At 42.2% G+C, this 115,077-nt stretch overlaps 5 protein-coding genes across 11 annotated transcripts; 4 read left to right on the forward strand and 1 right to left on the reverse strand.

Moving 5' to 3' along the window:
* Positions 1-4,774: 4,774 nt before the first annotated feature.
* On the reverse strand, positions 4,775-13,524 carry LOC117662546 (uncharacterized). 3 transcript variants are annotated; one of them, XM_060687503.2, is made up of 6 exons: positions 13,324-13,524; positions 11,922-12,527; positions 11,383-11,497; positions 11,185-11,258; positions 10,490-10,619; positions 4,775-7,943 (listed from the first exon to the last, which is right to left on the reverse strand). In XM_060687503.2, the coding sequence occupies exons 2-6, from the start codon at positions 12,456-12,458 to the stop codon at positions 5,878-5,880; spliced, it is 2,922 nt and encodes a 973-aa protein (XP_060543486.2). In that variant the 5' UTR covers positions 12,459-12,527; positions 13,324-13,524; the 3' UTR covers positions 4,775-5,877. The 3 variants fall into 3 exon arrangements, with proteins under 3 accessions (XP_060543486.2, XP_060543490.2, XP_060543495.2); XM_060687507.2 differs by having other exon boundaries at positions 12,751-13,372; XM_060687512.2 differs by lacking the exon at positions 13,324-13,524 and adding an exon at positions 12,802-12,861.
* Positions 13,525-15,237: 1,713 nt separating this feature from the next.
* On the forward strand, positions 15,238-43,337 carry LOC117662534 (uncharacterized). Its single transcript, XM_087885385.1, has 15 exons — positions 15,238-15,362; positions 16,199-16,806; positions 17,816-17,930; positions 18,054-18,121; positions 20,274-20,403; positions 22,232-23,953; positions 25,177-25,325; positions 26,555-26,608; positions 30,567-30,840; positions 31,185-31,367; positions 34,608-35,143; positions 35,940-36,054; positions 36,164-36,231; positions 39,870-39,999; positions 40,769-43,337. The coding sequence occupies exons 2-15, from the start codon at positions 16,312-16,314 to the stop codon at positions 43,009-43,011; spliced, it is 6,282 nt and encodes a 2,093-aa protein (XP_087741511.1). The 5' UTR covers positions 15,238-15,362; positions 16,199-16,311; the 3' UTR covers positions 43,012-43,337.
* A 4,975-nt stretch (positions 43,338-48,312) lies between these two features.
* Positions 48,313-57,544, forward strand: LOC132710697 (uncharacterized). Of its 2 annotated transcripts, none has more exons than XM_060687462.2 (6): positions 48,313-48,437; positions 48,909-49,495; positions 49,756-49,870; positions 49,990-50,057; positions 50,749-50,878; positions 54,168-57,544. In XM_060687462.2, exons 2-6 carry the CDS (start codon positions 49,082-49,084, stop codon positions 57,026-57,028), a joined length of 3,588 nt encoding a protein of 1,195 aa, XP_060543445.2. In that variant the 5' UTR covers positions 48,313-48,437; positions 48,909-49,081; the 3' UTR covers positions 57,029-57,544. The 2 variants fall into 2 exon arrangements, with proteins under 2 accessions (XP_060543445.2, XP_060543449.2); XM_060687466.2 differs by having other exon boundaries at positions 48,392-48,583.
* Positions 57,545-62,369: 4,825 nt separating this feature from the next.
* LOC117659282 (uncharacterized) lies at positions 62,370-93,752 on the forward strand. The gene is made up of 17 exons (XM_087885386.1): positions 62,370-62,503; positions 62,872-63,458; positions 63,788-63,902; positions 64,022-64,089; positions 64,781-64,910; positions 68,446-70,386; positions 75,356-75,906; positions 76,073-76,150; positions 80,123-80,252; positions 81,674-82,815; positions 83,734-83,746; positions 84,562-84,746; positions 85,124-85,699; positions 85,855-85,969; positions 86,089-86,156; positions 89,709-89,838; positions 91,138-93,752. Exons 2-17 carry the CDS (start codon positions 63,045-63,047, stop codon positions 92,406-92,408), a joined length of 6,927 nt encoding a protein of 2,308 aa, XP_087741512.1. The 5' UTR covers positions 62,370-62,503; positions 62,872-63,044; the 3' UTR covers positions 92,409-93,752.
* A 473-nt stretch (positions 93,753-94,225) lies between these two features.
* LOC148116084 (uncharacterized) lies at positions 94,226-104,290 on the forward strand. Of its 4 annotated transcripts, none has more exons than XM_087884795.1 (6): positions 94,226-94,407; positions 95,195-95,796; positions 95,963-96,077; positions 96,195-96,262; positions 100,677-100,806; positions 102,166-104,290. In XM_087884795.1, exons 2-6 carry the CDS (start codon positions 95,383-95,385, stop codon positions 104,220-104,222), a joined length of 2,784 nt encoding a protein of 927 aa, XP_087740921.1. In that variant the 5' UTR covers positions 94,226-94,407; positions 95,195-95,382; the 3' UTR covers positions 104,223-104,290. The 4 variants fall into 4 exon arrangements, with proteins under 4 accessions (XP_087740921.1, XP_087740919.1, XP_087740920.1 ...); XM_087884793.1 differs by lacking the exon at positions 94,226-94,407 and adding an exon at positions 94,595-94,732; XM_087884794.1 differs by lacking the exon at positions 94,226-94,407 and adding an exon at positions 94,677-94,737.
* Positions 104,291-115,077: the final 10,787 nt, after the last annotated feature.

Raw genomic sequence — 115,077 nt, forward strand, 5'->3', positions numbered from 1 at the left:
TATGCTAGAAAGCAGGATTTCCTGCTTTCTAGTGATTTTAAATCGCGCAGCACAGCTCATTGTCGGGAATACCGGTTCGGAGGAACCAGTATTTTTATCACTACTAATTCTCCCGAACCGGTGCGAACTGGTAGGATTTTACCGCTGTCCTTATCCTCTCTGAACAAAACATTTCTTCTTGCATAACCCTACACATCCACGCCACACCATGTAGTGCCTCACACACCCTTGCATATCCTCACTAAACCAGCAATCTTGTTTACCCTGACTCACATGGTGTCTCTCACATTCACCCACACATCTTCCCAATCCCACATATTTCCTATGCACCCCACCCTGACTTTTCCCTACATCCCCCAGCTCCTTGCTCCTTTCCCCACTTATTTTGCCCATAACATGCGGGACAGTTAACTGGAGAAAGCAGTTATATTTGGAAGAGTTAGTAGTAAAAGAAAGCCAGGCCACCAAAGAACACAGTGGCTGATCACCATCAATACCAGCCAGAGCATAGATCAACTCAAAAAAAGTGCATGATTGGAAGATGTGAAGAGACCTGGCCTCACCAAGAATCAGACACAACTGAATGGATGACATCATCAGTATCAACCACAAATCAGGATGGAAAAAACAAATTGTAACAAGATTAAGCAAAGGAAGAAAAGATTTATCTACAGAGGGGATACATAGAGGATCGAATGAATCTCTGCCTGCAAATTCCTGCTCTAGTGGAAGAAATGTTGATCAAGTTTTGTTTTATTGAGACATACCAGGTATACAGTATATTAATCAGATAGTTTCTTCAATTGATTTGGAAATCTGCGGTTGTTAGTTATTGGCCTGATTACTTTACTGTGAAGGCAATTTATGCCTTTATCTCCTCATTTTTGCTCTGGAATATTTTTCTTAGCAAAATCTCATTTTTTCCAAGGGAAGAAAGGACATTCAAAGCGCAAATCCTGTTGTCTGTCACTTTTAATTCAGTATCACAATTATTCAATGGGCAGTTCAATGCCGGTAATCCTAGATTTAGGACTGGTTGTTAGTGAATGTTTGAAATTACATTGTACCTTTCCCCTCAAAGCTACTCACAACCAAGTTACAATGGCTGCCCCTCCTCCCCCCAGTCATGCTATCACATTCTGAGCACTTGGCAATCAGCTCACCTTTACGGCCCTTTGCAGCTTCCTATGGTCACATAATTGTGACTTTTGATTTTTTTCTCCTGGTTTCTACATGCTTAGTGGGTAAAATGGATTCACATAATGATCATTGTTTGCTTAATGACAACCAGAAAAAGTGCCAAAAAAGTTTGTTCATGTGATGATATGACTAAAATGCAATGATGTACAACCATAATTCCAGGCTCAATTACAGTCATAAATCAAGGACTACCTTATCACATTCCATTTATCTGTATATTTTGATGGAACTTGAGTTCCCTTTGGATTATAATATCCCTTCAGACCCCACTATCCTTCTCTTGCACCATGTCCAACTTGTGAGAACAGAGAAGTCTATGGTCATCTGATAAACTGAATATATTAAGGAAGGTGGAAACAATTGTAAGTAGACTGGGCAAAAGAAGGAAAGTTTAAATTGTGGGAAGTGTCTGTTGAATTTCTGTCTGCCTGTCTGCTATAGTGAAATAAAGCTTTGTCTTGAACAGCTGCATCAGGGAGATGTAGCTCCTTAAGCAGGGGGTTGGACTAGAAGACCTCCAAGATCCCTTCCAACTCTTATGCTATTCTATTCTATTGCCTGGGAAGGCAGCACCTGTTAAATGACTGCCTGTTTGCATTCCTCTTAGAACCAGGATCAAGTGGGAAGAACAAACAATAATAAACACTGCAGTGAGCCTTGGAAAGGAACAAGGACATTCACTTATAAAAACACAATAAAGGCAACGTCTTTATAAAATTGCATGGCTCTCAATCTGAGATACATAAAGTGGCCATTTTCTTGGAAGTGACCTCCAACAAGAACCTGCAATAAATAAATTTAAGAAAAAAAATCAGTTATTGATGTCATGGAATTGATACACGGGACCCAATGCACGAAGGAGAAATTTCTTTCGGAAAATAGTGGCACTCCTTAAAGGCAAAAGGATGCACTCATATTTATAAATTTCAGAAGAGATGATAAAATGATACAGACATACATATGAATAAGTAATAGATGTAAGCATATTCATAATTAACAAACCAAGTTAATTCTTCATTCTGTTTCATTTTGCTAACAAGACCAACTCTCATAAGAATTTGTTTTCCTCACAATGTGCAATAGCACTGACAACCTTCAGATGACAATGCCTTATGACTATTTTGCTGCAGCATCCCCATGGTTATATGATCAAAATTCAGATGCTTAGCAACCACCTCATATTTATGACAGTTGGAGTATTCTGGGGTCATATGCAACCTTCTGACAAGCAAAGTCAACGGGAAGCCAGATTCACTTAACAACGATGTTCCGTTGGTGGGGTAAAAATCACTTTAACAAATGTCTCAATCAGCAACTTCCGGTTGCTTCTGGTCTTCTGGTCTTCCGGGTGCGCTTCAAGGTGCTGGTTATCACCTTTAAAGCGCTCCATGGCATCGGGCCTAGCTATCTTCGAGACCGCCTGCTGCTACCAACGACCTCCCATCGTCCTGTGCGCTCCCACAGAGAGGGCCTCCTCAGGGTGCCATCAGCCAATCAATGCAGGCTGGTGACCCCCAGGGGGAGGGCCTTCTCTGTGGGGGCACCTACCCTGTGGAATCAGTTGCCCCCAGAGATAAGGAGAATCCAAGACCTTAGCGCCTTCCGCCGTGCCCTTAAAACCCACTTTTTCCAGCAAGCCGGGCTGGTTTAAGAAGAAATTTTAAATGTTTTAATTGGTTTGTATTTTTAATTTTGGGCCAAATTTATATATATTTTAATTGTTTTTAATATTTGTATTTCATGTTTTTTAATTCTGGCTGTACACCGCCCTGAGTCCTCAGGGAGAAGGGCGGTATATAAATTTAAAATAAAATAAAAAAAATAAAATAAACTAAGATCCCGGGTTCAATTGAGGTCATAAATTGAAGATTACCTGTATTCATAAGTAAAACAGCATATGCCCGTTATTTTTATTTTCACTGGTAAATTCATCTTTCTGGAGCTGCCATTTGTGAGGATCAGACTCAAAAATACCTTCCTTTCCTAGTTTAGGATATGTCAATAGAAAATGCATAGATATTCCTCTATTTATGAACAGGTTATGTTCCAAGCTGTTCTTAAGTCTGCTTTGTTTATAAATCCAAACAAACATTAAAAACATGTACAGTCCAGTTCTTACCTTACATAAGCAGTAGGTAAAACATTGTTGTGGTAAAACATTACAACAATATAAGCTCATCCTTCAGAGTTGAAATGGCACATTTCTCCGCCTTCTTGAAGAAATGGTCCAGTGAATTTTTGGCGATAGCCTTCATCTTTTCTATTTTCCTCATAGACCCTATAGCACTATATCACACCGCTGGAGAGCTACAGACACCTTGGTGAAATGCTCAAAACAGTCCTGCATTTCAAACAGTGACAGTGTTTTCTTGATCAAGCTGAATTCCTCTGCCATCAGCTTGATGTGGAATCTCCAGAGGTTTAATCATTTTCTCTTGCTTTCACTGATTTTACAACTCCATGTTGCTGTTGAAGAGTTATTCCACATGTGTGGCTAACAATTCATTAAAGACCTTCTCCAGGTCAAGATAAAGCTCCTTGGTGAAAGCAATTAAGTTGCTAACAATGCCGTGTGACTTTCTGTCCACCACTTCAAATCTTTGAAAATCATGAACAAACTGAAGGTACAGACGTTTTCCATATTCCATTCATATTAATAGAAGTTGCCAGGCTGCATCAACATTCTTGATAACCTTGTAGATGTCATAGGACATCCAAAACTGACACGCGGTCATCTGAACTGCTTGCTGAACATGCAGAAAAGATAATTTTGGAAAGTTATTATAACCCATAATCCATAGTGGTAGGAGGAAATTGGTGTTTGGAGGCAGAGACCCAATCTTCATGTTCAGATGGAAATTGTCCAAGTGAGATGGATGAGCCAAGACATTATCCAAAATGAGAATCTTGAAGGCAATGTTTTTCTCATAGCAATTATCTCTATATTTCTAGGATGAAATGATGAAAAAACATCAAGGTGAGGATGACCGAAGGTTTCTTTTTAGCTTCCCACAGAACAAAGTGAGATTTTCTTGAGACTTCACAGGTTCTCAGAATGATAGACTAGCAACAATTTTAGATCACTGGAAGTGTTACTCACTTGGCAACATTGTCTTTTGCAGCTTTCCATTATTATCTCTTCTTTGTTGATATAAGTTTTGCTGGCACTTTTTTTTCTAAAAGCCCCATTTCATCTACATTGAATATTTGCTGAGGCAAATAACAATTTTCCTCAATTTCATTGAGGGCTTTTGGGAACTCCTTGGCTGCATTCTCATCCGCACTTGCCACCTCACCACATGCTTTCACATTATGCACAAGCCTTAAAATGTGTGTGTTTCAGCAGAACTTTTACCAACCTCCTGTTGCAAGTCATGAAATAAGCTCTAAATAAGCTCTAATAAGCCACGGGTTCCTGGCCCCTGGCTCTGGAGCCACATGTGGCTCTTTCATCCCTCTGCTGCGGCTCCCTCAAAATATGTGTTACAACTGCCAATGTGCAATATCTGCCGGCATGTGATTTATTGAGCTTTTCGACCCCCGGTAGGCCAATCATGAATAAATCCAAGAAAAGTTTTAGAAGAAAAACAAAGCATTTAATTCAACTACATATGCTAATTCTGCGGCCTCTCAGGAAATAGTCAGGTACGGGAAAGGTTTTGTGGCACCCGGTGTTTTCTTTTCTGTGGGAAACAGGTCCAAATGGCTTTGAGCGTTTAAGGTTGCAGACCCCTGCTCTAAGCCTTCTCCTGGATCAGCATTAAGCTCAGAAGCACACATCACTGATGCTATCGTCACTCCATATGCTGAGTAGCTTCTTTATCTCTTCCGTCACTTTTCCACTCCTTTTGGTTACTGTGGATTGCATAGGCACATGAACCTTTTACATGTTCTACAATCTTCCCTGTGTTCTTAATGATCATTACGGTAATCCATACAATAAGAACATGCCACATTCCTTATCTTCCCCCACTCTATTTTCTTCAGCATCTCCATCTTAATTGGATCATCATGGATTGGAGCTGTTTGCATTACTCCCTTCCCCATTATCACTCGAGTTTAATTCCACACATTTAGAACCTACAGGTCACACCAGACAGTCACCAAACTACTAAACAATGAACAGTAAGCAATCAAAGAGGCAGGAAAGGATTAAAGCACATCACATACATATGCAATGCACCTGTCAGCACTTCAAGCTGCATTTACTCTAGTGCTGATATAAGAAGGAGAAGCGGAGGCGTCTGGAAAGGGACGTTTGACTTTTCACCTACTTATTTTCCCTGGAGATAATATCCCCTAGGAGATGGGATGGGAGGGGGGAAATTCCTTTGAGCTGGAGCGGTAGATTAGGGGTAGAATGATTTGGTAGATAGCCAATGAGTGCAGGGGAGTGGGGAACAGAAAGGGAGGGTTTGGGGTCTGGAAGTCAGTGTTGGCTTCAATGGAGTCGGGTCTAGAATGTTGTGCTTAATAGTTTTCCTTCAAAGACTTTGTTTGAAATGCAATTTATTTGAGACGACCTCAAAACTTGACAGCACCCTAAACTAACCCTTTCCCACCTTCTCTAGCCTTCTGGGACCTTTTATGTTGGAGTTGCAGGTTTATTTGTATAATTAAAAGTTTGTAACTCAAAAGTTTATAACTAGAAGAATGTCCGTAGCTATAACACTAAATCTAAAATTTACATATATTCTCTTTCAAATGGATCTGGGTATGGCAAATTAGGTCATTGCTCCGCCTGAAGCTCTTTCCACATTCAAAACATTTATATGGTTTCTCCCCCGTGTGGATCCTTTTATGGAAAGTAAGGGAACCACTATGACGGAAGCTCTTTCCACACTCTCTGCATTTATATGGTTTCTCACCTGTGTGGATCCTTTTATGTCTCAGCAGGGACCCATTTTCACAGAAGCCCTTTCCACACTCCATACATTTAAATGGCTTCTCCCCTGTGTGGATTCTTTTATGTTTCATAAGGGATGCATTTTCACAGAAACCTTTTCCACACTCCCCACATTTATATGGCTTCTCCCCCAAATGGATCCTTTTATGGAATGTAAGAGAACCACTATGAATAAAGCTCTTTCCACACTCTCTGCATTTATATGGTTTCTCCCCTGTGTGGATCCTTTTATGGGAAGCAAGGTGACTGCTCTGAATAAAAATCTTGCCACACTCCAGACATTTATATGGCTTCTCCCCTGTGTGAATCCTTTTGTGGGAAATAAGTTTACTCTGTTGGCTGAAGCCCTTTTCACATTCCACACATTTATATGGTTTTTCCCCTGTGTGGATCCTTTTATGTCTCATAAGGGACCCGTTTTCACAAAAACCCTTTCCACACTCTATGCATTTATACGGCTTCTCTCCTGTGTGTATCCGTTTATGTCTCATAAGGGACCCATTTTCACAGAAACCCTTTCCACACACTATGCATTTATACGGCTTTTCCCCTGTATGGATCCTTTTATGTCTCATAAGGGACCCATTTTCACAGAAGCTCTTTCCACACTCCATGCATTTATACGGCTTCTCCCCTGTATGGATCCTTTTATGGGAAGTAAGATGACTGCTGTTAGTAAAGCCCTTTCCACACTCTCTGCACATATATGGCTTCTCCCCTGTGTGGATCCTTTTATGAGAAGTAAAGGAACTCCTTCGACAGAAGCCTTTTCCACATTCAAGACATTTATATGGCTTCTCCCCTGTGTGGATCCAGTTATGGGAAGTTAGTTGACTGCTATTAGTAAAAGATTTTCCACACTTCACACATTTATATGGCTTCTCTCCTGTGTGGATCTTTTTATGAGAAGTATGTTGACTTCTATTAGTAAAGCTCTTTCCACACTCCAAACATTTATATGGCTTCTCCCCTGTGTGGATCCAGTTGTGGGAAATAAGTTGGCTGCTGTTTGTAAAGTTCTTTCCGCACTCTGTGCATTCGTATGGCTTCTCTCCTGTGTGGATCCTTTTATGAGAAGTAAGATGACTGCTATTGGAAAAGCCCTTTCCGCACTCTCTACATTTATATGGCTTCTCCCCTGTGTGGATCCTTTTATGGGAAGAAAGATGACTGCTCTGAATAAAACTCTTTCCACACTCCGCACATTTATATGGCTTCTCCCCTGTGTGGATCCTTTTATGTTTCACGAGGGATGCATTCTCACCAAACCCCTTTCCACACTGTCTGCATTTATATGGCTTCTCCCCTGTATGGATCCATTTATGAGATGTAAGGGAACGGCTCTCACTGAAACTTTTTCCACATTCCATGCACTTATATGGCTTTTCCCCAGTGTGGATCCAGTTATGGGAAGTAACTTGACTGCTTCTTCTGAAGCTCTTTCCACATTCCAAGCATTTATATCGCTTCTCTTCTGTATGGGTCTTTTTACAAGATATAAGGGACCCATTTTCATGAGGAAGGGTGAAAGTCCAATTGTAATTGTTTCCATTGTCTCTGGATATATAATCTTCTCTTTTGATTTCTGTTGGATCGTGTTCATTTACATCTAATTTGTCTTTCAATAGGTTTACATTTTTCTTTATTTTTCCTTGTTGGACAAGAAAATCTTGCATCTGAGCATCAATGGAAGATGAGCTTTCCAGATTCCAATTATTTGTCTGGTTTCTTTCATGATTTTCTATTTCCATTTGAATTTCAGATTTCTGTGTTTCATCTCCAGCATTGAATACTTGAAATGGTTCCTCAGTATCTTTATTCTCTTGCCCATTATTACCTTCAAAGGAAAAGAGAAATGAAAATGCTAACTAATTTAGGGGAAAAGATCACAGTGTATAAGTCCTATGATATTTTGGCAGATTCCAATATATTATAGTATGTTTGTTTATAATTATCCATACATATTTCACCCAGAGTCAGCTTTGAGTTAAGGAAGAATCATGTAAACATCTGAGGAACTATTAGGCAAAATCTAATAATTATTGGAGAGGCCAATTCCAGCAGAGACTTGCAGGAACTAAATCAATTTCGAAACAAGACTTTTTCTTCCCACCCAAACTATCTTTCTTTTACTCTTTGTTGCTGTACTATTTGTTCAAATTAAAAAAACTTGGTATTTTAGTGAGTTTTGCCTTTAAAATGAAAAGAAAATGTTAACCAAAAATATGAAACAGAAAATCAAATAGAATTGATGTTAAGGGTTAGGGTATATTAAGACAGGAGTAATTAAAGTTGTCCTTGTTGGAGAATATTTCTGTGACAAAAATGAATGTGTGGCCTAGAATGATGCTTTTGTTTCAAGCAATACATATTTGGACAAGTGATGTAGCATTTAAGCAATGGTAGAACGATAAGTCTAGATTTGTATGGCAAGGGAAAAGCTACAGATTGAATATCAAATACTCCAAGATGCAGAGGAAACAGGAGGATTTTGGTCTGCCCGATTTGAAACTACTTTGCGGCCTGTTGTGTGGTTTGAATGAAAGATTGGGAATTGCTGAGAAATAATTTTAGAAGTAGAAGTGCATGACCTAAGATTTGGATGGCATGGATATCTATGTTACAATAAAGTCAGGATTAATCTAGATTTTAAAGACCATGATGTTAGAAAATTTGAGACTATGGGACAGATGTAAACCCAGACTCTGTCCGAAAACACCTTGATGGCTCTTGGCACAAGAGACATTTTACAGAAAAAAAGCAATAGGCAGAGACAAATAGATAATATGGCGAGAGCTGTTAGAACTTGAACAAGGAAAATACCAAATAAAGCAAGAGAGCAACTGACAGCAGAAGGATATAGTTGTCAGTTGTTTTCATATTATCATCAGAAAAATTCAAGGTAGATAAAAGTACCTATGGTATTCAACAACATAAGAATTTTTTTTAAAAAAAATTTGATTTACATGCCGCCCTTCTCCGGAGACTCAGGGCGGCTTACAATGCGTTAAGCAATAGCCTTCATACTTTGAATCATAATTGTGAAGAAAGGATGAACATGTAATCCTAAAATCTATAAACAGGTTAAAATGTATGATAAAATGGGCAAAGAGGTTTTGTCATAACATATAAGTGTAACACTGGGAAAACATGTGGTTGAAAGGAGTGAAATTTACATTATGTAATAATCTGGAAAGCTAGAAAATTTCGGATTGATGTAAACAATTTTAAAGATCAATACAGAACTGAAATTAGAACACTTTGTTGGTACTAATAAACCAACAGCTAGAAAACAGAAGAGTGTTAACTATGGTAACTGCAGCAATGCTAGTATATTCATAAAGATGGAAGGACTCTGAAAAAACTACAATGGAGGAATGGTTGAAGATGACAGAATTAACAGAGATGGCTAGATTGAGTTCTTTGATCTGAGAAAGAATAATATCTACATTTATAAGTGACTAAAAAGCCCGATGGGCTTTTTGCTGAAAAAAAAAACACCTCAGTTTGTGATTTATGGGTTTGAAGAGTACAAAGGATACATTTTGGAAAAGAAATGATGATGTAACCTTAAGCGATAAAGGCTATAATATAATTGCACTTATAACTGCTATGAAGAAGATTGGAAGCCACTTTTTTATTACTTTTTCATATTTTTTCTTTTTTTTCCTTTTCCCTTCTTTCTTTATTTTTTTTTCTTATTCGCTTTACTTTATCTTCTTTATTTCTGCTTCAGTATTTGCACTGTTCTTATTCGGATATTTTTAATAAAATCAGTAAAATAAAGAAGTAGCTGATGGCATCTAACTACAGAATGTCTTCCAAAACACTATATTGGGGAGAAGCAAACCCCTTACCCATAGGCGCCATTCCTATGATTTTTTAATTTTATCATACTTTTTTCTTATTCATTACCAGGGTGGATTTGATTTAAATTGAGTCGATTTAAATCATGATTTAAATCACTAGTAAAAAGACTTGATTTAAATCGACTCAATTTAAATCATAATTTTTAAAGAGCAACTGTCATCTCTGCTACTCCTTTGACCCGCTGTTGACTCACTGATAGTCCCAGTGTTGCAGAATATACAGCCTTGTGCTATATAACTAAGCTCCATTTCATGCTGAATAAACTAAATTATTTATGTATCTTAAATAGAAAACTATCTTATGATAGATTTTTACCCCAAAAGTTTTTTATTAAAATAAATTCAATAAAAATTAAAAAAAAATCTGATTTAAATAAAAAAAAAATCCGATTTTTTTTATTTTTTAAAAAAAATCATTGATTTTTATCCACCCTGTTCATTACTCTATCTTCTTTATTTCCTCTTCAAAATTTGTCTTGTTTTTATTCCTATAAAATTTCTGGCATATTCTTACCCAAAGAGGCTACATTCCTATGATTTTCCAGCATGACTTCTAAATGGAGCATTTTTTGGTCAGGATCCAACTGAGACCACTCCTCCTTGGAGAAATACACAGCCACCTCCTCAAAGGACACAAGACCCTCCTTGAACAGGGGAAAAAAACAGAATAGGTCCAGGAGAATATGCAGCATCTGCACCGTTGTTCACAAGTTCCCAAAGCAAAGATATGCACTACGTGCTTGGTAGGATTCTAAAGTAGTGTTGGGAAAGAGGACAGAGCCAAAAGGCAGTGACTGAAGAAATATTTTGGGCAGGTGTTATCAATTTAATTGATTCTGGTACACATTCAGGCCATTCAGTGAATAACACCACTTTCCTTCTGGAGCTATCTATTATCTATATCATCTAATATCTTGTCAAAGATTTTGATGGTCCAGAGGCACTTGAAGATGGGCCTTGGAAACCCTATCTACCACTGACTCCAATCCTTCCTGTGTTTCCAGAAGGAAACTGGGGGGGTGGGGGACTGAATTCTTTCTAGCATTTCAGCAAAAGGCTTATGGTATCAATTTGAATCTTTTATGCTCAAGAACAAGAAAATATCCAAGCCAAAACAAGAAGGAATAATGGAAGGAGACAGTGCTGTATACACTAGTATGATTTTCTAAAGGAAAGGGAGAATACAAATTTAATAAATTGTTTTCTTACTCTTATTTCAGTTGGCGGTTCAACCACTGTTTCAGCTCCACCGTAAAGATCAGAAAATTTCATTCTATGTTTCTCTGTGAGGAAGACAGATATTAAAATACACAATTAACAAAATAGGAGTCGGTATTCTACAGAAGAGAAGACAAAAAGAAGATAAGATAGCAGGGATCTCTCTGGGGAATGGGAGACCGTCATTACCTTTTGAGGTAACCTGGCTTGGGTCTTCCTGAGGGTTCCTCCTGAAAAGCAGCTTCTGATGGGGATTTGATGGATTACTTCTTCCCTCAGGATCTCTGATCTCCACAGAGAAGGACTTGAAATAGGAGGAAGAAGAAAAGAAGAATTAACTGACATCAAACAACATGGATTCTTGTTCTATGAACACAATATCAAAGTTCCCAATATCCATCAGTGAGGCTGAGGGAGAAGTGATTGGAACAATGTCCTACAAAAATTAGTAAAATCTCAATATTAATATTGTTATAATAGATCAATCAGCATTCAACTAGGGAGGACAATATGTGTATATATGTGTTAGTCTTTTTTAATGTACTTCTTTCTTTTTAATGCTTGTTCTTTTTTTCTTTTCGTATTTTAACTTTTTTTTAATAAAAGTAGATTAAAAAAATAATTAGTAAAATGTCTCCAACTGAATGCCAGAGATGTCTGGAAGGAAGGGTGAAGAATTCAAACCCATTCTTTATTCCCTTCTGGAGTCCGAGACAAAGTTCGCTCACCTGCAACTCGACCTGCTCCTTCTCCTCCTCTGCCTGGCTCAGGAGGAGGCCTTCTGCGAGGGCCACCGCCTGGGAGCTGGTCTCTGCTCCGCATTCCCGCAGCCAGCTCTCCATCTCTGGGGGCAGAAGAGCCAGGAGTTGCTCTAGAACAACCAGGTCCAGCATCTGGGCTTTGGTGAGCTTTTCTGGTCTCAGCCATTGCCTACAAAAATTGTAGAGTCGGCTGCAAAGTCCTCGGGGACCCTCAGCCTCCTGGTATTGGAGGCTTCTGAAGTTCCAGGGCTGAATTTTTGAAGAGATTATGGTTTCCTCCTCCAGGATGATCTGCCCAGTTCTTGCCCACATCTCCCCACAGGTCCCAAACTGAACAGCAGAAGAGCCTTTTCCAGTTCTCTCACTTGCTAAAAGTTGTGTCTCCATTCTGTCTCTGTCTTCTAATGTAACTCCAATTGGGTCCAAAGGATGTTGTGGAGCTCCAAATGCCTTTTCGATTATAGGACCGATCCTACAGTCACTGCAATGATCACAGGTGGCCATTCAGGTCTTTTCCCCCCCAAGAGATCATTTTACTCGTGATGAAGTCCAAACGGTTTCCAGTTTCTGTACCTGAGATGCAAAGGAAAAATCCCAAGAATTAGAAAGTGGAGAATTTAACGATGGAGCAACAGTCGTCCCTGTGGAAGAAAGTATTTTTGTAAACTGGAATAGGATTGCAGCGGCATTCAGCAGGTCCTATTTCATGCACACATGTGTGTAATTGTGCGAGGGTGGTGCAATATTTTTCCTTACAAGAAATGGCTTCCTTTTTAAAACCTAGATCTATATTTACCTCCAAGGCAGGGTTCACACAACCTGCCAAACCCCAAAAAGGTGAACAAACCATGAAAGTTCAATTCACATCCAATAAAACGGCAGGAAATGACCCTAGCTGAGGATGTCCTTTGGAGAAGAGCCGAGGTTCCCACCGACACGCAGGCAGGTTCACACAATCCGGAGCCCCAAGCGGGCCATCCAAGCGCAGGGCCGGGAAGGAGGCAGCTGGAGAGGCCGCCCCGCTTCTTTCCCACTCCGAAGACAGGATCGGACCCTCGGGGAGCCTAGTGCGAATCCTGCCTCCTCTTGGCCCGGCTTCTCTCCTCTCCTGCGGGGCCTCCGCAAGGCCGACTCGCCTCTCCCACCACTCGGGCTCTTTCCCGGACATGGGGCGACTGGGGAGCCCCGGATCCCCGCCGCCTTCCTGGGATCCCCGGTTCTTCTCCTGGTGCTGCTTTGGAGCTCCGCTTCCCCCTGCATGGAGAGGGCGGCTGGGGAGCATGGGACCCGGGATTGAAGCCAAAGGAGGGCCGGGCGAGGGTCTCTCCCTCCTCCGCCTCCCTTTGCCTGGGAAGAGCCCCCAACTCACCCGGGTCACGTCTGGATCTCCCCCCGCCAGACTCTCCCGCAGCCTCTCCGCCTCCTGCGGAGCCCCAGGGGTTAAGGAGAGCGAGTGCACCGTCCTAGAGCGGCAAGGGTTTGTGACGTCACTCCCATCGCAGCCTCCTCTGGAAAGCCAACCGTGAGGTTCGCCCTCCAGTGACCCATCGGGGAAGCCTTTGGTGTTCCCTTCTTTTGGCAGAGGGTGCCCCCTGGTGGATTTTCCTTGCAATGCTAGGAGACCCTGCAAGGGCTGGAAAGAGGACTGAATGGAGGTTTGGGGGAGGGAAGCGCATCTTGGCTGAAGGGAGGGCAGGGATCATGGGTATGGGAGTAGAAGAAAGCCCACTCACAATGATTCCCTGTCTGAGAAAGGCGGCAGCATCTCCAGTGGTGGCAGCTTCCCCGTCTTTGAATTGAATTGAATTCTTTATTAGCCAAGTGTGATTGGACATACAAGGAATTTGTCTTGGTGCATATGCTCTCGGTGTGCATGATGGTCAGCATCTCACCGCTGACATAGAAAGGAAGATAAGCCCTGGACTTTTGCCTGCTAAATCCCTTTGAAGCTCGGTCTCCGTGGAAATGAAGGGGGGGAGGGGGACATTCCTGTGAAATGACAAGACAAGAAGTCAGGAGAATGACTTGGAAGATAGCCAATGAGAAGCAGATAATTGGGGATCGGAAAGGGAGGGATTGGGGGGCAAAAGGTCAGTCTTGTCCGCATCGAATCATGATCTGGTTGCTGTGCTCGAATAAAGAGAAGATTTCCTTAAAGATTGGCAGTTTGGAAATTCATTTATTTTGAGATAGCATCGAAGTCTGACACATAAAAGAAAAGATACATTCGTCAAGAATCATAAAGTACAACACTTAATGATAGTCATAGGGTACAAATAAGCAATCAAATCATTTTAGGAAACAGTCAATATAAATCTTCCTCTCCTTCGTATTCAGAAACATGTGTGAAGATGGAGTAAAATCTTTCTGGAGGATCCAGAAATGAGATCCAGGAACTCATTTCCCTCAAGAACAGCCGCCCTGAAGTCTGAGCAGAGATTGGAGGATGCCTCAAAAGGGGCCAAATCCTGTCAGAAATGGCAGAAAAAGAGGACCTGAAGCCTCTCTTGGAAACATAGCTTGTGTCTTGTGGTTGTTGCAAACTCTGGCCTGAAATGGAGGAAGATGGGGCTGGCGGGACACAGGCAGGGAAGCCCAAATCAGAAAAATGGAAATTTCTTGGAAACACAGCATGCAACCCTTCCCATCCTTTCCACTTGCTTTACAGCACTCAAGACTGATGCCGGCCGGAGGAGCCAAAACAGTAGATCTGGGTCAAGGCCTGCTGCACAGGCTGCACAGCTCAGGCAGGAGAGAAGATGGGGCTGCTAAGGAAGGAGATGTTGGTGACAGCAAGGAGTCAAAGTCTCAGTTTTGTTCTTCATTTTGGAATTGATTTTCTTTTGATATTTCTTCCCCCTTCCCCCCCAGCATTATTTTCCTTGCTTCAGGCAGCCATTTGGTTTTGCCAATTATTCTTAGGCACCCAGAGCCGAGAAGGACAACTGCATATATCGAACTAAAGGAATAAAAACCGATGGAAATCTCTTATTTTCCTAATCCGAAAATCTTTCCTCCCTCGGGAGGCGTTGCCACCTTTCTCAGACAGGCTAAAAATGAGAAACCCCTTTCTTCCTACTCCCATGCCCATCATCCCTGCCCTTTCCCTCCCCTAATGGTGCAGCGCCTCTTTCCCGCCCTTTGGGGGGAAATCCTGGCACTTCGCCCAGCATCCTCCAGGGGGCGCCTTCTGCCAAGAGAAGGTAACACCAGGAGCTTCCCCATTGGCCCTCTGGAGGGCGAACGTCACAGCTGCCATTCCAGAGGAGGCTGGGAAGGAAGTGACGTCACAAACGATTGCCGCTCTAGGACTCCGCACTCACTCCCCTTAACCCCTGGGGCTCCGCAGGAGGCGGAGAGGTTGCGGGAGAGTCTGGCGGGGGGAGATCCAGACGTGCCCCGGATGAGGTGGGGGCTCTTCCCGTGTAAAGGGAGGCGGAGGAGGGAGAGACCCTCGTCCGGCCCTCCTCCGGCTGCAACCCCGGGTCCCATGCTCCCCAGCTGCCCTCTCCCTGCAGGGCGGGAAAGGGAGCTCCGGAGCAGCAGCAGAAGAAGAACCGGGGCTCCCCAGCCGCCCCGTGTCCGGGGAAGAGTCCGAGTTGGGGGAGAGGAGGGTCCCAGCAGGAGGGGAGAGAAGCCGGGTGAGGAGGAGGCAGGATTCGCACCAGGCTCCCTGTCTCCGGAGGGAGAGAGAAGCGGGGCGGCCCCTCCAGCTGCCTCCTTCCCGGCCCTACTCGGGGGGACCTCGGCCCTGCGCTGGGATGAGCTCCTTGGGGCTCCTGGAAGGTTGTGTGAATCCGCCTGGGTGTCAGAGGGAGACTCCAAAGAGGCTCTTCTCCAAAGGACACCCTGAAGAAGGGAAACGGGGCATCCTCAGCCAGGTTCCATCTCCTGACACTTCGTTGGCTGTGAACTGATTTTCATGGTTTGTTCACCTTTTTGGGGTTTGGCAGGTTGTGTGAACCTGCCTTGAAGTTAAATATAGATCTAGGTTTTAAAAAAGGAGCTAGAAGAAGTAAGAAAATTGATTTATTGGGCAATCCAAGTGCTTGATGGAAATTAATACCATATTTTTGCTACACAGAGAGACATGCACACACAGCGAAAGAAATTCACACACACAAAACCTCACTCCAAGCCTACAACAGATCAGAAATAATATTTCACTCCATGCGGATGAGTGTTGTTCAATAGTTAAATCTACACCTTCTAATTCTTGGAATTAATTTTGTTTTCCATCTCAGATACACAAATTGGACTCATTTGAACTTCTTGGCATACAAAATTATTATCTCTTGGGGAAAATGAGCTGAAAAGCTCTTTCTGCTGTCATTCCTGTGGATACAGGATCAGTCCTATGAATGAAAAAGCATTTGGAGATCCGCAAGATTCTTTGGAGTCGGACCCATTTGGAGTTGCCTTTCAGGAAAGAGAAAAAATGCAGACACAACTTTTAGCAAGTCGGGGAACTGGAAAAGGCCTTTTTGCTGTTCAGCCTGGGAGCTGTGGGGAGATCTGGACAAGAACTGGGCAGAAGATCATGGAGGAGGAAACCACCCTCCCTTCAGAAGTTCAGCCCTGGAATTTCATCCAATACCTGGAGGCTGAGGGTCCCCGAGGTCTTTGCAGCCGACTCCACGGCTTTTGTAGGCAATGGTTGAAACCAGAAAAGCACACCAAAGCCCAGATACTGGACCTGGTTGTTCTGGAGCAGCTCCTGGTCCTTTTGCCCCTGCAGATGGAGAGCTGGGTGAGGGAGTGTGGAGCAGAGACCAGCTCCCAGGCGGTGGCCCTGGCGGAAGGCTTTCTCCTGAGTCAGGAAGGAGACCAGAAGGAGCAGGCAGAGTTGCAGGTGAGAGACCTTCATCTAGACAGGCCAGAAAGGGTTTGAAGAGACTAAAGCAGTGATGGTGAACCTTTTTTGTGCCGAGTGCCCAAAGCGCACGTGCTCACCCACAAAATGCAATGCGAGTGTCGTCCTGCGCATGCACCCCGCTCCCCCTTCACCCATTTTTTTTTTATTTGATTTATATGCCGCCCTTCTCCGAAGACTCAGGGCGGCTTACAATGCGTTAAGCAATAGCCTTCATACTTTTGTATATTTATACAAAGTCAGCTTATTGCCCCCACAAACTGGGTCCTCAATTTACCTACCTTAGAAAGGATGGAAGGCTGAGTCAACCTTGAGCCTGGTGGGATTCGATCTTACTTTAATTGCAGACAGCTGGTCTTAAATTACAGAGCTCTGTCTGTTGAGCTATCCAGGCTCCTGGATATTTTTTGGCTTCCAGGTTAGTGCAGGAGAACTTCCAGGCCCAAAACGGGGCGTGTGGGGGGGCTTGCGCATGCGCACAAACCCTCAAAATGCAATGCGAGTGTCCCCCGCGCATGTGCCCCATGCATGCATGGCAGAGAACTGAAGATCAGCTGGCCGGCAGGAGGCACATGCGCATTCACGGTGGAGCTGGGCTGGGGCAACGGCTGGCGTGCCGGCAGAGAAGGCTCTACATGCCACCTGTGGCACGCATGCCATAGGTTCCCCATCACGGGACTAAAGTATGTGATTGAATTTTTCAATCTTCCATACCACACTTTTCTTGGCTTTCATAATACATGGATTTGTTTCATTAATTTTTGTAGTTATTGTTCCATTATAGCAATAGCACTTAAACTTATATACTGCTTTACAGTGCTTTACAGCCCTTATCCATTTTGGAAGTTATATTTGGCATAACTATTACTTTCTTTCCAGCATCATTGATGTCATTGAGGGCTTTGAAGTTATGTTTGGAGAAAAAGAATCTATTTCATGTTGTTTGATTAATTCCATTAATTCTTTTTTTTCTCTCCTGCCTCCTAAGTCCTTCAATATGGAGATCAGAGATCCTGAGGGAAGGAGGAATCCATCAAATCCCTTTCAGGAGCTGTTTTCCAGGAGGATCCTTCAGGAAGATCCAAGTCAGAACACCTCAGAAGGTAAACTAAGGTTCTCCCATTCCCCAGAGAAATTCTCTTTCTCTTCTTCTTTATGTTTTGTCCTATAGAATATTCCTACCTATTCCTTCAAGTATGCATTTTAAAATTCTGTCTTCCTCACAGTGAAACATAGAATGATGTGTGGTCTTTATGGTAATGCTGAAACAGTGGATGAAACAGCTGAAACTCAAGTAAGAGCGGGAAATTTATTTTATTTGATTGATTGATTGATTGATTGATTGATTGATTGATTCGATTTATATGCTGCCCTTCTCCGGAGACTCAGGGCAGCTTACAGTGGGTTAAGCAAGAGCCTTCATACTTTTGTATATACCTGCTTGGTAGGGCTTTCGGGCCCCCCTAAGCGGTGTTCTTTTTTTTTTATACAAAGTCAGCTTATTGCCCCCACAATCCGGGTCCTCATTTTACCTACCTCGAAAGGATGGAAGGCTAAGTCAACCTTGAGCCTGGTGAGATTTGAACTTGCAGTAATTGCAGGCAGCTGGTGCTAGTTAACAGTACTTTAACAGTACTCTAGTCTGCTGTGCCACCAAGGCTCTTATTTTATTAGATTTGTATTCTCCCTTTCCTTTGGGAAGTCAGATAGTACATAACAATTTCTCCTATTTTTTTCCATATCTTTTGACTTGGATATTTTCTTTTTTTTCCTGAGCAAAACAGATAGGGGAATAGAAGATTCAAATATTGAATCTTCAAGATTCAGCCAGGTTAGCTTCTTCTAAAGTCTGTGTTTGAGATGCATTGTTTTGTTATTTCAACTTTTGAGATTCTTATTAGGAATCTCTCTGCACTAGCTACCCTCCCTACTTTATAACATTTAATTTTTTTAAAAAATGCCTCAATGGATCAGAGCAGCATTATCATACATAAAAATTGCTAAACTTTTCAGTGATGGAATTTAATTTTTTTTACTACTGGTTCTGTGAGCATGGCTTGGTGGGCATGGTGTGGCTTGGTGGGCGTGGCAGGGGAAGGATATTGCAAAATTCCCACCCCATTCTGGGGCCAGCCAGAGGTAGTATTTGCCGGTTCTCCGAACTACTCAAAATTTCCGCTACTGGTTCTCCAGAACCTGTCAGAATCTGCTGAATTTCACCCCGATTCTTTTGCTTATTCTTTAACTTGAAATTGAACGATGTTCAAAAGTAACTAAATACTCACATTTTTAAAATGCCCTGTTCACAATGAGTGATAAGAAATATAAGCCCATCTGATTAAATGATTATGCAGACTGTTAAAATCCAATGAAAGTGGGCCAGATAAGACTTGCAAAGTAAAGGCCAGATCTTCCAGCATTTTCATGAAGATGATGAATATGGATAGAACTGATCCTTTTGGGGATACCCTAAGCCAGCAGTTTCCTGGAATTCTGGAAAGAATTCCCCCAATTTCCCCAATAGATAATTAGGCAAGCAGATAGACAGATCACTCAATCAATCCAGAAGGAAACCTTTCACTGAATGGCCCTGAAAGCAAGGTGGATAAAAATCAATGATTTTTTTAAAAAAATCAAAAAAATTGGATTTTTTTTATTTAAATCGGATTTTTTTTATTTAAATCGGATTTTTTTGATTTTTATCGAATTTATTTTAATAAAAAACTTTTGGGATAAAAATCTATCGTAAGATAGTTTTCTATTTAAGATACATAAATAATTTAGTTTATTCAGCATGAAATGGAGCTTAGTTATGTAGCATGAGGCTGTATATTCTGCAACACTGGGACTATCGGTGAGTCAACAGTGGGTCAAAGGAGTAGCGGACATGACAATTGCTCTTTAAAAATTATGATTTAAATCGAGTTGATTTAAATCAAGCCTTTTTACTAGTGATTTAAATCATGATTTAAATTGTGATTTAAATCAACTCGATTTAAATCAAATCCGCCCTGCCTGAAAGTGCTGCAGAATCAATCAGCGAGGGGTCCTTGGTGGCCCCTGAGCTTGGTTGTTTTCTTGCAGATGTTTAATTATCAAACTAGGTAACATCTTCACCAGCACTGATGATGTTATTTACAGTAGTTTGGGTAATGAAATGTCTACAAGAAAACAACCAAGCTCAGAGAGCCCTAAGAACCCCTCATTTCAACCTTGAGCTACAAATATTCTCCTTTATTAGAATCAATCAAGTTGATAAAACCTGCCTGAAATATTTCTTTAGTCAAAGACTTTAGGCTCTGTCCATTTTCTCACCTAAAGCTTGGAATTCGACCAAGCACAGACATTTAACTTGGCCCATAGCTTTCCTTCGGGCATTTCTAGACCATGGGACAGATCTTACAAATCCTCCTCAGATTGTTTTGTTCTTCTTTTTCTTTGTTCAGAAAGGTCCTCTGTCCTTCGAGGAGGTGGCTGTGCATTTCTCCGAGGAGGAGTGGTCTCAGCTGGATGCTCACCAAAAAACATTGCATTGGGAAGTCATGCTGGAAAATTATAGGAACATGGCCTCTCTGGGTAAGGGTTTGGTACTCCATAATCAGAGAATTTGGGAAACATTCTGTAATTAGATGGCATCAACTATTTCTCATCATATATGTCCTCTGGGAGGAAAGAGGTCATGGCTCCCTGCTTTGATGTTTCCTGTACCATTTCTCATCTGCTGAATTTTAAATTCATCATACGTTTTAGCCTCCAACCCCCTAATAATCTTTGTTGCGTTTATCATGGGGACCACAATTGGATGCATATTCAAAGTGTGGTCTTTCTAAAGCAATATATAGCAGTATTATTACTTCATATGATCTTGATACTATTCCTCTGTTGATGCAGCCCAGGATTGTGTTGGCTTTTTTGGTAGCTTAACACACTGTTGCTCATACACTGTTGGTTCATATTTAAGTGGTGCCCCCTAGGAATCCTAAATCCTTCTCACAGTTACTGTTGTCCATTCATGTGCCACTTATTCTATACTTGTGCATTTGTTTTTTCTTGCCTAAGTGTAGAACTTTACTTTTCTCCGCACTTAATTGCATTTTATTGAAGAGGGACAAGTGTTCAAGTTTGTCTAGATCAGTAGTTCTCAACCTGTGGGTCGGGATCCCTTTGGGGGTCAAACGACCCTTTCACAGGGGTCGCCTAAGACCATCCGAAAACACATATTTTCAATGGTCAATGGAATAATTTTATGGTTGGGGGTCACCACAACATGAGGAACTGTATTAAAGGGTCGCGGCATTAGGAAGGTTGAGACCCACTGATCTAGATCCTTTTGACTTTTGAGCCTGTTGACTATCCTCCTAGTTTGGTGTTGTCTGCAAATTTGATAAGTTTACCTTCTATGCCCTCATCTAAATCTTTTATGGTGTAATCATAATCATTAATTACTAGATAATTTCAATTAATAATTTAATATTTAATCCAGTATTTTTGTTTTTATATACATATTTTATATTTTTAGCATTTTAAAGAAATTACTAATTGGTGTATCTCACCCTTATCCTGGTCAGTGATTGTAATAAAAGTTTGATTTGATTTCCTGGATGTTTCTCATGATTCTTCCTCTTTTTTTTTTTTAAATTAGATTTATATGCCGCCCTTCTCCGGAGACTCAGGGCGGCTTACAATGCATTAAGCAATAGCCTTCATACTTTTGTATATTCAAAGTATACAAGATGACTGTGGATTAGATTTGAATATGTATTAATAATTATCAAGAAAAAGGATGCTATAGATCAGTGATGGTGAACATTTTCAGCACCGAGTGCTAAAAAGGGAACACATACTCGTCTGGGCCGCAACCCAGAAAAGGAGCTGCCCAGGGCACATGCGCATGCCTGAAAATGAACTTCTGGTTTCCATCGTGTGCATGTGCACCGGCCAGCTAATCTTCCAGGTTTCTGGCGTGCATGCGTGCGCGACGATTAGCTGGTCGGCGCACATGGTCATGCAGGAGAACAGAAGTTCTTCCAGTTTCCAACACTGCCGCATGCACGAAGGCCAGCTGATCATCGGGCACGCATGCATGCCAGAAACCCAGAAGAGGAACGGGTGATGCCACGCGTGCCAGGTGACATGGCTTCCACATGTCACTTCGGGCAGATGTGCCATAGGTTCGCCATCACAGCTATAGATCTTTTCAGGGTGCTTTAGGTTTTTTCAGAATGTTTTAGATCTTTTCAATTGTTTTCTGAGTCGTAAATATAGAAATTATTATCTATCCCATGTCTGTGCAAGCATGAAGAAGTTCAAGATATTGGAATAGTGGAATTTGGCAGAGTCCCCTAAGAAAATTCATAGCACTTCCCTAACTTTTCTCTAACTTTGCTATCATTTTCATTTGAAGGTAATAATGGAAAGGAAAATGAGGATTGTGGGGAACCATTCCTAATGAACACCTCTGGAGACAGAACAGAGAAGTCTGCAATACAGATGGAACTAGAAACCCAGGAGAGAAGCCAGTCAAATAATTGGAACGAGGAAAGTTCATCTTCCATTGATGCTCCAATGCAAGACTTTCTTGCTGAATGTGGAAAAATAATGAACAAAGATTTTGGGGAAAGTACAAGACTTTTCAGTGGTAAATTAGATGTAAATGAACATTATCCAACCAAAACAAAAGGAGATGATTATATATGTAGAGACAATGGAACAAATTACAATTGGACTTTCACTTCTTCTCATGGAACTGGATCTCTTACCTCTCCTAAAACGATCCACACAACAAAGAAGCCATATAAATGCATGGAGTGTGGAAACAGCTTCAGTCGAAGGAGTTACTTTACTTCCCATAAAAGAATCCACACAGGGGAGAAGCCGTATAAATGTGTGGAGTGTGGAAAGACTTTTATTCAGAGCAGTCATCTTACTTCCCATAAAAGGATCCACACAGGGGAGAAGCCATATAAATGCATGGAGTGTGGAAAGTGCTTTACAAATAGCAGCCACCTTACTTCCCATAAAAAGATCCACATGGGAGAGAAGCCATACAAATGTTCAGAGTGTGGAAAGGCGTTCTGTGAAAATTCATCCCTTCTGAGACATAAAAGGATCCACACAGGGGAAAAGCCATATAAATGTGTGGAGTGTGGAAAAGTCTTCAGTCAAAATAGTTCTTTTACTTTCCATAAAATGATCCATGCAGGGAAAAGACCATATAAATGCATGGAATGTGGAAAGACCTTTATTCAGAGCAGTAATCTTACTTGTCATAAAAGGATTCACACGGGGGAGAAGCCATATAAATGCAGAGTGTGTGGAAGGGCATTTACTAACAGCAGTGACCTTATTTCCCATAATTGGATCCATTCAGAGGAGAAGCCATATAAATGCTTGGAATGTGGAAAGACCTTTATTCAAAGCAGTCATTTTAATTCCCACAAAAGGATCCACGCAGGAGAGAAGCCATATAAATGCACGGAGTGTGGAAAGGGCTTCAGCTACCACAGTACTCTTACTTCCCATAAAAGGACCCACACAGGAGAGAAACCTTATAAATGTCTGGAATGTGGAAAGAGCTTCTGTGAAAGCGGATCTCTTACCGTTCATAAAAGGATCCACACAGGAGAGAAGCCGTATAAATGTGTGGAATGTGGAAAGAGTTTCTGTGAAAGTGGATCTCTTACTGTTCATAAAAGAATCCACACAGGGGAGAAGCCATATGAATGTGTAGATTGTGGAAAGGGGTTCTGTCAAAAAGCTTCGCTTATGAGACATTCAAGGATTCACACAGGAGAGAGGCCGTATATATGCATGGAGTGTGGAAAGGGCTTTACTAATAGCAGTCATCTTAATTCCCATAAAAGAACTCATACAGGGGAGAAGCCATATAAATGCCCGGAGTGTGGAAAGGGCTTTACTAATAGCAGTCATCTTAATTCCCATAAAAGAACTCACACAGGGGAGAAGCCATATAAATGCCTGGAGTGTGGAAAAGGCTTTACTCAGAGGGGTAATCTTAATTCCCATAAAAGGATTCACACAGGAGAGAAGCCATACAAGTATACGGAGCTTGGAAAGAGCTTCAGGATCAGCAATGACCTAATTTCTCATACACAGATCCATTTGGGTGAGAATCAATGTAAATTCCAGAATTAATTGGTAAATTCTATGTATTTCCTTCTTTGTATACTGAAGCTACAGAGCTGTGATGGTGAACCTATGGCACGCGTGCCCAAAGTTTTTTTGAGCCCAAATTATTTAATCTATTTTTAATAGCTTTTAACTTTTGTATGTTATTTGTATTTTTATCTTGGCTGTTCACCGTCCTGAGTCCTCCGGGAGTAGGGCGGTATACAAATTTGATAAAATAAAATAAAATAATAAATAAAGTGGCATGTGGAGCCATGTCGCCTGGCATGTGCGGGGTTGCCCATTCCTCTTCTGAATTTCTGACACGCATATGCACGTGATGATCAGCTGGCCTCTTTGCATGTGGTAGTGCTGGAAACTAGAGGAGCTGGTCTTCCATTTTCCTACATGAGCACATATGCTGGCCAGCTGATCGTCGCATGCACATGTGTGCCAGAAACCCGGAAGAGTAGCTGGCTGAAAGCGGAAGTTCAGTAGTTGAAACTGGAAGTGCAGTATTTTGGGCGTGCATGCGCGCTGGGCAGCTTCGGCATAGACGTGTGCACACATGCGCACTGCTATAGAAGTTTTGGAGTCTGACCATCACAACCCATAGCTCCAGGGAGATAAATTTACAAATAAAACAAAAGCAATGAGAATGTGCTGTTTTAAGGTAGCTAGTCTTGCCTATCCATACATTTTTTTCCTTAAGTTTGTACATTCTGGTTTCCAATTGGAAATAAAAATACAAGAAAATTGGCATTTTAATCTTTTCAGATCTACTCTATGCAATTTTATGAAGATGTTTTTCTTGTGGTTTTTTTACAAATGAATTTCCTGCTCCCCAGTTTGTTCTTCCCATCTAATCATGGCTTTGGGTGGGATCCACTATCATTTCTCATAGTTTAAACTTTGCTTCTTTTCCTTAGTCATTTGTTTTTCCCTCTTTTTCTCATTCCTTAATATGTTTACAGTTTATCAGAGGAACCTACACTTCTCTGTCCTCAGAAAATATTAGAAATGTTGCAGCAGAGATTCTGGGAACTGAAGCAATACTATAATTCAAGGGGAATTCAAATGTTATTGGTATACAGGGTGGGATGGGATGTGATATTGCATTTTCCCACTGAATAACTCTGATATTTAAATTAAAAGTGACAACTAAGGATTTGTTTTTTAATTTTTGCATAATTTTCTCTCTGTTTTCTGTCTCATCCCAAGTTAGGGATACTCAGTGGAATGAGAATGAAAGCGACCCCAGTGTGCTGACATTGCAAATGATCAAGCAAGAAGGGGCACCTTTGGAAATCAGTGAGGACCAAAACAACATGAAATCAAGAAACATTACAGAAAACTGTTTCAGTTCCTCCTGACCAAACAGACAGAAATAAGGATGGGAACTTCCTCTGGGATGCCTAAAAAATAATCCAATCCACGGTGTAGAATATTGAAACCTGAAACAACAATATGAATGCAGAAGCATGAAACCTTTTTCAGTCAAAAGTCTCACATGATATGGGAATATTGTCACATATGTATAAATAGAGTGTGAAGGGCTTCAGGATGAAGAATTCTTTTCACAAAGGTGTCAGAATTGTTGAGTGACCACACACACAAAGGTTGAGAATATATGTGGTAACTTTATTGTCTTACATAGTGACATTATATAGTTTGTTACTTTCAAGTTACAGCATACTTGGCAGAATATCATTGGCTCACAGAATCTTCCAGGTAACTTAAATCATAGGTTAATCATTACTGCTGGCTTAAGCACTTCTAATATTTGGCTATAATTAAAATCTAACACACATCCCACTTCCTCTCCTCCTGTTCCTCTTGTTTACAGAATTAGGGTCTTATCTTCTAATGTAATTTCCTGGCGCTTACGTGCAAGTAACCTTCCTTATCTGAGGTTTGCCATCCAAGATAGGAAAATCCCTGCACATGTGCAGATTGCGGATTCCTACATGTCCCCTTTTTTAATTTAATTTTGAGGGAACAAAGATTTTTGAATATAACGCATTTGAGGAGGAGACAGAGAAAGAGGAGCAGGACGAAACAGCAATTAATGAGGGAATACACTGAATGAAACAACAGCAAGCAACTAATATGACAATAATAATCACAGCATAAAAAAACAACTGCTTAAGCCAGGACCAATCAGGAAGCCAATTGGTCAACCAGTCAAAAGGAGATGAAATAGCATGAACATTATTCTGAAAATATGATTGGAGTTTAGCAAGTTCATCTTCAATGGTTTTGTTCAAAGAGTGAAAATGAACAGCACATCCACGACGGCCAACAAGTTTACAAAAACCTCCTTGTCGTGCTAACAAATAGTCAATAGCAAAACGTTGGAGCACATCCTGATTCAGGTCCTCAATTTCATGTTGGAGATCATGAACAATAGCAGCAGTGGCATTAATTGATTTCTCCAGGCGACATGTTAAGCCCAGGATAGAATGTCTATTTTCTTGAGCTATTATTCCAGGTTAAGCCCCTAAGGTGATCACCCCAGTAATAGCTCCAGCCACAGCATGACCAAAAGTATTTAGAGAGGACGGTTGTGTATCAATGATAACTTCATCATTACATGTAGGACCTAATGGAGAACGTTGTCGTGAAGAAGATGAAGAAACGCCAATTTGTACAGGTAGGGAAAAGTAGCCAATAGCAGCACATTGATAGTTCTGAGGGTGTATGTTGGTTGCATATTTGTCAAAAAAGAACCATATATTAGGGTCCTTTAGTTGCCAGCCGGCACAAATGTTTCCAGTATTAGTCATATCAGAAGCGTTAAAAATAGGAAAATTATCAGGACACATTTCAGGCACAATATTTGGCCCATATAAAGAAGAATTAATAGTATATAGTACAATAACTATAATTCCCTACTTTCGATAAAATGTGTTGAGCCTTGGCATAATCATTCCAATTGTTAAGCCAAGTATGGCGAACATAACAGCAAAAACATAAGCTTCTGGTATATTGATTAGTATGAAGATAACGTCAACGAACAGAATTAAGTTGCGTTGGTGCCTTAGAAAACAACCAAGAATAATGAATGGTTTCAATTGGGAAACAATAAAGGAAGATGAAGATATTAAATCAGGTATGAAAGCAACTTGACCAAAAGCCATAGGAGGCTCATAGTACAGGACGACATTAGTACCATGAACCAAAAACATATATTAGCATGACAAACCCAGAGATTAGGATTAAATTGTATAGGCTGAGTGTCATTCAAAGCAGTAACAGAACCAAAAGAAGACAAGAGAATACAAAAAAGAATTGTGACAGAATTAGCTATAATAGCAAAAACAGAAGCAACTAGACTTTCAGGAGCTTGAGGTAGATCAGCTTGAGCCAATTGCTGTTGAGCTTGGTATGTTGTGGCCTTCACTTGCCCCCACGTGATTGGAGGGCAGGTCCTTGCCACTGAGGGTCAGGAGCAAGACAATACTTCACTAGTGGTCTTGTCAGTGGTTCTATTGCAAGAAAAATGAACATTAACAGGAACATCTGAAAAAGAATCTACAAGAGTTAAATAATTCCAGGTAAACGAAGCAACAGATAGTAAATGTTGAATCTTTCACAAATGGTATGGACCAGACTCATGCTGCAGCTGTCTCTGCAAAAAGGACTTAAAGGTTAATAATAGCAAAAACAGGAGTATTCCAGGGACTAGTAGGGGGTTCAATATGACCAGCAGCTAATTGTTCCTGAACAAGTTGCTGTAAAGCAGATAAGGGGCCATTGCTCCACCCACATGGGAGCAGTAGAGAGCCACTTAAGGGGAAGAGCCATCATCCAAAATCAATTGAGTATTTAAACAAAAAAGGAGGTCCCTACCCCAAATATTAGTATGAATATCCAAAATATAAGGTTGCAGGGCAAAGGACTTACCAGATGCTGTGGAGAATTGAATATTGCACACACTCTGCCAGGCTGCTGTGGGCCCACCTACACCCCATAAAGAAGAAACTGACTTCTTAGGCCATTGTACAGGCCATTGTAAAGATGAAATAACAGTAACATCGGCTCCTGTATCAAGTAACCGTTGAAAAGGTTGTTTATTCAAATAGAGAGTTAACACAGGACAAAAGGAAGTAACAGACTGAAGTAAAGCCACAGAAGGAGAGGTAGAACCAAAACCAGCATCCCCACGTGCCCCTGTGCCAGGACATGGGACTTGATAGGGGAGCAAAAATAATTGAGCAATAGAACGTGTCCGTGCTCCACCCCCCAGTGCAGCAGCCTGAGCATGTCTCATAAATTCACTTTCCCAAAAAACATATTGCATTGAAGTCAAAATCATTCGGAAAACTTGCTTCCAATCCTCAGGAATCATATTATATCCATTTTTTATTCCTTCTACCAAGCCTCTAGTAAAATTACCACTGATGCCATACTCTAACAGCCTTTTTTAGTTCTCTTAAAATTTGATAAGGTAACCCTTCCCATCCTGCTATCTGCTGTCCTGCCAATTGGCCCTGGCCCTGATGATATTATACAGGACATACAGACAATAATTCAGCAAGTTCTGCCCCAGGCATGGAGGAATCCTGTTTACAGGATTCTACCATTTTTTGAAAAGAGGATAGAACAGCAGAGTCAGAAAGTTTAGTAATCTGACCTGTGTCAGTAGGAGCTGAAGTAGGCAGAGTCAAATAGTCCGGGGAGGAAGGAGGACAGACAACAGCATTGGAGTAACATGGAGGTGGAGAAGTTAAAAGAGACTTAAGTATTTCCAAATTTTTCCACTGCATATCTACATAAATGCCATACATGCAAAATCTCTACCTTAGCTCTTGGTTCAGTATGTAAAACTTTCCCAATTTTTTCCCAATCAGAATCTTCCAGGTAACTTAAATCATAGGTTAATCATTACTGCTGGCTTAAGCACTTCTAATATTTGGCTATAATTAAAATCTAACACACATCCCACTTCCTCTCCTCCTGTTCCTCTTGTTTATAGAATTAGGGTCTTATCTTCTAATGTAATTTCCTGGCGCTTATGTGCAAGTAACCTTCCTTATCTGAGGTTTGCCATCCAAGATAGGAAAATCCCTACACATATGCAGATTGCGGATTCCTACAAAACATTAGGGCCTTATTTCCTTTGTATGTGGACAAGGATGTCTACATTTGATTTCAAAAAAGTTAATTAAACATCAATGACATGGTTACTTTTCAGGCATGTATTAAATTCTTTTTGGCTGTATTACTCAGCATCCAGTAAGAAGTAGAATTTTAACTTTGTACACTAAAATAGTTTAAATTTGTACAATACAGCAGTTTTTGTGGGAAAAATAAATGCTGTCTTTGTGCCATATGTTTGGATTTTGTATAAGAAAAACCCTAACAATTACACATGAAATTTTTTGGAAGGATTTGAGTGGGAGACAAATTTCAGGGTTTCAGAGATGGTTTGAAGCTCTTTATTCAAATGTTGCTTTTGGATGGTTCGGGGTCAAACTAACGAAAAAGTCACTAATTCCATTTTGGTGTCCTTTTTTTAATTAGAGAAGTGGAAATCAGATTGTCATTCAAAATTACACAGCAATTAGAACCTGGATAGCTAAAAATGGATGGAAAAGTTAAATCCATTCTTTTTAACCATTTTTATCTTTCATTTTAAATTTTTTGTTTTACTAAATGTAGCTAAAGCTCTTTTCTGCTTGCCTTGTCGCTTCCAGATGCAGAGGAATCTCTTCATATCACTGGAGTTTTTGGTTCTTTAAACCTAACACAAAATTGGTACTTTTTCGGTTTATTCATAATGTAAACATTCTAGTGGCCTTAATTTCTTCAAATGGTCTTTTCAGTCACATTTCCTGAGATGGATTTCCTATTAATCCCTATGTAAAAAAATATGTTTTTTTCCTCATTATATCTGAGATTTATATTCCTTTTCCGCCATTTTCCTTCATTTTACAATTCCAAATTTTCTCCTGTCACAGATGAGAAGCCATTTTCCCATCATTTCTCCACCAAGGTGTCTTGGAGGTAAAATTCTGGAAGATCCACCAGTTTGACCTTATTCTCCATTTGGGGAATGGTTTTCTTTTTATATATTTTTTTTCAGCATTATTTCTGATGTCACAAGCTACCACTTCGTCTTTCCAATTTTTCTTTGGCACCCAGAGCCATGAATGTGAGAAGGGCAGTGGTATATATTGAATTAAAGAAATAAAAACTCATAGAAATCTCTGTTTTCCTGACAGGAAATATTTTCTTCTCTCAGAAGATGCTGCCATCTTTCTCTGAGAGGCTACCATTCAGAGGGTCCTTTCCACCTACTTTCATGCCCATCATCCCTTTCCTCCCCATCCACAAAGAAGCAGGCTTCTTTCCTGCCCTTTTGGGGAATCCTGATGTTGCGTGCAGATTCCTCCAGGGGGCACCATTTGCAACATTTTCTTGCCCGACAAAAAGAAATAGAGAAAAAATGTACTGTAAAACGGTTGAAAGACAAATTAGATATAAATGAACGCTGTTGCATCCAAAGCAAAAGAGATTATATATGCACAATCAATGGAAAACATTACAATTCAATTTTCACTGTTTCTTGTGAAAACACATCCCTTACATCTAATAAAATAATCCAGAAAAAAGAGAAACCTTATAAATGTTTTGAATGTGGAAAATGTTTCAGAAGAAGCACTCAACTTACTCGCCATAAAAGGATCCACACTGGGGAAAAGCCATGTATGTGCACTGAGTGTGGAAAGACCTTTACTCAGAAGGGTAGTCTAAATTCACATACATGGATCCATGCAGTGGAGAAGCCACATAAATGCAAAGACTATGGAAAGACCTTTATTCACAGCAGTGACCTTACTTGCCATAAAAGATTCCACACAGGAGAGAGATCAAATAAATGTGAGGAATGTGGACAGAGCTTTACTTGTAGAAGTCAATTTACTTACCACAACAGGACCCCCCCACACAGGGGAGAAGCCATATAAATGCATGGAATGTGGAAGGTCCTTTTCTCAGAGCAGGTCCCTTACTTCCCATAAAAGGATGCACACAGGGGAGAAACCATGTAAATGCATGGATTGTGGAAAGAGCTTCATTGACAATTCAGCCCTTAGAAAACATAGGTGGATCCACACAGGGATGAAGCCATATGCATACATGGAGTCTGGAAAGAGCTTTTGTGAAAACTGATCCCTTACAAAACATAAAAGGATCCATACAGGGATAAAGCCATATAAATGCAGTGTGTGGAAAAGCCTTTACTCATAGCAGTCAAGTTAGTTCTCATAACTGGATCCATAGAGGAGGGAAACCATATAAATGTGTGGAATGTGGAAAGGACTTGACTAATCCCGGTCTTCTTAATTCGCATAAAGGAGTCCACGCAAGGGAAAAGCCATATAAATGCATGGTGTGTGGGAAGAACAGTAATTATTGTTGCTTTACATTTCATAAAAGGATCCATCCATACCAATAAAGGAGAATATTTGTAACTCTGGGTTGAAATGAGGGGGTCCTTTATGCTCTCTGTTTGGTTATTTTCTTACAGTTGTTTCATTACTCCAAACTAGCTAATATCATTAGTACAAGTGTCACTGATGACTAGCACTGATGATATTAGCTAGGTTGGGTAATGAAAAATCTGTAAATCTACATAGTGATTTACATAATAAATCTACATAGTGGATACAAGTAATTATACAGAACTGCTTGAGTTGTGAAGACACCAAAATATTCTAACTTGTATTCACTATGTAGAATGAGACTTAAATCAACCAGTATGAATGCAGGAGCATGGAAACTTTCTGTCAAAGTATTCTGATTATGTGAGAATCATCACATAAGCTATCAATACAGAGAGGGTAAAAAATGCTTCAGGATGAAAATTTCATCTAGTAAAAAAAGCCAAAATGACAAGAAGCCCCCAAATTGCATGTACAAAAGAATTCCTTTAAGCATTGGGGACATATTTTGACTTTCTATGGTGTGACAAGGGCTAGGAAAACATTTAGTCTTAAATGAGTTAGATGACAGAATAGAAGGGGACCTCAACAAATTTGAGGATGACACTAAACTGGGAAGAATAGCCAACACCCCAGAAGATAGGCTCAAGATTCAAATGGATCTCGACAGAGCTGAATACTAGGCCCTATCTAACAAAATGAAATTCAGTGGAGAGAAAAATAAGTGCTCAAGAAAAAACAAATGTGTATGTACAGATTAGGTGAAACCTTGCTCAATAGCAGTAACTGTGAGAGGGATTTTGAAGTCCCAGTAAACAATCACTTATATTTTTTGGCCAGCAGCCAAAAAAGCCATGCAATCCTAGGTTGCATTAACAGGGATAGAATCAATATTGGGTGAACTATTAGTACCATTTTATAAAGCCTTAGTAAAACCACAGTTAGAATATTGCATCCAGTTTTGGTCACTATATTATAAAAAAGATGTTGAGACTCTGGAAAGAGCACTGAAAAGAGCATCGGGATGATTAAGGGATTGGAGGCTAAAACATGAAGAACAGTTGGAGGAATTGAGTATATCTAATGTAGTGAAAAGAAGGACTGGGGCGACATGATAGAAGTATTCCAATATTTGATGGGCTGCCACAAAAAAGAGTGGGCCAACCTATTTCTCAAAGCATCAGAAGATAACACAAGAAACAATGGATGGAATCTTATCAAGAAGAGAGCCATCCTAGAACTAAACAATTTCCTGAAAGTGAGAACAATTAACCAGTAGAACAGCTTGCCTTCAGAAATTGTGGGTGCTTCATCACTGCATAAGTCATAAGTCACTTGCTATTGTAACTTCAAACCATCACTAAATAAATTGTTGTAAGTCAAGGACTACTGTAGAGGGAACCTGGACAAGGAAAGAAATGGGCTGAAGAGAAAATTCCTTTGAAATAGCTTTTTAACCACATTTCCCCCACTTTTTCAATTCTTTGATTTCCTAATTGTAGCCATATTTCTTTTCTTGCAAGGAATCTCTTCAGGGTGATAGAATTTTTAGCTCTTTTGACTAAACATTTTCTCTTTTTTTTATTCATCATCTAAAGGTATTCCAATTGCCTTAAAATCTCCAAAGATCTTGAGCTTTCTAGTTTCCTGAGGTGAATTCCCTATTCAACCCCCATGTAAAACAGATTTTATTTTGTTTCGTCCCTCATAGTGTTTGAGCTCTACATTCCTTTTTCAGTATTTGCTTTCCTTCATTTTTAAAATTCTATCTTTTGTCCTGGCGAGACGCCATTTTCCCTTCTTCATTTCTCCATCAAGGAGCCTTGTTGTGAGGTAAAATTTCTAGAACATCCGCCAGTTTCAGCTTTTTCTTCAATTTGGAGCTGGTTTTCTTTTTCTTCAGGATTAATTTCTTTGTCACAAGCTGTGACTCGGTGTTTCCAATGATTCTTAGGCGCTCAAAGCTAACAATTTGAGCGGGGCATCTGTATATATTGAATTAAAGAAGTAAAAATCTCCATTTTCTTGACTGCAGCTTCCCTGCCTGTGTCTCCTCCAGCCCCATCTTCCTCCTCTTTCAGGCTAGAGTTTGAAAGACCGCTAAGACACAAGTTGTGTTTTCAACAGAGGCTCCTGGTCCTCGTCTTCTGACCGCCCGGCCGTTTCTGACAGGATTTGGACTTTTTTGAGACCGCCTCCAATCTCTGCGGAGCCTTCAGAGCGGCTGTTCTTGAAGGAAGCGAGGTCGGATCCTCCAGAGTGGGTTTTTTTCTCCATCTCCACAGACCGTTCCCGGACAGGAAGGAGAGGAAGATGGAGAAAGTGGCATCTCTGGAGACGTCGAAGCTTTTCTCGGGCAGAGAACCATTGAGAGGGGCCTTTCTCCTACTCCCAGGCCCATCACCCACGCCCTCGCCATCCCCTCAGACGCTCTCCTCCTTCTCGCCCTTTCTGGGAATCTTTGCGCATGTTCCTCCAGGGGGCTCCCTCCCTCTGCCAAGAGAATGGAACACTGGGCGATTACATCACCTGCCGCTCTAGGACGCCGCACTCGCTGCCCTTAACCCTCTGAGCTCCGCAGGAGGCGGAGAGTCTGGCGGGGGGGGGGGGATACAGACATGCCCCGGGTGAGGTGGGGGCTTTTCCCGTGCAAAGGCAGCTGGAGGAGGGAGAGACCCACGCCCGGCCCTCCTTCAACCCTGGATCCCATGCTTCCCAGGCGGAGGGAGAGAGTAGCGGGGAAGCCTCTCTAACTGCCTTCTTCCTGCCCCTGCTCAGGGGGACCTCGGCCCTGAGCTGGATGACCCGCTTGGGGTTCCGAGCAGGTTGTGTGAATTTGCCTGCGTGTCAGAGGGAGACTCGGCTCTCTAAAGGCCACCCTGAAGAAGGGAAATGGGGCATCCTCAACCAGGATCGTTTCCTGGCATTTGAGAATAGAAAGGGAAAATATACTCATTGGGTCTTGAGAGTCCTTGATGGACAGTCCCATGTTTTGCACCAGAAACACACAGACAGACAGAAAATTCATTTGCTGGAAGCCACTTCAATCCTACATCAGAAAAATATTTCTTTCCATGGGGATGAGTGTTGTTCAATGGTTAACTTCTCCGTTTTCTAATTCTTGGAATTTATTTTCTTTCTCATCTCAGATGCACAAAGTGAAAGTGGAAGTCATCCAACATTATCTCTTGGGCAAAGAGGGCTGAATAACCTTCTTCGGTCAGACCTGCAGCTGCAGGAAGGGTCCTATGAATGAAAAGGCATTTGGAGATCCACAAGATTCTTTGGACCTATTTGGAGTTGCGTTACAAAATAGAGATAGAATGGAGACGCAACCCTTAGCAAATCAAGGGACTAGAAAAGGCCTTTCTTCTGCTGTTCAGCCTGGGAGTTGTTGGGAAATGTGGGCAGGAGCTGGGCAGAAGATCCTAGAGGAGGAAACCATCCTCCGTTCAGAAGTTCAGTCCTGGAACTTCATCCAATACCAGGAGACTGAGGGTCCTCGGGGACTTTGCAGTCGTCTCCATGATTTTTGTAGGCGATGGCTGAGACCGGAAAAGCACACCAAAGACCAGATGCTGGACCTAGTGGTTCTGGAGCAGTTCCTGACCCTTCTGCCCTTGCAGATGGAGAGCTGGATGCGGGAGTGTGGAGTAGAGACCAGCTCCCAGGCAGTGGCCCTGGCAGAAGGCTTCCTCCTGAGCCAGGCAGAGGAGCAGAAGGAGCAGGTCGAGTTGCAGGTGAGAGACCTTTGACTTTGGAGCCCAGAAGGGGTTTGAAGCAGGGATGAAATGTAAACTTTGTTACTACCTGTTCTGTGGGCATGGCTTGGTGGGGGGGTAATGTGACTGGGTGGGTGTGGCCAACTTTTTTTTAAAAAAACTTTTCAAAGCATTTTTTTCTAATGCTTTGAAAAGCCTCTGCCGATCAGGCAACTCAGCTGGGATCATCAGAGAGGCTTTTCAAAGCATTTTTTTAAACCACCTCTTCGGCCAAGAGGTTGCAGAAAAAAAATGCTTTGAAAAGCCTCTGATGATCCCAGCTGAGCCGCACGATCATCAGAGGCTTTTTTTTTTTTTTACTTTTAAAAGCATTTTTTCATATGACGAGGTTGTAGAGAAAAATGCTTTTAAAAGTAAAAAAAAAGCCTCTGATGATCATGCGGCTCAGCTGGGCATGGTGGGGGGGCAGGGATTTTTGCTACCGGTTCTCTGAACTACTCACCACCATCGCTACTGGATCAGGCGATCTGGTCCGAACCGGGAGCATTTCACCCCTGGTTTGAAGGGAATAAAGAATGTGCTGGATTTCTTCACCCTTCTCTACCAGGGTCCTCTACCTTTCATAATATGTGAAGATGTCTTACTAATTCATGTAGGATGGTCTTCCATTATTCCTTCTATAAGATAGATTTGAGACAACTGTGGTTTTCTTACCCACTTTAAGTGACAGACACTGGGAAGGCTTCAGAAAACAAGAATCCACTTCATGTTGTATGTTCATTAATTCTTCTTTTCTTATTCCTCCTCTTTCAAGTCCTTCATTATGGGGATCAGAGATCCTGAAGAAAGAAGGACTCTATCAAATCATCCTCAGGAGCTTTTTTTCAGGAGGATCCCTCAGGAAGATCCAAGTCAGGACACCTCAGGAGGTAATTGAAGGTCCTCCGATTCCCCAGAGAGATCCCAGCTGTCTCATCTTCTCTGTGTATTCTTCCTTTTCTCTTAATTATGTATTTTAAAATTCTGTATCCCTTACAGGAAAACAAAGGATGGCGTTTTCTGGCCTTTATGGTGGAGCTGAAACAGAGGTTGAATCTCCAAATCAAGTAAGAAAGAGAAAAATATGTATATATATCTTATTTTCTTACTTTTCATAGGTTTTATGTGTGTTTTTCTTTTAGCCAGATTTTTCCTATGTAACCAAGATTTTTCTGCAGCCCTAGCTCAGTGGAGTCACATCCACTCGATTCTGGGCTTTTTTTTTTTCTTTTGGCAGCCAGCAGGCCCTATGCTGCCTAGTGAGAGACTTATATAGATCTATTTCTGGCTCATTAGCCATCATCAGTAAGCCACACCCACATCTCATGTATCCTCCCTGTAAAGGTACAATATCTATTTTCTTACTTTTCGTAGGTTTATGTGTGTTTCTTTTAGCCAGGTTTTTCCTACGTAACTAAGGTTTTTCTGCAGCCCTAGCTCAGTGGAATCACTATATATATATACACATACATACATACATACATATTAGATTTATATTCTCCCTTTCCTTCAGCAAGTAAAGCTAATGTACAGAGCAGTCTTTTATTCCATTTCTTCCCCTTGGTTGAGCTGTGTTATTTTCATGTTCCTGAGCAACATAGAAAAAATCAGGGGTTTCTTGTTAGGAAATTTTTTTTTTAAGACCAATACTTAACTCCTAGTTACCCTCTCACTTTTTCAGTAACTGTTTTCTTACAGAATCGTTCAAAGAAAACCACACTCTTTGTAATTTTTTTTATTTGTAATTGTGAAAGGCTTGTGAAATATAAATATTCACTTTTTTTTTTTTAATTTGATTTATATGCCGCCCTTCTCCGGAGACTCAGGGCGGCTTACAATGCGTTAAGCAATAGCCTTCATACTTTTGTATATTTATACAAAGTCAGCTTATTGCTCCCACAATCTGGGTCCTCATTTCACCTACCTTAGAAAGGATGGAAGGCTGAGTCAACCTTGAGCCTTGGAGAGATTCGAACCAGCAGTAAATTGCAGGCAGTTGTGTTAATAACAGGGTGCGTAGACCACTGTACTATCAAGGCTTTTGCATGTTTCCAACTTTTTTTAAAAAAAAACGTATTTATAACCAGTGATTAAAAAATAAGGGCATCGAATTAAAAGATAAGGCACAGTATTAAAACACAATGAAGTTGGCCAGATGGAGAAGTCTCTAAGTAAAAAAATAACAGAATAACAGAGCTGGAAGAAATTCTTCTAGTTGAACCTTCCCCCCCCACCCCCACCCCAAGGAGGAGATCCTATACCATTTCAAACAAATGGCTGTCCAATCCTTTCTTAAAAGCCTCCAATGATGGAGCATTTACAACTTATGGAGGCAAGTTGTTCCACTGATTAATTGTTCTAACTGTCAGGAAATTTCTCCTTAGTTCTAGGTTGCTTCTTTCCTTGAATAGTTTCCATCCATTGCTTCTTGTCCTGCCCTCAGGTGCTTTGGAGAATAGCTTGACTCCCTCTTCTTTGTGACAGCCCCTGAGACATTGAAACACTGCTATCATGTCACTCCTAGTCCTTCTTTTCATTAAACTAGACACACCCAATTCCAGAAATCATTCTTTATATGTTTTAGCCTCCAGTCCCCTAATCATCTTTGTTGCTCTTCTCTGCACTCTTTTTAGAGTCTCAACATTTTGTTTACACCATGGCGATCAAAACTGGATGCAGCATTCCAAGTGTGGCCTTATCAAGGCATGATAAAGTGGTATTAACATTTCACGTGATCTCGATTCTATCCCTCTGCTAATGCAGCCTAGAACTGTTTGCTTTTTTGGCAACTCTGTTGGCTTTTTTGGCACCTAGTCAAGATACTTTTGGCTTGCAAAGTAATTTCTAATCCTCTGATTTGTGCCTGGATATTATAACCAAAGAAAGCAGCTTTGCAAAGCCTAAGAAATGTCATTCCCAGGAGATTTCTCTCCCCCCCCCACACCCCGAGTTCAGCCAATGGCTTGTACTACTTGCAATTGGTTTCTTATATTCTGGGTAGAAGCAGAAACAGTATTTCTCTAGATATTGATGGCATCCACCCAAATCCCTAGCTGTCTCTCCCAGCACTTTTGAGAATGGACAGGATTATTCCTTTTGGGTCACCATAAGCTTTTTGCTGGAATGCTAGAAAGAATCTCCTCCCCCAATTTTCTTCTGCATAGACAGGAAGTATTGGAGTCAGTTGCTGAGAGTCTTTTGATGATGGATGGAAGGAGGAAGGAAGGGAGGGAGGGAGGGAAAGAGATCGGGAGGGAGGTGGGCAGACAGACATACCGTATTTTTCGGAGTATAAGACACACTTTTCCCCCCCTAAAAGAGGGTGAAAATGTGGGTGCGTCTTATACACCAAATGTAGCCCCACCCACCCCTACCCTTTGGCCTCTACCTCCCAGCAATTTGCCGCCTTGCAGCAAACAGCAAACAGCCTGTTTCAGTTTCATTTTCAGCACAGCCTGATTAGCACAAGCAGCTGATTGTCGGTGGGATTGGCCTCCCGACCATCAGCTATTGCCTATAGCCTATTGCCGCCTCTGTGCACCCCATTTTCTGCCCTGCCACCCAAAACGGGTGGAAAATGGGGCGCACGGAGGTGGCAATAGGCTATGACAATCCCTGCAGCCCAAACAACTGATGGTCGGGAGGCCAATCCAACCGACAATCAGCTGCTTGTGCTAATCAGGCTGTGCTGAAGCTGAAACGGGCTGTTTGCTGCTTGTTGCAAGGAGGCAAATTGCTGGGAGGCAGAGGCAGATTTTTTTTTCTTGTTCTAATCAGGATGTGCTGAAAATGAAACTGAAATAGGCTGTTTGCTGCAAGGAGGCAAATTGCTGAGAGGCAGAAGAAGAGGCAGATTTTTTTTCTTCTTGTTTTCCTCCCCCAAAAAGGTAGCTGCTTCTTATAGTCCAGAGTGTCTTATACTCCAAAAAATATGGTAGATCAAGCAATCAAAAAGAAAACTGAGATTCCTTTCACTGAATGGCATTGAAGTCCTTCTTACCCTCTGAAGTGAGATTCTCTCCCACCTTCCTGACTTTCATAAGAGGCTTAAGATCTGTCTCTGCCAGCAGTTTGGAGTCCCAGTGGGGGAGTTTCATACTGGAGATGGTTGACTAATTAAAAGTTAAACCCTATTCCCCGCCCTTCATGTATTGGCTCCCTCCTTCTCCTCTTGTGTTAGATATAAAATGACAAAGGAGATAAGATAAAATCATTAACATTTTTAAATGTTTTTGAATCTTTTTATAGCAATAGCAGTAATAGCACTTAGACCTATATATTGCTTCACAGCCCTCTCTAAGGAGTTTACAGAGTCAGCATATTGCCCCCAACAATCTGAGGTCCTCATTTTACTGACCTCAGACGGATGGAAGGCTGAGTCAATCTTGAGCCAGTGAATCGAACTGCTCGCAGTCGGCAGCATTATCCTTGCAATACTGCATTTATTTATGTAATAAATTTTTCCTGTAAGCTGCCCTGAGTTGTTTGACACAAGATGGGCGGCAAATAAATTCCATAATAAGTAAATAAAGCCCTGCAGAATCAATATTTGTTTAATTAAAGGTTTTGGTTCTGTCCATTTTCTCACCTGAAGTTTGGAATACACCCAAACAAACATTTAACTTAATTCATATCTTTGCTTGGGATTATTTAGGAAATATTGTGCGAATTCGGCTGGACCTGTTTTCTTCTTTTCATTGTTCAGGAACACCTTGTATCCTTTGAGGAGGTGGCTGTGTATTTCTCCGAAGAGGAGTGGTCTCAGCTGGATGCTGCCCAAAAAGCACTGCATTGGGAAGTCATGCTGGAAAATCATAGGAATGTGGCCTCTTTGGGTAAGAGTTTGCTACTCTCCAATCAGAGAATTTGGGAAGACATTCTATAGGTAAACACCATCAGAATTCTTCATTAAAAATCTCCATGCAGATGTTATCTCCTGGCCTGGGAGGGAAAAGATTTGGCCTTCTCCTGCTCTGAAGAAGAAAAGTGGCCAATGGATCTCTGCTTTGATGCATCTGCTGATTTCCCCCCCCCCCCCCCAATTTCTATTTCAATATACCAGTGAGAAATAAACTGCTTGCTATGATGAGATGCTGAACTCCATCACATTTCAGCTTTTTTGGCTTAGATGCTTCTGTATCTGTGCTATGAAAGACTGTCATTTCTTCATCTGACATTTGTTCTGTTTCATTTCTATTCTGAGCCTTGGGCTTAAAGGTGAAATGGTTCCATTTTCCCATTACAGACATGTTATTTGGGTGCTAATACAAGAGCTCTACATGTTTTTCTCTGCAACTATGTGATTTTTGGCAAGAGAAAAATAGAATAACACAGGGAACATGTTTTGGGTAGGAAGAAAAGGACCTTCGACAGATTTATTACTCAGTCTGTGCTGGAATTAACCCCCTCCAGTAAATGTTAGGTTTTCTCCTGATACCTCCATGGATGATTCCCCTGATTTTTCCTTAACTAAGAGTAGATGACATTTGAACTTTTAAAATATTGACACAGAGCAAAATTTCAGAAGGAATTTTTTATGAGTTCCTACAGATCGATCTCTTTCCCTAACCTTGCTATCATTTTCATTTCTCTTTTCTTCTGAAGGTAATAACGGGCAGGAGAATAAAGATTCCTGTGAACTTTTTCAAGTGATCAGTGCTGGAGACAGAACGTTTCCAATTCAAATGAAAAAAGAAAGACATGAGAGAAACCAGTCAAATGATTGGAATCAAGAAAGCACATCTTCCATTGATGTCCCCATACAAGCCTTTGTTGCCCAACAAGGAAAAATAAAGAAAAGCTACATTGGGAAAAGTGTGAAGCTAATTCAAGATAAATTTGATGTAAATCAACATTATCCAACCCAAACCAAAGGAGATCATGTATCCAGAGACCTTGGAAAAAACGACAATTGGACTTTCACTTTTTCTTATTTAAATGGGTCCCTTACATCTCATAAAAACACCCACAAAGAAGAGAAACCATACAAATGCATGGAGTGTGGAAAGGCATTCGGTCAACACAGAAATCTTACTATCCATAAAAGGATCCACACAGGGAAGAAGCCATATAAATGCATGGAGTGTGGAAAGAGCTTCTGTGAAAACACATCCTTTATGAGACATAAAAGAATTCATACAGGGGAAAAGCCATACAAATGTCTGGAATGTGGAAAGGACTTTACCAATAACAGTCAACTTACTTCCCATAAAAGGATTCACACAGGAGAGAAACCACATACATGCAAGGAGTGTGGAAAGAGCTTCAGACATATCGTTTCCCTTACTTACCATAATAGGATCCATACAGGAGAGAAACCATATAAATGCGTGGAATGTGGAAAGAGTTTTGCTAATAGCAGTCATCTTAGTTCTCATAAAAGGGTTCACACAGGGAAGAAACAATGTAAATGTACGGAGTGTGGAAATAGTTTCAGTGACAGCTGTTCCCTTACATCTCATAAAAGGATCCATACAGGAGAGAAGCCATATAAATGCCTGGAGTGTGGGAAGACCTTTCCTCATAGCAGTCAACTTATTCCTCATAAAAGGACCCACACAGGAGTGAAGCCATATAAATGCAAGGAGTGTGATAAGACCTTTACTCATAGCAGTCAACTTATTTCGCATAAAAGGACCCACACGGGAGAGAGGCCGTATAAGTGCAAAGAATGTGGGAAGAGCTTCTGTGAAAATGCATCCCTTATGAAACATGAAAGGATCCATGCAGGAGAGAAGCCATATAAATGCATGGAGTGTGGAAAATCTTTTACTCAAAGCAGTCATCTTACTTCCCATAAAAGGATTCATACAGGGGAGAAGCCATACAAATGCAGAGAGTGTGGAAAGAGCTACAGCCACAGTGTTTCCCTTACTTACCACAACAGGATCCACGCAGGGGAGAAACCTTATAAATGTTTGGACTGTGGAAAGACTTTTACTCAGAGTAGTCAACTTACTTCCCATAAACGAATCCACACGGGGGAAAAGCCATATCAATGCATGGAATGTGGAAAGGGCTTGTATGACAATGTATCCCTTATGAGACATAAAAGGATCCACACAGGGGAGAAGCCATACAAATGTGGAAAATGTGGGAAGAGCTTCACCCAACAGGGTAACCTTAGTTCCCATGAAAGGATGCACAGAGGGGAGAAGCCGTATAAATGCAGAGAGTGTGGAAAAAGCTTCAGTCATAGTGGTTCCCTTACTTATCATAACAGGATCCATACAGGAGAGAAACCATATAAGTGCTTGGTGTGTGGAATGGGTTTTACTGTTAGCAGCCACCTTACTTCCCATAAAAGGATCCACACAGGGGAGAAACCATATAATTGCAGACAATGTGGAAAGAGCTTCAGTGAAAACGCATCCCTTATGAGACATAAAAGGATCCATACAGGGGAGAAGCCGTACAAATGTGTGGAGTGTGGAAAGAGCTTCAGTCATAGTGGTTCCCTTACTTCCCATAAAAGGATCCACACAGGGGAGAAGCCTTATAAATGTACGGAATGTGGAAAAAGTTTTACCACTAGTAGTGATCTTACTTCCCACAAAAGGATCCACACTGGAGAGAAGCCATATAAATGTGTAGAATGTGGAAAGAGTTTTACTAATAGTAGTCATCTTACTTCCCATAAAAGGATCCACACAGGGGAGAAGCCATATAAGTGCATGGAGTGTGGAAAGACCTTTACTACTAGCAGTGATCTTACTTCCCATAAAAGGATCCACACAGAAGAGAAACTATATAAAAGTGTGGCACATAGAAGGAGCTTCAGGAGGAATGCTCTAATTTGTAAAAGACAGATCCATTTGGGTGAGAACTCATGTAAATTCTACATTTAATTGTCTAAATGTATGCATTTCCTATTTACATATAGAGGTAGTCCTCATCTTATGACCATTCACTTAAAGACTGTTCAAAATTATTGTGCAGTCCCCAAAAGCTATTTATAACCCAGCCCATGTATTCCAGTGGTGGTACATACCCCTACAATCACATGATGTGATTTATGTTATATTTTGCATCACGATAAGCCAACTGCAACATTCATGGTAACATGGGGGAGATTACATATCCTGTGGTCACATGAGGTAATGAAAAACTATGATAGGAATCCATTGATTTGCTTAACAATTGTAATGTATGGGTCTTTGGTGCTCTCTGAACTTGGTTCAGTTGGTTATATGTCCCCGCCAGCTTGAAGCTGGAAGTAGTACTGCGCAGCTATGACTCCAAGCTGGCTGGCCATTTCGGATTCTTAAAAACCCTGCATTTGGCCAGGAGACAGTTTTGGTGGCCCAAAATGAAGGCTGATATAGAGGACTATGTGAAAAGCTGTGCCACCTGTGCAGCCATGAAAATGAGACCAAGGAAGCCTGGATTCCTCCAACAAGTGGCAATCCCCAGCAGACCTTGGGAAGAAATCGCAATGGATTTTATAGTTGAGCTTCCAGGAAGCGGGAGAAATACAGTAATCTGGACAGTAATCAACCTGTTTTCAAAACAAGCCCACTTCACCACTTGTTCAGGATTACCATCCGCTAAAAAAACAGGCAAAGATGTTCATCAAACAGATCTATCTACTACACAGAATACTGCGACAAGTCATCTCGGATCGAGAGGTCCAATTCACTGCAAATTTTTGGAGAGAGTTCCTGAAATTGGTCGGGTCCACACAAGTACATCTGAGTACAAACGGAGCGGCAGAACAAGCGAACGCAATGGTGGAGCAATATATCAGATGCTTGTGGATTATCAGCAGGAAAACTGGGCGGACCTACTACCTTTTGCTGAGATGGCTTATAACAACACTGTGCATAGCAGCATCGGATTGACCCCCTTCCAGGTCACCAGCAGCATGGACTTTATACCCATGCCTGAATTGCCCATAGAACCTCCTTCCTCTATGACCCTGAACGAGTGGATGGAGTCGCTGAGGAAAGGCTGGACGAATACCAAAAAGGCAATAGCGGAGGCAGCCAAGGCACACAAAAAGCAAGCAGATAAACACAGATCTCTTCAACCCCTTTTCCGTGTGGGAGATTGGGTTTATCTGTCAACCAAATACATAAAGCTGAGGCTACCTAGCAAGAAACTAGGACCTAAATTTTTAGGTCCATTCTCAATAGTGAAAATAATTAACCCAGTGACTGTTCATCTTAACCTCCAACGCAGCCTAAGGAAAATACATCCAGTTTTCCACTGTAGCTTGCTAAAGCCAGCCATAAGCTCTAGGTTAAGGCCACGGGTGAAATGCTCCCGGTTTGGACCGACTCGGGCAGGTAGGTAGCGATGATGGCGGGCAGTTCGGAGAACCAGTAGCAAAAATCCCTGCCCCCACCCCCCCGCCCAGCTGAGCCGCGCAATCATCAGAGCCTTTTTTTTCTTTTAAATGGCTCTGACGATCCAAGCACTGACGATCTCAGCTGAGTTGCCTGCTAATTGGTAAGAAAAATCCCTCCCCCTCCCCCCCTCAGCTTGCTTATCTTAGCTACTGGTTGCAACGCCTTGCTGTAGTCCCTGCAATCCATTGCATCAGCAAGCAACTGAATCTCCCTGCCTGCAATCAAGCAGGCAGGGAGTTGTGGACTTCAACTGCCAGAATTCCTCAGCCACCAAAGCAAAGCTGGCTGAGAAATTCTGGGAGTTGAAGTCTACAAGTCTTAAAGTTGCCAAGGTTGGAGACCCCTGTTCTATTGGGTAAGTTTTTTTCCCCTTTGGGAGCTTTAAAAAAATACTTAATTGGGTTTTTTTTAGTTGTTCTTTTTTTAGACCTAGCCATTTAAAGTTTAGGAAGTTTTAAATTTAGCTGCTTTTATATAAAAATAAAAATAAAATAAAATAATATTTGTGCAGCTTTCTGAGATTTAGTATGTTTCTGTAGTGTTTCACTCTAACTACACAAACACACAAAATCTCACAAAGCTATATGTGGAATTTTGTGCGTGTAAAGTGTGAAAGTTGGTTTTTTGGGCTTTTTGTGGCTGTTTGAGGTTCCTGCTTGTTGCAGGGGCCATTTTGGGTCTAGCACAGCTGCTTTTATATTGTGGGTGAGCCAATTGTGTTGTGTTGTGTTTTTTAGGTTAAAAAGGGGCAAAGAAGTGACATTGACTAGGCCACGCCCACCTGACCAACAAGCCATGCCCTCCCAGTCACCTTACCACTAATTAAGCCACACCCACAGAACCGGTAGCAAAAATTTTTAGATTTCACCCCTGGTTAAGACCTCAAGTTCAGGCACACCCCTCCCCCCACCAAGCCTATTGTAGTGCAAAGGGAAACCCATTATGAAGTAAAAAAAGAAGACTCTAGACTGTATAGAGGTAGATTACAATATTTAGTACATTGGAAAGGTTACCTTTGTCTAAAGCTACCTGGATTAAGAGCTGGAATGTCAAAGCAGATAGGCTAGTAAAGCAATTCCATGATAAAATCCCTGATAAGCCAAAGGGCCCCCCTGGGGGTAGAGAGGTGGTTAGTAGACTGCATTATTAACCACTATGCTACTCTCATTTCAGGACACGCTTTTCTGACCAGGGGTGGTGGCCTGTCAGCCATCTTTTGTGTTAGCCTTCAGACCTGCCACGTTTACTACTGTGGGAAATTGGAAGGGGGGATTGTATGGAGCGTGGGTGATATATAGTCATAATATTCCTTTCTCGAGGTCAAGGACATCTTGCCCTGCACTGGAAGGCTGAAATTGGGAGGCATCTCCAGTTGGAACGATATTTAATTGGACCATGTGATGGACGTGTGAGTGTTGGGCAGGGGCTTGAACTTTTCTTTGGGTGGGGAAAACCTGGAAATTTTCAGATTTGGGTTTTCCCAGATGTGCCAATATGACATTTCTAATAAAATGTAACTTTGAGGAAACTCAAGCTTCAGAATTTTCTTTTGTTGGGGGTGTTACTTGGAACCCTGACACAATATTTAATATCAAGAGAACATATTTTTTCTTAAATTTACATTTATCTCCTTTTTCTTTCTATATTTCATCTCAAGTTAGGGATATTCAGGAGAATGAAAATGAAAATGATTCCATTGTGCTGGCATTGCAAACAATGAAGGAAGAAGGAAATTATTTGGAAATCTGTGGAGACCAAAATAAAATAATCTGACAGTAACAAAAACTACTCAGAAATGACAACAGGATCTCCCCCTAGAGAATATGAGGATAACCCCCCCCCAAATAATCCAATTTGCATCCATGCAATGGGTGAAAAAATCATATCTCAGTCAACCAGTATGAATGGAACATTTTTCAGTCAAAAGGCCTCTCATGATGTAGAGTATATGTATGTATGTATATATGTATGTATAAAAAACTTCAGGGTGAAGAATTTGTTTCACAAAAAGCCAGGATAATGGGGGGGAAAAACCCAAATGCATGGGCAAAATTTCAAGTATTAGAGCCCCCTTTCCCCTCTTCCCATGATATGACAAGGGTTAAGGAAAGCTAACAATTTAAATAAAATTAATTAAATATCAATGGTGCGTTTACTTGCTAGATATGTATAAAATTCTGCTTGTATTAAAAATTATTTAACAAAAATATTTGGAAGGATTTTGGAGAGGGGGAAATCTCAGATTTTCAAAGTTTCATGCTGGTTTGAAACTTAATTCAAAAATTGCTAATGGTTGATTCTGGGTTAAACTGAATAATGAATAATAAGTGGGTTAAAAACACAAAAAAGTTAACTCCTTTAAAAATTGATTTTTAACCACTAATTTTCCTTCATCTAAATTTTGTGTTTTGGTAATTGTAGCTAAACTTATTTTTCTCTTGCATAACACCCCTAATGCAGACAAATCTCTTAATTACAGTTTATATTTTTAACAATAATAAAATTTATATGTCCTGTTTTTGTTTATTAATGATCTAAAGCACGGATGTCAAGCTTGCCGCATCACATTGATGTCACTGAAGCATCACAACCTTTTCTGCCTTCACAGAACTGGGGTGGGCGTGGCCTGCGTGTGACACATCCAACCTGCAGGCCACCAGTTTTGACATCCCTGATCTAAAGGTATCCCCAGTTGTCTTAAATTCTCCAAGGGTCTTAAATTTCCTACTCATACTCCCTGACATTATTCCTTATTCAGTTCCTAAGTAAAACAACTTTTTTTTAAACTCATGATATTTGAACTTTATATCCAATTTTCCCTTTTTTCCTTCCATCATTTGGAAATTCTACCTTTTCTCCGGTCACAGGCGTGTCACCATTTACTCTCCCTTCATTTCCCCACCAAGGAGCCTTGTTTTGAGGTGAAATTTTTGAAACGTCGACCAGTTTAAACTTTTTCTCTATGTTGATCTTCAAAAAGATCATAATAATTCAAGATTATTCTTATTGTTAGGAGTTGCCACTCGGTGTATCCTATTATTCTTAGGCACCCAGACCTAAGAATTTGAGAAGGGCATCTGTATATACTGAAATAAATTTCATCCCTCACCATCCAATCAGAACTGAAGAAACTTCTTGGATGAGAAGTGAAACATCTTTTAAAAAAACCCAGAAAGTCCAGTTGTCTCTTGAAAAAACACCTTTGGGACAATCATGACCTGAATGACTGAGAATCTCCATAGATACTGAAATATAAATCTCAATTTTCCTCACTGTGGCTTCCCTGCCTGTGTCCCATCTTCCTCCCCTTTGGGCAGGAATCCTCAACAACCGCAAGACAAAAGCTCTGTTTCCTAGAGATTCTCCTGGTCCTTCTCTTCTGACAGTAGGTCTGTTTCTGACAGGATTTTGACCCTTTTGAGGCCTCCTCCAATCTCTGCCCAGCCTTGAGGGTGGCTGTTCTTGAGGGAAATGAGTTCAAATCATCCAGAGAGATTTTTCTCCATCTCCACAGACGGTTCCTGGACAGGAAGAGATGGAGAAATTGCTGCCACTGGAAAACACAAAGTTTTTCTTGGGCAGGGAGGCATTGAGAGTGGCCTTTCCCTCTACTCCCATGACTATCGTCCTTGCCCTCTCCCTTCCTCTCAGACGCACTCCTCTTTCCCGCGCTTTCTTAAAATCCTGGCACTTCGCGCCAAATCCACAAGGGGGCGCGCTCGGACAAAGAGAAGGTAACGTCAGGCGGTTGCCCAATGGGCGAACGTCCAGGGAGACTTTCCAGAGGAGGTTGCGAAGGAAGTGACATCATAAACGCTTGACGTTCTAGGAAGCCGCACTCGCTCTCGTTAACCCCTGGGGCTCCGAAGGAGGCGGAGAGGCTGCGGGAGAGTCTGGCAGGGGGAGAGCCAGACGTGAGCCGGGTGAGTTGGGGGCTCTTCCCGGGCAAAGGGAGGCGGAGGAGGGAGAGACCCACGCCCGGCCCCCCCTCCGGCTTCCACCCCGGGTCCCATGCTCCCCAGCTGCCCTCTCCATAGAAACAACAGGCGGGGATGGAGCTCCGGAGCAGGTGCCTTGTCACCGGAGATTCCCCGGAAGGCGGCGGGGATCTGGGGTGGCTCTTCCCTTACCCTTGTCTAGAGAAGAGCCCAAGGGAGGGGAGGGGAGGGTCGGCCCATCAGGAGAGGAGAGAAGCCGGGCGAGGAGAAGGCAGGATTCGCACCAGGCTCCCTGTCTCCGGAGGGGGAGAGAAGCGGGACGGCCTCTCCAGCTGCCTCCTTCCCGGCCCTTCTCTGGGATGAGCCGCTTGGGACTCCTGGAAGGTTGGGTGAAGGTTGTTCAGTGGTTAAGTTCTACTTTCTAATTCTTGGCGTTTATTTTTCCTTCAATCTCAGATACAGAAACTCGAAGCCAGGCAAAAGTTTCTCTTGGGGGGAAAAAAAAGAGCGGAATCCCTTGCAGGGATCAGTCCTTCAGCCCCAGAAATGGTCCCGTGAAGGAAAAGGCATCTGGAGACCCACCAGAGTCCTTGGAGCCATTTGCAGTTGCTCTGCAGGACAGAGAAAGGATGGAGACACAACCTTTTGGAAAGGAGGGAAGCGGAAAAGGCCCTTCAGCTGCTCAGCCGGGGAAGAGGGGGAAGCTCTGGACAAGAACCAGGCAGAAGATCCTGGAGGAGGAAACCATCCTCCCTTCAGAAATTCAGCCCTGGAACTTCATCCAATATCAGGACACTGAGGGTCCCCGAGGCCTTTGCAGACGACTCCATGACTTTTGTAGGCGATGGCTGAGACCAGAAAAGCACACCAAAGCCCAGATGCTGGACCTGGTGGTTCTGGAGCAGCTCCTTGCTCTTCTGCCCGCAGAGATGGAGGGCTGGGTGCGGGAGTGTGGAGCAGAGACCAGCTCCCAGGCGGTGTCCCTGGCGGAAGGCTTCCTTCTGAGCCAGGTGGAGGAGAAGAAAGAGCAGGTCAAGTTGCAGGTGAGACATTTTAATCTAGGGAGCCCAGAAGGGAATAAAGAATATGTTCGAATATTTCACCCCACCTTCCCAAACTTCTCTGACATTCATAATATGTGGAGATGTCCCACAATTCTTGTAAGACATTGTTCCATTTTTTTCTCATGCAACCTCACTGATGGATGTTGAGTGCTTTGAGATTGTGTTCCAAATATAAGATTTCACTTTACTTCATGTGATGTACATTAATTCTGCTTATTTTTACTTCCTCCTATTTGAAGTGCTGCACTGTGGAGATTAGAGATCCTGAGCGAAAGACAAATCCATCAAATCCCCCTCAGGAGCTATTTTTCAGGAGGATCCCTGGGGAAGATCAAAGTCAGGACACTTCAGGAGGTAATCAAATATCCTCCGATTTCCCAGAGAGATCCCGTCTGTCTTACCTTCTTCTCTTCTGTAGTATACCTCCTCTTATTTTGTTGAATATGCATTTTGAAATTATTTATTCCTTGCAGAGAAACAAAGAATGAAGTTTTCTGTTTTTTACGATGGAGCTCAAACTGTGATTGAACTTCCAAATCAAGTAAGAAAGAGAAAAGTTATTAGATTTCTATTCTCCTTTCCTTCAGGAAGTGAAGTGGGTATGCAGAGTTGTCTCTCTTTCTATTTCTCTCCCTTGTTTAGACTGGGTAATTTTTGTGTTCCTGTGTGACATGGACAGCATAATAGCAGGTTCAAGTTGCTCTCAACCAGCATAGCTTCTTCTGTGGAGTATTATTGGATACAATGGTTTGTCATTTCTACCCTCAGATTCTGTTTAGGAAATGTTTTTTGAAGACCACTGGTTAACTAGTTCTGCTAGGTACTCTTCCAACTATGAATTCACAAGAAGTAATTTTTTAACAAGTCCTTCAACTAATAGGAATAAATGTATCAAGACTAATGAAAAATAACTAAATACTAGGACTCCAAGATCTCTGTTGCACTTTCTACTGTTGAGCCAGGTATCACCTATTCTATCCCTGTGGGTTTAGTTTTTATTTCCTAAATGTAGCACCTTCTATTTCTCACCATTGATTTTCATTTTGTTAGATGGGGCCCAATCTGTCGATACTTCTATATCTCGAGCTTATCTTCTGGAGTGTTGGTATTCCTGTCAATTTAGTCTTGTCTTCAAATCTGAGGAATTCCCCTTCTATCCTCTTGTCTAAATCATTGATTAAGATGAACAGATATTGCAATTCCTCCTGTTCTGTTCTTTTTTCCATGTTTAGGACAGTCTTGTGTCCTTCGAGGAGGTGGCTGTGTATTTCTCTGAGGAGGAGTGGTCTCAGCTGAATCCTGACCAAAAAGCGCTGCATTTGGAAGTCATGCTTGAAAATCATAGGAATGTGGTCTCTCTGGGTAAGTTTTCTAGTCCCCAATCAGAGGGTTCAAGAAGACAGATTATCGTTAGTTTTTTTTATTAAAAAATCACTAATCCAATATTTCCTGGGAGGGAGAAGGAAAGGATCTGGCCTTCTGGTACTCCAAGGAAGGAAAGAGTCAATGTTTCTTTGCTTAGCTTCTTTCTGTGCCATTTCTTATCTGTATTTTTCCATTTCTATTTGAATTTACGAGGCAGAAAAGAATGGGGTGTGCTTTTTTTTTGAGTAAAGTTTTTTTAAAAATTTATATATAAACATTTTGAATAGAGTGTATTTTCTGGGCATACATTTTACAAAAAGAAAAAAGAAAGGAAATAGTAACATATATACTGATAGCAATAGTAGTAGTACAACAGAATGATACTAACCATATTTATAATTGTTAGCTTATTTGTAATCCTATTGATTATATTAGCATACTTACAGTTATAAACAATGTTCATGCTTAATTTATACAGAACAATGCTCTTTCTTCATCTAATTTGTACCTCTTATCTCTAACTATTGATAAAACCTATTCCATATTAAGTGGGGTGTGCTTTTATCTGTCCCCTGGAGGTCATGTGAGAGGGATGTGTTGTCATTTGTCCTCTGAAACCTCCCAAAATTGTTACTCCCAAAACCTCTTCAAATTGTCATTTGTCAGAACAGAATTTTCATGGTCAGGCCATAGAAGAGCATTCTCCTAATTCAAGGACAAAGGCCTTGTGCAGTGTCACTCAGTGTATCCTAGGGTATAGGTAATCCCCTAATTACGACAATTCACTTAGCGATCATTCAAAATTATGATTTTCCTCCCTCAATACTTTAGACCCAGTCCTAAAATTACGAATGTCGCATCACTACGGCTGTTCACACTTACGAATGACAGCAGAGGTGCTGCAACATTCGCCCTACCTATTCTCCCACCCCACCCTGCCAAGACATACCCTGTGATGATGTAGCGAGCCATCGGTTCCTTTGCCTGCTTTGGTACATTTGCAGAAAACATAGGGCTAAAGTAGTGAGAAATCTTGCACTACTGATCTCGTGTGACCTTACACTATAGTACGTAAGACCTATGTTCTCTGCTAACTGAGGGCTGCGCAAGATCTGGGGCCAAAGGATTCTTTTTTTTCAAAGACTTTTGCCCCGATCACCACCAGATGGATTCGTAACTGACTAACCAACCACACGCAACGTGTAGCCCTCAATGGAACTCATCTACATTGAGGGAAGTATGCAGTGGGGTAGCCCAAGGCTCTGTTTTAGGCCCAGTACTCTTCAACATCTTCATCAATGATTTGGGCGAGGGGATAGATAGGGAATTCATCAAATTTGCAGATGACACCAAACTAGCAGGAATAGCCAACACTCTGGAAAATAGGCTTAGGATACAGAAGGATCTTGACAGACTTGAACATTGGGCACTATCTAACAAAATGAAATTCAATGGTGAAAAAAGTAAGGTTCTACATTTAGGCAAGAAAAACAAAACGCACAGGTACTGTATATGTGGTACCTGGCTCAATAGTGGTAACTGTGAGAGGGATCTTGGAGTGCTAGTGGACAACCATTTAAATATGAGCCAGCAGTGTGCTGCAGCTGCCAAAAAAAGCCAACACAGTTCTAGGCTACATAAACAGAAGAATAGAATCAAGATCACTTGAAGTGTTAAGACCACTTTATAATGCTTTGGTTAGGCCACACTTGTAATACTGCATCCAGTTTTGGTCTCCACAATGTAAAAAAAGATGTTGAGACTCTAGAAAGAGCGCAGAGAAGAGCAACCAAGAGGATTAGAGGACTGGAGGCTAAAACATATAAAGAACGGTTGCTGGAACAGGTATGTCTAGTTTGACGAAAAGAAGGAGTAGGGATGACATGATAACAGTGTTCCAATATTTCAGAGGCTGCCACCAAGAAGAAGTGGGAGTCTAGTTATTCTCCAAAGCACATGAGGGTAGGAGAAGAAGCAATGGGTAGAAACTAATCAAGGAGAAAAGAATCACTCAAAGAGATGGCTGCTTTCGGTGTATGGTTGGATGGTTCTGTGTTTGTTTTGGATGTTTGAAGTTTTTATGAAGAGATTGGATAACCATTTGTCTGAAATGGTATAGGGTTTCCTACCTAAGCATGGGCTTGGAATAGAAGACCTCCAAGGTCCCTTCCAACTCTTATTCTATTCTATTCTATCTTGTGCAGTCCTCAGTTTGTAGAAAACTCAGGCCTAAAGTACTATAGCATGGGATCAATAGAATGAGAGCTTGCACTACTGAACCTATGTGATCTGGCACTAAAGTAGTTTAGGCCTCTGTTCTCTGCTAACTAAGGCTTGTACCAGATCTGGCCAAAGAGCCCTTGCAAACCAATGAGACTTTTGAGGAGTGGAATAGCCTTTTTTGAGCCTCCCAACCTTTCCAGTCTCGGCACAAAGAGCATTTACAAGACAATAGGAGGCTTCAAGCAAAGGATTATGCCCCAAATCTCATCACTGGGATCAAGGAATGGGCCAAGCGGGAGTCTTGCCTGCCAGACAGACGCCATGGAGCAGCTGCTCCAAGCTACACAGGGGAAGAAAGCTTGTTTCAAAATTGTTTCAGTTCTCACAGGTCTCTGCTGAAATTAACCCACCCCAATAAATCTTAAGTTTTTTCCTAATTCCTTCTTGGGTGGTTCCCCTTATTATTCCTTAATTGAAAACTGACTTTGAGTGAGATCGGGCTTGATAAATCGACACTTAGAGTTTGAAAATTAATGAGTAGTTACGATTGGCCTTTCCTCTCCCCTCCCTCAGGCTTGCCTCACAGATGCCTCTCCTCTCCCCTTCTCTCCCTCAGTTATTTTCAAGTTGGGAGGGGGAATAGAATATCTAATTAGCATCAAAGTGTGTTATCATAATATAGAAAATACTAATGCTCTGATGGTCATTTCAAAAAATCTTTTCTTAATGAGCACCTAGAAGGCAACAGGAGCATACAAGGAAAATTTCAAGTTTGTAGGCATTACGGTTCTAGAGATTTCATGATTAATGCGTGAGTGGTTTTTGCTTTTATATATATATATATATATATATAGATTGTAAAGAAAGATATTTTCTAGATATTTTCAAAACTTTCGTGACCCATGAATATAGAAATTATCTTGTCTATATCAAACCACTGTAAGAATACAGAATACAACATAATGGAATTTTGGAAAAATTCAGAAGAATATTCATTGACTTTCTACATTTTGATCTTTTTCTCTAACCATGTTATCATTTTCATTTCTCTTTTCCTTTGAAGGTAATAGTGGGCAGGAGAATCAAGATTCCTATGGACTGTTCCAAGTGATCAATGCTAAAGATGAAATGGAGAACTTTGGAATTCGAATGGAATTCGAAAGCCATGAGAGAAACCAGTCAAATAATTGGAATCAGGAAAGCTCATCTCCCACTGATGCTCCGATGCAAGACTTTCTTGCCCAACAAGAGAAAATAAGGAAAAAATGTATTGGGGAAAGTGTGAAGCTAATCAAAGATAAATTACAAGTAAACGAACACCATTTAACACAAAACAAAGGAAAAGATGCTATAAGACACAACAGGCAAAATTACAATGGGACATTGATATTTTCCCTTGGAAATAACTTCCTTACATCTCAAAAAGTGATTCACACAAAAAAGGAGCCTTATAAATGTTTGGAATCCGGAAAATATTTTAGAACAAGCAGGAATCTTACATCCCATGAAAGGATTCACACTGTAGAGAAACAGTGTTTAGAAGCAGCTGTAGCCCATGCAGCCCAATCCCTCCAGGCAACGGGAGAGAAACCATATAAATGCATGGAGTGTGGAAAGACATTTGCGCAATGCAGTGCTCTTACTTCTCATAAGATGATCCACACAGGGGAAAAGCCATTTAAATGCATGGAATGTGGAAAGACCTTTGCTCAAAGAGGTAATCTGAAATCCCATAAGATGATCCACACAGGGGAGAAGCTGTATAAATGTATGGAGTGTGGAAAGACCTTTGCTCAACGTAGTTATCTTGCTTCTCATAAAAAGATCCACACAGGAGAGAAACCATATAAATGCATGGAGTGTGAAAAGACTTTTCCTCAAAGAGGTCATCTTATTTCCCATATGATGATACACACAGGTGAGAAGCCATATAAATGCATGGAGTGTGGAAAGACTTTTGCTCAAATAGGTAATCTTATTTCCCATAAGATGATCCACACAGGGGAGAAGCCGTATAAATGCATGGAGTGTGGAAAGACCTTTGCTCGAAGAAGTCATCTTATTTCCCATAAGATGATCCACACACAGGAGAAGCCGTACAAATGCATGGAGTGTGGAAAGACCTTTGCTCAACATAGTTATCTTGCTTCTCATAAAAAGACCCACATGGGGGAGAAACCATATAAATGCATGGAGTGTGGAAAGACATTTGCGAAACGCAGTGCTCTTACTTCTCATAAAATGATCCACACAGGGGAAAAGCCATTTAAATGCATGGAATGTGGAAAGACATTTGCTCAAAGAGGTAATCTGAAATCCCATAAAATGATCCACACAGGGGAGAAGCCATATAAATGCATGGAGTGTGGAAAGACCTTTGCTCAACGTAGTTATCTTGCTTCTCATAAAAAGATCCACACAGGGGAGAAACCATATAAATGCATGGAGTGTGAAAAGACTTTTCCTCAAAGAAGTCATCTTATTTCCCATAAGATGATCCACACGGGGGAGAAGCCGTACAAATGCATGGAATGTGGAAAGACCTTTGCTCAACGTAGTTATCTTGCTTCTCATAAAAAGATCCACACAGAGGAGAAGCCATATAAATGCATGGAGTGTGAAAAGACTTTTCCTCGAAGAGGTCATCTTATTTCCCATATGATGATACACACAGGTGAGAAGCCATATAAATGCATGGAGTGTGGAAAGACTTTTGCTCAAATAGGTAATCTTATTTCCCATAAAATGATCCACACAGGGGAGAAGCCGTATAAATGCATGGAGTGTGGAAAGACCTTTCCTCGAAGAAGTAATCTTATTTCCCATAAGATGATCCACACACGGGAGAAGCCGTACAAATGCATGGAGTGTGGAAAGACCTTTGGTCAACATAGTTATCTTGCTTCTCATAAAAAGACCCACACGGGGGAGAAACCATATAAATGCATGGAGTGTGAAAAGACTTTTCCTCGAAGAGGTCATCTTATTTCCCATATGATGATACACACAGGTGAGAAGCCATATAAATGCATGGAGTGTGGAAAGACTTTTGCTCAGAGAAGTAATCTTATTTCCCATAAGATGATCCACACAGGGGAGAAGCCGTACAAATGCATGGAGTGTGGAAAGGCCTTTGGTCAACATAGTTATCTTGCTTCTCATAAAAAGACCCACACGGGGGAGAAACCATATAAATGCATGGAGTGTGAAAAGACTTTTCCTCGAAGAGGTCATCTTATTTCCCATATGATGATACACACAGGGGAGAAGCCATATAAATGCATGGAGTGTGGAAAGACTTTTGCTCAAAGAAGTAATCTTATTTCCCATAAGATGATCCACACAGGGGAGAAGCCGTATAAATGCATGGAGTGTGGAAAGACCTTTGCTCAAAGAGGTAATCTTATTTCCCATAAAATGATCCACACTGGGGAGAAGCCATTTAAATGCATGGTGTGTGGAAAGACGTTTATTACGAGCAGTGCTCTTACTTCTCATAGCGGAATCCACACAGGAGAGAAACCATATAAATGCATGGAGTGTGGAAAGATGTATACTAAGAGCAGTTCTCTTACTTCTCATAGCAGAATCCACACAGGAGAGAAACCATATAAATGCATGGAGTGTGGAAAGACGTTTATTACGAGCAGTGCTCTTACGTCTCATAGCAGAATCCACACAGGAGAGAAACCATATAAATGCATGGAATGTGGAAAGACCTTTGCTCAGAATCATCATCTATCTTCTCATAAAAGGATCCACACTCAGGAGAAAGTTTGTAGCAATTCTACTTTAGAGTTACATACCAGTCCACAAAGCTTTATAGCAGCCTTTGAGCAGTTCACAAAGGCAGCATATTGTCCCCAGGAATCTGGGTCCTCATTTTACCGTCCTCAAAAGGATGAAAGGCTGACTCAACCATGAGCCGGTCAGATCAAACTCCCGGCTGTGGGCAATTAGCCCTGTAGTACTGCATTCTAACCTCTGACCCACCATGTCTATAGATTTTTATGTGTACATCTATTGTGCCTTTCTGATCCAATGAGACATGGTTGAATCCAATCAAGTGAAATTTAATGCAGAGAAATGTAAGATTTTACACCTGGGTGGTGTAAGGTTATTATTTTGTTCATCTGTATGGTTTTTTGGAACTGCGGTTACGCGTAATTGCAAACTTCAGCAAATCTCAGTGAGCAGTGTTCCCAGCATGTACAAGGACACAGGATGAAACATAACCTGTATAACCTGTAACATTTGCTGCTTTCATTGTTTCTGCATACGTGCATATTCACATGAAAACCAATGATGTAATTACTAACCAATTACTGTACCTTGGAGATTTGTTAACCAATAATGAAATAATACGTATAGTAGGTAAGAACTGAGAAACTAAGAAACTGAGCAGTCTGATGCTCGATAAAATTGCTGTTGATTCTGCTATCCGTGGATGTTTTTCTTTCACTCATCTTCAGCCTCCGGGAACAAATGTAACAGGTGGGAAAAACAGATTACAGGAAACGTGGCTCAAAAACAGTAACTGTGAGAGGAACCTTTGGAGTCCATATGGACGATTAAATATGAGTCACCTGTGTGCAGCAACAGCCAAAAAATCAAATATAATCTTTGGTTGTATAAATATTAGAGGCATAGAACCAAAATCAGATGAAGAACTGTTGCAAGATTTGGGTTCGGCTAGAGTCTAGAGAAAAGAAGAATTAGGAGTGGCATGATAGTTCCAGTACTTGAGAGGCTGCCACAAAGAGGAGGGGGTCAATTTATTTCCCAAAGCACCAGAGGGCAGGACAAGAAACAATGCATGTGAACTAATGGAGGGAAGCAACCTGTAATTAACAAGAATACTCCTTACAGCGAGTTCTGTAATCCTCAATCCTTGTGCATTTTTGCTAAGTAGGAGGTTTTAAAGCAAACAGGAGCATCAGTGGAGATTAAGGTTATCATTTGGCCTGAAAGTGATGTGTGCCTGCCAATATTTAAGTGGTGGAGATTCCCCAATCATTGCAAGAAACTCCCACTGATGAGTATATCCACTAGAGCAGAGTGGCAATCAGAAATGCATTACTCCTTAATCCCTTAGTAGTGTTTCAGTTTATCTTACTTTGCTTCATATTGTCAAAATCTGCGTTTTCATCCTGCTTCATATTATGTAATGCAAATAATAAATGAAAAACAAAATCATAAGGAGAACGGGGTTATAGTGATGCTGATGTCAGCGTTCCAAGGAATGCAGAACTCCGAGGCAGGCAGCTTCCTCAAAGAACAGATTATTGGATACTTTATATTGGCACAACTGATGGAAGCCGACTGAATTTTCCTAGTTTTCACCTAGTTAAAAGTAAGCTTTCCTTTCCCCCACAAGTCACTGGTCATCCTGTCCAGTCCATGTCCTGTCCAGTTTCCTGGTTACTTGCTCCTGCTCTAGCCAGCCACCTGTGAGAATGCCCTTGGTTCCCACAGGAAAACTTTATTGTTTTGGCTACAAAACCCCATCTAACTATTTCCCTCCTCCCACAGTTGGTCTGGCATCTCTGAAGCCTCCAAGATAGTTTCGGCTAGGTTCATTTCAGGGTTGACAGCTGAATTAGAAAATGCAACTCATGGGCTCTTTCTCCTAATTTTGTGATGATCTTACCCAAAATAGGGAACATTCTCGTGTTGCCCATCTGTGAACTCGCACAATTTTATCAATGCCTTTATAAAGTAAGGTCTGCAGAACCGGACACAGTATTCAAATTAGGAACCGATTAAAGCCTTATGTAGCAGGTTAGGACCTTTTCTTGATGGTGATACATCTGGTGAGGTATCCCAGAATTTTGTTTGCCTTCACAGCTGCCTGGACACACTCTTTACTCATTTTGCAGGTATCATTTTTTCAGTGCCATGGAAAGTTTGTTCACACAGTTGTGTGAAAAAAGTGCTGCTTGAACTCAAAATAGTTCTAGCGTTCTGGATGGAAATATGCATAGCTATGTGTCTCTTCCAACCTTTGTCCACACATGGAGCGTTGAAGCAAGTAGTTTTATTAAGGGAAAGCAGCAGTAGAGAAATATGGATGTATATTAAGTTCCCCTAGCTAGCCAGCCTAGTGGCCAACTCAGTCCTTGATTTACAATAATATATTTATTACGTAACCATTTGACATTACAATGGCATTGAATTAATGATGGTTCTGACTCCCTCCCTCCCTCCCTCTCTTCCTTTCTTCCTCCCTCCCTCCTGTCCTCCCTCCTTGCCTTCCTTGTCCCAAATTAGGGATACTCTAGAGAATCAGAATGAAAACCACTGTAATCACTGTGTAACATTACAAATGATCAATCAAAAGATCAAGACCTTTGAAAATCATTGGGGTCAAATTAACGTGAAATTAAGAATTGCTTTAGGAAACTACTTCAGTCCTTTTCGATGAAACACACAGAAATGTGAATGGGAACTTTCTCTGGGATATGAAGATACCAAAAATAATCTGCCAATAAAGGAGGAACTTTGTATCTCATGGTTGAAATGAGGGGTCCTTGGTGCTCTCTGAGCTTGATTGTTTTGTTGCAGACATTTCATTACCCAAACTAGGGAACATCATCAGTGCACCAATCAACCTCAGAGTGCACCAAGGGCCCCTCAATCCAACTTCTGTCTGCTGTGTCAAATTAAGATCTGAGTCAACCAGTATGAATGCAGAAGCAGGGAACCTTTTTCGGTTCAAGACCTGTTGTGATGGAGTAATGACAGGTGTCAATGTAGATTGTGTGCAAAAAGTTTCAGGTTGAACAATTGGTCTTTGAAACAAGGGGCCAGAATGAACAGAAGCTGAGAAAATGCATGGGCAAAATATATTTTTCTAGCATTATATTTTTCTTTTTATGGTGTGCCAGAGGCTAGATAAAAGGATAAAGGTAACTTAAAGAAAATTAATTAACGGTGTGTTTACTACTGTGTTTTCCTCAAAATAAGACCTACCTTAAAAATAAGCCTTAGCATGATTTTTCAAGGTGCTCGCAACTTAAGCCCTATCTGCAAAGTAAGCCCTACTTTGCATCATCATCAGTGGAGAGTAGGGGAGGGGCATGGACAGAACAGGAGGCAGTGACTACACCTGCAGGGGCCAACGGTGTTAAGAAGCACCTTTAGCCCATGTAGCCCAATCCCTCCAAGCAGTAAAAAGAGACAGAGTTGTGGGATGAATCACGCGATCCAAACCAACATCTGTCTTTGGATGTGGAGTGTGCAGTAGAACTGGAAGATGAGGTTGGATAGTGGGGTTGAGAGCACCGGGATCGGTGCAAGGCACTATCTCTACGCCACCACTTGTCTTGCCTCATGGCAACGACACCAGTTTGGAGGAGGCATGCAATCCAATCTGGTGGACACAGTGCGCAGCCGCTTGCCTACTCTGCCCTTTTGATTGCCTGCAGTTCTGATGGGGCAGGCGGCTGCATGGTGTGCAGTGGGCCGGATCACATGTCTCCATCAACCCTGCACCTCTGTCTTCATCCGTTGGTGGTGCCGCCGCCGCTGCAAGGTGTAGTCAAGCAGGGGTGGCACCACGCCATGGCCACTGCCCACTCGACCCCTGTCATCCAACCTGGTTCTCCAGCTTCACTGCACACACTCCGCAAGCAAAGACAGACGATGGAACAGCGGCTGGGAACAATGGGGCTTTTCATTCTTCACCTCAGAAGCAAGGGGAAATAGGAAGGAAAGGAGAGTGGTTGCGGATTTGAGAACCCGGTACGGAAGCAAGGGTCTGTTTCTTGCAGATTTGTCTTGGCACAGCGTCCCCTTGATGGCCCTTCCTCTTCCCCGCAGTTCCCAGGGAGCGAGAGGAGAGAGAGAGAGAGAGGAGGGGGGGAACAGTGCTATGTTTTGATTTGCATGCTGTGTCTCCTGAAAATTATCATGGAGAGGCGAGTGAACCTCTCATCATTAGCTGCCAGATGGAGGGCTAGGCTGTTCTGAACCAGAGGAGAAAGAGCGGGGTGAGAAGCTAAGGACAAGGGGTTTGCCTGCCTCTCCACGAGACCTCTTGGGAGACACATTGTGCAAATGTAAAAGCCTCTCCTTCCAGATTAGCAGTAGTGTCTGAATCAAAAAGCACCACGGGTCTGGGTGCCCTGTTTGTTTGTTGCCCTCTTTTCAGGAAGTGTTTCAACACCGGGTGCTATTCAGATCACATCCCCAATCACATCCTGGGTAATAGCAGCTGCACCTTCTCCCTAAACATGTCAGGATGTGATCTGAATAAAACATGGCTTGACCATCACTTCCTGACTCTCCGAAAGTGTGCTTGCAGTAGCTGCCTTAAATGTGCTTGCAGTGGCTGCTGTATACAGAGTGGCTGGTCCTGTGCCTCTGCCTCTGCCTGCTGCCAGTGCCACCCGCAAAAATCCCAGTTGCTGCAACCGAGCAGTGAGCATCCCAAAAACGAAAAGTGGCACTCACCTGCTCCCCTTGCACTGCAGAAGGTGGCGAAACGTAGAGAACAGCCACCCTCCCTTTGGGAAAGAGCAGGTCAAGCCAGGTCTTATTCTGATCACATGATAGCACATTTTGGAAGGAGGAAGATGCAGCTGCTATTGCCCGTGTTGGGTTTTGCACGGTGGTGGCAAGATACTGCAGGATTTATATTTATCTTCCTTGCAAAACGTGCAGATGATGGGTGAATCCTGGTTCTTGCTTTCAACCAGAACACTTGCAGCCACTGACACAAGCAACTCTTGGGGGCTCTTCGTCCTCCTGACAGCACTGCTCTTGGCCGCGGAGCTGGGCTGTTCCTGCTTGACAGGGGGCCAGAGTTCTCAACAACCACAAGACACAAGCTGTGTTTCCCAGAGATTCTCCTGGTCCTCCTCTTCTGACCGCCCGGCTGTTTCTGACAGGATTTGGACCCTTTGGAGATCTCTGCCCAGCCTTGAGGGTGGTTCTTCCTGAGGGAAGCGAGTTTAAATCCACCAGAGATTTTTCTCCATCTCCACAGACGGTTCCTGGACAGGAAAGAGAGGAAGATGGAAAAATTGCTGCCTCTGGAGACCACGGAGCTTTTTTTGGACAGGAAGGAATTGTGAGGGGCTTTTCACACTACTCCCATGTTCATCATCCCTGTATTGTCCATTCTCCTCAGGCGCGCTCCTGTTTCCCGCCCTTTCTACAATCCTGGCACTTTGCCCCTAATCCACCAGGGGGCGCCCTCTGCTAAGAGAAGGGAGCGTCAGGCGGTTCCCCATTGGTCCCCTGGAGGGCAAACGTCACAGCTGCCTTTCCAGAGCGGACTGCGACGGGAGGGACATCACAAACGCTTGCCGCTCTAGGACCCCGAACTCGTTCTCCTTAACCCCTTGGGCTCCGCAGGAGGCGGAGAGGATGCGGGAGAGTCTGACGGGGCCCCTGGTGAGGCTCTTCCCTGGTCCCATGATCCCCAGCCGCCCTCTCCATGCAGGGGAAAGCGGGGATGCCGGGGGATCCGGGGCACCCTTCCCTTACCCTTCTCCGGGAAAGAGCCCAAGGGAGGGGAGGGGAGGGTCGGCCTTGCGGAGGCCCAGCAGGAGAGGAGAGAAGCCGGGCGAGGAGAAGGCAGGATTCGCCCCAGGCTCCCTGTCTCCGGAGGGGGAGAGAAGCGGGACGGCCTCTCCAGCTGCCTCCTTCCCGGCCCTTCTCTGGGATGAGCCGCTTGGAACTCCTGGAAGGTTGGGTGAAGGTTGTTCAGTGGTTAAGTTCTACTTTCTAATTCTTGGCGTTTATTTTTCCTTCAATCTCAGATACAGAAACTCGAAGCCAGGCAAAAGTTTCTCTTGGGGGAAAAAAAAAGAGCGGAATCCCTTGGAGGGATCAGTCCTGCAGCCCCAGAAATGGTCCCGTGAAGGAAAAGGCATCTGGAGACCCACCAGAGTCCTTGGAGCCATTTGCAGTTGCTCTGCAGGACAGAGAAAGGATGGAGACACAACCTTTTGGAAAGGAGGGAAGCGGAAAAGGCCCTTCAGCTGCTCAGCCGGGGAAGAGGGGGAAGCTCTGGACAAGGACTGGGCAGGAGATCCTGGAGGAGGAAACCATCCTCCCTTCAGAAATTCAGCCCTGGAACTTCATCCAATACCAGGACGCTGAGGGTCCCCGAGGCCTTTGCAGACGACTCCATGACTTTTGTAGGCGATGGCTGAGACCAGAAAAGCACACCAAAGCCCAGATGCTGGACCTGGTGGTTCTGGAGCAGCTCCTTGCTCTTCTGCCCGCAGAGATGGAGGGCTGGGTGCGGGAGTGTGGAGCAGAGACCAGCTCCCAGGCGGTGTCCCTGGCGGAAGGCTTCCTTCTGAGCCAGGTGGAGGAGAAGAAAGAGCAGGTCAAGTTGCAGGTGAGACATTTTAATCTAGGGAGCCCAGAAGGGAATAAAGAATGTGTTCGAATATTTCACCCCACCTTCCCAAACTTCTCTGACATTCTCTGACATTATGTCCAATTTGCTTTTTTTCCACCCTGTTTTGGTTTTGTTCCAATACACACAAAGGGAATAAACGTGTATAGCAAAACATGTGTTACTGCAATACTTTTCTGTGAGAAATACTTCATTTTCTGGAAAAATTTCAGGGGTGCCAACATTTACGGCCATGACTGTATAAGATTTCACTTTACTTCATGTGATGTACATTAATTCTGCTTATTTTTACTTCCTCCTATTTGAAGTGCTGCACTGTGGAGATTAGAGATCCTGAGCGAAAGACGAATCCATCAAATCCCCCTCAGGAGCTATTTTTCAGGAGGATCCCTGGGGAAGATCAAAGTCAGGACACTTCAGGAGGTAATCAAATATCCTCCGATTTCCCAGAGAGATCCCGTCTGTCTTACCTTCTTCTCTTCTGTAGTATACCTCCTCTTATTTTGTTGAATATGCATTTTGAAATTATTTATTCCTTACAGAGAAACAAAGAATGAAGTTTTCTGTTTTTTACGACGGAGCTCAAACTGTGATTGAACTTCCAAATCAAGTAAGAAAGAGAAAAGTTATTAGATTTCTATTCTCCTTTCCTTCAGGAAGTGAAGCGGGTATGCAGAGTTGTCTCTCTTTCTATTTCTCTCCCTTGTTTAGACTGGGTAATTTTTGTGTTCCTGTGTGACATGGACAGCATAATAGCAGGTTCAAGTTGCTCTCAACCAGCATAGCTTCTTCTGTGGAGTATTATTGGATACAATGGTTTGTCATTTCTACCCTCAGATTCTGTTTAGGAAATGTTTTTTGAAGACCACTGGTTAACTAGTTCTGCTAGGTACTCTTCCAACTATGAATTCACAAGAAGTAATTTTTTAACAAGTCCTTCAACTAATAGGAATAAATGTATCAAGACTAATGAAAAATAACTAAATACTAGGACTCCAAGATCTCTGTTGCACTTTCTACTGTTGAGCCAGGTATCACCTATTCTATCCCTGTGGGTTTAGTTTTTATTTCCTAAATGTAGCACCTTCTATTTCTCACCATTGATTTTCATTTTGTTAGATGGGGCCCAATCTGTCGATACTTCTATATCTCGAGCTTATCTTCTGGAGTGTTGGTATTCCTGTCAATTTAGTCTTGTCTTCAAATCTGAGGAATTCCCCTTCTATCCTCTTGTCTAAATCATTGATTAAGATGAACAGATATTGCAATTCCTCCTGTTCTGTTCTTTTTTCCATGTTTAGGACAGTCTTGTGTCCTTCGAGGAGGTGGCCGTGTATTTCTCTGAGGAGGAGTGGTCTCAGCTGAATCCTGACCAAAAAGCGCTGCATTTGGAAGTCATGCTTGAAAATCATAGGAATGTGGTCTCTCTGGGTAAGTTTTCTAGTCCCCAATCAGAGGGTTCAAGAAGACAGATTATCGTTAGTTTTTTTTATTAAAAAATCACTAATCCAATATTTCCTGGGAGGGAGAAGGAAAGGATCTGGCCTTCTGGTACTCCAAGGAAGGAAAGAGTCAATGTTTCTTTGCTTAGCTTCTTTCTGTGCCATTTCTTATCTGTATTTTTCCATTTCTATTTGAATTTACGAGGCAGAAAAGAATGGGGTGTGCTTTTTTTTTGAGTAAAGTTTTTTTAAAAATTTATATATAAACATTTTGAATAGAGTGTATTTTCTGGGCATACATTTTACAAAAAGAAAAAAGAAAGGAAATAGTAACATATATACTGATAGCAATAGTAGTAGTACAACAGAATGATACTAACCATATTTATAATTGTTAGCTTATTTGTAATCCTATTGATTATATTAGCATACTTACAGTTATAAACAATGTTCATGCTTAATTTATACAGAACAATGCTCTGTCTTCATCTAATTTGTACCTCTTATCTCTAACTATTGATAAAACCTATTCCATATTAAGTGGGGTGTGCTTTTATCTGTCCCCTGGAGGTCATGTGAGAGGGATGTGTTGTCATTTGTCCTCTGAAACCTCCCAAAATTGTTACTCCCAAAACCTCTTCAAATTGTCATTTGTCAGAACAGAATTTTCATGGTCAGGCCATAGAAGAGCATTCTCCTAATTCAAGGACAAAGGCCTTGTGCAGTGTCACTCAGTGTATCCTAGGGTATAGGTAATCCCCTAATTACGACAATTCACTTAGCGATCATTCAAAATTATGATTTTCCTCCCTCAATACTTTAGACCCAGTCCTAAAATTACGAATGTCGCATCACTACGGCTGTTCACACTTACGAATGACAGCAGAGGTGCTGCAACATTCGCCCTACCTATTCTCCCACCCCACCCTGCCAAGACATACCCTGTGATGATGTAGCGAGCCATCGGTTCCTTTGCCTGCTTTGGTACATTTGCAGAAAACATAGGGCTAAAGTAGTGAGAAATCTTGCACTACTGATCTCGTGTGACCTTACACTATAGTACGTAAGACCTATGTTCTCTGCTAACTGAGGGCTGCGCAAGATCTGGGGCCAAAGGATTCTTTTTTTTCAAAGACTTTTGCCCCGATCACCACCAGATGGATTCGTAACTGACTAACCAACCACACGCAACGTGTAGTCCTCAATGGAACTGCATCTACATGGAGGGAAGTATGCAGTGGGGTAGCCCAAGGCTCTGTTTTAGGCCCAGTACTTTTCAACATCTTCATCAATGATTTGGGCGAGGGGATAGATAGGGAATTCATCAAATTTTTCAGCAAGCCGGGTTGGCCTAATTTTTAAAGTGTTTTTAAATGTTTTGTTTATTGTTTTTAATTAATGGGGCCAAATTTATATATATATATTTTAACTGTATTTTAATATTTGTACTTGATGTTTTTACTTGGCTGTTCACCACCCTGAGTCCTCAGGGAGAAGGGCGGTATACAAATTCAAAATAAAATAAAATAAATAAATAAAATAAAAATTTGCAGACGACACCAAACTAGCAGGAATAGCCAACACTCTGGAAAATAGGCTTAGGATACAGAAGGATCTTGAAAGACTTGAACATTGGGCGCTACCTAACAAAATGAAATTCAATGGTGAAAAAAGTAAGGTTCTACATTTAGGCAAGAAAAACAAAACGCACAGGTACTGTATATGTGGTACCTGGCTCAATAGTGGTAACTGTGAGAGGGATCTTGGAGTCCTAGTGGACAACCATTTAAATATGAGCCAGCAGTGTGCTGCAGTTGCCAAAAAAAGCCAACACAGTTCTAGGCTGCATAAACAGAAGAATAGAATCAAGATCACGTGAAGTGTTAAGACCACTTTATAATGCCTTGGTTAGGCCACACTTGTAATACTGCATCCAGTTTTGGTCTCCACAATGTAAAAAAAGATGTTGAGACTCTAGAAAGAGCGCAGAGAAGAGCAACCAAGAGGATTAGAGGACTGGAGGCTAAAACATATAAAGAACGGTTGCTGGAACAGGTATGTCTAGTTTGACGAAAAGAAGGATTAGGGATGACATGATAACAGTGTTCCAATATTTCAGAGGCTGCCACCAAGAAGAAGAGGGAGTCTAGCTATTCTCCAAAGCACATGAGGGTAGGAGAAGAAGCAATGGGTAGAAACTAATCAAGGAGAAAAGAATCACCCAAAGAGATGGCTGCCAACATGGATGCTGCAGCTGGGTTCGCTTTCTTTCAGTGTACAGTTGGATGATTCTGTGTTTGTTTTGGATGTCTGAAGTTTTTATGAAGAGATTGGATAACCATTTGTCTGAAATGGTATAGGGTTTCCTGCCTAAGCATGGGTTTGGAATAGAAGACCTCCAAGGTCCCTTCCAACTCTTATTCTATTCTATTCTATCTTGTGCAGTCCTCAGTTTGTAGAAAACTCAGGCCTGAAGTACTATAGCGTGGGATCAGTAGAATGAGAGCTTGCACTACTGAACCTGCGTGATCTGGCACTAAAGTAGTTTAGGCCTCTGTTCTCTGCTAACTAAGGCCTGTACCAGATTTGGCCAAAGAGCCCTTGCAAACCAATGAGACTTTTGAGGAGTGAAATAACCTTTTTTGAGCCTCCCAACCTTTCCAGTCTCGGCGCAAAGAGCATTTATAAGCCAATGGGAGGCTTCAAGCAAAGGATTATGCCCCAAATCTCATCACTGGGATCAAGAATGGGCCAAGCAGAAGTCTTGCCTGCCAGACAGACGCCATGGAGCAGCTGCTCCAAGCTACACAAGGGAAGAAAGCTTGTTTCAAAATTGTTTCAGTTCTCACAGGTCTCTGCTGAAATTAACCCACCCCAATAAATCTTAAGTTTTTTCCTAATTCCTTCTTGGGTGGTTCCCCTTATTATTCCTTAATTGAAAACTGACTTTGAGTGAGATCGGGCTTGATAAATCGACACTTAGAGTTTGAAAATTAATGAGTAGTTACGATTGGCCTTTCCTCTCCCCTCCCTCAGGCTTGCCTCACAGATGCCTCTCCTCTCCCCTTCTCTCCCTCAGTTATTTTCAAGTTGGGAGGGGGAATAGAATATCTAATTAGCATCAAAGTGTGTTATCATAATATAGAAAATACTAATGCTCTGATGGTCATTTCAAAAAATCTTTTCTTAATGAGCACCTAGAAGGCAACAGGAGCATACAAGGAAAATTTCAAGTTTGTAGGCATTACGGTTCTAGAGATTTCATGATTAATGCGTGAGTGGTTTTTGCTTTTATATATATATATATATATATAGATTGTAAAGAAAGATATTTTCTAGATATTTTCAAAACTTTCGTGACCCATGAATATAGAAATTATCTTGTCTATATCAAACCACTGTAAGAATACAGAATACAACATAATGGAATTTTGGAAAAATTCAGAAGAATATTCATTGACTTTCTACATTTTGATCTTTTTCTCTAACCGTGTTATCATTTTCATTTCTCTTTTCCTTTGAAGGTAATAGTGGGCAGGAGAATCAAGATTCCTATGGACTGTTCCAAGTGATCAATGCTAAAGATGAAATGGAGAACTTTGGAATTCGAATGGAATTCGAAAGCCATGAGAGAAACCAGTCAAATAATTGGAACCAGGAAAGCTCATCTCCCACTGATGCTCCGATGCAAGACTTTCTTGCCCAACAAGAGAAAATAAGGAAAAAATGTATTGGGGAAAGTGTGAAGCTAATCAAAGATAAATTACAAGTAAACGAACACCATTTAACACAAAACAAAGGAAAAGATGCTATAAGACACAACAGGCAAAATTACAATGGGACATTGATATTTTCTCTTGGAAATAACTTCCTTACATCTCAAAAAGTGATTCACACAAAAAAGGAGCCTTATAAATGTTTGGAATCCGGAAAATATTTTAGAACAAGCAGGAATCTTACATCCCATGAAAGGATTCACACTGTAGAGAAACAGTGTTTAGAAGCAGCTGTAGCCCATGCAGCCCAATCCCTCCAGGCAACGGGAGAGAAACCATATAAATGCATGGAGTGTGGAAAGACATTTGCGCAACGTAGTGCTCTTACTTCTCATAAGATGATCCACACAGGGGAAAAGCCATTTAAATGCATGGAATGTGGAAAGACCTTTGCTCAGAGAGGTAATCTGAAATCCCATAAAATGATCCACACAGGGGAGAAGCCGTATAAATGCATGGAGTGTGGAAAGACCTTTCCTCGAAGAAGTCATCTTATTTCCCATAAGATGATCCACACAGGGGAGAAGCCATACAAATGCATGGAGTGTGAAAAGACCTTTGCTCAACGTAGTTATCTTGCTTCTCATAAAAAGATCCACACAGGTGAGAAGCCATATAAATGCATGGAGTGTGAAAAGACTTTTCCTCGAAGAGGTCATCTTATTTCCCATATGATGATCCACACAGGGGAGAAGCCATATAAATGCATGGAGTGTGGAAAGACCTTTGCTCAACGCAGTTATCTTGCGTCTCATAAAAAGATCCACACTGGGGAGAAACCATATAAATGCACAGAATGTGGAAAGACCTTTCCTCGAAGAGGTAATCTTATTTCCCATGAGATGATCCACACAGGGGAGAAGCCGTATAAATGCATGGAATGTGGGAAGTCCTTTCCTCGAAGAGGTAATCTTATTTCCCATAAGATGATCCACACAGGGGAGAAGCCATTTAAATGCATGGAGTGTGGAAAGACCTTTGCTCAAGGCAGTTACCTTGCTTCCCATAAAAAGATCCACTCAGAAGAGAAACCATTTAAATGCATGGAGTGTGGAAAGATGTTTACTAAGAGCAGTGCTCTTACTTCTCATAAGATGATCCACACAGGGGAGAAACCATATAAATGCATGGAGTGTGGAAAGACCTTTCCTCGAAGAGGTAATCTTATTTCCCATAAAATGATCCACACAGGGGAGAAACCATATAAATGCATGGAGTGTGGAAAGACCTTTGCTCAACGCAGTTACCTTGCTTCCCATAAAAGGATCCACTCAGAAGAAAAACCATTTAAATGCATGGAATGCGGAAAGACGTTTACTAAGAGCAGTGCTCTTACTTGTCATAAGATGATCCACGCAGGGGAGAAACCATATAAATGCATGGAGTGTGGAAAGACCTTTTCTCGAAGAGGTAATCTTATTTCCCATAAGATGATCCACACAGAGAGGAAGCCGTTTAAATGCATGGAATGTGGAAAGAGCTTTGCTCAGAATGGTAATCTTACTTCTCATAAAAGGATCCACACTCGGGAGAAAGTATATAGCAATAGCAATTCCACTTTAGACTTATATACCACTCCACAATGCTTTACAGCACTGTCTGATCAGTTCACAAAGTCAGCATATTGTCCCCAGGAATCTGGGTCCTCCTTTTACCGACCTCAAAAGGATGAAAGGTTAAATCAACCATGAGCCAGTCAGGATCAATCTCCTGGGTGTGGGCAATTAGCTTCTGGTACTGCATTCTAACCTCTGATCCACCATGTCTAGAGATTTTTATGTGTGTGCATAGTTTGCCTTTCTGATCCAAATGAGACAAGGTTGAATCCAACAAAGTGAAATTTAATGTGGAGAAAAGTAAAGTTTTACACCTGGGCGGCAAAAAACAGATTACATGAAACCTGGCTCAAAAACAGTAACTCTATGAAGGGACCTTGGGAATCCGAATGGATGATCACTTGAATATGAATGACTTATGTGCGGTGGCAGCCAAAAATGCTGAGACAATCCTTGGTTGTATAAACAGAGACATAGAATCAAAATCACATGAAGTATTACCACCACTTTATAAAGCCTTAGTAAGACCACATTTGGAATACTGCATCCAGTTGTGGACATTACAATTCAAAAAAGATATTTAGTCTTTGGAAAAAGTGTAAAGAAGAACAGCTAAGTTGATTAAAGGCCTGAAGACTAAAACAGATGAAGAACAGTTGCAGGTTTGGGTCTGGCTAGTCTAAAGAAAAGAAGGATTAGGAGTGATAGCAGTATTTTTTATTTATTTATTTATTTATTTTAATTTGATTTATATGCCACTCTTCTCCGGAGACTCAGGGCGGCTTACAATGTGTTAAGCAATAGCCTTCATACTTTTGTATATTTATACAAAGTCAACTTATTGCCCCCACAAACTGGGTCCTCAATTTACCTACCTTAGAAAGGATGGAAGGCTGAGTCAACCTTGAGCCTGGTGAGATTCGAACTTACAGTAATTGCAGACAGCTGGTGTTAATCACAATGCTTTTAGTCTGCTGAGCCACCAAGCCCTCAAGTATTCCAGTACTTGAGAGGCTGCCACAAAGAGGTCCATTTATTTTCCCAAGCACCAGAGGGCAGGGCAAGAAACAATGCATGTGAACCCAGTTTGTGGGGGCAATAAGCTGACTTTGTATAAATATACAAAAGTATGAAGGCTATTGCTTAACGCATTGTAAGCCGCCCTGAGTCTCCGGAGAAGGGCGGCATATAAATCAAATAAAAAAAAAAAAACTAATCCAGGAGAGAAGCAACCTGGAATTAACAAGAATATGCCTTACAGTGAGGACAATTAACCACTGGGACAGCTTTCCTTCATATGGTCTATCTGGATCCATTCCAGTCAGGCTTCAGGCCTGGGTACAGCACGGAAATGGCATTGGTCGCGTTGGTTGATGATCTCTGGAGGGCTCGGGACAGGGGTTGTTCCTCTGTCCTGGTCCTATTAGATCTCTCAGCGGCTTTTGATACCATCGACCATGGTATCATGCTGCGCCGATTGGAGGGGCTGAGGGTAGGGGGCACTGTGCTGCGGTGGTTCTCCTCCTTCCTCCCTGACTGGTCGCAGTTTGTGTTGACGGGGGGGACAGAGATTGACCTCGAGGCGCCTTGTGTGTGGGGTGCCACAAGGGTCAGTTCTCTCGCCCCTTTTGTTCAACATTTATGTGAAGCCGCTGGGTGAGATCATCCGTGGTTTCGGGGTGAAGTGCCATCTGTACGCTGATGACACCCAGCTGTACATCTCCACCCCGGATCACCCCAATGATGCCCTTGATGTGATGTCCCGGTGCCTGGAGGCCGTGCAGATCTGGATGGGGAGAAACAGGCTCAGGCTCAACCCATCCAAGATTGAGTGGCTGTGGCTTCCGGCATCCCAATATAGTCAGTTGGCGCCATCGCTGACTATTGGGGATGAGTCATTGGCCCCCACAGAGAGGGCTTGCAACTTGGGTGTCATCCTGGATACACGGCTGTCTTTAGAAGAGCATATGACGGCTGTGGCCAGGGGGGCTTTTTATCAGGTTCGCCTGATCCACTAGTTGCGTCCCTTTCTGGATCGGGATGCCTTATGCACGGTCACTCATGCTCTCGTCACATCCTGCCTGGACTACTGTAATGCTCTCTACATGGGGCTCCCCTTGAGGAGCACCCGGAGGCTCCAGCTGGTCCAGAATGCGGCCATGCGGGTGGTTATGGGGGCGACTCGGCGCTCCCATGTAACACCTCTCCTTGCGAGCTGCACTGGCTCCCAGTGGTCTTCCGGGTGCGCTTCAAGGTATTGGTTACCACCTTTAGAGCGCTCCATGGCTTAGGACCCGGGTATTTACGAGACCGCCTTCTGCCACCGATAGCCTCCCACCGACCAGTATGCTCCCACAGAGAGGAGCTCCTCAGGGTGCCGTCGGTCAAACAATGTTGACTGGCGGCCCCCAGGGGGAGAGCCTTCTCTGTGGGGGCATCTACCCTCTGGAATGAGCTGCCCCCGGATATACGGCGGATCCTGAATCTTCACACCTTTTGCCGTTCCCTAAAGACATTTTTATTCCAGCCAGCTGGGCTGGCCTAACTCTTTTAAATTGTTTTAATTTTTAAATTGTTAATGATCGGTCTTAATAGAAGGGTGTTTTTAATTGTGGGCCAAATTAATTTAATTGGATTTTAATACTGTTTTTAAATTTTGTATTTCTTGTGTTTTATCTGTTGGCTGTTCACCGCCCCGAATCTTTCGGGAGAAGGGCGGTATATAAATATAAACAATAATAATAATATATCGTGGGTGCATCACTGGAGGTTTTTAAGAAGAGACTGGATAGTCACTTGTCTGAAATGGTATAGGATCTCCTGCTTGAGCAGGGGGCTGGATTAGAAGAGCTATATGTTCTCTTCCAGCTCGATTCTGATTCTGAATCCTCAATCCTTTCTTGTGTTTTTTTGCTAAGTAGGAGGTTTGAAAGGAAACATGAGTATCAATGGAGATGAAGGTTATCATTTGACCTGAAAGTGATGTGTGGGCCAATATTTAAGTGGTGGAGATTCCCCAATCATTTCAAGAAACTCCCTCTGATGGCACTAGAGCAGAGTTGCAGTCAGAAATGTAGAAATCCTGAATCCCTTACCATTGTTTCAACTTTTCTTATTTTACTTAATATTGTCAAAATCTGCCTTTCCACCCTGCTTCATATTATGTAATGAAAGTAATAAATGAGAAACAAAACCATAACGATGATATCAACCAAAAGGGTGATAGTGATGCTGAATTAGAAAAGGCAACTCATGGGCTCTTTGTCCTAATTTTGTGGTGATCTTTCCTCATGTTGCCCATCTCTGCCCTCACACAATCTTACCAATATCTTTTTTAAGTGAGGTCTCCAGAACTGGACACAGTATCCAAATACTGTGTCCAGTGGGTTAGGACCTCCTTTTTCTTGATGGTGATACATCTGGTGAGGTATCCCAGAATTTTGTTTGCCTTCAAACCTACCGGGCCACAATGTTTATTCATTTTGCAGTTTGTTTGTTTTTTAGTGCAATGGTAACTGTTCATAATTATTCTAGCATTCTGGAAATATGCGTCTGTTCCGAGCTTTGTCCACACACGGAGCATTAAAGCAAGTAGTTTTATTAAGAGAAAGCAGTGGCAGGGAAATATGGATGCCTATTAAGTCCCTCTAGCCAGCCAGCTTCTCAAGAGACATGGTGTACAAATGAAAGAGCCACTTGTTTCAAGTCAGCAGCAGCACCTTGGCCCTGGCAATGGGGCTATTTATTTTGTCCTTTCCTCAGGATTGTCTTGCCAGCATCCCCTTGATGACCCTTCCTCTCCCACCACCCAGTTTCCAGGGAGAGAGGAGCGCGAGAGTGGGGAGGCGGAGCAAATGGAGAGGGAGCCCAGATTTGGGACACTATGTTTTCATTTGCAACCTGTGTTTCCTGAGATTCTCCGTGAAGAGAAGACCTGAAGAGACGTTTCCTGAGACTGGTGAGCCCCTCATCCTTAACTGCTGGATGGAGGGTTAGGCTGGGCTAAAGCAGAGGAGAAAGAGCAGGGTGAGAAGCTAAGGACAAGGGGCTCACCTACGTCTCCATAAGACTTCTCGGGAGACACATTGTGCAAATGTAAAAGCCTGTCCTGGCTAGGTGCCTCAGTGGCTAAGACACTGAGCTTGTCAATCAATCAGAAAAGTCGGTGGTTCAAATCCCTAATATAGGTGTCCTGCGTGAGCAGAGTTGGACTAGATGACCTCCAAGATCCCTTCCAATTTTGTTACTGTGATCTCTTGGGAGACACAATATTTGGACAGGGACGGCACTTATACACGCCCCTTACAGACATCTTAGGAAAAAGCTTTGAGGGGCCTTTTCTCCTACTCCCATGCCCATCATCCCTGCACTTCCCTCAGATGTCCTCCTCTTTCCCGCCCTTTTCAGGGAATCCTTTAAATTTCCGCAGAATCCACCAGGGGGCGCCCTCTGCTAAGAGAAGGGAACTCCAGGCGCTTCCCCTTTGGGCCACTGGAGGACGAATGTCAAGGCTGCCTTTGAAGAGGAGGCTGGGAAGGAAGTGACATCATAGAGCTTTGCCTCTCTAGGACGCCGCGCTCGCTCTCCTTAACTCTTGGAGAGGCTGCGGGAGAGTCTGGCTGGCGGGATATCCAGACGTGCCCCGGGTGAGGTGGGGGCTCTTCTAGCGGCAAAAGGAGGCGGAGGAGGGAGAGACCGGTTCCCGGCCCTCCTCCGGCTTCAACCCCGGGTCCCATGCTCCCCGAGAGCCCGAGTGGGGGGAGGGGAGGGTCGGTCTTGCGGAGGCCCAAGCAGGAAAGGAGAGAAGCCGAGCGAGGAGGAGGCAGGATTCGCACCAGGCTCCCCGAGGGCTCTATCCTGTCCCCTGAGGGGGAGAGAAGTGGGGCGGCCTCTCCAGCTGCCTCCTTCCCGGCCCTGCTGGGGGAGGGGGGACCTCGGTTCTGCGCTGGGATGAGCCGCTTGGGACTCCTGGAAGGTTGGGTGAGGGTTGTTCAGCGCCCGAATTCCACTTTCTAATTCTTAATATTTATTTTTCTTTCCATCTCAGATACAGAAACTGGAAGCCATTTGAAATCTTTGCAAACCAAAATTTATTTCTTGAGGGAAGAAGAAAAAGAGCGGAATCCCTTGCAGGGAGCAGTCCTGCAACACCAGAAATGGTCCCGTGAAGGAAAAGGCATCTGGAGACCCACCAGAGTCCTTGGAGCCATTTGGAGTTGCTCTGCAGGACAGAGAAAGGATGGAGACACAACCTTTTGGAAAGGAGGGAAGCGGAAAAGGCCCTTCAGCTGCTCAGCCTTGGAAGTGGGGGAAGCTCTGGACAAGGACTGGGAAGGAGATCCTGGAGGAGGAAACCATCCTCCCTTCAGAAGTTCAGCCCTGGAACTTCATCCAATACCGGGAGGCTGAGGGTCCCCGAGGACTTTGCAGCCGACTCCATGACTTTTGTAGGCGATGGCTGAGACCAGAAAAACACACGAAAGCCCAGATGCTGGACATGATTGTTCTGGAGCAGTTCCTGGCTCTTCTGCCCCCAGAGATGGAGAGCTGGGTGCGGGAGTGTGGAGCAGAGACCAGCTCCCAGGCGGTGTCCCTGGCGGAAGGCTTCCTCCTGAGCCAGATGGAGGAGCAGAAGCAGCAGGTCGAGTTGCAGGTGAGACACTTTAGGGAGGTCAAAAGGGGATAAAGAATGTGTTTGAATACTTCACCCCTCCTTCCCAAACCTCTCTGACATTCATAATGTTCCGAATATAAGAATTCATTTTATGTCGTGTGATGTACATTAATTCTGCTTCTTCCTTCCTTCCTCCTATTTGAAGGGCTGCACTGTGGAGATCAGAGATCCTGACAGAAAGAAGAATTCATCAAATCAAACAGTGGTTAAACCTCCAAATCAAGTAAGAAAGGAAAAAAATATTACATTTGTATTCTCCTTTCCTTCAGGAAGTGAAGCGGGTGTGCAGAGTTCTCTCTCTTTCTTTTCCCCCCCTTGTTTGAAGTGGATTATTTTTGGGTTCCTGTGGGACATGGACAGCATAATAGCAGGTTCAAGTTGCTGTCAGCCATCTTAACTTCCTCTGTAAACTATTACTGCGACACAATGATTTGTCATTTCTAACCTCAGAGAATCTCAGAGAAACAGAATGTTTAGGAAATGTTTTTTAAAGAACAGCTGTTAACTGATTCTGCTAAGTACTCCTCCAACTATGAGTTTATAAGAAGTAATTTTTTAACAAGTCCTTCAAGAAATAGGAATAAATGTATCACTGTAGTAGTGACTGCTAGAGACCCATTCTTTTTGTCATTCTGACTTGGAATTCTGCAAAGCTATTGAAAAATAACTAAATACTCACATTGCTACATTGCCCTTTTTGAAAAGCCTTGTTCATGACCAGTCGTTCAAAAAATAAGCAAATCATATTGAAAAATAAAGCAGAATTTTAAAATCCAAACAGAATGGCCACGTAGACCATGTAATCGCAGTACCTTAGGTACAAAATAATTTCTAATCCTCTGATTTGTGCGTGGATTAGAAGATCAAACATTTCCACTTTGCAAAGGCTGAGAAATTACCTTCACAGGGAATTATCTCTTCTTTGTTTTCTCTCATTCAGCCATTGGCTCAGACTACTGATCAATAAATGATAAATCAGTTGATCCAGAAGTGGGATAATTTCACTGAGAAGCACTGTAAATTCTGCAGAATCAATCAACTTGATAAAACCTGCTCCAAATATTTGTTCAGTCAAAGAAATTTTCAGAATTGTACATGTTCTCACATAAAAATTGGACTTGTGTGAAGGACAGCCGTGTAAGTTAGTGCATACCTTTGCCATGGAACAATGGAGCAAAGTATTCAGAGTTGTTATTCAGAGTTGGTAGGGATCTTAGAGGTCTTCTAGTCCAGTAGCCACCAACTAGTGGTCTGCAGCGCACCCGGGTGGAGGAGCTGTTCCAGGATGAGCAATGGCCAGTCCTGTGACTAGAGCTCTGGAATATGGGACTTGCCAGGCAGCTCTTGGTGGGGCTGTAAATCTCCACTGTAGGGGGAGGTTCATGCAACTTGCAACTTTGCAGCGCAGTCCTTGCTGGCCGGAATGAGGTAATGCTGCAAGGGGGGGTGGCGGTGCAGGCAGGCCAAAGCAACAGGTGGTGGGAACTGCGGCCTGTTTCTTCCCCCTGCTGTAGCTTTCTGTCGGCTGAACCCACCCGTGGCTGTCCCTGCCATGGCCCTCCCTTCTCAGTCACTCCTCGCCTGGCAAGGGAAAGGGAGTCAGGGATGGAGGTTTGCTCCATATTCCAGAGCGGGAGCAAAGCTTCGTCTCTTGCTGGATCTCGCGGCCGTTTCTTCCAGCCCTTGTTGGTGCTCTGCGCATCTCGGTCTTTCAGGAAGACGCTTGACTTCCTCTCAACCCCAAGACACTGGCTGGCCCATGAGATAAGAGAGAGAAAGAGAATGAGAGAGAGAGAGAATCAGAGAGAGAATGAGAGAGAGAGAAAGAAAGAGACAGAAAGAATGAAAGAGAAAGAATGAGAAAGTCGGAGAGAAAGAAAGGGGGAGAGAGATGAGAGAAAGAGAAAAGATGAGACAGAGGGAAAGAGAGGAAGAGAATGAAAGAGAGAAAGAGAATGAAAGAGAAAGAGACAGAATGAAAGAGAATGAGAGATAGAAAGAGACAGAATCAGAGTATGAGAGAGAAAGAGAAAGAGACAGAATGAGAGAGAGAAAAAGAGAATCAGAATGAGAGAGAGAAAGACAGGGAATCAGAATGAAAAAGAATGAAAGAGAGAGAATGAGAGACAAAAAGAGACAGAATCAGAATGAGCAACAGAATTAGAGAATGAGAGAGAAAGAGAATGAAAGAGAACGAAAGCGACAGAATGAAAGAGAGAAAGAAAGAGACAGAGAGGGAATCAGAGACAATGAGAGGGAATGAGTGGGAGAGAGAGAAAGAGAGAGGGAGAGAGAGAGAAAGAGAGAGGAGGGAGAGTGCTTGTAGGACCCCATCCTGTCACTATGAGTCCAGGCGCTTCAGCAAGCGGTGCGCTGGATTCGTATTAGTGGTCCACGGGATTTCAAATTATGAACTTGGTGGTCCCTGAGGTCCAAAAGGTTGGGGACCTCTGTTCTAGTCCAACCTCCTGCTCAGACAGGAAGCTCTATAACATTTCAGATAAATGGCTGTCCAATTTCTTCTTAAACAGCTCCAGTGTTGAAGCATTTACACTGGATGCCTCCATTCTGGAGGCAACTCATTCCACTGATTAATTGTTCTCACTGACAGGAGATTTCTTTGTAGTTGTAATTAGTTCTCTCCTTGATTAGTTTCCATCTACTGCTTCCTGTCCTGCCTTCAGGTGGTTGTCTGGCCTTCAGGTGGTTTGGAGAATAGATTGGCTGCATCTTCTTTGTGGCAGCCCCTAGAGATCTTGCAACACTGCTATCATGTCACCCCCTAGTTCTTCTTTTCATTAAACTAGACGTACCCATTTCCAGCAACTGTTCTTTATATGTTTTAGCCTTCAGGACCCTAATCATTTTGGGTGCTCTTCTCTGCACTCTTTCTAGAGTCTCAATATCTTTGTTACATCTGGCAACCAAAACTGGATGCAATATTCCAAGTATGAAACCAATATTGGATGCCAACTGCTGTCTTACCAAGGCATTACAAAGTGGTACTAACACTTCATGTGATCTTAGTTTAGTTTAGTTTAGTTTAGTTTAGTTTATTTGATTTGTATACCGCCCTACTCCCGAAGGACTCAGGGCGGTGAACAGCCAACAATAAAATACATAAATACACAAAATTTAAAAACCCGATAAAATCAAATTAAATTATTTGGCCCAGACAAATTAAAATACCCCAATAATTTAAAAACAAATTAAAATTTACGTATTTAAAAAGGGAAGAGATCAGGCCAAGCCCGCTTGATGGAATAAAAAGGTCTTCACAGCACGGCGGAAGGAGCGCAGATCCGGGATCCTCCGTATCTCCGGGGGGAGCTCATTCCAGATGGTAGGTGCCCCCACAGAGAAGGCTCTCCCCCTAGGGGCCGCCAGTCGACACTGTTTGGCTGACGGCACCCGGAGGAGTCCCTCTCTATGAGAGCGTACTGGCCGGTGGGAGGCTATTGGTGGTAGTAGGCGGTCCCGTAAATAACCAGGCCCTAAGCCAATCTTGATTCTATCCCTCTCTTAACGCAGCCTATGATTGAGTTGGGTTTTTTGGCAGCTTTAGTATATTGCTGACTCATCTTTAAGTGATTGTCCACTAGGACTCCAAGAGCCTTGGTAGTACAGTGGTCTAAGGCACCCTGTTATTAAGCTGCTTATTAAGACCAGATGCCTGCAATTACTGCAGGTTCGAATCTCGCCAAGGCTCAAGGTTGACTCAGCCTTCCATCCTTTCTAAGGTAGGTAAATTGAGGACCCAGTTGTGGGGGCAATAAGCTGACTTTGTATAAATATACAAAAGAATGAAGGCTATTGTTTAGCACATTGTAAGCCGCCCTGAGTTTCCGGAGAAGGGCGGCATATAAATCAAATTAAAAAAAAAAGAAAAAAAAGATCCCCGTTGTACTTTCTACTGTTGAACCAGGTATCCCCTATTCTGTGCCTGTGCAGTTAGTTTTTCTTTCCTAAATAAAGAACCTTGCATTTCTCACAGTTGATTCTCATTTTGTTAGATGGGGCCCAATCTCTCGATCCTTCTATCTCTTTAGCTTACCTTCTGGAGTGTTGTTATTCCTGTCAATTAGTCCTTGGCTGCAAATTTGATAAGTTCCCTTTCTATCCTCTTGTCTAAATCATTGATGAAGATGAAGAGATCTTGCAAATCCTCCTGTTCTGTTCTTTTTTCCGTGTTCAGGAGAGTCTTGTGTCCTTTGAGGAGGTGGCTGTGTATTTCTCTGAGGAGGAATGGTCTCAGCTGGATCCTGACCAAAAAGCGCTGCATTCGGAAGTCATACTTGAAAACTATAGGAATGTGGTCTCTCTCGGTAAGAGTTTTCTTGTTCCCAATCCAAGAGGTCAAGAAGACAGATTATCGTTTGTTTTTTATTAAAAAATCACTAATCAGATATCGTCTCCTGGGAGGGAGAAGGAAAGGATCTGGCCTTCTTGTACTCAAAGGAAGGAAAGAGTCAATGTGTGTTTGCTTACATTAGAAGTCCTCAAGCTTTTTAAGTGGGGCAGTTCACGGTCTCTCAGACTGTTCGGGGGGCGGACTATAGTTTGAACTGCCTAATGACCAGCTGGGTGGGCATGGCCAGGTGGTGATGTGACTGGGGGGCGTGGCCAATTTAGCAGTCCACTTTGCCCTTGTCCTTCCTACGCTGTACTTGCTCAAAGGCATCTATTTATTTAATAAGACCCCCCTCCCTGAAAGGAAAAAGAGCGGAAACTTTCTTGCCATTTGCCTAACTTCATTAAAACAGCAACTTTAGATTCCTTAAAATAGGCCATTAACAAAAGAATAAAAGAAACAGGAATTCTTTGAGAAATTGAGATCATCTGTAGGTAGACAAACACAAACCCTGATTTGCTCTCTCACACACACACACACCACAATCTGCTTTGAAAGGTAAACATTATATATAAAGGAAAAGTTAGGGACAGAATACTTTAGAACCACTGCCGAAACTATGAATGTTGCAGCACGAAAGCCGTCCACACTTACAAATGACAGCAGAGACGCTGCAACGTATGCCCTACCTATTCCCCCATCCCACCTTGCCGAGACTTTCCCTGCAATGATGTAGCGAGCCAGTGGTTCTTTTGCCTTCTTTGGTGCATTTGCAAAAAATATAGCGCTAAAGTAGTGAGAGATCACATGTGATCAGTAGCGCAAAATCTCGCAGTAGTACTCTTGTGTGATCTCGCACTATAGTATGTTAGGCATCTGTTCCCTGCTAACTGAGGCATGTACCAGATCTGGCCGAAGAGCCCTTGCAAGCTGATGAGCCTTTGGGTCAGTGAAATAGCCTTTCTTGAAGCCTTCCAACCTTTTCAGTCTCGGCGTGAAGAGCATTTACAAGCCAATGGAAGGTTTCAAGCAAAGGATTTTTCCCCAAAGTTTCAGTTCTTATAGCTCTGCTGTAATTAACCCGCCCCAATAATTCTTAAATTTTCACCTTGTTCCTTCTTGGATGTTTCCCCTAATTATTCCTTCACTCAAAACTGACTTTGAATGAGATTTGCATATATATAGATAATTGTAAAGAAAGATATATTTTCTAGGTATTTTCAAAGCTTTCATGACTCACGGATATAGAAATCACCATGTCTATATCACAGCAGGGTAGGCATGCAAAATACAACATGATGGAATTTTGGAAAAATTCGGAAGAAAATGTGTTGACTTTCTATAGTTTGAGCTCTCTAATCTTGTTATCCTTTTCATTTCTATTGTCTTTTGAAGGTAACATTGGGCAGGAGAATCAAGATTCCTGTGGACTGTTCCAAGTGATCAATGCTAAAGATGGAACGGAGAACTTTGGAATTCGAATGGAATTCAAAAGCCATGAGAGAAGCCAGTCAAATAATTGGAATCAGGAAAGTTCATCTTCCACTGATGCCCAACAAGAGAAAATAAGGAAAAAATATATTGGGAAAAGTGTGAAGGTAATCAAAGATAAATTACATGTAAACGAACACAAAGGAGAAGGTGGTATAAGACACAACAGACAAAATTACAATGAGATATTCATTCTTTGTCTTGGAAATACCTTCCTTACAACTCAAAAAGTGATTCACACAAAAAAGGAGCCTTATAAATGTTTGGAATCTGGAAAACATTTTAGAACGAGTGGGCAACTTACTTCCCATGAAAGGATTCACACTAGGGAGAAACAGTGTTCAGAAGCACCTGTAGCCCATGCAGCCCAATCCCTCCAGGTAGCACGAGAGAAACCATATAAATGCATAGAGTGTGGAAAGACCTTTGCTCGAAGAGGTGATTTTATTTCCCATCAGATGATCCACACAGGGAAGAAGCCATATAAATGCATGGAGTGTGGGAAAACCTTTATTCATAGCAATGGACTTAGAAACCACAAAACGATCCACACAGGAGAGAAACCATATAAATGCATAGAGTGTGGAAAGACCTTTGCTCTGAGCAAAAGACTTACTGTGCACAAAAAAATCCACACGGGCGAAAAACCATTTAAATGCATGGATTGTGAGAAAACCTTTACTCATCGTGGTCATCTTATTTCCCATAAAATAATCCACACAGGGGAGAAGCCATATAAATGCATGGAGTGTGGAAAGACCTTTGCTAAAAGAGGTAATTTTATTACCCACAAGATGATACACACAGGTGAGAAGCAATATAAATGCATGGAATGTGGAAAGACCTTTGCTCAGAATCATCATCTATCTTCTCACAAAAGGATCCACACTCAGGAGAACGTATGTAGCAATTCTACTTTAGAGTTACATACCAGTCCACAAAGCTTTATAGCAGCCTTTGAGCAGTTCACAAAGTCAGCATATTGTCCCCAGGAATCTGGGTCCTCATTTTACCGACCTCAAAAGGATGAAAGGCTGACTCAACCATGAGCCGGTCAGATCAAACTCCTGGCTGTGGGCAATTAGCCCTATGGTACTGCATTCTAACCTCTGACCCACCATGTTAACAAATTGGTTAACAAACATGGATGTTTGTTTAAGCAAATAACATACGCTGTAATGTTATTGTTTCAGTTGAATAAATCTATTTAAATTGTTATTATTAAGGTAATGATTATTTTTCTCTTTCCTAAGTACAACAGAAAAATTGTCCAAATATGAATGATTAACCTATTAAACTCGGGATAAAAAAACTAATATGAAAAGTTGTTATTCTAAAAATCTCTATCTACTTGCGTACTAAAGTTATACCAGCAAGAATTAGTCTTTATGTAGAAAACTGTGATTTAAATCAAGCCTTACTGACTAGTGATTTAAATCGTGATTTAAATCAGTTTGATTTAAATCAAATCCATCCTGGTTGCAAGATTTGGGTTCGGCTAGTTTAGAGAAAAGAAGAATTAGGAGTGGCATGATAGCAGTGTTCCACTACTTGAGAGGCTGCCACAAAGAGGAGGGGGTCAATTTATTTTCCAAAGCACCAGAGGGCAGGACAAGAAACAATGCATGTGAACTAATGGAGGGAAGCAACCTGTAATTAACAAGAATACCCCTTACAGCGAGTTCTGTAATCCTCAATCCTTTCTTGTGCATTTTTGCTAAGTAGGAGGTTTTAAAGCAAACAGGAGCATCAGTGGAGATTAAGGTTATCATTTGGCCTGAAAGTGATATATTTATTCTAGCATTATATTTATCTTTTTATAGTGTGCCAGAGGCTAGAAAAAAGGGTAAAGGTAACTTAAAGAAAATTAATTAACGGTGTGTTTACTACTGTGTTTTCCTCAAAATAAGACCTACCTTAAAAATAAGCCGTAGCATGATTTTTCATGGTGCTCGCAACTTAAGCCCTATCTGCAAAGTAAGCCCTACTTTGCAGCATCATCAGTGGAGAGTAAGGGAGGGGCATGGGCAGAACAGGAGGCGGTGACCGCACCTGCAGAGGCCAACGGTGTTCAGAAGCACCTTTAGCCCGCGTAGCCCAGTCCCTTCAAGCAGCAAAGAGGCAGAGTTGTGGGATGAATCACGCGATCTGTCCCACCAGCTGTCTTTGGATGTAGAGTGTGCAGTAGAACTGGAGGATGAGGTTGGATAATGGGGTTGAGAGCACAGGGATCGCGGCAAGGCACTATTTCTGCGCCACCACTTCTCTTGCCTCAAGGCAACGACGCCAGTTTGGAGGAGGCATGCGATCCAATCTGGTGGACACAGTGCGCAGCCGCTTGCCTACTCTGCCCTTTTGATTGCCTGCAGTTCTGATGGGGCAGGCGGCTGCGTGGTGTGTCCAGAGGGCAGGATCACATGTCTCCACAAACCCTGCACCTCTGTCTTTAAACCACCCGGCTGTTTCTGACAGGATTTGGACCCTTTGGAGATCTCTGCCCAGCCTTGAGGGTGGTTCTTCCTGAGGGAAGCGAATTTACATCCTCCAGAGATTTTTCTCCATCTCCATAGACGGTTCCTGGACAGGAAAGAGAGGAAGATGGAGAAATTGCTGCCTCTGGAGACCACGGAGCTTTTTTTGGACAGGAAGGAATTGTGAGGGGCTTTTCACACTACTCCCATGTTCATCATCCCTGTATTGTCCGTTCTCCTCAGGCGCGCTCCTGTTTCCCGCCCTTTCTACAATCCTGGCACTTTGCCCCTAATCCACCAGGGGGCGCCCTCTGCTAAAAGAAGGGAGCGCCAGGCGGTTCCCCATTGGTCCCCTGGAGGGCGAACGTCACAGCTGCCTTTCCAGAGCGGACTGCGACGGGAGGGACATCACAAACGCTTGCCGCTCTAGGACCCCGAACTCGTTCTTAACCCCTTGGGCTCCGCAGGAGGCGGAGAGGCTGCGGGAGAGTCTGACGGGGCCCCTGGTGAGGCTCTTCCCTGGTCCCATGATCCCCAGCCGCCCTCTCCATGCAGGGAGAAGCGGGGATGCCGGGAAGGCGGGGGGATCCGGGGCACCCTTCCCTTACCCTTATCCGGGAAAGAGCCCAAGGGAGGGGAGGGGAGGGTCGGCCTTGCGGAGTCCCAGCAGGAGAGGAGAGAAGCCGGGCGAGGAGAAGGCAGGATTCGCACCAGGCTCCCTGTCTCCGGAGGGGGAGAGAAGCGGGACGGCCTCTCCAGCTGCCTCCTTCCCAGCCCTGCTCTGGGATGAGCCGCTTGGGACTCCTGGAAGGTTGGGTGAAGGTTGTTCAGTGGTTAAGTTCTACTTTCTAATTCTTGGCGTTTATTTTTCCTTCCATCTCAGATACAGAAACTCGAAGCCAAGCAAAAGTTTCTCTTGGGGGGGGGAAAGAGCGGAATCCCTTGGAGGGCTCAGTCCTGCAGCCCCAGAAATGGTCCCGTGAAGGAAAAGGCATCTGGAGACCCACCAGAGTCCTTGGAGCCATTTGGAGTTGCTCTGCAGGACAGAGAAAGGATGGAGACACAACCTTTTGGAAAGGGGGGAAGCGGAAAAGGCCCTTCAGCTGCTCAGCCGGGGAAGAGGGGGAAGCTCTGGACGAGGACCCGGCAGGAGATCCTGGAGGAGGAAACCATCCTCCCTTCAGAAGTTCAGCCCTGGAATGTCATCCAATACCAGGACGCTGAGGGTCCCCGAGGCCTTTGCAGACGACTCCATGACTTTTGTAGGCGATGGCTGAGACCAGAAAAGCACACCAAAGCCCAGATGCTGGACCTGGTGGTTTTGGAGCAGCTCCTGTTCCTTCTGCCCCCAGAGATGGAGGGCTGGGTGCGGGAGTGTGGAGCAGAGACCAGTTCCCAGGCAGTGGCCCTGACTGAAGGCTTCCTCCTGAGCCACGTGGAGGAGCAGGTCGAGTTGCAGGTAAGAGTTCAATAGAGAATAGAGAATATGTTTGAATACTTCACCCCTCCTTCCCAAACCTCTCTGACATTCATAATGTTCCGAATATAAGAATTCATTTTATGTCGTGTGATGTACATTAATTCTGCTTCTTCCTTCCTTCCTCCTATTTGAAGGGCTGCACTGTGGAGATCAGAGATCCTGACAGAAAGAAGAATTCATCCAATCCCCCTCAGAAGCTATTTTTCAAGAGGATCCCTTGGGAAGATCAAAGTCTGGACACTTCAGGAGGTAATCCAAGATCCTCTGATTTGCCAGAGAGATCCCATCTGTCTTACCTTATTCTCTTCTATAGTATACCTCCTCTTATTTTGTTAAATATGCATTTTGAAATTATTTTATCATTACAGAGAAAGAAAGAATGAAGTTTTCTAGTTTTTATGATGGCGCTCAAACAGTGGTTGAACCTCCAAATCAAGTAAGAAAGGAAAAAAATATTAGATTTGTATTCTCCTTTCCTTCACGTATAGCATAATAGCAGGTTCAAGTTGCTGTCAGCCATCTTAACTTCCTCTGTAGACTATTACAATGATTTGTCATTTCTCACCTCAGAGAATCTCAGAGAAACAGAATGTTTAGGAAATGTTTTTTAAAGAACAGCTGTTAACTGATTCTGCTAAGTACTCCTCCAACTATGAGTTTATAAGAAGTAATTTTTTAACAAGTCCTTCAAGAAATAGGAATAAATGTATCACTGTAGTAGTGACTGCTAGAGACCCATTCTTTTTGTCATTCCCTGACTTGGAATTCTGCAAAGCTATTGAAAAATAACTAAATACTCACATTGCCACATTGCCCTTTTTGAAAAGCCTTGTTCATGACCAGTCGTTCAAAAAATAATCAAATCATATTAAAAAATAAAGCAGAATTTTAAAATCCAAACAGAATGGCCACGTAGACCATGTATTTGCAGTACCTTGGGTGTAAAATAATACCTAATCCTCTGATTTGCGCCTGGATTAGAAGATCAAACATTTCCACTTTGCAAAGGCTGAGAAATTACCTTCACAGGGAATTATCTCTTCTTTGTTTTCTCTCATTCAGCCATTGGCTCAGACTACTGATCAATAAATGATAAATCAGTTGATCCAGAAGTGGGATTACTTCACTGAGAAGCACTGTAAATTCTGCAGAATCAATCAACTTGATAAAACCTGCTCCAAATATTTCTTCAGTCAAAGAAATTTTCAGAATTGTCCATGTTCTCACATAAAAATAGGACGTGTGAAGGACAGCTATGTAAGTTAGTGGATACCTTTGCCATGGAACAATGGAGCAGAATAACAGAGTTATTCAGAGTTGGTAGGGATCTTAGAGGTCTTCTAGTCTAGTAGTCACCAACTAGTGGTCCGCGGCGCACCCGGGTGGTGGAACTGCTCCAGGATGAGCAATGGCCAGCAGGGCCGGATTTTCCTATAGGCTAACTAGGCTTCAGCCTAGGGCCTCAAGATCAAGAGGGGCCTACATTCAAATTGTTAGCAAAATTAAAATTACACTTTCACTATAGGTGAAAGGGCCTCGTAAGTGGAATAGCCTAGGGCCTCTTTTCATCTAAATCCGGCCCTGATGGCCAGTCCTGTGACTAGAGCTCTGGAATATGGGACTTGCCAGGCAGCTCTTGGTGGGGCTGTAAATCTCCACTGTAGGGGGAGGTTCATGCAACTTGCAACTTTGCAGCGCAGTCCTTGCTGGCCGGAATGAGGTAATGCTGCAAGGGGGGGTGGCGGTGCAGGCAGGCCAAAGCAACAGGTGGTGGGAACTGCGGCCTGTTTCTTCCCCCTGCTGTAGCTTTCTGTCGGCTGAACCCACCCGTGGCTGTCCCTGCCCTGGCCCTCCCTTCTCAGTCACTCCTCGCCTGGCAAGGGAAAGGGAGTCAGGGATGGAGGTTCGCTCCATATTCCAGAGCGGGAGCGAAGCTTCGTCTCTTGCTGGATCTCGCGGCCGTTTCTTCCAGCCCTTGTTGGTGCTCTGCGCATCTCGGTCTTTCAGGAAGACGCTTGACTTCCTCTCAACCCCAAGACACTGGCTGGCCCATGAGATAAGAGAGAGAAAGAGAATGAGAGAGAGAGAGAATCAGAGAGAGAATGAGAGCGAGAGAAAGAAAGAGACAGAAAGAATGAGAAAGAGTCGGAGAGAAAGAAAGGGGGAGAGAGATGAGAGAGAGAAAGAGAAGAGATGAGATAGAGGGGAAGAGAGGAAGAGAATGAAAGAGAGAATGAAAGAGAAAGAGACAGAATGAAAGAGAATGAGGGATAGAAAGAGACAGAGAGAATCAGTATGAGAGAGAAAGAGAAAGAGACAGAATGAAAGAGAATGAGAGAGAAAGAGAATCAGAATGAGAGAGAGAAAGACAGGGAATCAGAATGAAAAAGAGAATGAAAGAGAGAATGAAAGAAAAAGAATGAGAGACAGAAAAAGAGAGAATCAGAATGAGAGACAGAATTAGAGATAGAGAGAATGAAAGAGAACGAAAGCGACAGAATGAAAGAGAGAAAGAAAGAGACAGAGAGGGAATCAGAGACAATGAGAGGGAATGAGTGGGAGAGAGAGAAAGAGAGGGAGAGAGAGAGAAAGAGAGAGGAGGGAGAGTGCTTGTAGGACCCCATCCTGTCACTGGGAGTGCTGGTGCTTCAGCAAGTGGTGTGCTGGATTTGTATTAGTGGTCTGCGGGATTTCAAATTATGAACTTGGTGGTCCCTGAGGTCCAAAAGGTTGGGGACCTCTGTTCTAGTCCAACCCCCTGCTCAGACAAAAAGCTCTATAACATTTCAGATAAACGGCTGTCCAATTTCTTCTTAAACAGCTCCAGTGTTGAAACATCCACAACTTCTGGAGGCAACTCATTCCACTGATTAATTGTTCTCACTGACAGATTTCTCTGTAGTTGTAGATTAGTTCTCTCCTTGATTAGTTTCCATCTACTGCTTCCTGTCCTGCCTTCAGGTGGTTGTCTGGCCTTCAGGTGGTTTGGAGAATAGATTGGCTGCATCTTCTTTGTGGCAGCCCCTAGAGATCTTGCAACACTGCTATCATGTCACCCCCTAGTTCTTCTTTTCATTAAACTAGACGTACCCATTTCCAGCAACTGTTCTTTATATGTTTTAGCCTTCAGGACCCTAATCATTTTGGGTGCTCTTCTCTGCACTCTTTCTAGAGTCTCAATATCTTTGTTACATCTGGCAACCAAAACTAGATGCAATATTCCAAGTATGAAACCAATATTGGATGCCAATTGCTGTCTTACCAAGACATTACAGAGTGGTACTAACACTTCATGTGATCTTGATTCTATCCCTCTCTTAACACAGCCTATGATTGAGTTGGGTTTTTTGGCAGCTTTAGTATATTGCTGACTCATCTTTAAGTGATTGTCCACTAGGACTCCAAGAGCCTTGGTAGTACAGTGGTCTAAGGCACCCTGTTATTAAGCTGGTTATTAAGACCAGATGCCTGCAATTACTGCAGGTTCGAATCTCGCCAAGGCTCAAGGTTGACTCAGCCTTCCATCCTTTCTAAGGTAGGTAAATTGAGGACCCAGTTGTGGGGGCAATAAGCTGACTTTGTATAAATATACAAAAGAATGAAGGCTATTGTTTAGCACATTGTAAGCCGCCCTGAGTTTCCGGAGAAGGGCGGCATATAAATCAAATTAAAAAAAAAAGAAAAAAAAGATCCCCGTTGTACTTTCTACTGTTGAGCCAGGTATCACCTATTCTGTGCCTGTGCAGTTAGTTTTTCTTTCCTAAATAAAGAACCTTGCATTTCTCACAGTTGATTCTCATTTTGTTAGATGGGGCCCAATCTGTCGATCCTTCTATCTCTTTAGCTTACCTTCTGGAGTGTTGTTATTCCTGTCAATTAGTCCTTGGCTGCAAATTTGATGTTCCTTTTCTATCCTTTTGTCTCAATCATTGATGAAGATGAAGAGATCTTGCAAATCCTCCTGTTCTGTTCTTTTTTCCATATTCAGGAGAGTCTTGTGTCCTTTGAGGAGGTGGCTGTGTATTTCTCTGAGGAGGAATGGTCTCAGCTGGATCCTGACCAAAAAGCGCTGCATTCGGAAGTCATGCTTGAAAACTATAGGAATGTGGTCTCTCTCGGTAAGAGTTTTCTTGTCCCCAATCCAAGAGGTCAAGAAGACAGATTATTGTTTGTTTTTTATTAAAAAATCACTAATCAGATGTCGTCTCCTGGGAGGGAGAAGGAAAGGATCTGGCCTTCTTGTACTCAAAGGAAGGAAAGAGTCAATGTGTCTTTGCTTACATTAGAAGTCCTCAAGCTTTTTAAGTGGGGCAGTTCACGGTCTCTCAGACTGTTCGGAGGGCAGACTATAGTTTGAACTGCCTAATGACCGGCTAGGTGGGCGTGGCCAGGTGGTGATGTAACTGGGGGGCGTGGCCAATTTAGCAGTCCACTTTGCCCTTGTCCTTCCTACGCTGTACTTGCTCAAAGGCATCTATTTATTTAATAAGACCCCCCTCCCTGAAAGGAAAAAGAGCGGAAACTTTCTTGCCATTTGCCTAACTTCATTAAAACAGCAGCTTTAGGTTCCTTAAAATAGGCCATTAACAAAAGAATAAAAGAAACAGGAATTCTTTGAGAAATTGAGATCATCTGTAGGTAGACAAACACAAACCCTGATTTGCTCTCTCACACACACACACCACAATCTGCTTTGAAAGGTAAACATTATATATAAAGGAAAAGTTAGGGACAGAATACTTTAGAACCACTGCCGAAACTATGAATGTTGCAGCACTAAAGCCGTCCACACTTACAAATGACAGCAGAGATGCTGCAATGTATGCCTTGCCTATTCCCCCATCCCACCCTGCCGAGGCTTTCCCTGCAATGATGTAGCGAGCCAGTATGTTAGGTATCTGTTCCCTGCTAACTGAGGCATGTACCAGATCTGGCCGAAGAGCCCTTGCAAGCTGATGAGCCTTTGGGTCAGTGAAATAGCCTTTCTTGAAGCCTTCCAACCTTTTCAGTCTCGGCATGAAGAGCATTTACAAGCCAATGGAAGGCTTCAAGCAAAGGATTTTTCCCCAAAGTTTCAGTTCTTATAGCTCTGCTGTAATTAACCCGCCCCGATAATTCTTAAATTTTCACCCAGTTCCTCCTTGGATGTTTCCCCTAATTATTCCTTCACTCAAAACTGACTTTGAATGAGATTTGCATATATATAGATAATTGTAAAGAAAGATATATTTTCTAGATATTTTCAAAGCTTTCATGACTCACGGATATAGAAATCATCATGTCTATATCACAGCAGGGTAGGCATGCAAAATACAACATGATGGAATTTTGGAAAAATTCGGAAGAAAATTCGTTGACTTTCTATTGTTTGAGCTCTCTAACCTTGTTATCCTTTTCATTTCTATTGTCCTTTGAAGGTAATAATGGGCAGGAGAATCAAGATTCCTGTGGACTGTTCCAAGTGATCAATGCCAAAGATGGAATGGAGAACTTTGGAATTCGAATGGAAAAGATCCACACGGGCGAAAAACCATTTAAATGCATGGATTGTGAGAAAACCTTTACTCATCGTGGTCATCTTATTTGCCATAAGATGATCCACACAGGGGAGAAGCCATATAAATGCATGGAGTGTGGAAAGACCTTTGCTCGAAGAGGTGATTTTATTTCCCATCAGATGATCCACACAGGGAAGAAGCCGTATAAATGCATGGAGTGTGGAAAGACATTTTCTAAAAGAGGTAATCTTATTACCCACAAGATGATACACACAGGTGAGAAGCCATATAAATGCATGGAGTGTGGAAAGACTTTTGCTCAAAGAGGTAATCTTATTTCCCATAAGATGATCCACACAGGGGAGAAGCCATATAAATGCATGGAGTGTGGAAAGACCTTTGCTCAAAGAGGTAATCTCATTTCCCATAAGATGATCCACACAGGGGAGAAGCCATATAAATGCATGGAGTGTGGAAAGACCTTTGCTCAAAGAGGTAATCTTATTTCCCATAAGATAATCCACACAGAGGAGAAGCCATTTAAATGCATGGTGTGTGGAAAGACTTTTGCTGAAAGAGGTAGACTTATTACCCATAAGATGATCCACACAGGGGAGCAACCATTTCAATGTATGGGGTGTGGAAAGACCTTTGCTCAACGCCGTTATCTTGTTTCCCATATAAAGATCCACTCAGAAGAGAAACCATATAAATGCATGGAGTGTGGAAAGACATTTATTACGAGCAGTGCTCTTAATTCTCATAGCAGAATCCACACAGGAGAGAAACCATATAAATGCATGGAGTGTGGAAAGATGTATACTAAGAGGAGTTCTCTTACTTCTCATAACAGAATCCACGCAGCAGAGAAACCATATAAATGCATGGAGTGTGGAAAGACGTTTACTAAGAGCAGTACTCTTACGTCTCATAGCAGAATCCACACAGGAGAGAAGCCATATAAATGCATGGAATGTGGAAAGACCTTTGCTCAGAATTGTCATCTATCTTCTCATAAAAGGATCCACACTCAGGAGAAAGTATGTAGCAATTCTACTTTAGAGTTACATACCAGTCCACAAAGCTTTATAGCAGCCTTTGAGCAGTTCACAAAGTCAGCATATTGTCCCCAGGAATCTGGGTCCTCATTTTACCGTCCTCAAAAGGATAAAAGGGTGACTCAACCATGAGCCGGTCAGATCAAACTCCTGGCTGTGGGCAATTAGTTTGTAGTACTGCATTCTAACCTCTGACCCACCATGTCTATAGATTTTTATGTGTACACCTATTGTGCCTTTCTGATCCACATGAGACAAGGTTGAATCCAACAAAGTGAAATTTAATGCAGAGAAATGTAAGATTTTACACCTGGGTGGGAAAAACAGATTACAGGAAATGTGACTCAAAAACTAACTGTGAGAGGAACCTTGGGAGTCCAAATGGATGATCACTTAAATATGGGTCACCTGTTTGTGGCAGATCTGGCCCCGACTTCATCGTAGCCGATACTAACCCTTTGACCCCCAAACCCTTCCCATTCCGTTCCCCATTCTCATCTTCTCTTTGGCCATCTTCCAAGTCAGTCTCCCCAGCTTCTGACCTCAGCCCACAGAAATGTACACCTCCCATCCCATCTCCTAGGGGATATTATCTTCAGAGAAAATAAGTAGGTCAAGCCTCGTCTCCTCCTTTTTATGGCAGCATCAGAATGCTGACATCTGCAGTGGCTGCTGTATACAGAGTGGCTGGTCCTGTGCCTCTGCCTGCTGCCAGTGCCACGCGCAACAATGCCTTACGCACGGTCACTCATGCCTTACGCACGGTCACTCATGCTCTCGTCACGTCCCACCTGGACTATTGTAATGCTCTCTACATGGGGTTCCCCTTGAAGAGCACCCGGAGGCTCCAACTGGTCCAGAATGCGGCAGCGCGGGTGGTTATGTGGGCAACTCGGCGCTCCCATGTAACATCTCTCCTGCGTGAGCTGCACTGGCTTCCAGTGGTCTACCAGGTGCGCTTCAAGGTATTGGTTACCACCTTTAGAGCGCTCCATGGCTCAGGACCCGGGTATTTACGAGACCACCTTCTGCCACCAACAGACTCCCACCGACCAGTACGCTCCCACACAGAGGGGCTCCTCAGGGTGCTGTTGGTCAAACAATGCCGACTGGCGGCCCCCAGGGGGAGAGCCTTCTCTGTGGGGGCACTTACCCTCTGGAATAAGCTGCCCCTGGAGATACGGTGAATCCCTGATCTACGCACCTTTCGCCGTGCCCTTAAGACTTTTTTATTCCAACAAGCCAGGCTGGCTTAACTCTTTTAAATTGTTTTAATTTTTAAATTGTTTAATTATGGGTTTTAATACAGGGGTGCTTTTAATTGTGGCCCAAATTAATTTAATTGGATTTTAATACTGTTTTTAAATTTTGTATTTCTTGTGTTTTATCTGTTGGCTGTTCACCGCCCCGAGTCCTTCGGGAGAGGGGCGGTATATAAATATAAACAATAAATACATAAATAAATAAGCAATCCCAGTTGCTGCAAGCGAGCAGTGAGCATCTCAAAAGCGAAAAGTGGCACTCACCTGCCGCCCCTGGTGGCGAAACGTAGAGAACAGCCACCCTCCCTTTGGGAAAGAGCAGGTCAAGCCAGGTCTTATTCTGATCACATCATAGCATGTTTTGGAAGGAGGAAGATGCAGCTGCTGTTGGCCGTGTTGGGCTTTGCATGCTGGTGGCAAGATACTGCAGGATTTATATTTATCTCCCTTGCAAAACACACAGATGTGTGAATCCTGGTTCTTGCTTTCAACCACAACACTTGCAGCCACTGACCCAAGCGACTCTTGTGGGCTCTTCGTCCTCCTGACAGGACGACTCTCGGCCGCCGAGCTGGGCTGTTCCTGCTTGACAGGGGCCCAGAGTTCTCAACAACCACAAGACACAAGCTGTGTTTCCCAGAGATTCTCCTGGTCCTCCTCTTCTGACCGCCCGGCTGTTTCTGACAGGATTTGGACCCTTTGGAGATCTCTGTCCAGCCTTCAGGGTGGCTTTTCCTGAGGGAAGCGAGTTTAAATCCTCCAGAGATTTTTCTCCATCTCCACAGACGGTTCCTGGACAGGAAAGAGAGGAAGATGGAGAAATTGCTGCCTCTGGAGACCACGGAGCTTTTTTTGGACAGGAAGGAATTGTGAGGGGCTTTCCACACTACTCCCATGTCCATCATCCCTGCCCTCTCCGTTCTCCTCAGGCGCGCTCCTGTTTCCCGCCCTTTCAACAATCCTGGCACTTTGCCCCTAATCCACCAGGGGGCGCCCTCTGCTAAGAGATCGGAACTCCAGGCGCTTCCCCATTGGGCCACTGGAGGACGAATGTCAAAGCTGCCTTTGAAGAGGAGGCTGGGAAGGAAGTGACATCATAGAGCTTTGCCTCTCTAGGACGCCGCACTCGCTCTCCTTAACTCTTGGAGAGGCTGCGGGAGAGTCTGGCTGGCGGGATATCCAGACGTGCCCCGGGTGAGGTGGGGGCTCTTCTAGCGGCAAAAGGAGGCGGAGGAGGGAGAGACCCGCTCCTGGCCCTCCTCCGGCTTCAACCCCGGGTCCCATGCTCCCCAGCCGCCCTCTGCGGGGATGGGCGAGGGTCCCTTCCCTTACCCGTATCCGGGGAAGAGCCCGAGTGGGGGGAGGGGAGGGTCGGCCTTGCGGAAGCCCAGCAGGATAGGAGAGAAGCCGGGTGAGGAGGAGGCAGGATTCACACCAGGCTCCCCGAGGGCTCCATCCTCTGCAGCCCGGCCTGTCTCCGGAGGGGGAGAGAAGCGGGGCGGCCTCTCCAGCTGCCTCCTTCCCGGCCCTGCTCGGGGGGACCTCGGTCCTGCGCTGGGATGAGCCGCTTGGGACTCCTGGAAGGTTGGGTGAGGGTTGTTCAGTGCCTGAATTCCACTTTGTAATTCTTAATATTTATTTTTCTTTCCATCTCAGATACAGAAACTGGAAGCCATTTGAAATCTTTGCAAACTAAACTTTCCTCTTGGGGAAAAAAAAAGAGCGGAATAACTTGGAGGAATCAATCCTGCAACACCAAAAATGGTCCCGTGAAGGAAAAGGCATCTGGAGACCCACCAGAGTCCTTGGAGCCATTTGCAGTTGCTCTGCAGGACAGAGAAAGGATGGAGACACAACCTTTTGGAAAGGAGGGAGCCGGAAAAGGCTCTTCAGCTGCTCAGCCTGGGAAGGGGAGGAAATTCTGGACAAGGACTGGGCAGGAGATCCTGGAGGAGGAAACCATCCTCCCTTCAGAAGTTCAGCCCTGGAACTTCATCCAGTACCAGGAGACTGAGGGTCCCCGAGGCCTTTGCAGACGACTCCATGACTTTTGTAGACAATGGCTGAGACCCGAAAAGCACACCAAAGCCCAGATGTTGGACCTGGTGGTTCTGGAGCAGCTCCTGGCTCTTCTGCCCCCAGAGATGGAGGGCTGGGTGCAGGAGTGTGGAGCAGAGACCAGCTCCCAGGCGGTGGCCCTGGCGGAAGGCTTCCTCCTGAGCCAGGTGGAGGAGCAGAAGGAGGAGGTCGAGTTGCAGGTGTGACACTTTAGGGAGCTCAAAAGGGAATAAAGAATGTGTTTGAATACGTCACCCATCCTTCCCAAACTTCTCTGACATTCATTATATTCGGAATATAAGATTTCACTTTATGTTGTGCGATGTACATTAATTGTGCTTCTTTTTTCCTTCCTCCTATTTGAAGGGCTGCACTGTGGAGATCAGAGATCCTGAGGGAAAGAAGAATCCATCAAATCCCCCTCAGAAGCTATTTTTCAGGAGGATCCCTTGGGAAGATCAAAGTCTGGACACTTCAGGAGGTAATCCAAGATCTTCCGATTACCCAGAGATCCCATCTGTCTTACCTTCTTCTCTTTTGTAGTATACCTCTTCTTATTTTGTTAAATATGCATTTTGAAATTATTTTATCATTACAGAGAAACAAAGAAGGAAGTTTTCTGCTTTTTACGATGGAGCTCAAACTGTGATTGAACCTCCAAATCAAGTAAGAAAGAGAAAAGCATTAGATTTGTATTCTCCTTTCCGTCAAGAAGTGAAGCGGTTGTGCAGAGTTCGCTCTCCTTCTATTTCCCCCCTTGTTTAGACTGGGTTATTTTTGTGTTCCTGTGCGACATGGACAGCATAATAGCAGGTTCAAAGTTGCTGTCGGCCAGCATAACTTCCTCTGTAGTCTATTACTGGGACACAATGGTTTATCATTTGTACCCTCAGATTCTGTTTAAGAAATATTTTTTAAAAGACCACAGGTTAACTGGTTCTGCTAGGTACTTCTCCAACTATGAATTTACAAGAAGTAATTTCAACTAATAGGAATAAATCAGTGGTGGGTTCTAACCGGTGTTACCACCAGTTCGCTTCAGGCACACACTTATTCTATTCCAATATTGTTTTACTTTGGGACACATCCACCACATGTGGTAATATGTTTACATTTTGTTTACATTTCCAACAAGTTGATGAGGTATTGGGGAACATTTTAGCCAGTCTTGGTGGTGGAAGGTGCCACTTATAAAACATTTTATACATGTTTTCCTTGTAGGCTACAAACATCATCAATTTATAGCTTTTGTTCCATAATTTCTCTCATTTCTCCAGTTCAATGTTATAACCAAAATTTTTGGCCCAGATTATCATAGTTTCTTTGACTAACTCCTCCTCCATTTTATATCTCAATAATTATAAATTTTCTTAATCAATTTGTCCTTTGTGCCTTGTAGAATCTTGTCTAAGAACTTCTCGTGATTCTTTTTGAAATCCATATTGTTCTAAATATTTCCTGTATCTAGATTGTATCTGCATATATGGCCACCAATCGATGTCTATGCCCTGTTCTTTTAGTTCTTGTCTTGTTTTCAGTTCCCTCTGGCCATTTAGTAGATATTTATATCTTTTTATTTTATCAATATCCAATACCTTCGGGTAAATTAATGCCTCCATCATTGATAGCCAATCTGGAATTTTATTGTAATGGTTCTTTTTTACTCTTTGCCATGTTTATAGCAGCGCATCTCTAATTAGATGTCTCTGGAAGTAGCTATGGAGTCTGTTTTTTCCATCCCATAAGAAGGCATGCCATCCTATCTGTAAGTCGTGCCCTTCTAATGTCAAAGTCCTTTTATTTTTTAATTCAATTAATCCAAGTGAGTGTTGTTGCCTGGTAATATGTCTCCCAGTCTGGGAGCCCAAAGCCACTTCTTTCTCTGTTGTCCTGTAATTTCATTTTAATTCTAGGTTTTTTCCCTTGCCAAATGCATTTCGCTATTAATTTATTTAAGTCTTTGAAGAAATTCTTCCCTAATTTTATTGGTGCTGCTTGCAGGAGGAACAATATTTGTGGTAGAATGTTCATTTTGATCGAGGCTATCCTTCCTATGAGAGATAGTTGTAATTTTTTCCAGGTTTCCAAATCCCTTTTTATCTGTAATATTAGTTGTAATTATCCTCTTTGATCGACGAACATTTAGCTGATAGCCAAATTCCTAAATATTTTACTTTTTTAGTCGTTTGAATGCCCATTCTATCTTCCAGTTCACTTTCCTGTTTTTTAGTGAGGTTTTTCGTTATTTATTTATTTTTTTAATTTGATTTATATGCCGCCCTTCTCTGGAGACTCAGGGCGGCTTACAATGCATTAAGCAATAGCCTTCATACTTTTGTATATTTATACAAAGTCAGCTTATTGCCCCCACAAACTGGGTCCTCAATTTACCTACCTTAGAAAGGATGGAAGGCTGAGTCAACCTTGAGCCTGGTGAGATTCGAACTTGCAGTAATTGCAGGCAGCTGGTGTTAATAACAGTGTGCTTTAGTCCACTGTACTACCAAGGCTCCTTATTGCCTTTGTTTTGGATTTATTGATTTTAAGTCCTGCTGCGCAAGCCTCCCGAGAGCCTCAAGAGGGAAAAAGCAAAGCAGCTGGCCGTGGAGCTGCCAGCTTCGGGGGAATGGCCCAACAAACAGAAGCGCTGCGCACAGAAAGAGAAGGGCAAGAAGGGCCAGTGGGCTGCAGAGGCAAAGGCAAGCTCTGGGGCAGCAGCAGTGTTCTGGGGAGAGGACGGATGTCCCAGGGCTACACATGCAGTACCACCACCAACGCCTCTCTTGGCCTCAGCGCAGCAGCTACGTCTCCCCCAAGGGCTGGCTGCTCACCCGCTGGCCAGGCTAGGCCAGAAGTGGCATGTCTCCCATCAAGGGCTGGATGTGGGACTGGACCTTGAAAGGCAAGTTAAAAGGGGAGTTAAAAGTGTGAGGGAGTTTTGAACTTTGTAGTAAGTTAGGCATAGGACCCGGGTACCTCCGAGACCGTCTTCTGCCACCAATAGCCTCCCACCGGCCAGTTCGCTCCCACAGAGAGGGTCTCCTCCGGGTGCCATCGGCCAAGTTATGTCGGCTGGTGACACCCAGGGGGAGGGCCTTCTCTGTGGGTGCCCCAGCCCTGTGGAATGAACTGCCCCCGGAAATATGTAAGATCTCCGACCTCCGGGTATTTCGTTGCGCACTCAAGACCCTGTTGTTCCACCAAGCTGGGCTATCAGCATAACAATTTTAAATTGGGTTTTAAAATTCTGGGGTTTTAAAATTCAGCCGAATTTATTTAATAATTTTAAACTATTTTAACTGATGTTGTTTTGTGTTTAATAGCCCTGAGTCCTTCGGGAGAAGGGCGGTATAGAAATAAAAGTATTATTATTATTATTATTATTATTATTATTATTATTATTATATTTTAGCTTATGCTTGTTAAATGTTATACCCTGTTCTTGCTCTGGGAAGTCGGGGTGGGAGGTTGGGGAGGGGGGGTCGAAGGTTGGGTTGGGATAAAATTGCTGAACAGATAAATGTACTAATGGAAAAGTAAATGTGGGGGAAATGTCACAGCAAATGAAATGATAATATCAAGAGATGATAAATATTGGAGGAGTAAGATGAAAAAAGATGTATTCAGATGATACATTGATTGATTGATTATATATTGTATATTTGTTTGTTTACAAAATAAAAAAAAAACTTTTTAACTAAAAAAAAAAAAAAAAAGAAAGGCAAGTTAGCTCCCTTCAACACAATCCCGACATGGTTGCTTGCCTGCCTTCCACGTGGCTTTCCTGGTGGTCCCCCTGGCCAGCTTGCGAAGGCAAGCAAGCGCCCAGGTGGGCGGGGGCAAGGCCAACCAGGGGTTCACATGCACTTGCACCCTCTGTGCATGCGCAAAACCTTCTGCACATGCACAGAGGCTCAAAAAAACTAGGTTACTTCCTCATTAAAAACAAAGTAATGACTCTGGGCGGGCGGGCGGAGACTCAAGCTGCCATCGCTACCGGTTCTCCAAACCACCGGCTGTCATCACTACCGGATCGGCCGAACTGGTCCAAACCGGGAACATTTCACCCCTGATCTTTATCCAATTTAATCAATTGTAGCAGTTTTGATTTCCAGTCCTGTTTTTTTTTTTGTTTTTTTTTTAATTTGATTTATATGCCGCCCTTCTCCGGAGACTCAGGGCGGCTTACAATGCGTTAAGCAATAGCCTTCATTCTTTTGTATATTTATACAAAGTCAGCTTATTGCCCCCACAAAATGGGTCCTCAATTTACCTACCTTAGAAAGGATGGGAGGCTGAGTCAACCTTGAGCCTGGTAAGATTCGAACTTACAGTAATTGCAGACAGCTGGTGTTAATCACAATGCTATCAGTCTGCTGTGCCACCAGGCCCTTTTTTTTCTGCTTCTAATCCATCCAGAAAGCCTGTAAATCCACCACATCACCAAGTCACCGTTCAATCTACACAATTATCTATTCCAATTCTTCCAGCAACCATTCTTTATAAGAGCAACATTTTGGTTGCTCTTCTCTGCACTCTTTCTAGAGTCTCAAGATCCTTTTTAAATCTGGCAAACAAAACTGGATGCAATATTCCAAGTATGCAACCAATATTAGATGCCAAGTGCTGTCTTACCAAGGCATTACAAAGTGGTACTAACACTTCATGTGGTCTTGATTCTATCCTTCTCTTAACGCAGCCTATGATTGAGTTGGGGTTTTTTTTGTCAACTGTAGCACACTTCTGGCTCATGTTTAAGTGATTGTCCACTAGGACTCCAAGATCCCCATTGCATTTTCTACTGTTGAGCTAGGTATCACCTATTCCATGCCTGTGCAGTTAGTTTTTCTTTCCTAAATAAAGAACCTTACATTTCTCACTGTTGATTTTTCTCATTTTGTTAGATAGGGCCCAATCTGTCGATCCTTCTATCTCTTTAGCTTACCTTCTGGAGTGTTCCTGTCAATTTAGTCTTGTCTTCAAATTTGAGGACTTTCCCTTCTATCCATTTGTCTAAAGCACTGATGAAGATAAAGAGATCTTGCAAATCTTCCTGTTCTGTTCTTTTTTCCGTGTTCAGGAGAGCCGTGTGTCCTTCGAGGAGGTGGCTGTGTATTTCTCTGAGGAGGAGTGGTCTCAGCTGGATTCTGACCAAAAAGCGCTGCATTCGGAAGTCATGCTTGAAAACCATAGGAACGTAGTCTCTCTGGGTAAGTTTTTTAGTCCCCAGTCCGAGAGTTCAAGAAGACAGATTATAGTTTGTTTTTTATTAAAAAATTACTAATCAGATATCATCTCCCTGGGAGGGAAAAGGAAAGGATCTGGCCTTCTTGTACTCCAAGAAAGAAAAGAGTCAATGTTTCTTTGCTTACATCAGAGGCCCTCAAACTTTTTAAACGGGAGCAGTTCACGATCCCTCAGACTGTTGGGGGGCTGGACTATAGCTTGATCTGCCTAATGACCGGCTAGGTGGGTGTGACCAGGTGGTCATGTGACTGGGTGGGCGTGGCCAATTTAGCAGTCCATTTTGCCTTTGTCTTTCCTAAGCTGTACTTGCTCAAAGGCATCTATTTATTTAATAAGACCCCCCCCCCTTTCTTGCCACTTGCCTAACTTCATTAGAACAGCAGCTTTAGGTTCCTTAAAATAGGCCATTAACAAAAGAAGAAAAAAAAACAGGATTTCCTTCAAAATAACTCCTGATCATATGTTTCAGATGACCGCACAATAAACCAGACCCAGAACTGCACCAATTAAGACTGTAACTAAAAGCCCACTCTAAAAGCCATTAGCATTTCTCTGAAGGCACCATATATCTTCATGTAAATTGATTTGTGATGCATTTAACTCATGAAATGACCTTTTGTTACTACTTCCAGCAATATTAATCTGCATTTCTTACTTTTATTTAAAAAACAGATTTCAAATTATACAAACCCCATTGAGATCATCTGTAGGCAGACAAACACAAACACTGATTTGCTCTCTCTCGCAATCCACCCCCCTCAATATGCTTTGAAAGATAAATATTATATATAAAGTTAGGGACAGAATACTTTAGAACCACTGCCAAAACTATGAATGTTGCAGCACTAAAGCTGTCCACACTTACAAATGACAGCAGAGACGCTGCAACGTACGCCCTACCTACACCCCCATTCCACCCTGCCAAGACTTTCTCTGCAATGATGTAGCGAGCCAGTGGTTCCTTTGCCTTCTTTGGTGCATTTGCAGAAAATATAGCGCTAAAGTAGTGAGAAATCACATGAGATCAGTGCAAAATCTCGCAGTACTGATCTCGTGTGATCTCGCACTATAGTATGTTAGGCGTCTGTTCTCTGCTAACTGAGGTCTGTACCTCTCTGCTGTAATTAACCCACCCCAAGAAAACTTAGGTTTGCTCGTAATTCTTCTTTGGATGTTTCCCCTAATTATTCCTTAACTCAAAACAGACTTTGAATGAGATTTGCATATATAGATAATTGTAAAGAAAGATATTCGTTGACTTTCTACAGTTTGATCTTTTTCTCTAACCATGTTATCATTTTCATTTCTCTTTTTCTTTGAAGCTAATAATGGGCAGGAGAATCAAGATTCCTGTGGACTGTTCCAAGTGATCAATGCTAAAGATGGAACGGAGAACTTTGGAATTCGAATGGAATTCGAAAGCCATGAGAGAAGCCAGTCAAATAATTGGAATCAGGAAAGCTCATCTTCCACTGATGCCCAACAAGAGAAAATAAGGAAAAAATATATTGGGAAAAGTGTGAAGCTAATCAAAGATAAATCACATGTAAACGAACACCATTTAACCCAAAACAAAGGAGAAGATGCTATAAAACACAACGGACAAAACTACAATGGGACATTCATTCATTCTCTTGGAAATAACTTTCTTACATCTCAAAAAGTGATTCACAGAAAAACGGATCCTTATAAACGTTTGGAATCTGGAAAACATTTTAGAACAAGTGGGCAACTTTCTTCCCATGAAAAGATTCACACTGGGGAGAAACGGTGTTCAGAAGTACCTGTAGCCCATGCAGCCCAATCCCTCCAGGCAGCACGAGAGAAACCATATAAATGCATGGAGTGTGGGAAAACCTTTATTCATAGCAATGGACTTAGAAACCACAAAGCGATCCATACAGGAGAGAAACCATATAAATGCATGGAGTGTGGAAAGACCTTTGTTCTGAACAAAAGACTTACTGTGCACAAAAAGATCCACACAAGAGAAAAATCATTTAAATGCATGGAGTGTGAGAAAACCTTTACTTATCGTGCTTGTTTTATTTCCCATAAAATAATCCACACAGGGGAGAAGCCGTATAAATGCATGGAGTGTGGAAAGACCTTTGCTCGAAGAGGTGATTTGATTTCCCATAAGATGATCCACACAGGGAAGAAGCCGTATAAATGCATGGAGTGTGGGAAAACCTTTATTCATAGCAATGGACTTAGAAACCACAAAACAATCCACACAGGAGAGAAACCATATAAATGCATGGAATGTGGAAAGACCTTTGCTCTGAGCAAAAGACTTGCTGTGCACAAAAAGATCCACACAGGGGAAAAACCATTTAAATGCATAGAATGTGGAAAGACCTTTCTTCAAAGAGGTCATCTTATTTCCCATCAGATGATCCACACAGGGGAGAAACCATATAAATGCATGGAGTGTGGAAAGACCTTTCCTCGAAGATTTAATCTTATTTCCCATAAGATGATCCACACAGGGGAGAAGCCATTTAAATGCATGGAGTGTGGAAAGACCTTTGCTAAACGCAGTTATCTTGCTTCCCATAAAATGATCCACTCGGAAGAGAAACCATTTAAATGCATGGAATGCGGAAAGACGTTTACTAAGAACAGTGCTCTTACTTCTCATAAGATGATCCACACAGGGGAGAAACCATATAAATGCATGGAGTGTGGGAAGACCTTTTCTCGAAGAGGTAATCTTATTTCCCATAAGATGATCCACACAGGGGAGAAGCCGTATAAATGCATGGAGTGTGGAAAGATGTTTGCTCAAGGCAGTTATCTTGCTTCCCATAAAAAGATCCACTCAGAAGAGAAGCCATTTAAATGCATGGTGTGTGGAAAGACGTTTACTAAGAGCAGTACTCTTACTGCTCATAAGATGATCCACACAGGGGAGAAACCATATAAATGCATGGAGTGTGGAAAGACCTTTCCTCGAAGATTTAATCTTATTTCCCATAAGATGATCCATACAAGGGATAAGCCATTTAAATGCATGGATTGTGGAAAGACCTTTGCTCAACACAGTTATCTTGCTTCTCATAAAAAGATCCACTCAGAAGAGAAACCATTTAAATGCATGGAGTGTGGAAAGACGTTTACTAAGAGCAGTGAACTTAGTTGCCACAAAAAGTTGCATACAGAGGAAAAGCTATATAAATGCATGGAATCTGGAGAGAGCTATACTCAGAATTGTCATTTTACTTCTCACAAAAGGATCCACACTCGGGAGAAAGTATATAGTAATAGCAATTCTACTTTAGACTTACATACTAGTCCACAAAGCTTTATAGCAGCCTTTGAGCAGTTTACAAAGTCACCATATTGTCCCCAGGAATCTGGGTCCTCATTTTACTGACCTGAGAAAGATTAAATGTTGAATAAACCATGAGCCGGTCAGATCAAACTCCTGGCTGTGGGCAATTAGCTTATAGTACTGCATTATTTTTTCCCCCGAAAAGTTTTTTGTTTTTATTTCTTATACACATAATGTAAATATAGATTCTCTTATACATAATTGGTCATACATAGACATATTTTTCTTGAAAGCATAAAAATAAGGCATTTTAATTCTTTTTGGGGTTGCTCTTCTACCTTTTCTTTTCCCTCATTTCACAACAAACCTCCTTCCTCTTTCCTACTTCTCCTTCCTTTCCCCCACTCCTCCCCTCTTTTTCTCCTTTTTCACCTTCTCTCCTACTCCTGTCCTGTCCTTTCTTCCTCTCCTTTCCCCTTTCTTCCATTACTCTCTCTCACTCTCCTCTTCTTACCCTCTACTCCTCTCTCCCTTTCTTTCTTCTTTGTTGTGGAATATATTCCCTGTTTGGTATCCGAGCAACTCCAATGTTCTAATAATATATACTTTTCAATTTCTTTTCCATTTTACCCAATCTGTCACTTTTATCATCATAATTGTACGTTTATACTTCTTTTCCCCCCCACCCAACCCGCTTTTCCACTTGCTCTGGTGTCATCTGGGTTTCTATTTCTTTTTTGTCCTCTCCCTCTTTTAACTTTCTATTATCCAAATTATTTACCTATAATCTTTTCATACTTTATTATTTATTAATTTATTATTTATTAATTCAATTTGTATGCCGCCCCTCTCCGAAGACTCAGGGCGGCTACTTCTTTTCTAACCATACATAAAATCTTTCCCATGTTTTGAAATACACCGATTCCTCTTTATCTTTTATTCTTAGAGTTAATCTATTCATTTCTGCCCAGTCTAAAATCTTTTTTATTACTTCACTTTCTGACGGGATTTTTTCTGTCTTCCAATTTTGTGCAAATATAATTCTTGCTGCTGTTATATGTATAATTATATACACATCTTCTTTGCTGTATCTCTTTGGTAGAATACCCAATAACATGCCCATGTCATAATTGTTTCCTTTACTTCTTCATCTTCTAATCTAATTTGCAACAAGTAATTATACAATCTTTTAATAATTTTTTATCCTTTCCAATCATCTGATCCAACTCTGATTGCCCCAAATTAAAACCCTATTGTTTCAAATTTTTATCATGTCTTGATTGTATCTGCAGCCGTGTATACTAATCAGTCTCAATCCCTTGTTTTTCTAAATCTTGCTTCTGTGTTAGTTCTCCCTTCTCTGTTAGAATGTCCTTGTATCTTACAATATTGTCAATACTTAGATGTGTCAATGCTTCTATTGTTGAAAGCCACATTGATATTTCCATATAATGCTTTTCTTTTCCTCTGTCCCCTACTGCTAACAAGCCATTCCTTACACAATGTCTCTGGAAGTATCCATGTAAGTTTAGTCCATTTATGTTAAGATATTATTTTAATTTCTTCTTCCATTTCTTATTTATTTACTTGTTTTGTCTATCTCTTTGTTCTTTAACTTCTTTCACTCTTGCTCCTTCTCTTATCACTCTCTCTTGTTTTTTCCTTATCTCTCTTGGCTGTTCTTTCTTCTCCTCCTGACGTCCATCTTCTTTTTTATCTCTCAATATTTCTTCCTCTTGAAAATTTATGTGCGGTTTATAAAATAACTCTGCTTTCTCTATTGAATCTAATCTATAGTTTTGCTCTTGCCAATTCACCAATATTCCTCCTGGAATGAACCATCTAAAATTTATTCCTTTCTTTATCAAACATTTTGTGAGAAATTGATATTCTTTTCTCAGGTCTCTCTTCTTGGAATTTGTTTCAGTGCCACTACTTCTCTCCCTTTGTGCTTTATTGTTGTGTTTCGCATCAGTTGCAATATCTCTGTTCTCAGTGTTTTCTTGATAAATCTGACATGAATTTCTCTAGGCAGATTATTTCTCATCATATATCTTGTGTACACTCAAAATATCTCATCGATCCCATTTAATATCCTTTCCTTGCTTTCTTCCATTGCTTCTGCTAATATCTCTGCAATTTTCTCTGCTAAATTTTCTCCCTTCTTCAATATTTTGGAAATATAAATAATATTAAATAATAATCAGCTTTATCCATTTCCAGAATTATAATTGTTTTTTTCCTGATTTTTATCAGTAATTGTAAGTCTATAATCCTTTTCTTCCACTTTTTTCTCCGTTTTTTCTGTTTTTTTCTTCCACTTCCTGTAATTGTTGTTCATTTTTCCCTATCATCTTTTTAACTTCTTTCAATTCTCCTATTTTTCCATTCTCCCATCTACTTTGTCTAATCTTGTCTTGAGGTCTTCATATATAGTCTGTAGCATATTTTTAAATTCTGTGTTGATTTTCTCTTGCTGTGGTGTGGGTTTTGTTGTCTTTTGCCCTGTGGTACCAGTCGCTGTTGATATTGATGGTGATGATAGATGTTGTGTTATTTTCTTCATCTTATTTTTCCAACTCTTACTGCCCAATTTATAATCCAAGTAATCGATTTCTTCATATTCAAACTGCCCAATCAGACTCTTCGGGTTCATGATACCCTAATCCACATAGGTTTAATCCATAATCCATATTTTAAAAAAAGGTAGAAAGGCTGTGTCAGAAAAACAAAAAAGGAAGCCCAAAAACAACAAAGACGCCAAAAGCAAAAAGGGAAAAGAAAAAAACTTAAGTTCCAACCAAGCAATAAAAAGATGAAAAAAGTATATACTATAATTAGATTTCTTAAATTAGATAGTTTTTAAAAGTTCAGGAGAAAAATATGTAAAAGGAATCTTGTTTCCAAGACTTCACTCTCTCCCCCAGATGATCACCTCCTTCTTCCTTTTTTTTGCTTGTGGCTGCCCTGGCTTTTGACAGCTCCTATGGTTGCCTTCCCTCACCGCTGGGTTGGAGGCTGATCGCTTGCACTTCAGGGAACTTGCGATTTTCCTGTCTATGCCAGCCTGTGCCTCTGTTCTTCGCTGTCCCTACAGGACAGCTATGATCCCTGGGGATCCCCAAAAGCGGCTGGGATATTGGCAATTTCCCAGAGCCCCGCAATCCACATTGTACCGCCGCAATGCTGGCCACACCCCATAGTACTGCATTCTAACCTCTGACCCACCATGTCTATAGCTTTTTATGTAAATGCATATTGTGCCTTTCTGATCCAAATGAGACAAGGTAGAATCCAACAAAGTGAAATTTAATGTAGAGAATGTAAGGTTTTACACCTGGGCGAGAAAAAGAGATTACATGAAACCTGGCTCAAAAACAGTAACTGTGGACTTCCGGTGGCACCGCAGACGTCGATGGCAGCTCCCCTTGGAGCGCTAGCCCTGCAGTCTCGTTAAAGCCGCTAGAACAGCGAAAATCAGCTGTCTAGCGGCTTGAAAATTTCCCCTCGGAAAAAGGGGGGAAGAAGAGCAGCCAGGCTTGGGTAGAGCTCCCCAAGAGTCCCAGGAATAACTCTTGGGGCTTGAAGGGTGAGAGCTCCTTGGAAGCCTGACATAAGCTCCGGACCCGGGATGCTTCTGTTTTAAACGGAACTAGACGCCGTGACCATCCCTGCTACAATTTAACAATATTTTGGATACAAAAGCAGGCAGAGCGAAGTCAGGAGGGACTCTAACTGCAAGTATTAAACTTTAACTCCTGTGTATTGAATACTTCTTGATTGCTGTGGGAAGAAAGCGAGGGGAAACGGTGCCGAGTCTTAATTGGGCGTGGTAACGAACGTTAACTCTAAAGTATTATTTATTTATTTTATTTTATTAAATTTCTATACCATCCTTCTCCAGAAGAACTCAGGGCGGTGAACAGCCAGAAGATAAAACACAGAGATACAAAATTTAAAATAGATTAAAATGAATTAAATAATTTAGGCTGAATTTTAAAATACCCCATAATTAAACAGATTAAAATTTGTGATTAAAATTTAAATTTAAAAAAGAAGATTTAGGCCAGGCCAGCTTGATGAAATAAAAACGTTTTAAGCACGCGATGGAAGGTGCGAAGATCCGGGATCCTCCGTATCTCCGGGGGGAGCTCGTTCCAGATCGTAGGTGCCCCCACAGAGAAGGCTCTCCCCCTAGGGGCCACCAGTCGACATTGTTTGGCCGACAGCACCCGGAGGAGCCCCTCTCTATGGGAGCGTACTGGCCAGTGGGAGGCTATTGGTGGTAGGCGGTCCCGTAGATAACCAGGTCCTAAGCCATGGAGCGCTTTAAAGGTGGTAACCAAAACCTTGAAGCGTACTCAGAAGACCACCAGGAGCCAGTGCAGCTCGCGCAAGAGAGGTGTTACATGGGAGCTCCACGTTGCTCCCATAACCACCCGCGCGGCCGCACTCTGCGCCAGTTGGAGCCTCCGAGTGCACCTCAAGGGGAGCCCCATGTAGAGAGTGTTACAATAGTCCAGACGAGAGGTGACGAGGGCATGAGTGACTGTCCGTAGGGAGTCCCGATCTAGAAAGGGACACAACTGGCGGATCAGGCGAACCTGATGAAAAATCCTCCCGGTCACGGCCGTCAAGTGCTCTTCTAAAGACAGCCGTGAATCCAGGAGGATGCCCAAGTTGCGAGCCCTTTCCGTGGGGGCCAATGATTCACCCCCAATAGTCATCCATGGCACCAGCTGACTATATCGGGACGTCGGAAACCACAACCACTCAGTCTTGGATGGGTTGAGCCTGAGCCTGTTCCTCCCCATCCAGATCCGTACAGCCTCCAGGCACCGGGACATCACTTCAGGGGCATTGTTGGGGTGGTCCGGGGTGGAGATGTACAGCTGGGTGTCATCAGCATACTAATGGTACTTCACCCCGAAACCATGGATGATCTCGCCCAGCGGCTTTACATAAATGTTGAACAAAAGGGGCGAGAGGACCGATCCCTGTGGCACCCCACATATGAGGGGCCTCGGGGTCGACCTCTGCCCTCCTGTCAACACAGACTGCGACCGGTCGGAGAGAAAGGAGGAGAACCACCGTAGTACGGTGCCTCCCACCCCCAACTCTTCCAACCGGTGCAGCATGATACCGTGGTCGATGGTATCAAAAGCCGCTGAGAGATCTAACAGGACCAAGACAGAGGAGCAACCCCTGTCCCAAGCCCTCCAGAGATCATCAACCAACGCGACCAATGCAGTTTCCGTGCTGTACCCACGCCTGAAGCCTGACTGGAATGGATCTAGATACGACGTTTCATCCAGGTACTGGGGAAGCTGTCGTGCAACCACACTCTCAACAACCTTCGCAACGAAGCGAAGGTTGGAGACTGGACGATAATTAGCCAATACTGCCGGGTCCAGGGAAGGCTTCTTGAGGAGAGGCCTCACCACCGCCTCCTTCAAGGCGGCAGGGAAGGTACCCTTCTGCGCTGACAGTCTTTGCTGACAATAAACGGAATTTGTTTTAAAAGAAAGGAGAATTAAATTGGACTGTAGATAGATAAATTCAAACTCATTGAGGACTGGAAACTAATTGGAAATTGAGCTAATTTCTGGGACTTTGTTCTGGCTGTTGTAAAAGTTTTAATTTGGAACTGAAAATTGGAAAATGGCTTTCAAGCAAATAAAAACAGCTGGGGCCAAAATCACTGTGAGTTCTCCTGTTCCACCACCCAAACCACAATCTTTGACAGTTCCAGTAGAACCACAAGTCTTAACTCTGGAAGCCTTGCAGCAAGCTTTAAAGCTGCAAGCCTTTACTTTAGAAGAAAAAATTACTTCTGCTTTTGATGAAAAAATGAAATAGGTGACTGATAAAATGAACCAAGTAACTGGAGAAATGACAAATCAAAGATGTAATTCAAGCGCGAAATAAGGAAATTAGAGAAGACATTATCTTTGCATTTCAAGGTTTGGCAAGCCACATTGAAGGCTTAGATGAAAGATTAGAGGAAATTAATCAAATGTGAACTTGGAGAATAAAATGGGAGAGATTCAGACACAGATGGAAAAAGCAGACTCAGAGGTGATGATGATATAATATAGATCGATGGAATTTGCCATAAGAGTAAGAGGTCTGAAAGAAAATACCCAAGAGAATTTGAGATAGATTTTTGCAGAAGCTTTTGTACAGATAACTGAAGAAAGAAAGGAGGATCTGGATTGGCAAATTGATAAAATTTATCATGTTAATTCATGGGTGGCCAGGCAGAGAAATTTAGACATTGTCTAAATTTGTAATTTATTTTACAACAAGAAGGCTAAGAAATGTGATATTACAGGCTTCTTTTAAAAATAAACTTCAAGTGGCAGGGCAGGAGGTTCTAACATTGAAAGAAATTCCTCCCAAAATGTTGAGAGCAAGGAAGGACTATGCTTTTTTGGTGGATGAACTTAGAAAGCATCACATACAGTACAGATGGGAGGTTCCAACCGGATTGGTCATGGATTATTCAGGACAGAGATTTCGTCTTAACACAGTATGGAAGGCAAGAGATTTTCATTTTAATGTATTAAAGGCTGGAGGTTCATTTTCCCCAGAAATCAGAAGAAGAAAGGAAACGGAGCAAGAAAGTGAAAGAAAGAAATTACGCAGGCCCAGGCTCAAGGAGGGGCCTCGATTGTTGAAGAAGATTTATTACAACTTATGAGCTCTGCCCAAGGTTTGGAATTATTTGGCAAAATAGAGGAACCAAGGGACCAAAGGGACAGACTCGAGCAGCAACGAAATGCCAAGAGGAATTAAAGGTGCAGCAAGCCCAGATTGAAAGCACAAGAAACCACAAAATCAGAAGCAGTGGGAGGGGCAAGGCCAAAGATCTAAGTGAAAGATGATCTTCAGCTAATGCTTGAAAAGCTTCAAATTGCCAAAAATGGCAAGTAAATTTTTAACCTGGAATGTCAATGGATTAAATTCACCGCAAAAGAGGAGGAAAATATTTCATTACCTGAAACAGTATAAAAATGACATTATATGCTTACAAGAGACACATATTAGAATGCAAGATCAAAAATATTTAATAAATGCAAGGTTGGGGACACATTTTGTAGCATCTGCACCGGAAAAGAAAAATGGTATAGTTATATACCTAAAAAAAGGTTTAATAGCTAAATTAATTGAAGCAGATGCGCAAGGAAGATATATTGCAATTGAAATTTTAATATAAGGGAAAAAATCACTATTGATTGGAATATATGCACCAAACCAGCAACAAGAAAGTTTCTATAAGACTTTACATGCTAAATTAACAAATGGGATTACAAAACACATATAATGATGGGAGATTGGAGTCTTGGATATTAAAAAGGACAAAAAAGGATCTCTGCAAAATATCCAAGCACATGCCAGATTGCCTAAATCCTTTTTTGATATGATGGAGGACATGGAGCTTAGAGATATTTGGCGTGAGAGGAATGGAGAAGAGAAAGATTTTACCTTTTTTTCTGATAGACATCAGTCATTTTCTAGGATTGACTTTATATTAATCTCTAATGATTTTCTTTCTAGGGTGAAGAAAACGAAAATATGTCCAAGAACATTAACAGATCATAGTCCGGTTTGGATGGAATTAGAATATGAAATGGGACCCAGGAAGTCTTGGAGGCTGAATGAAAATTTGTTTAGATATGAGGGAAATGTGAAAGAATGTAAACAATTTATGAAAGAATTTTTTGTTATGAATATGCATAAAGGTACACCTACGGAAACGGTTTGGGATGCAAATAAAGTATATATGAGAGGTATTTTAATATATTTGAATAATAAATATAGACGTAAACAGGAAAGGAAACGGAAGGAGCTAGAAGAAGAAATAAAAAATAAAGAGCAAGTATTAGTTTTAAATCCAACTGATAAGAAAACAAAAGAAGCAATTAATTTTTTGCTAGGGCAATTTAATATGTTGATGGCAGACCAGGTGGCAACTAATTTGCAATATGCCAAACATAACTCTTTTTGTAATGCGAACAAACCAGGCAGATGGTTGGCATATTTGCTTAGGAAAAAAAAGTCACGTACTATAGAGAAAATAGAATATAAGGGTGAAGAGGTGTATCAGCAAAACATGATTAAAAAAGCATTTTCAGAATTCTACACGAAGTTGTACACTAGTGATAAGATTCAAGGTACAGATATAGACAAATATTTACAGAGGGAGAATATTTCTATAGTTTGAATCAATTGATAACTGTTGAAGAAATTGTTGTAGGAATTAAGCAATTGAAGGTGGGAAAGGCCCCTGGGACGGATGGACTGATAGCGGCTTATTATAAAAATTTGCAGGCAGAAATGGTGGAACCACTTAAAGAATTATTTAATAAAATACAAACTGGAGGACAAGTGCCTCCTTCCTGGAGAACAGCATTTATTTCCCTGATCCCAAAGGAGGATCAAGATCACACTCAGCCAAAAAACTATAGGCCTATTTCACTGTTAAATACAGATTATAAGATTTTTACTAAAATATTGGCAAATAGGTTGATGCCAGTTATGCAACAAATGATTCACAATGACCAAACCGGTTTCATTAATAGGCGATATATGAAGAGTAATGTAAGACAAATAGTTAATATATTGGAGTATTTGGGAAAAAACAACCAGGTCCCTGCGGTGCTTATATTCTTAGATGCGAAGAAAGTGTTTGATCGATTGAACTGGAATTTTTTATTGAAAATAATTGAAAAGATGCAATTTGGTGAATACTTTATACCAACTATTAAGGCAATAGATCAACAACAAATGGCACAAGTAATAATTAATGGTAGTTTAACGGAATCTTTCAATATAGAAAAGGGAACAAGACAAGGATGTCCTTTATCTCCATTACTGTTTATTTTGACTTTGGAATTTTTGTTGAATAAAATAACGTGGTTCAGATAAAATAAAGGGAATTAAAATTAGGCATGAGGATTATAGGGTAAGAGCATTTGCAGATGACCTGGTTGTGACCTTGACCCAACCAATAAAATTGGTTATAGGTTTAATGGATATAATTAATCAATATGGACAAGTCTCTGGATTTAAAATAAATGCAGGGAAAACAAAGATAATAATTAAAAATATGGTTACAAGTCAAAAAGAAATAGAAAGAATAACAGGATTTGAATCAGTAACGAAGGTTAAGTACTTAGGGGTTTATATCACGACATCAAATGCAAAACTATATAAGTATAACTATGAATTGTTGTGGCAAAAAATACAGAAAGAGATGGAAAATTGGAAAAAATTGCAATTATCATTGCTGGGAAGGATAGCTGCTGTGAAAATGAATATTTTGCCAAAGTTCTTATTTCTTTTCCAAATGATACCAATACTGAAAAAAGATGGAAACTTGAATGAATGGCAGAAGGGTATTACTAATTTTGTGTGGGCAGGAAAGAGACCAAGAATAAAACGAAAAATAATGCGAGATACATGTGAAAGAGGAGGTCTCAAAATGCCTAATTTAAGATTGCATTACAAGGCAGCTGTGCTGTCAGTAATTAGTGATTGGATTAATTCAACAGAAGAGAGAATATTGAATATTGAAGGGTATGATTTGTTATATGGATGGCATGCATATTTACTATATGATAAAAAGGTGGATAAGAATTTTAAAAGTCATATATTAAGAAATGCATTATTACGTGTATAGAAAAAATATCAATATAAATTAAATAATAAATTACCTATATGGACAATACCTAGACATATGATAGAGAATATAAGTGTGGAACAGAAACAAGATGGGATCACTTATAAAGAGCTTCTTATTTTGGAAAGAGGTACATTGCAATTAAAGTCTTTAGAGGTATTAAAGGAAGAAAGGAAAATTCAAACTTGGTTTCAGTATGGACAGTTGTATACTAGATGGAAAGAAGATCAGAAAATTGGTATTTTGCAAAATGAAGAAAATTTAATAAAACAAATTAGGGATCAAAGTCCAATGCATATTAAAAGGCTGTATAATGCATTGATAGAAATAGATTCAGAAACCGAGTTAGTGAAGGATTGTATGATAAAATGGGCACAAAATTTTGAGGAATCAATAACCATGGATGTATGGGAGAAAATATGGGTTAGAAATGTAAAATTTACTCAAGCCCAAAACTTGAGAGAAAATTTTTATAAAATGTTTTATAGATGGCATTTAGATCCCAAAAAGTTAGCTTGTATGTACCCAAGTTTACAATCTACGTGTTGGAGATGTAAATGTGATGATGCAACATATTTTCATATATGGTGGACATGTAAGAAAATTAAGGCATTTTGGATTAAGATATGGTGGATTATACAAAATATTCTTAAAAGGAAGATAAAATTTACTCCACAGTTGTTTTTATTGGGTATAACTAGACTGTACAGTTATAGAGACTAATTTGATTTTGAACTTAATAACCGCAGCCAGACTTTTGGTGGCGCAATATTGGAAGAAGGAAGAACTACCTACTATTGAAGAACGGACATTAAAAGTAGCTAATTTGGCGGAGATGGCTAAAATCTCTGCATACTTGAAGGAGCATTCGAATGAAAGATATGTACTGGAATGGAGAAGATGGATTGACTATATACAAAACAAATATGGGACTAAAAAGTTGCAAATAGCTTATGAATGAAATATTTAGATGATTTTTCCTTTTATTCTGACATTTTGGCACCTATGGGGGAGTTAAAGAGTAAGGGGGAGTTAAGAGCTTATAGCTAGTTTGTTTATGTTAGATTATGTTTGTTAAATGCGATACCCTGTATTTTGCTCTGGGAAGTCGGGGGCGGGGAGGAGGGGGGGAAATTTGTTTGTAAAACATTTAAAAACTTTTCAATTAAAAAAAAAAACAGTAACCGTGAGAGGGACCTTGGGAGTCCAAATGGATGATCACTTAAATATGAGTCACTTGTGTGCGGCAGCAGCCAAAAAATCAAATACAAT

Source organism: Pantherophis guttatus, chromosome 2 (assembly GCF_059756535.1).
Source record: "Pantherophis guttatus breed Tessera chromosome 2, ASM5975653v1, whole genome shotgun sequence".
In the NCBI taxonomy this organism is placed as follows: Eukaryota; Metazoa; Chordata; class Lepidosauria; order Squamata; family Colubridae; genus Pantherophis; species Pantherophis guttatus.

Bases quoted from the DNA above. Each gene is read 5' to 3' on its own strand.
- LOC117662546 (XM_060687503.2), bottom strand. From the start codon at position 12,458: ATGGCCACCTGTGATCATTGCAGTGACTGTAGGATCGGTCCTATAATC. The intron at 11,498-11,921 runs GTGAGCGAACTT...TCCTATTTCAAG, and splicing joins AGGAGCAGGTCGAGTTGCAG to TCCTTCTCTGTGGAGATCAG. The intron at 11,259-11,382 runs GTAATGACGGTC...TCTTCCTCACAG, and splicing joins AAGCCAGGTTACCTCAAAAG to AGAAACATAGAATGAAATTT.
- LOC117662534 (XM_087885385.1), top strand. From the start codon at position 16,312: ATGAATGAAAAAGCATTTGGAGATCCGCAAGATTCTTTGGAGTCGGAC. The intron at 26,609-30,566 runs GTAGGGAAAAGT...AAAATAATCCAG, and splicing joins AGAAACGCCAATTTGTACAG to AAAAAAGAGAAACCTTATAA. The intron at 36,232-39,869 runs GTAAGAAAGAGA...TTCATTGTTCAG, and splicing joins AGGTTGAATCTCCAAATCAA to GAACACCTTGTATCCTTTGA.
- LOC132710697 (XM_060687466.2), top strand. From the start codon at position 48,526: ATGCTCCCCAGCTGCCCTCTCCATAGAAACAACAGGCGGGGATGGAGC. The intron at 48,584-48,908 runs GTGCCTTGTCAC...CTTCAATCTCAG, and splicing joins GGGATGGAGCTCCGGAGCAG to ATACAGAAACTCGAAGCCAG. The intron at 49,871-49,989 runs GTAATCAAATAT...TATTCCTTGCAG, and splicing joins AAGTCAGGACACTTCAGGAG to AGAAACAAAGAATGAAGTTT.
- LOC117659282 (XM_087885386.1), top strand. From the start codon at position 63,045: ATGGAGACACAACCTTTTGGAAAGGAGGGAAGCGGAAAAGGCCCTTCA. The intron at 75,907-76,072 runs GTGAGACACTTT...TCCTATTTGAAG, and splicing joins AGCAGCAGGTCGAGTTGCAG to GGCTGCACTGTGGAGATCAG. The intron at 80,253-81,673 runs GTAAGAGTTTTC...TGTCTTTTGAAG, and splicing joins TAGGAATGTGGTCTCTCTCG to GTAACATTGGGCAGGAGAAT.
- LOC148116084 (XM_087884792.1), top strand. From the start codon at position 94,847: ATGGGCGAGGGTCCCTTCCCTTACCCGTATCCGGGGAAGAGCCCGAGT. The intron at 95,797-95,962 runs GTGTGACACTTT...TCCTATTTGAAG, and splicing joins AGGAGGAGGTCGAGTTGCAG to GGCTGCACTGTGGAGATCAG. The intron at 96,263-100,676 runs GTAAGAAAGAGA...TTCCGTGTTCAG, and splicing joins TGATTGAACCTCCAAATCAA to GAGAGCCGTGTGTCCTTCGA.